The 144179-nt window shown below is 40.2% G+C and overlaps 3 protein-coding genes and 1 long non-coding RNA gene across 8 annotated transcripts; 2 read left to right on the top strand and 2 right to left on the bottom strand.

Moving 5' to 3' along the window:
• Window positions 1-73287: 73287 nt before the first annotated feature.
• Window positions 73288-85447, bottom strand: HUS1 (HUS1 checkpoint clamp component). Of its 2 annotated transcripts, XM_043463419.1 has the most exons (8): window positions 85230-85446; window positions 84523-84650; window positions 84240-84416; window positions 82450-82557; window positions 81417-81491; window positions 77387-77486; window positions 75537-75656; window positions 73288-73533 (listed from the first exon to the last, which is right to left on the bottom strand). In XM_043463419.1, exons 1-8 carry the CDS (start codon window positions 85279-85281, stop codon window positions 73451-73453), a joined length of 843 nt encoding a protein of 280 aa, XP_043319354.1. In that variant the 5' UTR covers window positions 85282-85446; the 3' UTR covers window positions 73288-73450. The 2 variants fall into 2 exon arrangements, with proteins under 2 accessions (XP_043319354.1, XP_043319355.1); XM_043463420.1 differs by lacking the exon at window positions 82450-82557 and having other exon boundaries at window positions 85230-85447.
• A 1395-nt stretch (window positions 85448-86842) lies between these two features.
• Window positions 86843-112060, top strand: LOC122438507. Its single transcript, XR_006268576.1, has 5 exons — window positions 86843-86902; window positions 90488-90611; window positions 94340-94485; window positions 111591-111722; window positions 111929-112060. It is a non-coding gene; the product is annotated as an uncharacterized LOC122438507 (long non-coding RNA).
• GTPBP10 (GTP binding protein 10) lies at window positions 97012-124137 on the bottom strand. 2 transcript variants are annotated; one of them, XM_043463418.1, is made up of 11 exons: window positions 123970-124051; window positions 122921-122937; window positions 120642-120835; window positions 116740-116831; window positions 115943-116087; window positions 108135-108208; window positions 106080-106132; window positions 103692-103799; window positions 103088-103165; window positions 100807-100930; window positions 97012-97695 (listed from the first exon to the last, which is right to left on the bottom strand). In XM_043463418.1, the coding sequence occupies exons 3-11, from the start codon at window positions 120779-120781 to the stop codon at window positions 97433-97435; spliced, it is 1077 nt and encodes a 358-aa protein (XP_043319353.1). In that variant the 5' UTR covers window positions 120782-120835; window positions 122921-122937; window positions 123970-124051; the 3' UTR covers window positions 97012-97432. The 2 variants fall into 2 exon arrangements, with proteins under 2 accessions (XP_043319353.1, XP_043319352.1); XM_043463417.1 differs by lacking the exon at window positions 122921-122937 and having other exon boundaries at window positions 123970-124137.
• Window positions 124138-124174: 37 nt separating this feature from the next.
• On the top strand, window positions 124175-143930 carry FAM237B (family with sequence similarity 237 member B). 3 transcript variants are annotated; one of them, XM_043463421.1, is made up of 3 exons: window positions 124175-124402; window positions 142012-142095; window positions 143387-143930. In XM_043463421.1, the coding sequence occupies exon 3, from the start codon at window positions 143390-143392 to the stop codon at window positions 143795-143797; it is 408 nt and encodes a 135-aa protein (XP_043319356.1). In that variant the 5' UTR covers window positions 124175-124402; window positions 142012-142095; window positions 143387-143389; the 3' UTR covers window positions 143798-143930. The 3 variants fall into 3 exon arrangements, with proteins under 3 accessions (XP_043319356.1, XP_043319357.1, XP_043319358.1); XM_043463422.1 differs by having other exon boundaries at window positions 124175-124463; XM_043463423.1 differs by lacking the exon at window positions 124175-124402 and adding an exon at window positions 141780-141892.
• Window positions 143931-144179: the final 249 nt, after the last annotated feature.

Below are 144179 nucleotides of genomic sequence, written 5' to 3'. Positions count from 1 at the left end.
AAGTTGATTATAGAATATATTATTCTAGAAATGTTTTTTTCCCTTAATTTCTAGAGAATATACACATAGAAGGTTATGATTGAGTTAAAGTTGTCTATCGTTTTTGAGAAAATGGTACTATTATTTGCATTCTTTTACAGTTTCACCCTTTCGGTCCATGAGTGTTCATGGCTGACCACAATAGATTTTGGGCAGTGGACACAGCTCAACCCTTTCACCAAAGACAAATATAAAACAGACCTGGCACCATCATTAGCTTAGCTAGGGACCTCCAAACCCACATCCTTTCTGTGCTCCATCCATCATGGGTTGATTATTCTCATTAAAACAAGCTATGATTTGATTTTTCCAGGGAGCTTCATTAGAATGAGAAAAAATTAAATTTACCAAGGAGGAAATGGTTGAATAATAATATGACAAGTAATTGAATTTTAAGTCCGTGAATGTCCCAGTGTGATTCAATACTGACACATGAAACTAGTAATGAGAGGAAGAGTCCTATTCCATGCAGAAACCTGTTAATCCACATAAATAACTTGATGTTCCCGGTCATCTGGTTCGCTTAGTGATGCATGACTTGTTTACTTCACAGGGAGGATCTGGTCCTTGCAGAGTGGCTTTGGGAGCTTGAGCATCAGTCACAGACATCACTAAGAACCCATCACACACCACAGTGTGATACTGTAATATCCTACTTAATCCTTGAAAAGCCAGTGAGGAGGGTAATATTATTTCCATTTTGCCTATTAGGTAACAAAGACGTCAGGAGGTTGGGAAAATATCAGACGTAGAAAGTGCCAGAAGAAAAGCTATGACCAACCTAGACAGCATATTAAAAAGCAGAGACATTGCTTTGTCAACAAAGGTCAGTCTAATCAAAGCTATGGTTTTTCCAGTAGTCAAGTATGGATGTGAGAGTTGGACTATAAAGAAAGCTGAGTGCCGAAGAACTGATGCTTTTGAACTGCAGTGTTGGAGAAGACTCTTGAGAGTCCCTTGTACTGCAAGGAGATCAAACCAGTCCATCCTAAAGGAAATCAGTCCTGAATATTCATTGGAAGGACTCATGCTGAAGCTGAAACTCCAATACTTTGGCCACCTGATGCGAAGAACTGACTCATTTGAAAAGACCCTGATGCTGGGAAAGATTGAAGGTGGTAGGAGAAGAGGATGACAGAGGACGAGATAGTTGGATGGCATCACTGATTCGATGGACATGAGTTTGAGCAAGCTCTAGGAGTTGGTGATGGACAGGGAAGCCTGGCATGCTGCAGTCCATGGGGTCGCAAAGAGTCAGACACGACTGAGCAACTGAACTGACTGAACTGAGAAAGTGCCAGAGCTGGGATTTGAATGGGAGGATGCTTACATTGAGGTGGACAAGGATGCAGGAATCCTGCTGGAACCAGCTCATCTATTTACTCAACTAGCCGATTCTCCTCCTTCTTGGTGCATTTTTCAATTCTTGTCAGTATGAAATGAGACACACTCTTACGTTTTGTGAAAGGATCAACCAGCCAGTGGTCTTTTATAGAAAGGGGAAATTTGGACACAGATACACAGGAGGAGGGGGCTTTCCATGTGGTGCAGGGGTAAAGAATCTGCCTACCAATGCAGAGACACAAGAGATGACGGTTCAATCCCTGGGTTGGGAAGATCCCCTGGAGGAGAAAATGACAATCCACTTGGACATGACTGAGCACGCACGCAAGCACACAGAAGGAGGAGAAGGTGAAGAGACACAGCAAGAAGACGGCTGGCTACAAGCCAAAGAGAAGCCTGGAACAGCTCCCTCACAGCCTCAGAAGGAGCCACTCTGGTAACACCTTGATCTTGGATTACACTCTCCAGACTGTGACCTAAACAGTTCTGCTGTGGTCATGTGTTATGGCAGCCCTAGGAAACCAATACAGCAATGCGTCCTAAGAATCTTAAAACTGACGATACCACTTGGCACAGCAATGTCTTGCCTTTGGTTGCCTCCTACAGAATAATGAAGACTGATAAAGATTTATGCATAAATGCGTATTTCTCATGTGTTTTCTCCCATGTGCTATTGCAGGAGGCCATTCAAATGGCCTCCAGAGCCTGCCTTATTCCTGAAATTTCTCTTGAGCATCAGTTACCAAGAAAATGCCTGTCAGGTTTTTCTCTGCTTATCTGACCTTCTTCAGCAAATCAGCTGTCATGCTCTATTCTGTGTACATCACTGTCCTTGGGTGCTGCCCTTTCACAGTTCCAGTGCTATGAGTTCTGATCAGAGTCTAAGTTAAAGCCCGGTCTCTCTCCTGGGGCCCAAGACGCAAGTCTGCCGGTGGCCACTGACCCACCAGGTGCCACAAGGCCTCACAACCACTGAGGACACTGCCTCTCGCAGCCCAGCCTCAGGACTGGACCTGCCTGGGCATGGCTTTCTCATCCTCTTGCAGATGGGAGTCCCCGGGCCATCAGGCCAGCTGATTCTGAGCAATCTGGCGCACCGGACACATCAGATCTCAGTGCTGGTCACAGTTTGACCACCCATCCTGCTTCCCACCCACCGTGTGATAGTCATGCCGGTTCTCATCTCCCAGTCGATGTTCCATCCAACGGCCCACTCACATCTTGTAGCAGAAGCCTGCGCCCAGCCACAATTTCATGAGAAAGTTGACCATGTGAAGCCGGCAGACCAGGGACATGTCCTTTTTTCTTCTGATCTGAGCTTGCGGGTGTCCTATGTAGCAAGAGGCAGGACCAACAGCCCCTTCAGTACTGTCCCGTGCTTTGGAAACTTACACAGAGTGAAAGGAATTCTGATTTTAAACAGCATCTCCTTGTGTGGCCTGTTTGCAGGACTGCACAGGCCGGCTGGAGCAGCCCTGTTGACCTCTGACCCTTGTCCTGCTAACCGAAACAAGGTGAATATTTCTTGGGCTGCCGCGGTTGAGGGAGGACCAGAGAATAAATCTGACCCTACTTCCCCTGAAGGTGATGAATGGTTCCCCTTTCAAGCCGGGACCCTCCGGCCCTTTTATTCACTGCTCTGCTTTTAAAAAGCGGAGGATGTATTGAGTGCCTTTCAACTGTTTACCAGCAGAAGGGCAAAGATCAGGTTACAGCCCAGAGTGGTTCATCTTTTTTCCCAAATCAAAGCCTGTGTCCACAGCACCTACGTCCACATGGGTTCATTTTCTGTATTCAGGCCATAAGAGCAGGAGGCCGGGGACAAAGGCCTGGGAGAGAGACGGAGTAATTAGGTGCAGTCAAGGAGCAGCAAGGACTCATCTCTGCCTTCACTTTAGGACTTTCATACGGTTTGGGGGTGGGGGTGGGGCTAGTTTTCTTTAAAGCACAAGTGTCTCTGGTTTCCTCCAAGTCAGAACAAGTGATGTTTTTCCAAGGATCCTGAGTTGGGGCATGTTTTAATTTGAGAGAAGTTTCACTACAAAAATAAGTATGTTTTGAAACATTTCTGTTGGAACTGTGAGAACCAATGTTCATATTTGAAGGAAAAGGTGCTGTGGGTCTGAAATAGACTGATGCCATGACCAGTGGCATTATAAATGTATGGAGCATTTCAAATATGGAGAATGTATGTTATTCAAATATAGAGAAGAGCCACTTACATAATTCTAACATTGTGCCATATTTGTGTCAGTTTTCACTAAGAAGTAAGATATATGGAGACCATGGAAGCCCCTTTGTACCTCCCTGCCCTTAAATCAATGTTTTCCTCCCCAGAATGTTACTAAACTATTACTACAGATGAAGGTATTCATAAGCAATTTTGTCTGAATACATCATTCAGTAATGAGCTTTTTTCACTCAATCTTGTGCTTCTGTCATACTATTTCACTCAATGTTTATGTTTTGTCAGTAATAATACTGACAGATAAAACTCATTTAATTGAACTAGTGTATAACATTTCATTTCAAGCATATTGTACACTTCAATCATGATGATGACGGGTATTTAAGTGACTTCTGTCAAGAGCTGTGAAGGGTCTGAAGCTTCACCCCACTTGTGTGCGTGCATGTGCACGCTCAGTCACATGCGACTCTGTAATCCAATGGATTATGGGGTCCCACCAGGCTCCTCTGTCCATGGAATTTTCCTGGCAAGAATACTGGAGTGGGTTGCCATGTCCTACTCCAGGGGATCTTCCCTACCCAGGGATTGAACCCTCATCTTCTGCATTGGCAGGATTCTTTACCACTGTGCCACCTGGGAAACCCTTCACCCCACTTAGCAGTTAACAAGTTAGGCTGCTGCAATCTCTTAGATGCTGGTAGAAAAGATGAGATACCTGGGTCAGAAATGAGAGATTTCATTATTCACAGACAAAGCAGTAACCAGAGTGTTAGCATACTTGCGCTGGTTTCCTAAGCACCCCAGACCCACAGGTGGAGAGCCAGATGTCAGCTGCACAGGAAGTGGGTTGGGTTATAGGAGAGGACCACTGAGCTTGGAGATCCTGAAGATTTGGGGCAGGCGGTAGGCAAGCTGCCTCTTTGTCCTGGGGTGAAATGTTCCCTCATTCTTTGAGGTTCCCCCTTGCAAATACAGCCCTGAAGATGGCTGGGTAAAGTGCAGTGAAGCCTTTATTTCTTTGGCATAGCCAGCAAGTCATGTAGGGGAACCAGAAACCCAGGGAGGACTTCGTCTCCCAAAGCTTCCAAGTGTCAGCTCTTACAGAGCTACCAACAGGCATGCCATTTTTCTCCTTATACAGCATGTGTGAGAAGAAAATTTGCTTCTCTCCAAATCATTTTTCACAGTGATTGTGGGACTCTATGATCACCAGTAGCATGTAAGGATCTTCTTGCTTGTTTATCTCCTGTCAAACCATTGTGTTGTCAGACACTTTAACCATTGTGTTGTCAGAACACACATTGTGTTGTGCTAAGCTGATTGTGATAGAAGGATAATGCAGGCTGTTTTAATGTGCTTCCTTGATTTTGAGCATCTTTTCATTTATAGCATCGATCTTGCACTTTATTCCCTGTCCTTTGCCTTTTCATGCCTTTTGCCTATTTTTGTGGATTTGCTTTTTCAAGTAGATTTACAGGCATTCTTTGTACATCCTGTATATAATTCTTTGCCAGCTATATGTATTAATAGTATCTCCCCCCACTCTGTTGCTTGTCTTCTCACTTGGTGTATAAATTTTTGTTTCAGAGAAAAATTTTAAAGTTTTAAATATGGGGAAAAAAACTAAGAAAAAAATCCATTTACAATAGCATCAAAAAGAATAAAATACTCAGTAATAAGTTTAACCAAGGGGGTGAAACAGCTGTAAACTGAAAACAACAAGACAGTGATTTAACAAACTGAAGAAGACACAAATAAATGGAAATATATCTAGTGTTCTTTTATTGAAAGAACTAATATTGTTAAGATGTCCATACTACTCAAAGTAATCTCCAGATGCAATACAATTCCAATCAAAATTCTAATGGCAGTTTTCATAGAAGTAAAAAAAAAAAAATCTTAATATTCCATTGCATGGAACCACAAAAGACTCCAAACAGCCAAATTAATCTTAAGAAAAAACAGCAAAGCTGTAGGGATCACACTTCCTGACCTCAAGCTATATTACAAAGCTATAGTAATCAAAACAGTATGGCACTGGCATAACTACAGAACCAGCGGAACAGAATAGAGAGCTCAGAAATAAACCGATGCATGCACGATCAACTGGGCTTCCCTGATTGCTCAGGTGGTAAAGAATTTGCCTGCAATGCAGGAGACCTAGGTTTGATCCCTGGGTCAGGAAGACCCCTGGGAGAAGGGAATGGCAACCCACTCCAATACTCTTTGCTGGAGAATCTTTTGGACAGAGGAGCCTGGTGGGCTACAGTCCAGGGGGTTGCAGAGTTGGACACAGCTGAGCAACTAACACACACAATCTTTGATAAGGGCACCAAGAATATACAATGAGAAAGAATAGTCTTTTCAATAAATGATGTTGGGAAAACTGGATATCCACATACAGAAGACGCTTCCCCAATGGCTCAGCAGTAAAGAATCCACCTTCAATGCAGGAGACGCAGGAGACATGGGTTCAATCCTAAGGATGAGATGGTTAGATAGCATCACTGACTCAATGGACATGAATTTGAGCAAACTCTGGGAAATAGTAAAGGACAGAGGAGCCTGGCATGTTACAGTCCATGGGGTCACAAAGAGTCGGATACCAGTTGACTGAACAGGAACAACATACAGAAAAATGACATTGGACCCCTATCTTGCACCACTCACAAAAATTAATCAAAATTGATTAAAGCTTTCAGGTAATGCCTGAAACTTTAAAATTCCTAGAAGAAAACATAGGGATAAAGCTTGATATTGTTCTTGGCAATGATGTTTTGGATTTGACACCAAACACACAAGCAAACAAGTGGAACTTATCAACTCCAAAAGCTTTTTCACAGCAAGGGAGATTTGACAAAATGAAAAGGCTACCTTTGGAATGGGAGAAAATATTTGCAAATCATATATCTGACAAGAGGTTAATATTAAAATATATAAGAAACTTATACAAAATAGCAAAACACTTAAAAACAACACAATTAAAAATGGGCAAGGAAAACGAGCAGATATTTTTCTAAATAAAGTCTCAGTTCAGTTCAATTGCTCAGTCGTGTCCGACTCTTTGTGACCCCATGAACCGCAGCACGCCAGGCCTCCCCGACCATCACCAACTCCCGTAGTCCACCCAAACCCATGTCCATTGAGTCAGTGATGCCACCCAACCGTCTCATCCTCTATTGCCCCTTCTCCTCCTGCCCTCAATCTTTCCCAGCATCAGGGTCTTTTCCAATGAGTCAACTCTTCACATGAGGTTGCCAAAGTATTGGAGTTTCAGCTTCAACATCAGTTCTTCCATTGAACAACCAGGACTGATCTCCTTTAGGATGGACTGGCTGAATCTCTGTGCAGTCCAAGGGACTCTCAAGAGTCTTCTCCAACACCACAGTTCAAAAGCATCAATTTTTTGGCACTCAGCTTTCTTTATAGTCCAACTCTCACATCTGTCCATGACTACTGGAAAAACCATAGCCTTGACTAGACGGACCCTTGTTGACAAAGTAATGTCTCTGCTTTTTAATATGCTGTCTAGGTTGGTCATAACTTTCCTTCCAAGGAGTAAGCGTCTTTTAATTTCATGGCTGCAATCACCATCTGCAGTGATTTTGAAGCCCCCCAAAATAAAGTCAGCCACTGTTTCCACTGTTTCCCCATCTATTTGCCACGAAGTGATGGGATCAGATGCCAAGATCTTTGTTTTCTGAATGTTGAGCTTTAAGTCAACTTTTTTACTCTCCTCTTTCAGTTTCATCAAGAGGCTCTTTAGTTCTTCACTTTCTGCCAAAAAGGTGGTGTCATCTGCATATCTGCAGTTATTGATATTTCTCCTGGCAATCTTGATTCCGGCTTGTGCTTCCTCCAGCCCTGCATTTCTCATGATGTGCTCTGCATATAAGTTAAATAAGCAGGGTGACAGTATACAGCCTTGACATACTCCTTATACATATGGTCAACAGGAATATGAAAAGATACTCAGCATCACTCATCATCAGGGAAATGTAAATTAAAACCATAGTGAGATATCTCCTCACATCTGTTAGAAAGACTTTGATCAAAAAGACAGGAGATAACAAGTGTTGACGAGGATATAGAAAAAGGGGAACACCTGTGCATTGTTGGTGGAAATGTAAATCTGTGAAACCATTATGGAAAACTACCAGAAATTAAAACTAGAACTACCATACAATCCAATAAACTCACTTCTGGGCATATATCAAAAAGAAATGAAATTACTATCTCAAAGAGATAGCCAAAGTCTCATGTGCATTGTAGCATTATTCACAATAGATAAGAAACAGCCTAAATTTCTGTCAATGGAAAAAGAAAATGTGATATCACACACACACACGCACACACACACACACTCACACACACAGAGACACGGGTACAATGCAACATTATTCAGCTATAAGAAAGAAGGAAATCCTGCCATTTTTAATAACATGGATGAAACTGGAGGACATTATTCTGTGAAATAAGCCATTGGCAAAAAGACAAACGCTGTATGATCTCACTTATGTGTGGAATCTAGAAAATTCAGTCACAGAAACAGAGAAAATAGTGGTTACCAGGGGCTCAGGAGTACAGTGAATAGGAGATATTGGTCAAAGGGCAGAAACTTTTAGTTAAAAATGAGTAATTTCTGGAGCTCTATGTACAGCATGGTGACTATAATTAATAATGTAGTGTTGTATACTTGACATTTGCTAAGAGAGTAGATCTTTTGTTCTCACTACGTGTGTGCTCAGTTGCTAAGTCGCGTCCAATTCTTTGTGACCCCATGGTCTGTAGCCCACTAATTTCTCCTTCCGTGGGATTTCCCAAGCAAGAATATTGGAGTGGGTTGCCTTGTCCTCCTCCAGGGGATCTTCCCAACCAAGGGATTGAAACCGAGTCTTCTGCATTGGCAAGTGGATTCTTTACTTACCACTGTGCCACCTGGGAAAACCTCTCTTTACACACACACACACACACACACACACACACAAACAAAATAACTATGTAAGGTGATGTATGTGTTAATTAGCTTTATTATGATAATCATTTCATTATGCACATGTATATCAAATCATCGCCTTAAATATACATAATTTCTATTTGTAAATTATAACTCAGTAAAGCTGGAGTTAAACAGTTTTAAATAATAAAAATCTATGTTTAATTTTTAAAATTTTGTTTTTGTATGTTAAGAAATTCTTTCCTACTATAAAGCCATATTTTTCCTCTTCTTCTTTTAAAAACATTAAAGTTTTGTTATTTTCATCTAGGTCTTAAACACATGGGGAATTTAATCTTCTGTGTAGTGTGAGATGTTGAATCTAATTTACTTTCATATATAGACAACCAATTGTCTGATCACCATTTAGCGGATTCCCCACGGACAGGTAAAATATCCATTCCATCATGCTCAACAAGTTGTTCAGGCTAAAAACCATGGAGCTTTCAGACTCTTGTAGCTGATATCCAATCTATCAGCAAATCCTGACAGCTCTGCCTTAAGCAGACCTCCCCAGCCGGCCATTTCTCATCCCCACCACCACTGCCACTCAGCACCACACCACCCCCAACTTTTGCTTGGATTACTCTGTGGCCTCCTTAATTAGTTCTCTTCCTCCATATCTTGCTTCCCTACAGCTTCTTGTTGAGAGAACAGCAGAGTCATGTTTTTAAAGACATATTTTTGATCATGCTATTCCTTACTCAAATTCAGAGTAAAATTCACAGTTACACTATGTTCTCAAGATACCTGATTGCTGGCTGCTTACCATATCTCATTTCCTCCTTCTCTCCCTCACTGTCTCTTGGTGTCTGCTGATTGTCTCTGTCTCTCTCTTTCTTTCTTACTGTGCTGCAGACACAGACTTGCTATTCCTCACACGCTGACTCTGTTCCTACCTCAAGGCCTTTGCCACTTCTTCCTGCCATTTCTCTTTCCCAGATAACTGTATGGCTTGCTTTAACCTCTTTCAGACTTCTGATCAAATATCACTTTATCAAAGAGGGCCTACCCTATTCATACTCTACTAAAATAGAACCTTTTATATCCACTTACTTTATTTTCTTCATAACATTTACCACTACTTAATGTCAGAGCATATGTTCCATTCATTGCATGTTCCACTTATTAGAAAGTAAATGCCCCGGGGGAAGGAATTTTGTTAGCTTTCTTCACCCGTCTATTTCTTTTTTTAAAAAATTATTTATTTTTAAAATTTTATTTTTATTATTTATTTTGCACTGCTAGGTCTTTGCTGCTGCATGCGGGCTTTCTCTAGTTGCGAAGAGCAGGGACTACTCTCTAGTTGCGGTGCACGGGCTTCTCAGTGCGGTGTCTTCTCTTGTTGCGGAACACAAGCTCTAAGAACAGAGGCTTCCGTAGCTGTGACTTGCTGGCTCTAGAGCATGGGCTCAGTAGTTGTGGCACATGGGTTTAATGGCTCCTCAGGATGTGAAATTTTCCCAGACCAGGGATGGAACCCGTGTCCCCTGCATTGGCAGGTCGATTCTTATCAATGTAGCACCAGGGAAGTCCCACTCATCTATTTCCAAAGCCAGTAACAGAGCATGGTACAGAGTAAAGCAATAAACACATATGATAACCGAATGAATGAATAAATGTGTAAAGGTTCCACCTGGGAAAAATAAAATCAGTTTTTGGTAACAGTCATACTGAATTAAGATTTCAGTCCTCCCACTTTGCTAGCTTTATAAAAATTGCCTTAGTTATTATTGGCCTTTATTTTTCCATTCCAGTTTTATAGCCAAATGTCAAGTTCCACATAAAATCATATTTGAATTTTGATTGGAAATTCATTGTATTTATACATTAATTTGAGGTGAATATCCTCATTTACTCAGGTTTTCTTTATGTCTTTCAATAACTTTTAGTAATTTTTAAAACTAAAGGGTATGTATTTATTTTCTTATATTCATCATTTGGGAATTATTCATGGCTCACACACACACATATGGTATAGGATCTTTCCTTTTGCATTTTCTAATTATAGGTGTGGGCTTCCCTGGAGGCTCAGCAGTAAAGAATCTACCTGCCAAGGCAGGAGAAGCAAAAGACACAAGTTTGATCCTTGGATCTGGAAGATCTCCTGGAGGAGGGCATGGCAACTCAACCCAGTATTCTTGCCTGGAGAATCCCATGGACAGAGGAACTTGGCGGGCTACAGTCAAAAGGATCACAAAGAGTTGAATATGACTGAAGTGACTTAGAATGTACAAATGTGTGTGTGTTTGTGTGTGTGTGTGTGTGTACACCACATCTTCTTTGTCCATTCATCTGTCAGTGGACATCTACGTTGTTTCCATGTCTTGGCTACTGTAAATAGGAATGTTATGAACATTGGGGGGAATGTATGTTTTCAAATTATAGTTTTGTCTGGGTATATGCCCAGGAGTGAGATTTCTGAATCATATGGCAACTCTATTTTTAGTGTTTGAGGAATCTCTATATTGTTTTCATTATGATTCTACTAACTTACATTCACACCAACAATGTAAGAGGGTTCCCTTTTTCCCACAGCTTCTCCAGCATTTGCTATTTATAGATTTTTAAATGATGGCCATTCTGATTAGTGCAAGGTGATAACCTCATTGTAGCTTTGATTTGAATTGCTCTAATAATTAGTAATGTCAAGCATCTTTTCATGTGCCTATTTGCCATCTGTACCTCTTCTTTGAAGAAATATCTATTTAGGTCTTCTGACCATTTTCTGATTGAGTTGTTTGGGTTTTTTTTTTTTTTTTTTGAGTTTTAAGAGCTGTTTGTGTATTTTGGAAATTAAGCCCATGCCAGTTGCTTAATTTGCAAATATTTTCTCCGAGTCCAGAGATTGCCTTTCCATTTTGTTTATGGTTTCCTTGCTGTGCAAAAGCTTGTAAGTTTGATTTGATCCCCCCTTTTGGTTTTTGCTTATATTTCTATTGCTTTGAGAGACTGACCTAAGAAAACATTGGTATGATTTATGTCAGAGAATGTTTTGCCTCTGTTCTCTTTTAGGAGTCTTTGTGTCAAGTCTTATACTCATCTTTAAGTCACTTTTGGTTTGTGTTTGTATATGGTGTAAAGGTGTGTTCTCACTTCATTGATTCACATGTAGCTGTCCAGCTTTTCCAACACCATTTGCTGAAGAGACTATCTTTTTCCCCATTGTATATTCTTGCCTCCTTTGTGGAAGATTAATTGTCCATTGGTGTGTGGGTTTATCTCTGGGCTCTGTATTCTGTTCCATTGATCCATATGTCTGTTTTTGTCCCAGTACCATTGTATTTTGGTTACTGTAGCTTGTAGTATTGTCTGAAGTCTTGGAGGATTATTCCTTCTGTTTTGTCTTCTTTTCCTAAGGATTGCTTTGGCAATTAACATATAATTCTTGTTTAGTTGTTGTTCAGTCACTAAGTTGTGTCTGACTCTTTGCGACCCATGGACTGCAGCACGCCAGACTTCCCTGTCCTTCACCATCTCCTGGGATTTGCTCAGACTCACATCCATCAAACTGGTTATTCTATCCAACTATCTCATCCTCTGTTGCCCTCTTCTCCTCCTGCCCTTAATCTTTTCCAGTATCAAGGTCTTTTCCAATAAGTCAGTTCTTCGCATCAGGTGGCCAAAGTAATGGAGCTTCAGCCTCAACATCAGTCCTTTCAATGAATATTCAGGACTGATTTCCTTTGGGATTGACTGGTTTGATCTCCTTGCTGTCCAAAGGACTCCCAAGAGTCTTCTCCAGTACCACAATTTGAAAGCATCAATTATTCAGTGCTCAGTCTTCTTTATGATCCAATTCTCACATCCATACTTGACTACTGGAAAAACCATAGCTTTGACTATATGGACCTTTCTCAGCAAAGTGATATCTCTGCTTTTTAATATGCTGTCTAGGTTTTTCATAGCTTTCCTTCCAAGGAGTAAGCATCTTTTAATTTCACGGCTACAGACACTGTCCACAGTGATTTTGCAGCCCAAGAAAATAAAATCTGTCTCTGTTTCCACTTTTCCCCCTTCTATTTGCTATGAAGTTATGGGATCAGATGCCATGCTCTTAGCTTTTTGAATATTGGGTTGTAAGCCAGCTTCTACACTCTCCTCTTTCTTCCTCATCAAGAGGCTCAGAAAATAGCAAAGAGAGACAAGTCTTCTTAAGTGACTAATGGAAAGAAATAGAGGAAAACAACTGAATGGGAAAGACTAGAGATCTCTTCAAGAAAACTGGAGATATCAAGGGAATATTTCAATCAGGATGGGCACAATAAAGGACAGAAACAGTAAGAACCTAACAGAAGCAGAAGAGATTAAGAAGAGGTGGCAAGAATACATACAAGCACTAAATGAGAAAGGTCTTAATGATCTGGATAACCACGATGGTATGGTCACTCACCTAGAGCCAGACATCCTGGAGTGGGAAATCAAGTCGGCCTTAGGAAGCATTACTACAAACAAAGCTAGTTTCTAGCTTTGAATTCTAGCTGAGCTATTTCAAATCTTAAAAGATGATGCTGTTAAAGTGCTGCACTCAATGTGTCAGCGAATTTGGAAAAGTCAGCAGTGGCCATAGGACTGGAAAAGCTCAGTTTTCACTCCAATCCCAAAGAAGGGCGATGAGAAGAAAATTCAAACTGCTGCACAGTTGCACTCAGTTCACACGGTAGTAAGGTAATGCTCAAAATCCTTCAAGCTAGGCTTCAGCAGTACGTGAACCAAGAACTGCCAGATGTACAAGCTGGGTTTAGAAAAGGCAGAGGAACCAGAGAAATCGGTTCCAACACTGGTTCCAAATTGCCAACATTCATTGGATCCTAGAGAAAGCAAGGGAATTCCAGAAAAACTTTTGCTTTATTGACTATGCTAACACCTTTGGCCACCTGATGTGAAGAATTGACTCATTGGAAAAGACCCTGATGCTGGGAAAGATTGAAGGTGGGAGAAGAAGGGGACGACAGAGGATGAGATGGTTGGATGGCATCACCGACTCAATGGACATAAGTTTGAGCAAGCTCTGGGAGTTGGTGATGGACAGGGAGGCCTGATGTGCTGCAGTCCATGGGGTCACAAAGAGTTGGACACCACTGAGTGATTGAATTGAACACTTTTGACTGTGTGGATCACAACCAACTGTGGAAATTCTTAAAAAGTGATGGGAATACCACACCACCTTACCTGTCTCCTGAGAAACCTGTATGTGGGTCAAGAAGCAAGATATACCTATAACTGCATATGGTTAACACATATTTGTAGACATATAATCAATAAGCAATTTAAGTTTTGATATAATCTATAAAGTTCCGACCTCACCCTTGGTCTTGTATACCATGACTTCTGCCTGGATTCACTTTTGTTCTCACTGACCTGCAACTTTTCATGATTCTTTTAGTGTGTTTCTGTGGGTAGGAAACTGGACTAGTTCTCATATGTCTGAAATGTCTTCCTCTTCACTGCATCCTAGATGCTAGCTTATGTGGCAGAGGGTCCTGGGTAATCAAAATTTTCCCTTGGCACTTTGAAAATATCACTCCAGTGCCTCCGGCCTCTATTTTTCCCGATGAGAAGTCCTCTGTTGTCTGGTTGACATCTGTTGTACATTGTCTTTTCTCATCTCTCCAGTAGCTTTTAGCGTTTCTCTTTACCCGTGACACGTGAGGCTTCTGTACCAAGTTTCACCATGTGGACTCCCGGTCATTCAGCCTGCTTGATGCTTACAACACTTTTGATCTGAGGGCCTGTGAGCTTCTTCAGTGCTTAAAATTTCTCAGTTGTTTTATCTTCAAGGTAGATTTACTTCCATTTTCTCCCTTCCTTATTTTGGCAGGGGGGAAATCTACAATCTATCCCTGGAACCTCTTGTTGATATGTTTTAATCTCTTTGCTAAATCTGCTAGACCCTGGAGAAATGATAGTATTCAATTCACCATTTTGTCTTCAACTGTATCTAATCTAGAGTTAAACTCTCTTTTTTTTATTTTACTGTCAGTGCTATACTTTTAATTTCTTAAATTTCTAAGCTTTTAATCATTTGCATTTTATATATGACAGTTCTATTTCATAATTTCTTATTTTTCAAACATGTTTTATATTTACATATATGAGTTCTTGTATTGAGTGTTGATTTTATTCCCTTTCTTTAGCTGCAGATGGCTTCAGGTGTTTTGAATTTTTAATACCATCTGATTATGAGTGGGAAGTTTTTGTGTTGATATTTTGTTTCGTTTATTCTTCCTTTCTCTTAGCTACCTCTCTCTGGTGATTTTGGGGTTCCCAGGCAAGGCAGAACCAGTTCTTTTCTCGCTGCTTTGGGGGTGCTGCACTCAGGGGCACTGCAGGGATCTCAGACTCAGCCTCGTCGTTAACCATGGATCTTGGTGGTGCAGCCCCTTTCCTCCTTAGGCCCACAGGAATGTACTGCTACATTCTGCCTCCTTCCTGGAGGGGGCTGGAGCTGGGCTCCAGGCTCCATCTCTCGGGTTGCACTATGTCTAGTGTCCTATGGGAGCTGGACTGCTCCAGGACTAGATGCCCAGCAAGTCCACTCTTCTTCTGTCCTTCAGAACCCCAGCTGGTCCTGCCGATTCGGTTTACTCAGCTTGCACTTGTCTTCTGTCAGTGCCCTGTGTCCGGAACAGAGGTGGATGCACCCGAGGACCCACATGCCCTGTGTCATTCTGAATAAAAGAGCAAGAACACCTACCAAAAATGTTTGGCACATGAGGCTCTGTCCTTCACTGGGGGTGGGGGGGGGCATCTCAGGAAGCCATGCAGGCACTGAAGCCAAGAAAGTACGCACTATCCATTGTCCACTACAGTTGACAGGACAAGTTGAGTGATGTTCCATGTGTCCTCAGAGCTGCTTCCACAAGGTTCCACCCAGGGAACTTCTTTCAAATCAGTGCTGGAGGAGTGTTTCCTGCTGAAAGATATTCCAATAGAGTTTCCTCTTCATTATGGCCAAAAGCAGCTGGATTTCGGTGATTTATTTTCCTCCTGGATGTCATTTGCTTTCTCCTCTATGACTTTTTATTTCCAAATCTAGTTTCTTAATTACCTTATAGGGCTTACAGTTTTCTTTATACACCATCTCAACATTTCTTTTTATGGAGAGAAGCAAGTATTAATAGAAAAGAAAAAATAGAACTCACTCCCTTTAGCAATATTAAGTGTTGACATTTTTTTCTATGATTAAAGTTAATTTGTTGAGAAATAATGGACATGATACATTATATTAGTTTCAGGTGTATGACATATGATTTGATATTTGTATATACTGCAAAATGGTCACCACAATAAGTCTATTTAACATCCATCACCTCACATAGACATAATTTTTTTCTATAATGAGATTTTTTAAGATCACTTAGCAACTTTCAAATTTACAGTAAGTATTGTTAATGTCATTATGCTGAACATTATATCCCCATGACTGACATATTTAATATTTAATAACTGGAAATTTGTAGTTTTTGATCATCTTCACCCATTTTGACTACCCCCCTCCCCTATTCCCTGTCTCTGACAACCACCAGTCTGGTCGCTATAATTTCTTTCTTAAAGACTCCACACAGAAGTGTAATCATACAGTATTTGTCTTTGTCTGACCCACTTCACTTAAAAGCGTTTCAATAAAAACAAAAAGTAAACCTGTAAGCTGTTTTTCCAGTTTTCTCACGTGACTACACTGTCAGATTCACAGAAAATGCCGTTTCCCGATTCCCTTCTGGCCAACTGCTGACACTGCTGTGAGGGTCCCAGCCTGTGACATGGAAAAGGACCCCAGGTTAAGGAACAAGGGCTGTCAGGGTGCATACTAAGCCTGGAGGTGAGAGTAACCAATTAGCCTTGCCAAGCAATACCCTGGCAGGGCCCCCATAGCTGGGAGTTCAGTGAGAAAATAATTAGATATTCAGGATGGGAAGAAATGAAAGGCTCTTTTGAGGAAAAGAACACTGTTTCTCAGAGAAGTAGGGAAACGCCTGTGGGAATAGCACTTTCAGAGGGGCGGGGGGACAGAGAGAACTTCAGAGGGTCTGTGCGTCTGGCCCTGAGGCCGGCCGCTCCCCTGCCCTCCCAGCTGGCTCTTAACTGCAAGGAGCCTTAGGACCACAACAGCTTTGTGGAAAAACACAACGGTTGCATATGCAGCATTTCATCAGCATCAAATCACTATTCTACCAACAAGGTCACGAATCCTTCTCCGGCACCCTGTGAGAACATTTTCATTGTGTTTGTCCTACAGAGAAGTTGCAGACCAGCTCACACTTCTCTAGGGCCAACTGTGAGCCAGAAATTCAACAAAAACAATGGATTCAGCTTCCTCTGCCAGCAGGGGAGGGAGGAGAGGTGTCCACATTTTACGAACGAGGAAATCACATCTCCTAGAAACTTGGAGTTGTTCAAAACTGACACGATGGGGAGGAAAGGCTCTGAACTTGGCCTCTGACCCTACAGCCTCTGTACCTTCTACCCCTATGCAATGCTACCTGCCAAAAACATGCCCTATGCCAAAGTTCTAAAACTGCCAGCCTAACTAATTATTTACAACCATCACTAAAAACCACTGAGACCAGTAGAGGTAGATGTAGCTTGTTGGTGCAATAACATGGATGCTTCTCAAGATTGTGTTGGGAAGCTCCTTTTACATCTCCCCCAGTGATTGGTTCCTGATAAATTTTCCCAAACAGATCTTTCTCCCATGTGCCCAGGGGCTCTGACACCACTTTGAATTTCTGCCTAGTGAGACCCCTTTCAGACTTCTGGCCTTCAGAACTGTGAGATAATAAATTTGTCTTTTTAAGCCACTTAGTTTGCAGTGATTTGTTACAGCAGCAATAAGAGATTAATGTATTCACACAAAGTGCCTAGCAGGGGCCTTGTTGAGAAAAAGCTTCCATGCATGGCACTGTCATCTTTTCTATTATCACACCACTGTGGGCTTAGGTAACCAGAAGTCAAAGTGGAGCATTCTTAATTTTAAGACCACCTCGATCCCCACACATATATCACCCTCCTCTTCCATGCTATGCAGAGCATCAAGGAAGAGCCAGCAGTGCACCTCCAGCGCACACTTCTCTGCACTCACCTGGGCCACACGTTGCGGCCAAGGTGGCAGTCTGTCTATCTTGCCTGTTCTGGGGCTGGGCCTGCCCTGCCTCATCCTGAAGGTGTCTGTTGGTTTCTTGCTTCCCCTGCTAGAATAGGTATCTTTGAAAAGTGGTCATGTCTTATCATGCTTGTGTCTTTCACAGATGTTTGCACACAGTGGGGCTCAACAAATAGTTTTGGAATGAATGAATCAGTGAAGAAAGTCTATCAACTCCTACCCATGGAATGAAACAAAGCATCGTTCGGTGAAGATAGGTTTCACAGAATCTTGAGACTCCACCAGGGGAGGGAGGAGTGTTCTCCAGTGACGGACAGACATCTTACCTGCCACACGCCAGGCAACACAGCTTATGCAGGGGTCTCCCACATCCGGATACCCTTTCATAGTTCATACGTGTAAAAATGGGACGACTTGGCGACTGAACAACAACAATCATGAATTTTATTGTTGGAGACCTCTGATTCTCAAACATGTAAATGCACACAGAGAATAACAAACAAGCTTCAATCAGCAGAACTGCCATTTGCCATCGGGCACTGTGCAGTATGCTTTACATGCATTATCAAGGATTCTCATAAAATTCTTTGAGACAGGTTTCACTTTCCTCCCATTTTGCCCATAAGGTAATTTTACTGTAATGTGCTCATGCGCCTTGCCCAGGGTTCTGTGCAATAAGTGATGATGCTGAAGATCTCCCAGCTCTGCCTGACTCCAGCCTCTCCCAGCCTGCAGCCTGGTCTCCTTGGACCCACAGCATGGAATGCGTTTCCCTGGATGCCAGGGGCATGTTCCACACAATCCATCTGCTCCCTCTCAAACCCATTTTGAATTAAAAAATAGGATCACACACTCTAAATTCCATAATCTTAGTAAATTCTTCTCTGAGCATATAAGTTTTTTAATGGATTTAAACAGCAGCCCAGCTGACGTCAAAGGTTTAGTTTGAATAACCATTTCTCATGGAATTATTAACTTGGGAAGATGAGTTATTAATTTTGCAAGATTCAATTTTTAACTTTACAAAATGAAGGCTTTATTTTCTTAAAAAAAAGTCTTTAAATATCAGAATTCTACCCTGGTCCACTGAATTGCATTTATTCTATTTAAGTGATCTCTTGCAGAAATAGAATGGATAGACTAGAAATTCCACAAAATAAAATTTGGTCTTTTGATACTTAGGACAATTCAGTAAAACTAATAAACAAATATAACAATACATAGCTCAAGGACAACTGGCAAATGAAGCATTTGGGAAAACTGTAGAGTTGGAATCCTATCTCCACTGTCAGAATGGTGATTTTGAGTAATGAAATGGTGACTCTGAGTAACAGTCTGATGACTGATAAATCTTGATTTTAACCCGTTTCCTATTGATTTGTTATGTGAACTGGAACAATTAACAACTTCCTGGAAACTTATCTTTTCTCATGTGTATGACCAGGAGGTCTGCTAAAATTGGTTATTGTATGGCTTAAGTAAATTAGTGTTTGTAAGTACCCTAGCACAGCACCAGGCCACCGTAAGTCCTCAATGACTGATGGCTAATAAGAAAAAAAAAAAAAGTCTTGGACCTAAACAAATTCCAAATCAACGTGATATAAATAGAAGAAGGAAAAATAAATCAGTGTCATGCTACTGGGATGAAAAGGCTCCGTAAAGTACAACCCCCAAAGGGAAGCAAGTTTGAGACCTCTGGATGTCTAAGGTTCTCCCCTGGGAGGCAGGATTGCATATTGGTTAAACACTGCCCAGGTAAACATATTAGCTTCACCACCTCCTAGTTGTGTGACCCAGGACAAGTTAATAATAAAACCTACTTCACCTGGCTGTGTGATGATTAACTACTTAATATTTGTAAATAACTTAGTGCCTGGCATGTGGCAAGCAATAAAAAAATAGTTTCCTAGTATTAGCTATCAACAGAAATAAATTTAGAAGGCAAAAAATAGACTAGATAGAATACTTAAAATTCTGACAGACATGGGCTCAGGATTTATATGTTGGGGATTAAGGTAAAATGAGGTCATCTGGGTGGGACCCTGATTCAGTCTGACCGGTGTTCTTACATGAAGAGATCAGGACTCAGACACACACAGAGGGAAGATGACATGAGGATGCGGGGAGAAGACAGCTGTCTACAAACCAAGGAGAGAGGCCTCAGGAGAAACTCACCCAAATGACACCTTGATCTCTGACTTCTAGCCTCCAGCATTGTGAGAAAATAAACTTCTGTCACTTAAGGCACCCGATCTGTTGTACTTAGTAATAGCACCCCTAGCAGGCTGTGAGTGCTCAGCTGCTTCAGGGGTGTCCGACTCTTTGCAACCCTATGGACTGAGTGTGCCAGGCTCCTCTGTCCATAGGATTCTCTAGGCGAGAATACTGGAGTGGGTTGCCATGCCCTCCTCCAGGGGACCTTCTGGATCCAGGGGTCGAACCTGCATTTCCTGTATCTCCTGCATTGCAGGTGGATTCTTTACCTGCTGAGCCATGGGGGAAACTCCTTAGCAGCTTAATACACCTATTAAAGATATCTTAAAATCAGACCAAAAGGCAAATATTGCAAATACATGAACAAGCAATATACTAAAGGAAAAAAAAAAGGACAACAAAACAAAAATAAAAAAATATGTTAAATGTCACTAATAATCAAGGCAATGTCAATTCCAGCAATGAGCTACTAGTTATCACATAAGACTGAACAAGATATAGAAGATAATCCCCAATACAGATCACCATTGAAAAGAAGGGGAAACTCTCTCATTGCTGGTGGGAAAATAAAATTGAAAAATCTTTATGGAGGGCAATTCAGCAATAGTTATCCAACTTTTATCTACAAAATGCATTCTATCTGATCTTGCAAGTTTTTGTTTAGGGGAAAAAAAGGCCACAAATAACCAGCACAGAACATTGTTTTTTCTAATCATCCCATCCTGGACCCTTGTTTATCATTCTGGGAGACACAAGGAATACAAACAGGAGAATCAAAAATGGTCACACCAAGCAGGTGAAGCAACTCAAAGAAAAGTTAAATGAGGATATTGAGAAGGGGCATGGTTGTATGGGATGGGGGGGCAACATCCTGTAAGGATGATGGGGGTGGGGACACTGTCATGTGGGGACCATGGAGGATGACATAATACAGGGATGGTGGAGGCAGAGGCATGATTATATGGTCTGTCTTACGTGACTGTCGTCCTTGACATGGCATGTTATGGAGGCTGGGACCTAGACCTCCTCCTAACTTCAGTGGCAACTCTGCTCTTAAACCAGATCTACTTGGAATGCAAAGCTAGACTGTTTATTTTGGAAGGGATTTTGCCCATGGAATAAACAGGTGTGATGATATCTTTTTCAAAAATGAGACTGAGTTATGTTGTTGTTGTTGTTTAGTCATTAAGTTGTGTCCAACTCTTGTGACCCTATGGACTGTAGCCTACCAGGCTCCTCTGTCCATGGGATTTCCCAGGCAAGAATACTGGAGTGGGTTGCCATTTCCTTCTTGAGGGGATCTTCCTGACCCAGGGATCAGACTTGAATCTCCGGCACTGATAGTCTGATTCTTTACCAGTGAGACCAGGGAAGTGACCGACTGAGCTAACAGGTTGTTATATTTATAACTAACTTAAGACATTTTGTCCTGTAGAGAGAGAATCTCAATAGCCCTGGAAATACATTCTTTCATAGCCTTACCTCAATTCAATAAGTTGTCTGGTCTCAAGAATGCCAGAATTAGCCCTGCTCAGCACACTAACTTTTCCATTTGTTTTTTAGGCTAGGGCAGCAAACCTGGATCCAGAGGGAGAAGAAATTAGACACTGCTGACTGCAGATGTCCTGCCAGTAAGTCAGGGAACTACACATTCCGTCAGCCAACCCTGTCAAGAGGTCAAATTATAAGTGGTGCACATGGACAGCATGATTCCTTGGTCCCTGACAGACTCCATTTCCTTGGTCAATTTCAGTCTGGGATATGCTGCTGTTCAAATGCTGGTGAGCTTTTCGTGGCTAATATATGCCTAACTGTGATGATGTTTAAAGGAGCAAGTTGCCAGATAGCTGGGATATAATGTCAAGAGGGTGGTCCTTGCCTCTGGCAGAGCTTCTGAATCTCTCCCACTTGGCTTGATTTTCTGATCTTTCTTCCACCCTCATTTCCTGCTGGTGTTCTCTCTGGAGATGTTTGGTTATTGACACAAACATATTACCTTGATTCCAGATAAATACAGAATTTTTAAGCTTCCAAGAATTACTCTACAGAATCTACTATGGTACAGAATCTCCCCTATCTGGTACACAAGAAAGTAGAAACAGATGATGTGGGGCCCAAGACAGGCCTGGATCCCATTAGGGAGAGAAAATCAGAACAACTCAGGATGTCCACCCCCAGAGGATCTTAGATGCTTTCATGCTCTGGAACTTTTATCCTTAAAAGATAATTGGGGAAAAGGATATCATGGGCCTGGTTAGAGAAAGGAGGTGTGAGGAAGTAGCTCATACTTTTAATTTTGCATGTTACAACACCTTATGTGCAGGCTACGTGCTAAGTCACTTCAGTCTAGTCTGACTCTTTGCGACCCCATGGACTGTAGCCTGCCAGGATCTTCTGTCTATGAGATTTCTCAGGCAAGAATACTAAAGTGGGTTTCTATGCCCTCCTTCAGGGGACCTTCCCAACCCAGAGATCGAACTGTGTCTCCTACATTGGCAGGTGGGTACTTAACCACTAACCCCATGTGGGAAGCCCCAAAACAACCTGAAATTATTTTTAAATTAAAATTTTTACTTCAAGATAACTGGAGTTTTTAATAAGTATATACCATGTACACTTTACCCAGATTTCCTCAGTGGTAACATCTTGCACAACAACTATAAGACAATATCTCAACCTTTGATATGGCCAAGATCCAGAGTGCTCCATCACAAAGATCCCTCCTGCTGCCCTATTATAGCTGCACCCTAATCTCCTAATTAGCTCCTCCACTAATCTCTCCATCTCTATAATTTTGTCATTTCAAGAATGTTACATAAACACCATCATATGGTATGTAATAACCTTTCAAGCTAGACTTTTGCCCTCAGCATCTCTCTCTAGAGACTCACCCAGGTTGTTCCCTGTATCAGTAGTCCTGCATAGTGTTCCATGGTGTGAAGGTTCTGCAGCTTGTTTAACTGTTCAATCAGTAAAAGATACTGGGGAGGTTTCCAGTTTAGGAGTATTATAGATAAAGCTGCTAGGAACATTCATGCACAGGTTTTTGTGTGAACATGTCTCCATTTCTTTGGGATAAGTGATCAAAGGTATCATTTCTGAGACATATATTTTCCTGTTTTACTTTATAAAAAATTGCCAAAGCATTTCCCAGAGTGGCCATACCATTTTACATCCTCACCAGCGGGGGATGAGTGATCCAGTCTCAGGATCCTTGCTGGCGTTCGGTAACACTATTTTAGCTCAGCTAGTTCTATGAGTATGTAGTGATATATCATTGTGGTCTTACCTTGCGTTTCCTTAGATTGCTAGGGATGTTCACATCCTTTCATGTGTTTATTTGTTCTTCACATTCTCTTCAGTGAAATGTCTATTTTCATTTTGAGGTCCAGTTTCTAACTGGATTATTTGTATTTTTACTGTTGAATTCTGAGAGTTCTTTATACATGTTAAACACTAGTTCTTTGTTGAATATGTGGTTGGCAAGTGTTTCTTTTCAGACTGTAGACTGTACTTTCAACCTCTTAGTAGGGTCATTTGCAGCACAAAAGTTTTAAATTTTTATGAGATTCAATTTAACCATTTTTTCTTTTATGTGAAAGTGAACTCACTCAGTCGTGTCCGATTCTTTGCTACCCCATGGACTGTAGCCCACCAGGCTTCTCCGTCCATGGGATTTTCCAGGCAAGAGTACTGGAGTGGGTTGCCATTTCCTTTTCCAACTATAGATCATGCTAATTTTTTCCTTTGGTTTTTCTTTTTTTCAAAAATGTTATCATTTTACATTTTTTCTTTTAAGTCTGTGATCCATTCAATTAATTTTTATATAAGGTATGAAGTGTAGGCTGAAGTTCTTTCTTTCTTTTTCTTTTTCTTCTGGATGTCCAACTGTGCCAGTATCATTGTTGAAAAGGCTATTCTTTCTCCACTGAGTTACTATTGCACCTTTGTTAAAAATCAGCTTGGCCTCTTTGAGGTGGGTCTATTTCTGGTGTCTCTCCCTCTGCCCCTACCATACTGTCCTAACCACTGTCACTACTGCTGCCTTCTCCACTAGCATCAAGTCTCTCCCCTCTGCACAAGAAACCAGCTATCTGTGAGAATTACAAATTTTTGTCATCCACAGCATTTGAAGAAAAATGCTCACCCTCTGCAGGGCACTGGTGTTATTGAGGTCTTTCAAAGGTCAGCTCACATTCCTGAACTTTGACAATCAAGTTTCCTTGCTGCTTGCCTGACAACAGTGGCCAAGGAGATGGTTAAAAAAAATGCAGTAACTTATGAAAGTAGAGACTCCAAGAAAGAGGCCATGGCAAGCACAAATCTCTGGAAAATGATTCAACTCAAGCCAACTGCAGAGAAAGCTTTTCTAAGGTCTTTAGTTGTTTGAGGCCAAGGGCTAGTATTTTAGTGCTATTTGAACTATGGTATTGGAGACGACTCTTCAGAGTCCCTTGGACTGCACGGAGATTAAAACAGTCAACCCTAAAGGAAATCAGTCCTGACTATTCATTGGAAGGACTGATGCTGAAGCTGAAGCTCCAATACTTTGGCCACCTGATGGAAAGAACTGACTCATTAGAAAAGACCCTGATGCTGGGAAAGACTGAAGGCAGGAGGAAAAGGACAGAGGACAAGATGGTTGGATGGTTAACACCAACTCGATGGACATGATTTTGAGCAAGCTCCAGGAGGTGGGTGATGGACAGCAAAGCCTGGCGTGCTGTAGTCCATGGGGTCACAAAGAGTCGGACACGACTGAGCAACTGAACTGAACTGAACCAGTTCCACTCTACAGAAACTTAATAGTGAGAGAACCCAAGAGAAGAAGGTCCACCCTGGAACGGGTTCCCCTAGTCCTGAAGATTTTCATAACTTATTCTACATTGACTTGAATTCTGACAATCTGATCAAATAAATCTCCACACAGAGCAGTGGATGGTAACCTTCCTGGGTGTGGCAAACCCATGGGTGCTAGCTGTGATTTGGACTCTTTCTCTTCCACCCAGAAAGAGCAAGTGGGGTACCAGGAAGGGCGCGTGGGTTCTGACCAAGAGCCAGCCTCCTGCATCTGCTCCTCTCCTCCCCTTGGTCTCACTTGAAACTACTGAACGGCCAAACCCATCAATTCCATGATTTCTGATGAGTTACTGGGGACAACACAAGTGGCAGTACCCATTTATGAACTGTTGCTTTAGAATTTACCCAAGACAGACACTCATGTCCAATCCGCTAGGAAAATGGATTCAATTTTTACTCAATTCAATTTTACATTTTCAAAATATTGTCCAGTGACATGGATCCAGGGTGTCCCTATGGGATTCTAACATGATCTTACCCCTCAGGGATGAGTTGCTCACCTGAGGAGGAGGTAGTGAGGAGTTCTGACCTCAGAGGCCTCCTGCATCACTATGTTCTCTCTCTTAGGAGCACATAGTGGTTTTAGGGGAGGTCCAATTATGCACCTATTTAAAAATTCTGCTTAAAATAGCTTGCATATACATGGAATCTAGAACAATGGTACTGATGAACTTATTTGCAGAGTAGGAATAGATGCAGATGTAGAGAACAGACTTGAGGACAAAGAAGGGGAAGAAGAGGGTTGAATGAATAGAAAGAGTAGCATTGACATATATACACTACCATGTGTAAAATAGATAGCTAGTGGGAAACTGCTGTATAGCATAGGGAACTCAATTTGGTGCTCTGTGATGACCTAGAGGGGTGGGATGGGAAGGAGGCTCAAGAGGGAGGGATACATGTGTACATATAGCTGATTCACACTGTTGTATGGCAGAAACCAACACAACAATATAAAGTAATTATCCTCCAATTAAAAAAAAAATTCATTTCTGGTTTTTAACTGATCTTTCTCAAAGAACTCAGATGATCTATTGGTTTTGTAAATTTTATGATAAGCAACTTGTGCCTGCATGATCAGTCACTAACTTGTGTCTGACTGTTTGCAACCCCACAGACTGTAGTCCACCAAGCTCCCCTGTCCATGGGATTTTCCAGTCAAGAATACTGGAGGGGGTTGCCATTTCCTCCTCCGGGGATCTTCCCAACCCAGGGATCAAACTGGCATCTCCAGCATCTCCTGCATTGGCAGGTGGATTTTTTACTATTACTGCCACCTGGGAAGCCCCAGCAACATGTACTAAGATGCTAATAAAGCCTCCTTAAATGAAGATCTACACAGGGTAAAATACAAAATTTGTATAAAATACAATATAAAGTTTGAAATTATTTGAGCATTTTCTTTTACTTTGATCAGATCTGTGGAATTAAATTTCTCAAAAAGTTAGAGTTAATTAAAAACTATATAGCCTATATTTTCAACTATCTGCAGTAGCATAAATGTCTTTGTTGTGGGTTGAATTATGTCTCTCCCCAAGATACTCATGTACTAATCCCAGTACCTGTGTGTGTGTGACATATTTTATAGATGATCAAATTAAGGTGAGGTTACGAGGGTGAGCTCTAACCCAAGGCAAGTGCATCCTTACAAAAAAAGGGCAGTTTGGACACAGGTGTGCACACAAGGACGTCACGTAAAAATTGGAGTTATGCTGCCACAAGCCAAGGAGATGTGGGAAATGAGGAGAGAGGCCAGGAACTGACCATTCCTGAGTGCCTCAGGGGCCCTGGCCCTGCCTTACCACCATCTTGTACTTGGAAACTCCACAACAGGAAGACAGCACATGTCTGTGGGATGTTGTTACAATAGACCTAGCAAATTAATATTGTATTTCATCTGGGGAAATAATTATAGTTGGTAAGACTCCAAGCTGAAACAGAATTTCTTCAAAAAGAAGTCAGCTGAGAATGCAGCTTAGACTTTGAGAATTCCACTTTTTTGGCCCTCACTACAAGGTAATTTGGTTCTAGTAAATAAATTATGCCTTCGTAGTAACACAGAAGTGCTGGTTTATATCCATAGGGCCTTAAGTACTCTTCTAGCACACATCTAAATAAAAAGAGATTAACAGTAATATTTCAACTTTGTTGGTGCTCTGTCTGCCAAGAAGAAATGAATCAGCAGCTACAAAAATGTTCCTTCTTGTGAAATTATCACAGGCAGACTTAATACAATCCATGAAAGCAGAGAAAATTTATCTCAGAAGGCTGTCTGTTTCAACATTTCTGTCTGGTGCTATTTCCAATTCTAATTTATTAAATATTTATAAATCATATATAATTAATTCTATTAAATTTAATTAGCATTTCTTGTAACATCCATCATGGGAACAAGTCCAAGATATACTTAGATGTATAGCGTAGCTCAGAAAAACAACAAGAACCATTAAAATTAATCATATCCTACAACTCTAATTCTATTAGTCATCTTTCTACTTGAATAATATAATAGCTTCTTTTAAAAAACTTTTCATTGGAAATAATTTCAAATGATTTCAAAGATCACTCAGAATCACCTGTTAATATTCTGCTGTTTTCACTTTATTATTTGATTTCTTTCTATCCATATGCATATTCCAGTGGCTTCTTCCTGCTCAGTACTCAATTTATACTCCGTAATTACTGAGTACCAAGCTCTGTGGGAAGCACTATGGTGAAGAGATGAGACAGAACTCAGGTAGCAAGGGCAGACCAGGATCAGACCCACCTGATCATTTTTAGTAAAATCCAGGACTAATCTGGTTCTTACATATTGAGAAAATCTTGGGAATTATGGTGTACGTTCTTCCTAGGTACCCTCACTTTAATTCAATGTTTTCATCATTAATGGCTCCACTCAGTTTCCCATGAAGATACACACTGTCCTGCAGATCCAAATGGGCAAAAAAGATGCCCACAACTTTGCCCATGCCCCAGAAATCAATATTTCCCAACTTCCAGGAAAATCGTGTCTTCTTGGTGGACATACTTTCAAATCCTTGAGTCCCTGCCCCTCGGATTGTGTCTGGCACAAAAATACTTGGAGTGACTGAATCTTGAAATTCAGTTTGGATAATCATGTGTTAAACCCATAGAGAACACTTACTGTATGCAGGTGCTGACATTTACTTCTCTCAGAGGCCCTTGGGAGAGTCTGTACTAGTACCCTCCTTTCACAGAGGAGGGCATTAAGATGTGGAGAGGTCAATCACTTGTCACAGTCTACCTAGACAGTGTTGAAAACTGAATCTCACTGCGCAGGTGTTTGGCCAGCAGACCTGCCGGCCTCTTAGGGAATCCATCATTTCTGCATGTTTAGGCTAAATTGGTATCTCCTTGAATAAATCCTAATGAGCCTGTTTTCTCCTCAAAGATTTAAGTTTAGTGTATTCAGATATCTTGCATCATCAATTAGAAGATACTGTGCGGCACTGCAGATTCAGTAAGTTGGGTGGACAGAATCCAGCTATAATTACAGAAACTCCTGGATACGAGGGGAAATGTGCCAAATTTCCCTGACAGGCAGTTTCTGTAGCCCCTACTTGCTGCAACTAGAGAAAAGCCCTCGCAGCAATGAAAACCCAGCACAGTCATAAATAAATAAATAAATAAAATTATGTATAAAAAAGCTAAGTCTTCTAAAATCTTCTTCAAGATATCCCTCAAGCTGGAGAAGTTAAGAGAAGAGATGGAAAGGAAACCCACCTTCCAGATGACTTCCTTTATCATGAATATCACTGGCCCACAGGGCTCACAACACAAGCCTTTCTGAAGTCAGGAATTACAGACACTGAATGAGCCAGCCCTCTCTGTAAACCCACACTGGCTGTCACAAGGACCCCAGATGTAGAAAGTGAACATAGATCTTCCAAAGCTAGACAAAAGTTCCCAACTTCCCTCCCCGCCCACCTCGGCAGGAGGGTGCTAAGAAACTACATTTAAAAAAAAAAAAATGTTGGGAAGTAATTAGCCTCCAACTAATTAAAAAAACATAAAATAAAATTAAAAAAAAAAAAAAAGGACCAAAAATCACTCAGGCAGACTGTGGAACTTGAGGTCAGAATGTTCTTGACCTTCTGGCTCTTCCTGCCTTACTCAATCATACAACTGAGTCATAAAAGTAAATCAAGAGGGAAAGAGGTGGGGGAAAACCTCTGGCATCTCTAACACACTGCCATTCTCAGGGGCCTAGCCAGTTCCTACAAAGCAGTAAGTCCCAGAGAGCCTGGAGAGTGATTTTGAGACCTGAGCATCGAGGATTTGGGAAGCAGTTGCCCAGGGTACAAAGTTCTTCTGCTCAGTAAGAAATGCGGACTGGTGTGGAACTTCTTTCCTGAGCTAGACTGTCACAGCTAGAAAGAGCCGGGGCCCATTCAGGGGGCCAGGCTAGTGAGGAGCAGCCCAGTGGGTCCTGGGGGAGGCTGACAGCCCCACAGCATTTCAGTGCAATGAGTCACTCAGACAATACAAAGAACAATGTGATCTGTAGGCGGTTATCGATAGCTCCAGGCAGCCAATCCTTCTAGTCTATAAAGATACAAATCTTAATTATTAATGGTTAAGATGAAAAAATTACTGCCCTCAAGTTAGGAAATTCAAACAGATTGTTTCCTCAGATCGCACCATACAAAAGAGGGTCTGTTCTGTGAAGTCCAGCCTGTTTGGCTTGTTCCAATGCCAAGTACATTCCCAGTTTTATCCCAGTCAAGGCCAGTTAAACTCATGTTGCACAAACTTGAGTTCCCAAGACATAGATACACCTGGGAGCCAGGTGAGAGATGCCTGGCCCTGGCAATACTGCCTTTTGTGAAAATACTTTGATAATGTCTCATGTAGCAATAGGTCCAGAAAAAATTGCGTTTTTTTAATGGTACAAAATGTAGATTAGTAATTACATTGCTGCTGAAAATATCCTGCATCAAGAACAGTATGTTGAAGGGGCAAAGACACAACCACTGCAAACCTCCATCATCATTTGAGTGAAACTACATTCTAAGCTTTAGAAAATTAGTCTAAAAGACTATAGGTTATGATTATAGCAGGACCCACAACAGTCTGTACTGTGTACATAAAAGACTACAACCATATTATACATTTAAATTGAAGTTCCCTCCAGTTGAAAAGGTTATTAAGTCTATAAACAAGTTAAGTATGTTTACAGTAATGAGATAATGAATCCCTTTTAAGGAATGCATGCTTATGTTCTTAGTCATGTACAGACTCTTTGCGACCCCGCAGACTGTAGCCCCCCAAGCTCCTCTGTCCATGGAATTTTCCAGGCAAGAAAAGTGGAGCAGGCTGCCATTTCCTACTCCAGGGGATCTTCCTGACCCAGGGACCAAACCCATATCTCCTGTGTCTCCTGCATTGGCAGGCATATTCTTTATCACTGTGCCACCTTTGGCAAGCCCTTTTAAGGAATGAGCCCTTTAAAAGTACTATTATGGGACTTTTGAACTGACAATCTCTCCTGGTCCTTAACTTGGTGGCAATGGACATGAGTTTGAGCAAACTCTGGGAGATGGTGAAGAACAGGGAAGGCTGGCATGCTGCAGTCCATTGCGTGTAAAGAGTCAGATATGATGGAGTGACTGAACAACAACAAAACTGTAAGACATAGCACTGACTTTTATTTTAAAAATTATATCAATTCCTTTTATATTAAGAGTATGTTTTAAAAGTTATGAATGAATATTAAATTTTATCAAATATAGTCATGAAGAAAATCAAATGACAGCTTTGTCCGTTTTTGATGAAGTGGTTTAATACACGTTCTGATATTATAACATTTCTGTTGCTGGTTTAAAACTTACATGATCGTGACATATTACTTTTTTCTGATGCTGGACTCCATTTGCCTATATTTTATTTAGAATTTTTGTTATCAAAATGAGTAGTATTGTTATGCAGTTGTATTCTGTTTTTAAATTTGGGATACTTTTGTCCATTTTTTAAAAATAATATATTGCTCTACCTCATAAAAACACACGTGGAAGATTTTTCTGTCTCTGCACTGGAACAGTTTATAGAGTATTTTGAAATTCTATGTTTATAAATAGTTTCAGATATTTCACCTGTGAAACCATCTGGGCAGAGGTGCATTTGGAGGGACAGAACTTTGAATACTGTTTAAAATTTCTATCTCTAATTAAAAGCAGTTTGGTACATAGGAGTATTGACACTGTTCTCTTTCCAAATGTTTTATGATTCATTTACTTTCCTTAAAGGTTTTTCTCTTTCTCATTTTTATTTTGTATATTACTATATTTGCTTTTCCATGTATCTATGCTTAGTCACTTAGTCATGTCCAACTCTTTGAGACCTCATGGACTGTAGCCTGCCAGGCTTCTTGGTCCACGGGATTTTCCAGGCAAGAATATTGGGGTGAGTTGCCATTACCTTCTCATATATAGAGAGAGAGCTAACCTATATATTCAGTTCAGTTTAGTCACTCAGCTGTGTCCGACTCTACGATCCCATAGCCTGCAGCATAACAGGCTTCCCTGTCCATCATCAACTCCTGGAGCCTACTCAAACTCATGTCCATCACATAGGTGATGCCATCCAACCATCTCATCCTCTGTCATCCCTGTCTCTTCCACCTTCAGTTCTTCCCAGAATCAGGGTCTTCTCCAATGAGTTGGTTCTTTGCATCAGGTGGCCAAAGTATTGGAGTTTCAGCTTTAGCATCAGTCCTTCCAATGAATATTCAGGACTGATTTCCTTCAGGATGGACAGGTTGGGTCTCCTTGCAGTCCAAGGGACTCTCAAGAGTCTTCTCCAACACCATAGTTCAAAAGCATCAATCCTTCAGTGCTCAGCTTTCTTTATAGTCCAACTCTCACATCCATACATGACTACTGGAAAAACCATAGCTTTGACTAGACAGACCTTTGTTGGCAAAGTAATGTCCCTGCTTTTTAATATGCTATCTAGGTTTGTCATAGCTTTTCTTCTAAGGAGCAAGCTAATATAGGTTAGCTAATAGTGCCAAAGAATTGATGCTTTTGAACTGTGGTGCTGGAGGAGACTCTTGAGAGTTCCTTGGCCTGCAAGGAGATCAAACCAGTCAATCCTAAAGGAAATCAACCCTGAATATTCCTTGGAAGGACTGGTGCTGACATTGAAGCTCCAATACTTTGGCCATCTGATGCAAACAGCCAACTCATTGGAAAAGACCCTGATGGTGGGAAAGTTTGAAGGCAGTAGAAGAAGGGGATGACAGAGGACAAGATAGTTGGATGGTATCACTGACTCTATGGACATGAGTTTGAGTAAACTCCAGGAAATAGTGAAGGACAGGGAAGCCTGGCATGCTCCAGTTCATGGAATCGAAAAGAGTTGGACAAGACTGAGCAACTGAACAACAACTGTCTATTTAATTGTTAAAAGCATTATCTCTTGGATTAATTCATTTATGCTGTTTATATAATTAAATTATGTTTTCAATTTTAAAAAGTTTTTATTTTACATTGGAGTATAGTTGATTAACAATGTTGTGCTAGTTTCAGGTGAAAAGTAAAGTGATTCAGTTATATATGTATATGTGTGTGTGTGTATCTATTCTTTTTCAAATTCTTTTCTTATATAAGTTACTACAAAATAATTGAGCAGAGGTCCCTGTGCTGTGCAGTAGGCCCTTACTGGTTATCTGTTTTAAACATAGTATGTACATGTCAATCCCAAACTCCCAATCTATCCCTCTCCCCTGCCCTTACCCCCGGTAACCATAAGTTCATTCTCTAAGTCTGTGAGTCTATTTCTTTTTTGTAAATAACTTCATTTGTATAATTTTTTAAATATTCTGCTATAAGTGATATTTTATGATATTTGTTTTTCTCTGACTTAACTTCACTTAGTATGATAATCTTTGGGTCCACACATGTTGCTGTAAATGGCATTATTTCATTCTTTTTAATGGCTAAGTAATATTCCATTGTATGTATGTATCATATCATCTTTATTCATCTGTGGATGCACATTTAGGTTTCTTCCATGTCTTGGCTATTGTAAACAGTGCTGCAATGAACACTGGGGTGCATGTATACTTTTGAACCAAGTTTTTCTCCAGATATATGCCCAGGAGTGGGATTGCAGGGTCATATGTTGGCTCTGGTTTCCGTGGCTTAGTGGTAAAGAATCTGACTGCCAATGCATGAGATGCAGTTTCAATCCCTGGGTTGGAAAGGTCCCCTGGAGTAGGAAATGGCAACCCATTCCAGGATTGCCTGGGAAATCCCATGGACAGAGGAGGCTGGCAGGCTACAGTCCATGAGGCTGCAAAGAGTAGGACATGACTGAGTCACTGAGCATGCACACAGGCATGGTAGCTTTATTTTTAGTTTTTTAAGGAATCTCCAAACTGTTCTCTTTAGCAGCTGCATCAATTTATTGATGCATTCCCACCAACAGTGTAGGAGGGTTCCCGTTTCTCCTCACCCTCTCCAGCATTTACAGTTTGTAGGTTTTTTGATGATGGCCATACTGACCAGCGTGAAGTAATACTTCATTGTAGTTTTGATTTGCCATTCTCTAATAATTAGCAATGTTTAACATCTTTTCATGTGCCTCTTGGCCTTGAGGCCAAGTATGTCTTCTTTGGCAGAATATCTGTTTAGGCCTTCTGCCCAGTTTTTGATTGGGTTGCTTTTTTTTTTTTGAGTTGTATGAGCTGTTTGTAACTGGAAATTAATCCTTGTCCCTCACATCATTTGCAAATATTTTTTCTTATTTCAAAGGTTGTCTGTTCATTTTGTTTATGGTTTCCTTTGCAATTCAAAAGCATTTCAGTTTAATTAGGTTCTATTTGTTTATTTTGTTTTTATTTTCATTATTCTGGGAGATGGCAACTATATGCCAATAAAGTGGACAACCTGGATGAAATGGTCAATTCTTACAAAGGTATAATCTCTCAAGACTGAACCAGGAAGAAATAGAAAATATGAACAGACCAGTCACAAATACTGAAACTGAAAGCATGATCAAAACTCTCCCAACAAATGATAATCCAAGACCAGATGACTTTACCAGCAAATTCTATCAAACATTTATTTATTTATTTATTTATTTATTGTTGCTTATGAGCATATATATATTACCATTTATTTTTATTAGTTGGAGGCTAATTACTTTACAGTATTGTAGTGGTTTTTGCCATACATTGACATGAATCAGCAGTGGATTTACATGTATTCCCCATCACGATTCCCCCTCCCGCCTCCCTCCCCACCCCATCCTTCTGGATCTTCCCAATGCACCAGCCCTGAGCACTTGTCTCATGCATCCAACCTGGGCTGGTGATCTGTTTCACCCTTGATAATATACATGTTTCGATGCTGTTCTCTCAAAACATCCCACCCTCGCCTTCTCCTACAGAGTCCAAAAGTCTGTTCTGTACATCTGTGTCTCTTTTTCTGTTTTGCATATAGGGTTATCATTACCATCTTTCTAAATTCCATATATATGTGTTAGTATACTGTATTGGTCTTTATCTTTCTGGCTTACTTCACTCTGTATAATGGGCTCCAGTTTCATCCATCTCATTAGAACTGAGTCACATGAATTCTTTTTAATGGCTGAGTAATATTCCATGGTGTATATGTACCACAGCTTCCTTATCAATTTATCTGCTGATGGGCATCTAGGTTGCTTCCATGAACTGGCTATTATAAACAGTGCTGCGATGAATATTGGGATGCACGTGTCTCTTTCAGATCTGGTTTCCTCAGTGTGTATGCCCAGGAGTGGGATTGCTGGGTCATATGGCAGTTCTATTTCCAGTTTTTTAAGAAATCTCTACACTGTTCTCCATAGCAGCTGTACTAGTTTGCATTCCCAGCAACAGTGTAAGAGGGTTCCCTTTTCTCCACACCCTCTCCAGCATTTATTGCTTGTAGACTTTTGGATAGCAGCCATCCTGACTGGCGTGTAATGGTATCTCATTGTGGTTTTGATTTGCATTTCTCTGATAATGAGTGATGTTGAGCATCTTTTCATGTGTTTGCTAGCCATGTGTATCTCTTCTTTGGAGAAATGTCTGTTTAGTTCTTTGGCCCATTTTTTGATTGGGTCATTTATTTTTCTGGAATTGAGCTTCAGGAGTTGCTTGTATATTTTTGAGATTAACCCTTTGTCTGTTGCTTCATTTGCTATTATTTTCTCCCATTCTGAAGGCAGTCTTTTCACCTTGCTTATAGTTTCCTTTGTAGTGCAAAAGCTTTTAAGTTTCATTAGGTCCCATTTGTTTATTTTTGCTTTTATTTCCAATGTTCTGGGAGGTGGGTCATAGAGGATCTTGCTGTGATTTATGTCGGAGAGTGTTTTGCCTATGTTCTCCTCTAGGAGTTTTATAGTTTCTGGTCTTACATTTAGATCTTTAATCCATTTTGAGTTTATTTTTGTGTATGGTGTTAGAGAGTGTTCTAGTTTCATTCTTTTACAAGTGGTTGACCAGTTTTCCAGCACCACTTGTTAAAGAGGTTGTCTTTTTTCCATTGTATATCCTTGCCTCCTTTGTCGAAGATAAGGTGTCCATAGGTACGTGGATTTATCTCTGGGCTTTCTATTTTGTTCCATTGATCTATATTTCTGTCTTTGGGCCAGTACCATACTGTCTTGATGACTGTGGCTTTGTAGTAGAATCTGAAGTCAGGCAGGTTGATTCCTCCAGTTCCATTCTTCTTTCTCAAGGTTACTTTGGCTATTTGAGGTTTTTTGTATTTCCATACAAATTGTGAAATTCTTTGGTCTAGTTCTGTGAAAAATACCGTTGGTGGCTTGATAGGGATTGCATTGAATCTATAGATTGCTTTGGGTAGTATAGTCATTTTCACAATATTGATTCTTCCAATCCATGAACACGGTATGTTTCTCCATCTGTTTGTGTCTTCTTTGATTTCTTTCATCAGTGTTTTATAGTTTTCTATGTATAGGTCTTTTGTCTCTTTAGGTAGATATACTCCTAAGTATTTTATTCTTTTTGTTGCGATGGTGAATGGTATTGTTTCCTTAATTTCGCTTTCTGTTTTCTCATTGTTAGTGTATAGGAATGCAAGGGATTTCTGTGTGTTAATTTTATATCCTGCAACTTTACTATATTCATTGATTATCTATCAAACATTTAGATAAGAATTAATATCTGTTCTTCTGAAACTATTACAAGGAAGGAATATTACAGAGGAAGGAATACTCCCAAACTCATTCTATGAAGCCACCGTCACCCAGAAAGTAAAACCAGACATATCACAAAAAAAGAGAAAAATTATAGGCCAATATCACTGATGAACACTGATGAACACAAAAATTCTCAACAATAAACTAGCAATCTGACTCCAATAACACATTAAAAGGACCATATACTATGATCCAGTGGCTTTATCCTGGGATGCAAGGATTTTGCAATATCTGCAAACCAATCAGTGTGATACACCACATCAACAAATTGAAGAATAAAAGCCATATGATCATCTCAATAGATGCAGAAAAGTTTTTGACAAAATTCAGCACCCATTTATGATAAAAACCCTCCAGAAAGTAGGCACAGAAGGAACATATCTCAATATAATAAAGGTCATATATGACAAACCTATAGCTAACATCCAGATATTCCACTGAGAACTTCCAGATGTTCAAGCTGGATTTAGAAGAGGTGAGGAACCAGAGATCAAATTGCCAACATCTGTTGGATCATAGCAAATGCAAGAGAATTCCAGAAAAACATCTACTTCTGCTTCATTGAACATGCTAAAGCCTTTGACTGTGGTTCACAATAAACTCTGAAAAGTTCTTCAAGAGATGGGAATACCAAACCACCTTACCTGCCTTCTAGGAAATCTGTATGTAGGTCAAGAAACAACAGTTAGAACTGGACGTGAAACAACAGACTGGTTCCAGATTGGGAAAGGAGTACGTCAAGGCTGTATAATGTCACCCTGCTTATTTAACTTATATGCAGAGTACTTCATGCAAAATGCCAGCGGGATGAATCACAAGCTGAAATCAAGCCTGCTGGGAGAAATATCAATAATTTAAGATATGCAGATGACACCACCCTTGTGGCAGAAAGCGAAGAGGAATTAAACAGCCTCTTGATGAAGGTGAAAGAGGAGAGTGAAAAGGCTGGCTTAAAATTCAACATTCAAAAAACTAAGATCATGGCATGATCACATGAAACTAAGATTATGGCAAGATCACTTCATGGCAAATACATGGGGAAACTATGGAAACTGTGACAGACTTTATTTTCTTGGGTTCCAAAATCACTGCAGATGGTGACCATAGCCATGAAATTAATAGACATTTGCTCCTTCAAAGAAATCTGTGACAAACATAGACAGCATGTTAAAAAGTAGAGACATTACTTAGCAGACAAAGGTCCATTTAGCCAAAGCTATGGTTCTTCCAGTAGTCATATATGGATGTGAGGGTTGGACCATAAAGAAGGCTGAGTGTCAAAGAATTGGTGCTTTTGAACTGAGGTGCTGGAGGAGACTCTTGAGAGTCCCTTGGACTGCAAGGAGCTCAAACTAGTCAATCCTAAAAGAAATCAACCCTGAATATTCATTGGAAGGACTGATGCTGATGCTAAAGTGCCAATATTTTAACCATCTGATGCAAAGAACTGACTCACTGGAAGTGACCCTGATGCTGGGAAAGACTGAAGGCGGAAGGAGAAAAGGATGACAGAGGATGAGATGGTTGGATGGCATCACCAACTCAATGGACATGAGTTTAAGCAAGCTCTGGGAGTTGGTGATGGACAGGGAAGCCTGGTGTGCTGCAGTCCGTGGGGTCGCAAAGAGTCAGACACAACTGAATGACTGAACTGAACTGATAGCTAACATCATACTATACAGTGAAAAGCTGAAATCATTTTCTCTAACATCAGGAACAATTCAAGGATGTCCACTCACCACTTTTAGTCAACACAGTTGTGGAAGTCCTAGTCACAGCAATCAGGGAAGAATAAAGAAATAAAAGGAATCCAGATTGGCAAAGAAGAAGTAAAACTGTCATTGTTTGCAGATGAAATGATACTATACATAGAAAACCCTAAAGATGCTACCAGAAAACTTTTAGAGCTCATCAATGAATTTGGTAATATGGCAGGATACAGAATTAATACACAAAATCTGTGCATTTTTTTTCATTTCTATACATTAACAATGAAAGATCAGAAAGAGAAATTAAAGAAATAATCCCATTTACCATTACCTCAAAAAGAATAAAGGACCTAGAAATAAATCTACCTAAGGAGGCAAAAGACCCACACTCTGAAAACTATAAGATGATGATGAAAAAAATTGAAGACGACACACACAGATGGAATGATATACCATGTTTTTGGAAAGGCAGAATTAATATTGTCAAAAGGCAATCTACAGATTGAATGTAATCCCTATCAAATTACCAATGGCATTTCCCACAGAACTAGAGCAAAAAAATCTCAAAATTTGTATGAGACACAAAAGACACAATAGCCAAAGCAATCTTGAGAAAGAAAAATGGAGCTGGAGAAATCAGGCTCCCTGACTTCAGACTATACTACAAAGCTACATTCATCCAAACAGTATGGTAATAGTATAAAGACAGAAATATAAATCAATGGAATAGGATAGAACAGCAAGAGATGAATCCATGAACCAATGGTCAATTAATCTACAACACAGGAGACAAAATCATATGATAGAGGGAGAACAGTCTCTTCAATAAATGGTGCTAGGAAAACTAGACAGCTACATGTAGAAAATAAAGTTAGAACATCCTTTAACACCACATATGAAAATATGCTTTCAGTTTTACACAGCCCTTCCCACTGTTTTACCCAGTTTGAGTGTGTGCATGTGCATGTGTATATTTTTTCCTGCCTATTTCAGTTGAGTACATACTTAGTTTACTTTCATTAGTTGCTGCTCCATAACATAGCCATAGATTTTCCTCTAAACACCATTTTGCAGTATACACATTGTCCTTTGTTTTAATCCTATAATCCAGAAATAATAATATCAACCTCATACTGTGAAGATAAATGCATAATAATCATCCCTCTAAATTAAAAAAGGTTTTCATTATTTTACAAAGTACTGGTTATTTTTTGGGCTCCAAAATCACTGCAGATGGTGATTGCAGCCATGAAATTAAAAGATGCTTACTCCTTGGAAGGAAAGTTATGACCAACCTAGATAGCATATTGAAAAGCAGAGACATTACATTGCCAACAAAGGTCTGTCTGGTCAAGGCTGTGGTTTTTCCAGTGGTCATGTATGGATGTGAGAGTTGGACTGTGAAGGAAGCTGAACACCGAAAAATTGATGCTTTTGAACTGTGGTGTTGGAGAAGACTCTTGAGAGTCCCTTGGACTGCAAGGAGATCCAATCAGTCCATCCTAGAGGAGATCAGTCCTGGGTATTCATTGGAAGGACTGATGCTGGAGCTGAAACTCCAATACTTTGGCCACCTCATGCGAAGAGTTGACTCATTGGAAAAGTCCCTGATGCTGGGAGAGATTGGGGGCAGGAGGAGAAGGGGATGACAGAGGATGAGATGGCTGGATGGCATCACCGACTCAATGGACATGAGTTTGAGTAAGCTCCGGGAGCTGGTGGTGGACAGGGAGGCCTGACGTGCTGTGATTCATGGGGTTGTAAGGAGTCGCACATGACTGAGCGACTGAACTGATCTGAACTGAACTGAAGTGGTACTTACCTTATATTTTTTTCTTCTAATTTCTTTTACACAATTAGACATTAGGTTTTTCATTCTATGAAACTTATGTTTCTCCTATGATTTACCCAATTTTCTATGGATTGCACATTTAAACAGTTTATAATGATTTAACTATAATTAAAAACTCATAAATAATTTAAATTAATTTTTAATCACTTTGAAGTAACGAGTTTTGGGGAAAGGGGAAGAATCTAGATGTCAACAGAATTTTTTTAAGTCCAGTAATTTACTAGGATTTGTTCTTTTTCCTCCCCTACCCCCCTTGCCGGAAAGCAAGGATTTACTATTTCTTACAATAAATAAGGAGAACCCTAGGGATCTTTCCCAAAGCAGTGTATCCCCAACAGCAAAAGTGGGGAATTTTTACGCCAAGGATATATGCATGTTCACGAAGGGGCTTGAGCAGTGAACTCAGAATAGAATTGGGGTATATATCAACAGTGTCCAAGCTTTAATTGATTGAAGTCAGGAGAGTCAACCTCATTCCATCCTCCACCTGGTGGGGGGGTCTTAGTTCCTGCAGATTTTAATCATTTGACCAACAAGACAAATTCAGGATTCAGTTCAGAGTATAGTTATCATGCTGTCTGGGTGAAGCACTGCTGCTGTTTTGCCCCTGGCCCACTGCCCTGAGCTCGTCAGCAGTCAACTTGTCAGTACTGTTGGAAGGCCTGCAGGCAGCCCAATGCCCACCTGGCAATACTACTGTGAGGCAGTGGCCGACCATGAGGGTTACCTCAACTTCTTCAAGATGGTGGAGGGTCTCTTTGGTCTCAGTGCTAACATCATGGAGGACAAGCTGATAGAGGATCTCAAGACCTAGGAGAGTGAGGAGCAGAAGCAAAACTGGGTGTGTGATATCTCGCAGATTATCAAGCCCTGCAACTATGTGCTGAGACTGTCCTTCTCCATATGGTAGAACAACAGCTCCTGGGAGATCATTGAGAGCTACCGTGTCCAGCACAATCCAGATTTTTTCTGTTTTTTATAGGTTTGAATCCATTTCTTCCCTTGGATAAAATACCTTTTAAAATATATAGATCTATAGCTTTATTTCAGGAAAGTCTTCTTAAATTATATCTTTAGATATTTTTTTCTTTAAATATTCTGGACTTTTTCTTGGGGGTAGAGCAAAATACTATCCTTTCTTTTCCTTTGTATTAATCATATTCTTCTTTGTCTGATTTCCATGTGTATTATTTTCCCTAAAATCAATTTGAACACTTTCAAAAAATCTAATTTTGCTGATCAGTCTCAAGCTTGTCATTCATATTCTTCACTCTCTTTACAGTGAATCTCTCTCTCCTATTTTTCCAGCATTTTTTAGTCTTTCTTTTCTTCCCTTTCTCCATTTCTTTTCTCAACTCTGTTAACTTATTCTTTGTCTTTTCTTTCATTTTTTAGCTCTTTCATCTAGGCTTTGCAGTCTTATTTCAAAGAACTCTTTTTTTTTTTTTCCACAAATTCATGTGTGTGAACATCTTAATTATAACTTGACCATGTGGCAACAATTTTCAAAGGTCTGATCTTCATTTCCTCTTTGTGTCATTTTTAATTACTGCTTTTCCCTATAGAATGTTTGCACAGATCCAACAGTGATTGGTGTTGAATGCGACAGCAATCCTACATGAAGGAATTCATCTTTTCATGAGGGAGCCCTTCCCCAGTGATTGTTCATTAGGGCTAGGCAGGGGCTGGGGATGAGCCTGAGAAGCAGACTACCCTGGTTCCCTCCTTTGCCAAGGAACACTCTCAGTGCCACTTGGCCGTGTGACAGTGACTGCTCTGAGCTGCAGACTATCTCTCCTGATCTCCTGACTATCTCTCCTGATCTCCTGACTATCTCTCCTGATCTCCTGACTATCTCTCCTGAGCTGCAGAGATGGGGAATCCCATGCACTTTTCACTGGAGCACTAAATTCATCTTCCCCTTTCACTGTGCACCTAGCTCCGTTGTGAATCTGTGTGGCTCCAAGTCTGTGAGCCACCAACACTCAGGCAATGGTGAAACAAACATAGTAAGATATGATCCACAGTCCATACAGGAAGATATGCATATAAATAGAGTTATAGCAACTTCTATGTTTTTGGATATGTGATTCCCTTCATTGGATATGTGATTTGTAAATATTTTTTCCCATTCTGTCTTTGTCCTTTCCTTCTCTGAATTCACTGAGCTATAAAAAGCAGTCACCACAGAGGAGGACGTGGAAAATTCTCAGTGCCTGTTGACTCCCTCCCCTCCCTTTGTACGCACAGAAGAGGCCTCAGGTTAACAACTCTTTCCATACACAATTTTTTTAACTTAATCCTCATAAAACCAGAAGCACTCCTAATTAAATTGTATCCATGGAGTCTGTGGCTCAGATAAACGAGACGATCAAACAGAACCTGCTTTGCAGGAGAAATAGCAGATGCAGTCTGCCCGCAGCCTCTCGCCTTCACATCCATTCCTACCATGCTCATCCACCTCATCAGGGGCTTCTACAAGACTGCTCACCTTTCTACAAGTAAGTCCATTAGAAAAGCACTTTTGGGTGTATACTCTCATCTATTCTCACCAAGATTATAAGTCAAAGAGAAAGAAAATGAAATCTGGATGTTTTAAAATCTACATGGGCAAAGGATCAAGGTTTTCTCTATGTTTTGTTTCCTCATTAATTAGTGCAGGGTCAACAACGGCTTCTGACAACTAAACCTAGAGGAGCTATCTCTGTTGGTCAACACTGGTTCCCTGCAGAGTGTATGGCACAGATTAGCCTGGGGAAAACAGTGGGGCAGGCTCTAGCTAGACAGACCAAGAGAAATACCATTCATGCTTCACATCATCCAAACCCTGGAGTGTGAACATCATACAGCTGCCCATCAGGTCTCCTGACCTGCATGCCAGCCCCTCCCAGTGTTTTCTGAAGATGCTCAATAGAATGTTTTCATACATTTGTGAAATATATGAAATATAAGATATATGTTATGTTTCCTTAGCCAAGTAAAAACCTCTAAAATCTCCTATATGAGGAATTTCTTCCAAGTTCTATTTATGGTTATCTTGCCATTGATGAGCTACTCGTTCATCCATGCCTTCATGTATTAATGCATTCATTCATTCAGAAGAAAAAGGGGAGGAAGAGGATGCTCACTAACATTGGGAAATAACTTCTTTGAGACAAAATCAGCCTTGCAGAGCTCCTGTGGATCCTCTGAGTTGACACTTTCAAGCTAAAAAATCCTCTTTTGGGGGTTCTTCCTTTTCTCCCCCTGGGGAGTATTGCTGGCATATACTAATATTCATTTCAAAACAAAGAAAGAGTGTGCATGCAGTGAGTGCCAACTAGGTATCAGGTACCACGTCCCTGTGACTGGAACAAGAGAGTAGTCACTGCTCCACAGAAGACGGACTGAAAGGAGACAGCATGTGTGAAAGCATTCTGTGGACCACAGCCACATGGTGAACACTAATCTTAGATTACTGCAGACAACCTTCCTGCCTGCCTGCACCTCACCTTCTTGCCTCTGCACCCTCAGCTCATTACAAAGTGCTTCATGGCTCTCAGAGAGTTACACACCCAAACTCAGATTAGGTCATGAACTTTTTTGGAGATGAAGCACATAGGAGGCACTGTACACATTCTTTCCTGTCTTCTTTTGGAGTCATATGCACTGTGCCCTGTGGGCCCACTATCAGAAGCTGCAAATGTAATCAGACAAAAGTTCACTTGGGGTGGTCAATGTGAAGGTATTAGAAGCAGTCCTGTGCTAAGCCACAATGGAGTCTGACACAAAAGGAAAAATCAGTAGCACTGATCCTGTCTTGGTTTAAAATTTTGATGTTTTGTCCCTTGTGAAGTTTTTGCATGAATTTTGATTTTTTTATACTACACTAGAATATTCCTTATCTTGATGAACACTTTTGGTGCCCGAGGTGAGTGTATCACCTAGGAAGAGCCCATTCTCCTGTTTTTCCCCTCCCTTGTGTTCATGCACATGCACAGCTCTGAGGCTCCATTCACGACCCCAACATGGACTGTATTATCCAACTATCTCTAGAGCCTGAAAAACCTAAAGGAAATCAACCCTGAATATTCATTGGACTGATGCTGAAGCTGAAGATCCAATACTTTGGCCCCCTGATGTGAAGAGCCAACTCATTGGAAAAGACCCTGATGGTGGGAAAGATTGAGGGCAGGAGAAGGGGGCAACAGAGGATGAGATGGTTGGATGGCATCACCAATTCAATGGACATGAACTTGAGCAAACTGGCAGATGGTAAGGGAGAGGGAGGCCTGGCATGCTGCAGTCCATGGGGTTGCAAAGAATCAGACAGAACTTAATGACTGAACAACAACAAAGCCTGAAACCTCCCAGCATTTCTCCTCTTCACTTCCAAGGCAAAACACGCTTGACCTATAGTGTCAGCTGGTCTTAGATCTTCATAGCAGAAAATTGAAATATAGACCAAAGGTAGTCCATCTTACCAAGACTCACTGTGTTAAAGGTGTGTACCCCCACCCCCCTCAACTCATATAGCCCCCAGGGTGGCTGTTTCTGGAGACAGGCCCTCTTAGGAAGTTATCAAGGTCAAATGGGTTCATAAGGGTGAGGTCCAAGTGATGCCATTAGTGTTCTTCTAAGAGGAAGAGACACCAAAGACCCCTGTCTCCACCACATGAGGACACAAGAAGGTGGCCATCTGTAAGCCGGAAGGGGAGCTCTCATGAGCACCATGATCTCAGACCTCCAGAACTGTGGGAAATCAGTGTTTGCCGCTTAAGTCCCCCAGATCATGGCATCTCATTATGGAAGCCTGAGCTAGGACCCAGCTGCAGGTAGTCACAAAGCCTGTCTGGGGGAGGGCGCCTAGCCCTGGGTGAAGCCCCTGTGTTCCATGAGAGGCCCAAGTGTCCAGTGAACTCATCTCTGGAAGTAGGAACTGAGTCACAGAAGATAGGGACTGCCTCCACCGGGGGTGAGGCCCCCAGCGGGGAGCATCTCAGCACATAGGGACACACTTGAGAAGAGCTGGGTTGGACAGCTGCAGAGGTTAAAGGACGTGGACACAGCCCTGGTGCTCTGGTCTATACAACCACTGGCTCAGGGGCCAGTGAGGGCCGCACGTGCTATGGGCATGAAAGTGCTACAAAGTGGCGCAAGTCAGAGAGGCCCTAGCAGCATCCAGCCCCAGGCCCCAGGCCCCAGACACATGCCCTGGATGCAACTCTTGGGCTCACAAGGCTGGACAGACGGCCCTTCTGTGTCTTCCCACCCCTCCAACAGTTCAGTCCCTCTCTGCCTGCCCGGATGCCATACAGAGGGAATCTTGGAGAAAGGAGGCCTTCCATGTGCCACAGGTACAACTTGGGGAGATATACCCCATATCTAGACACAAGGACTCTAAAATATTCGTTTTGGTTTTTGGCAAGGGACTCCAGTGTTAGAAAGAAGCTACCTTCTATCCATCCGTACTTGAGTGAGTGAAGTCGCTCAGTCATGTCCAACTCTTTGCGACCCCATGGACTGTAACCATGGGATGGCTCCTCCATCCATGGGATTCTCCAGGAAAGAATACTGGAGTGGGTTGCCATTTCCTTCTCCAGGGGATCTTCCCGACTCAGGGATCGAACCTGGGGCTCCCGCATTGCAGGCAGACGCTTTAACCTCTGAGCCACCAGGGAAGCATTAGTGCCACTCAGAAGCAGGCATTGCTGTAACTGCCAGAGAGCTCCCTGTCAGTCTCGGACAATCGTTACCACTGGTGTTAGCATAATACTAGGGAGGTGGTGACAGGGACAGCGAGCCAGGTGGGACGGGCCAGGCTGGCCAACCGCAGTCTGAGACTGCACCGTGGGTGGTGATTCATGCTTGAGCCTCTGTTCCTCATCTGCACAATGGATGCCAGAGGTGGGGTTAGCCCTACTTCATAGAGGCGCTTGAGGACAAAATGTGGCTGTGCTAACACCCTGCTTGGCACAGAACAAGTGTCCTTTAGGTTCTGTTAACTTCCAGACCTTCCAGCTATCTGGAAGGAACTTCTGACATGTGCTTTCTCATACACTTAGAGACGGCAGGTCTGAGTTTGCATTCTATTATCGTCATGGCCTAACCGCATGGCCCTGGGGAAGTGACTGTCATTTCATGTCATTTCACCTTGTTCTGGCCCTGGGAAGCTGCTCTCCAGGCAGACCTGCTACATTCAGGCAGCCATGCTCGAGTGGACAAGTGTGGACAAAACTGACCCTCTGAATCACACTGACCTCATGCTGCCCAGGCTGAGCTCTGCACCTGGGAGCCCCTGGGACCACTGGAGGTCATTCTTTGGATCTCTGGATCCATCACAGGGAGGGCTTCAGGGCCTTCATCTTTAGGGCTACATATAGAGAAAGTCTTCAACAAGCGCTGAAAATGGGCTGGGAAGGTGAGGAAAAACCACTAATTAAAAAGAAGAATTAGGGAGAGAACAAGATGGTGGAAGAGCAGGTGGATGTGGAGCACATCTCTCTCCACGGATACATCAGGAATACACCTTCAGACACAGAAGTGCATGCAGAACACCAGCTGAGAGCGGACAGGAGTACGTGACCAGCAGAAAAGAATTTATAGAACCACACACAACAGGGTAAGAGGAAGGAACTAGAGGGAAAAACAGGAGTCTTAGTAGGACTGGACGTGCCCTCCGCGGGTGGGGGAACTGAAGCAGGGGTCTGATCCCCACATCAGGGCAACTGAGTCAGAGAAGAAACATTTAAGGCTGAGAGTGAAACAGCTGATCTGTGGCAGCCTAAATGGAATGAGAATCAGACAGTCCTTGCCGCAGCCACACATACCCAGGACAGGCACGCAGGTCCCCCGGAAGGGGCAGCGACTGGGAGCTGGAGTTTAGGGATTGTGGAGCAATCCCAAGGTGAGGGCTGCTGTTGACTGCAGAGAGACGGATCGAGGGGATGTGAGGGAGGAGCCTATGATGGGAAATGCTCGTGGAGGAAAGCTGGGCAGCCATGGAAGCAAGGCAATACTGCTGAGTCACTCGTAGGGGGTGGAGCCATCATCATAGTCTCTCTCTCCCCACACCCCAGCATCAGCAGCTGAACAATAGAGAGGCTGGCCCATTTAATGCCTGATGCACTGAACTACATAGTAGGACCCCACCCAGGGTGCTCCTTTAAGTGACTGATCCAACGACCTACACAGTAGGACCCCGGTCAGAGGGGCCCCTTTATGTGCCTGATGCCCCAATAACAGAGAAGGACCCCAGGAAACAGAGCCCTCTAAGTGCCTGAATGGGCAGAGGTATGGAGAAAGGCTGGCCAAATAGGCCTCCTGATCGCCAGCTACAAGAGACTCAAAAAAAGACTCTGACAGGGCCACAATTCCTGCGGTGGAGGCAGTCTGTGTCCCTGCACACTTGGCACCGCCAGGGTCCCCGCAAGCCAAGCAGGTGTGCCACCTTCTCGCTCAACTCTCACTGGGGCAGAGCTGCCACAGGCAAAAAGAGTCTTGTGTCTGTGTGCACAGGGTGGCTCCGGTAGTGTCCAGCTCTTTGCAGTCCTGTAGACTGTGGCCTGCCAGGCTTCTCTGTCAGAGAGGGGGGTTCTCCAGGCAAGAATATTGGAGCGTATTGGCCAATACCGGTTGCCATACCCTTTTAGAGCACTGCCCTAGCCTCCGACTCCCCTCCGTATCTGATGCAGCCAGAACCCTTGCGACCCAAGCAGCTGCTCCACCTCCACACCTGGCCCTCACAGGGGCAAACCCAAGTCCTCCAGGGCAGCCTCAGGAGCAAACCCCAGTGGACGACCCACATGCAGAGGTGGAAATAAAACCGCAATTGAAACCCAGGGGCAGTGTGACTAAGGAAGAAGGCCCAAAACATTCCCACCAGCTGTACAAGCTGCAGACTAAATCCACACAATCAACTAGGCAGACTCTGTCTATGGAATATATAAAAGGCCACTGAGAGCTCCCACAAAAGAAAACACACTAGTTCTGACAGCTGTGGACATTGGAGGCAAGAACACAGAGGAGGAGGACCAGGTTAGAATCTGAGCTGCCCCTACGGCAGGCCCAGAGATCAGCACAGTGTTGGAGGGCATCCTAGGGAGGGGAGGTGGACGGTGACTCCCAGCGAGGGAAAGGCCTCTGAGAGCAGTGACTCAGGAAAAACATCTATTATTATGTTTTGGCTTGTTCTGCAGATTCTTTTGGATTGTTTTTCTTTTTTTCCCCCTTTACCCCCACTCTGCTGTAGTTGTCAATTTCATTGGCACTATGAAATCTAATTAAGTTTTCGAGCTTTTTTTTCCCTCCGTCACATTTTTTTATTGTTATAAACCTCTGCCTCTACGTTGGGCTTTTGCAGTTCTGTGAGGTTTTCTTTTTTTCTTTTCTCTTTTTTTTAACTCTAATTTTTAACTTTTTAAACCTATTACTTTTCTACGTTTATTCCTTTGTTTGCTTTTTCTACTGTTCTCTTCCCCCTGCAGTTAATCTTTAATGTATATCAATCTTCATCTACCTCTATTTAACTTTGCATATCTGTTCTTTCTTTCTTTTCTTTCCTTCCTTTCCTCTCAACATATGTGTTAGCTTTGCTTTCATTGCTTTATTCCCCACTTGACACCTTGCTTTAATTTTGTTTTCCAGTTTGTGCTTTAGTTAATTTCGTTCTTAACTGGTAAATATAATTTTTTATTTCCTTTGTTTGCCGGGTCAATCCACTGTACTTTATTTTTGTTGGACTGTTTTGACTTTGCTCATGGGTGTATATGTATATGTGTATATTCCATTATTTTAATTCTTATTTGCCTGATTTTGTAACTTCCATTTGTCTGGGGTTCATCTTTGATTTCTCATTTTTGCATATTTGTTTTAATCCCACTTAATGCCATAACAAAACACTTGTGGAATCTTTGTTCTTGACCAGAGATCAAGCCCTGAGCCTTTGGAGTGGGAGCACTGACTCCAAGACACTAGACTACCAGAGAACTAACCCTATGGAGTTTCAAATAGTGCGAACTCACACAAAGGAAACCATTTGAATACAAGACCCAACCACCAGTAGCACCCTGTGCAGGACGCCTCATCTGAACAACAAATAAAACAAAAGTAAAAACCCAATCATCATCAGACTGGATTACCACCTCACTCAGACTTGCCCTTAGAGGAAAAACAAACAAACAAACAAAAACTCAGCACAAATCTCACCCTATACACAAACTTACACAAACCACTGGACCAACCTTAGGAGGGCAGAAACAAAAAGGAAGAAAGAATTCAACCTTGAAGTCTGGGAAGAGGAGACCTCAAACACAATAAGTTTTTTAAAAAAGTAATGAAAAGGTAGAGAAATACTACACAAATGAAGGAACAAACTAGAAATACAGAAGTCCAAATAAATGAAGAGGAAATAGGCAAACTACCTGAAAAAGAATTCCGAATAATGATAGTAAAGATGATCAAAAACCTTGAAAACAAAATGGGGAAAATGCAAGAATCAATTAACAAAAACCTAGAAGAATTAAAGATAAACATACAGAGACAAACAATACAATTACTGAAATTAAAAAATATTCTAGAAGGAATCAATAGCAGAATATCTGAAACAGAAGAATGAATCAGTGAGCTGGAAGATAAAATGGTGGAAATAACTTCTGAAGAGCAGAATAAAATAAAAAGAATGAGAAGAACTGAGGATCATCTCAGAGACCTCTGGGACAATATCAAATGCACCAAATTCGTATTGTAGGGGTCCCTGAAGAAAAAGAGAAAAAGGGTAGAGAAAATTTTTGAAGAGATTACAGTTGAAAATTTCCCCAACATGAAAAAGGAAATAGTCAATCAAGTCCAAGAGGCACAAAGAGTCCCATATAGGATAAACCTAAGGAGAAACATGCCAAGACACATACTAATCAAACTAACAAAGACTAAACACAAAGAAAGAATATTAAAAGCAGCAAGGGAGAAGCAACAGGTAACATACAAGGGAAACCCCATATGCTTAACAGCTGATCTTTCAGCAGAAACTCTGCAGGCTGGAAGTGAATGGCAGGATATATTGAAAGTACTAAAAGGGAAAATCTACAACCAAGACTACTGTACCTGGCAAGGATCTCACTCAAAATTGATGGGGAAATTAAAAACTTTTCAGACAAGCAAAAGTTAAGAGAATTCAGTACCACCAAACCAGCTTTACAACAAATATTAAAGGGACTTACATAGTCAAGAAATACAAAAGAAGAAAAAAACTACAAAATCAACCCCAAACAACTAAGAAAATGGCAATAGGAACATATATATCAATAATTACTTTAAATCTAAATGGATTAAATGCTCCAACCAAAAGGCACAGACTGGCTGAATGGATACAAAAACAAGACCCATATATATGTTGTCTATAAGAAACCCACTTCAGACCTCAAGACACCTATAGACTGAAAGTGAGAGGATGGAAAAATATATTCCATGCAAATGGGAAGCAAAAGAAAGCTGGAGTGGCAATCCTCATATCAGAACAAATAGACCTTAAAATAAAGAAGATTACAAGAGATAAGGAAGGACACTACATAATGATCAAGGGATCATCAAAGAGGAAGACATAACAACTGTAAATATCTATGTAACCAACATAGGAGCTCCTCAATACATAAGGCAAACACTAACAGACATAAAGGAGAAACTGACAGTAACACAATAATAGTATAAGACTTTAACACCCCACTCACACCAATGGACAGATCATCAAAACAGAAAATTAGTAAGGAAATACAAGTCTTGAATGACACATTAGATGAGATGGATCTCATTTATATCTTCAGGACATTCCATTCAAATGCAGAAGAATACACCTTATTCTCAAGTGCACATGGAACATTTTCCAGGATAGACCATCTCTTGGGTCACAGATCAAACCTCAGTAAATTTAAGAAAACTGAAACCATATCAAGCGTCTTCTCCAACTACAATGCTACGAGACTAGATATCAATTACAAGAAAAAAACTAAGAAACACAGACACATGGAGATTAAAAAACATGTTTCTAAATAACCAATAGGTTACTGAAGAAATCAAAAAGTTTTTAGAAACAAATGACAATGAAAATATGACAGCTCAAAACCTACAGGATGCAACAAAAGTAGTTCTAAGAGGGAAGTTTATAGCAATATAATCCTACCTCAAGAAACAAGAAAAACATTGAATAGACAACCTAACTTTACACATAAACCAACTGGAAAAAAAGAACAAAAACCCCCAAAATTAGTAGAAAGAAAGAAATCATAAAGATCCGAGCAGAAATAAATGAAAAAGAAATAAAAGAAACAATAGTAAAGATTAATAAAACTGAAAGCTGTTTCTCTGAGAAGATAAACAAAATTGCTAAACCTTTAGTCAGACTCATCAAGGAAAAAAGAAAGAAGAATCAATAAAATTAGAAATGAAAAAGGAGAGGTTACAACAGACAATGAAGAAATACAAAGGATTATAAGAGAGTTTTATGAACAACTATATGGCAATAAAATGGATAACCTGGAAGAAATGGACAGATTCTTAGAAAAGTTCAATCTTCCAAGCCTGAACCAGGAAGAAATGGAAATTATGAACAGCACAATTACAAGCACTGAAATTGAGACTGTGATCAAAACTCTCCCAAAAAACAAAAGCCCGGGACCAGATGGCTTCACAGGAGAATTCTATCAAATATTTAGAGAAGAGCTAGTGCATATCCTCCTAAAACTCTTTCAAAAAATTGCAGGGGAAGGAACACTTCCAAACTCATTTGACAAGGCCACCATCACCCTGAAACCAAAACCAGACAAAGACAACACAGAAAAGGCCAGTATCACAACTACAGGCCAGTATCACCTATGAACATAGATGCAAAAATCCTCAACAAAATTTTGGCAAACAGAATTCAGCAGCATGTTAAAAAGCTCATACACCATGATCAAGTTGGGTTTATCCTAGGGATGTAAGGATTCTTTAATATATGCAAGTCAATCAATGTGATACACCATATTAACAAATTGAAAGATAAAAACCATATGATAATCTCAAAAGATGCAGAAAAAACCTTTGACAAAATTCAGCACCCATTTATGATTAAAACTCTTCAAAAAAGCGGGCACAGAAGGAGCCTACCTCAACATAGTAAAGGCCATGTGTGATAAGCCTACAGCAAACATTATTCTCAGTGGTGAAAAACTGAAACATTCCCCCTAAGATCAGGAACAAGACAAGGGTGTCCACTTTCACCACTATTATTCAACATAGTTCTGGAAGTCCTAGCTACAGCAATCAGAGAAGAAAAAGAAATAAAAAGAATCCAGATTGGAAAAGAAGAAGTAAAGCTCTCACTGTTTGCAGATGACATGATACTGTACATAGAAAACCCTAAAGATACTATGGAAAATTATTAGAGCTAATCAGTGAATTTAGCAAAGTTGCAGAATACAAAATCAACACACAGAAATCACTTGCATTTCTATATACTAACAATGAAAAATCAGAAAGCGAAATTAAGGAATCAATCCCATTCACCATTGCAACAGAAAGAATTAATATCTAGGAATAAACTTACCTAAGGAGACAAAAGAACTGTACACAGAAAATTAAAAGACACTGATGAAAGAAATCAAAGATGACATAAACAGATGAGAGAAATTCCACGTTCCTGAGTAGGAAGAATGATTATTGTGAAAATGACTATACTACCAAATTGAATTTACAGATTCAGTGTGATCCCTGTCCAATTACCAATGGCATTTTTCACAGAACTAGAACAAAAAATTTCACACTTCACAAAGAGCCAAACCAGTCTTGAGAAAGAAGAATGGAGCTGGAGGCATCAACCTTCCTGACTTCAGACTATACTACAAAGCTATAGTCATCAAGACAGTATGGTACTGGCACAAAAACAGAAATACAGATCAATGGAACAAGATAGAAAGCCCAGAAATAAACCCATGCACCTATGGGTACCTTATTTTTGACAAAGGAGGCAGAATATACAATGGGGCAAAGACAGCCTCTTCAATAAATGGTGCTGGGAAAATTGGACAGCTACATGTAAAAAAATGAAATTAGAACACTTACTAACACCATACACAAAGATAAACTCAAAATGGATTAAAGACCTAAATGTAAGACCAGAAGCTATAAAACTCTTAGAGGAAAACATAGGCAGAACACTCGACATAAATCAAAGCAATATCTTCTATGACCCACCTCCTAGAGTAATGGAAATAAAACAAAAGTAAACAAGTCGAACATTATTAAACTTAAAAGCTTGTGCACAGCAAAGGAAACTATAAGCAAGGTGAAAAGACAAACCTCAGAACAAGAGAAAATAATAGCAAATGAAACAACTAACAAAGGATTAATTTCCAAAATATACAAGCAGCTCATACAACTCAATACCAGAAAACAAACAATCCAATCAAAGAGTGGGGTAAAGACCCAGACAGACATTTCTCTAAAGAAGACATACAGATGGCTAACAAACACATGAATAGATGCTCAACTTCACTCATATTAGAGCAATGCAAATCAAAACTACAATGAGATATCACCTCACACTGGTCAAAATGCCCATCATGAAAAAGTCTACAAACAAATGCCGGAGAAGGTGTGGAGAAAAGGGAAGCTCTTGCACTGTTGGTGGGAATGTAAACTGAGACAGCCACTAGGGAAGACAGTATGGAGATTCCTTAAAAAACTAGGAATAAAACCACCATATGACCCAGCAATCCCACTCCTAGGCATATACCCTGAGGAAACCAAATTGAAAAAGGCATGTGTATCCCATTATTCACTGCAGCACTATTTACAATAGCTAGAACATGGAAGCAACCTAATGTCTATTGAGAGCTGAATGGATAAAGAAGTTGTGGTACATATACACAATGAAATATCACTCAGCCATAGAAAGGAATGCATTTGAGTTAGTTCTGATGAGGTGAATGAACCTAGAACCTATTATACAGAGTGACGTGAGAAAGAGAAAAATAAAAATAGTATTCTAACACATATATACGGAATCTAGAAAAATGCTACTGAAGAATTTATTTATAGTGGAGAAATGGACATAGAGAATGGACTTATGGACATCGGGAGAGAGGAGGAGAGGGTGAGATGTATGGACAGAGTAATATGGAAACATACATTACCACATGTAAAATAGATAGCCAAGGGGAATTTGCTGTGTGGCTCAGGAAACTCAAACAGGGGCTCTGTATCGACCTAGAGAGGTGGGGAGGGGAGGGAGATGGGAGGGAGGTTCAAAAGGGAGGGGGTATATGTTTACCTATAGCTCACTCATGTTGAGGTTTGACAGAAAACAACAAAATTCTGTAGAGCAATTATCCTTCAATAAAAAAATAAATTAATAAATAAGAAGAATTAGATGCACATGTCAGAATCTCCCTTGCATCTGGGGCTTTCCAAGCCTGGCCACATGTGGGCATATCCACATTCTGACACAGGGCCCTCTGCTACCCCAACTAAACAGCCTCTTGATGAAGGTGAAAGAAGAGAGTGAAAAAGCTGGTTTAAAACTGAACATTCAAAAAACTAAGATCATGCATCCAGTCCCATCACTTCATGGCAAATAGATGGGGAAAAAATATAAACAGTGGCAGACTTTATTTTCTTGGGCTCCAAAATTACTGTGGATGGTGACTGCAGCTATGAAATTAAAAGACGCTTGCTCCTTGGAAGAAAAGCTATGACAAACCTAGACAGCGTACTAAAAAGCACAGACATCACTTTGTCAACAAAGAAGTCTGTCTCATCAAAGCTGTGGTTTTTCCAGTAGTCATGTATGAATTTGAGAGTTGGACCATAAAGAAGGCTGAGTGTCAAAGAATTGGTGCTTTTGAACTGAGGTGCTGGAGGAGTCTCTTGAGAGTCCCTTGAACTGCAAGGAGATCAAACCAGTCAATCCTAAAGGAAATCAATCCTGATTATTCATTGGAAGGACTGATGCTGAAGTTGAAGTTCTAATATTTTGGCCATCTGATGCAAAGATCTGACTCACTGAAAAAGACCCTGATGCTGGGAAAGATTGACAGCAGGAAGAGAAGGGGGCGATAGAGGATGAGATGATTGGATGGCATCATAGACTCAATGGATATGAATTTGAGCAAACTCTGGGAGATAGTAAAGGACAAGGAAGCCTGGTGTGCTGCAGTCCACGGGGTTGCAAAGAGCTGGACACAACAGAGTGACTGAACAGCAACAATATTGAGATTGAAATATCCTGGTTTTGCACAGAATGTCAGGTTTCCAAAAGGCCAAGAGTGGACTGAGTGAAATTGCAGCAGAATGTCAGGACAGGAAAAGAGTCCGGGAAAGAGCTGGCAGAAAAGGAAATGAGGGCAGAGGCTCACACTCTCCAAGCACTGGGGGTTGACATTTTCAAACCAAAGCCAGGCTTTCAGAGATGATTAGAATAAACTTATGGTTTCCTGTCAAAGTATTTCCCAGACTTTTAAACTTAATGTATTTTTAGAAATAAAAAGAAAGGGAGCATCTTACCTAACATAGACTATCAAGAGGAACTTTTAGCTGTTTAATGACCAGACTGCCTATGAGCTAGCTCATTCCTCTAAGAGCACTGGGCTGCGAGAAAAAGAAAAAAAAAAAAAAAGAAGATGCCTGGACACATTTAAACCTGGAGCATCATAATCAGCCATGAATGGGCTCTGGATCGCTTCAGGTACCAAATCAGAGGTCAGAACTTTATTTTCTTTGCGAAAACATTCTAAAGGTTTAGCCAGCCTTCTAAGAAAGATAGCAGCTACCTCCTCAGTCTTTGTACCAAATCAGAATGATCTCTTTTTATCTTTTTCTAAAGTTTCTCCAATGTCATCTCATGTAATTGCACATAATACAACAAATGTAGAACTAGAAACACAGTGTTTGAGGAATGCAGGGCAAAGAACTTAATTGTTTTTAAGAGGTAGAATATAAAAAGTTAGCAAAGAATGTAGTTATGACTCAAAATGCACATTCACTGATAACCTTGTTTCAGAAGACAGGACAAGCCTTGCCTGGCAGCTTCTCAATGGTTCATCTTAGCTGTCTGCTTCTCCTCCCTCCAGAGGTGTCCCTGAGTTTCTGTATCACAATACTTTGCTTAGTGAATCAGTCTTCGATCCCCATTGGCCTACAAGCTCCTGTGGAGCAACCAAGCCCCTGTGTCCAGCTGTGGCCTGGCAAACAAGGGGCTTGGAGAAGCTTGTGCAGCTAAAGGAGGTGGAAGGGGACGGGGCAGAGGCATGTGGAGCAGAGAAAAGAATGGGTTGCTCTGGCACCATGTACGTACACACACAGTGGACAGCTGCTGGCCTTACAACCTACTGCTTATTCAAGAACCTGGGCGGTACTGCAGGTCAGATATTTGTGGCTATTTCACCCCACTGTGTCACTCCCACTGTGAAGAGCAGATGGATGCCCACTTGAGTACCTGGCATGCTGGCTATGCAGGGGCCTTCCTGGTCGGGGTCTTCCAACATCGTAGTCAGGCTCCAGTCCCACCTATCCAGGCTTCTCAGGCCACCAGAGGAGGTCCCAACACTTCTTAGAGTGAGATCAGAAACAAAGAATTATTTTTCTAACATAAAGTTATGGGCATCCCCTGCTTTTCAAAAATTTACTTAATGCCACATCTCTTTGAAGAAAGACCTAGGGTGGGAGGGATATTCAGGAGGGAGTGGATATATACATATATATATAGATATATAGATATGGTTATGACCATAACAATGATTCTCATTGTTGTATGGCAGAAGCCAACATAACATTGTAAAGCAATTATCCTCCAATTAAAAGTAAAGACCTACATTAGTACCTGTGTTTGCTAACCAAAAGAAATTCTAAGAGGTTTTACTTCTACAAAAAAGCAGAGAGGCAAAAACAGCATTCAGACTTCGTATGTAGCAGCCACTGGGGGGCAGCACCCCCTCCAAGCAGGGCTAGGGGCACCTCTGAGCTGCCTCCTGGCACCATGCTCAGCATCTCAGCATCAAGCTGCCATACTTTGAACTGTGTCTGTGAGCATCTATGCTTTATCTCCATTTATTTCGTGCATCTCTTAGCAAGATCTGTCCTAAGGTAGCCACTTCTTCACTTTACACTATTTCAGCTTACAGTTTTCATAAGGGTGATCTGCTTTCAGGATGGCAGGGGATACCTGTGCTCTGCAGGAATGAAACCAAAGCTCCCTGCAGTGGGATGTGCAAAACCCTGGAACGTGCTTTGCTCCCTAGCAGCAGGTGAGGAGGCAGAATCGTGGAGAAAGCACTCGTTCATGTGTTCACTCGTTCATGCCACAAACGTTATCGTACAACAACTATGTGCCGGGCACTCTTCTGGGCACAGGGGAACAATAACAGATAAAATAAATCAGCAAAACAGATATTGTGCTAGTGGTAAAAGTTAAGGAGGGAAAACTAAGCAAGATAGGCAGGAAGTGGGGGTAGGCATGGAACACTTCAATACGAGGTGCCGTTTCAGCAAAGCTCTAAGGGCAATGGAGGGTCAGCCACATGAACAGCTGTGCAAGGGTATTCCAGGCAGAGAAGGGAAGGAAACGGCCTGGATAGCTGTGTGCCTGGGAGTTTAAGGAACAGTGTGGAGGCCAGGCTGGCTGGTACAGAGTGAGCACCAACAGAGGAGTGGAAGAGGGAGGCTGGGACCACAGGCAGTGATGCCATCCTTTCTCTGTATTACTGCCTCCTGGGTCTGGCACTTAAACTTTCCTCAGACAAAAAAATCAGAACAGCAAACCCTTGCTTCCCAGGATGGCTGTGAACATTAGATGAGAAGGTACAGACCAAGAGCTGTACTGGCACATAGTAAGGAGCCAACAAATGTTAATATGTTTTCTTTTCATTAATTTATTATGCTTGTTAGGTATCTATTTCACTTTCCAACAAGGAACTGATTTAGGGGAGCAAGGAAATCATTTCAAACTGTCTAAATCGATCATCGCTAGCTTGGTCAGACAACGCAATAAAGCTACAAGCATGGGCCATGTACTATAAATATTTTGGAGAACATCTATAGCGTGGAAATAAAAGTCTGGTGAGCTAACTTATCTCACTGGTTCTATTTCCTTTTCCTTACACTGGGGCTGTGTCCTGTCTACTCCTGGCCTCGACCTTTCACTTGTTTGTACATTTTCAGAGTCTAATCTCTGCAAACACTTCACTGGGTATCACTTCTCTATACTGATTGGAACCTTGGCCAAACCATGTCAAATGCAGGACAAGCTGGGGACCTGCAGGAGCATTAGTGGGTGGAGTCAAGAAAGTGAGGCCCTTGGAGAGGAAACAGGGGCAGGGGATGGAGTGGAGGTGGTGAAGAGTGTTTGACCGACCAACTGTACATTTATAGATTATATGTTCCACATTCTGCATTAAAAAGTAGAGAGATACAGATCTTTAAAGCCATGTTAGGTTTGCACAATTTGGGGGAAATATCATCATACTTGTTCCCTTTTGGGATGACATTAAAGAAAAATAAAGACATGAATGTGACCCAGACATAAACATCCCACATCCAGACAGCACACATCTCATGCCTTCTTTTTGAGGCACTCAGAGAGCAAGAAAAGAATTAAAAACTCAAGAAAGCTCCCACTCTGTATTAACGGGAACAATTATATAGGACAGGCCTCCAAAGCTAGCTAAACAATGCAAAAGATAAAAATCAGCAGTTATTTTCCTCTTACTGCATGTGGATAGAGCAACTATTTTATCTATCAGTGGTTTATCTGGTGATTTTTGTTTTACTTGGAATTCCATTAAAACTTTATTCAGTTCAGGAAGACTTTAAATAAAACTCAAATATGATAGAATCCAGTAATACGATAATTTTTTGTTAAGACACAAGAAGTGAGGCAGGCCAACTGCCTCACATTATACATCAAGACACGAAGGTCCAGAGTCAAAGGACTTGCCTAAAGTTACCTGGTGACTGAAAGAGAGCTAGAAACCCAGCTCCTGAATGCGACTTAATCTATTTCCCTACTGAGCTTTAGCTCTTCTCTGTGGGATGCTAGCAAATGCTAAGCTTTGGTAAGGAGTTGTGGGTATGTCAGCTGACAACGGAATATCCTGTTACAAACCAGGATTCATAGATATCCCTGTTTGGGGCATAGAGTGTCCAGAGATAGTGCGTTTTTGCATGTTTGTAGGAAACACTGATATATGCAAACCAACAGGGCCAGCCTGTGAGCCATTAATCCAAGCACAACTGCTCTGCATATGAGACATCACACAAATATTATCTCAGTTGTAATATTTCTGATTTGAGTATCAAGAGACAAAAATTCATATAAGAGACATGGCAAGTAATGCTGACTTATGAAATGTGAGGTAAAAAATAAACTAGTAAAGCCAGAAATTTCTCACGGTCGGGTTCCATGTTGAGAGAGAATCGCCCCTGTGGTCGCTTTGTTTTGTACACAGCGCCACCTGCCGGCACAAACCGTGAGCCGGCACAGGTAGGAGAGCTGAAAAGCAGGTCTTGAATGGAAATAATCACTGTTTTTTCAAATAGAGAGATCGAGAATACCACTTAATTTCACCGTTAGAATATTTGCCAGTAAGAAAGCTGTATTACTGAGTTATTAACAGTTCAAAGTCATAAACTGAGACATCCAGGTCCTACTTTCCAGTGGGACCTAAATTTACCTTCACTCTCCATTACCTGGGTAGGCATCGATTACTCGCTCCTGTGGAAGATAAAAATAATATATCCTTAAATAATGTGGGTCCTTAGTCACTTCAGTAGTGTTTGACTCTGCGACCCCATGGACTGTAGCCTGCCAGGCTCCTCTGTCCATGGGACTATCCCAGCAAGAATATTGGAGTGGGTTGTCATTTCCTTCTCCAGGGGATCTTCCCAACTTAGGGATTGAACCTGCGTCTCCTGTGGCTCCTGCATTGGCAGGAAGATTCTTTACTCATGAAGTCACCTGGGAAGCTCCCCCTTCTAAATAATAGAAAATATTAAATAGGTTTGCCGGCCACCAACCTGTCCTAAAAATAATTTACTTCAAATTAAATTAGTCAGGACTTTCATGGTGGTACAGTAGATAAGAACCTGCCTGCCTATGCAGGGAACATGGGTTTGATCCCTGGTCTGGAAGATTCCACATGCTGTGGAGCAACTAAGTCCATGGGTCACAACTACTGAAGCCCACACACTCGAGGGCCCGCGAACCACACTCCTGAGCCTGCGTGGGGCAACAACCGAAGCCCTTAGCATAGAGCCTGTCCTCCACAAGGAGAGAAGCCACTGAGATGAAAAGCCGGAACACCACAACGAGGAAAAGCCCCCACTCGCTGTAACTAGAGAAAGCCCATACAGCAAAGAAGGCCCAGAGCAACCAAAAATAAATAAATATACATTAAAAAAAAAACAACTACCTTGCTTTTAAAAGACTAAAAAAAAAATTAATTAGTCGAAGGCAATGTATTCTTAGAAAAGTTGCAGGAAAGTGGTTTCAAATATTCTCCAGAGAAAGTAAAACTTGAAACACATCATTTTATTTCCTGCTACTGAAACCATAGTAAGAATCAATATGAATTCGTATCATGCACTTCGGAACTCAAAGCCAAACTATTTGAAATAACTTTAAAATGAATATTTTTGGCAGGTGAAAATAAAGTTTGAGCACTGATTTAACAACTTTCAAGAAAAAGGAATACCAAATTAAATGTACACATTGATTATAACTTGCATCCCAATTTCAGAAACTTCAAAACATGGAGAAGATATAAGACACAATAAAATGTAGTTGCCTTGGGTGGTAATATTGTGGAAAGTTTTCTGCTTTGTATTTTTCAGTTCTTCCATGTTTACGACTTCTAAAGGTAGTAAGAAACAAATGAACACTATAGAGAAATGGTGGAGAACTGCAGAGGGTATTACAACTGCTGGAAATTGGATGCCATTGATTGTGGATTACAACAAAGTCCTTTCATTGAAAAATTTAGGTATCTTTAGCAAATACAAACTGCAGTATCCTATTTTGGTGTAGCATCTCAGCTCCAAAACTTTTAAGTGCCTTGAAATACCATTGTTTCCCTATTTATTAAAACAAGGTGCTATGGACACAACCAAGGACTGCAAATGCAGGCCTCCCTGTTAACAGTGGGGGAAACTATGCTCCAAGTTAATTTCACAGTCTTCTCCATATTTCATTATGTGAAAAGAGTTTTCTCAGGCCTCAACCTTGCAAAAAGTCCCCTCCCTCACCTGGGCTTTAAAAATACTTCAATAAAAACCTTCAAGGAGTTCTGGGTTTGTGGGGCTTTAGCCAACTGTTCTCCTTACTCAGCACAGCCATAAACCTTTCTCTGTTCTAAACTCCCACGTTTTGGTTTGTTTGGCCTCACTGTCAAGCACACTAAACTTGCATTCGGTAACATCATCTGCCAACGAATTTTATGTCTTTTCCTTTCAAATATCTAGGCTTTTAATTTCTCTTTCTTGCCTATTGCACAGACTGGGACTGCCAATATGATGTTTAATTTAGTAGGAGTGGTGAGAGGAGCTCCTTGCCTTGTTTCTGATCTTAAAAAGCACTCTGTCTCACAGTAAGTGTGAGGTTAGGTGTGGAGTTTTTATAAATACCCAATAGTTTAGGGAAACTCACTTCTATTACTAGTTTGCTGAGAGGTGGTTTTTGGTTGTTTTTTTTCCCATTAATAAATGTTGAATTTTGTCAAATAATTTTTTAAAATCTATTGAGCTGATCATGTGATTTTTTTGTGAATATGTCAATTACATTAACTATTTTCTTTTCCTGTCTCTTACCTGCATAGGTAGCATCTACATCTCTATTAGGTTTCTTTGCAATTTATTTGTTGAGAAAATGGGTTCTTTGTGCTGTAAATTTTTTCCTGTGGGAACCTATTGAGTGTACTCTCACTGCAAACTGAAAGTTGGCACAAAATCTGGATCACAGCAAGACCAGATGGTTTGGGGTAGGTTACCTCTTGGGTGACAAGTCTTCTCCATCAGGAGATACATAATGACTGACTGCTTCTCTCTTTTTTAGTTTTACTGGCACATAGTTGATTTACAGTGCTGTGTTAGTTTCAGGTGTAGAGCAAAGTGAATCAGTTATACATACATACATATATATCTAGTCTTTTTAAAGATTATATTCTCATATAGTCCATTACAGAGTATTGGGTAGTGTTCCCTGTACAGTAGGTTCTTATTAGTCATCTATTTTTTATATAGTAGTATGTATATGTCCATTCCAAGCCCCCAATTTATTCCTCCCCCCTTATGCCCTGGTAACAATAAATTTGTTTTTTATATATGTGACTCTACTTCTGTTGTGTAAGTAAGTTCATCTGTACCCTTTTTTCAGTTCCATATATAAGTGATATCATCTTCTCCTTCTGAGTCTGACTTCACTCAGTTTGACAATCTCTGGGTCCACCCATGTTGCTGCAAATAGCATTGCTTTGCTCTTTTTTATGACTGTGTAATATTCCATCGGGGTGGTGGTGGTTTAGTTGCTAAGTCGTGTCCGACTCTTGTGACCCCATGGATTGTAACCTGTCAGACTTTTCTGTCCATAGGATTCTCCAGGCAAAAATACTGGAGTGAGTTTGCCATTTCCTTCTCCAGGGCATCTTTCCAACCCAGGAATTAAACCTGGATCTCCTGAGTTGCAGGCAGATTCTTTTCTGACTGAGCTATGAGGGAAGCCCCATTCCATTGTATATATATGTACATCTTTTTAAAATTTATTATTTAATTGAAGGATAATTGCTTTACAGAATTTTGTTGTTTTCTGTCAAACCTCAACATGAATCAGCCATAGGTAAACATATATCCCCTCCCTCCCATCCCCCTCCCATCCCACCCCTCTAGGTCGATACAGAGCCCCTGTTTGAATTTCCTGAGCCATACAGCACATTCCCGTTGGCTATCTATTTTACATATGGTAATGTAAGTTTCCATGTTACTCTTTCCATACATCTCACCCACTCCTCCCCTCTCCCCATGTCCATAAGTCTATTCCCTATGTCTGTTTCTCCATTGCTGCCCTGTAAACAAATTCCTCAGTACCATTTTTCTAGATTCTATATATATGCATTAGTATACAATATTTATCTTTCTCTTTCTGACTTACTTCACTCTGTATAATAGGCTTTAGGTTCATCCACCTCATCAGAACTGACTCAAGTGCATTCCTTTTTATGACTGAGTAATATTCCATTGTGTATGTGTACCACAACTTCTTTATCCATTCATCTATCGATGGACTACTATCGATACTTGCTTCCATGTTCTAGCTATTGTAAATAGTGCTGTAGTGAACAATGGGATACACGTGCCTTTTTCAATTTGGTTTCCTCAGGGTACATGCCTAGGAGTGGGGTTTCTGGGTTGTATGGTGGTTTTATTCCTAGTTTTTAAAGGAATCTCCATACTATCTTCCATAGTGGCTGTATCAATTGACATTCCCAGCAACGGTGCAAGAGTGTTCCCTTTTCTCCACATCCTCTCCAGCATTTGTTTGTAGACTTTTTGATGATGGGCATTTTGACCAGTGTGAGGTGATATCTCATTGTAGTTTTCATTTGCATTGCTCTAATAATGAGCGATGTTGAGCATCTTTTCATGTATTTGTTAGCCATCTGTATGTCTTCTTTGGAGAAATGTCTGTTTAGGTCTTTTCCCCACTTATTGATTGGATTGTTTGTTTTCTGGTATCGAGTTGTATGAGCTGCTTGTATATTTTGGAAATTAATCCTTTGTTAGTTGTTTCATTTGCTATTATTTTCTCTCATTCTGAGGGTTGTCTTTTCACCTTGCTTATAGTTTCCTTTGCTGTGCAAAAGCTTATGAGTTTAATCAGGTCCCACTTATTTACTTTTGTTTTTATTTCCATTACTCTAGGAGGTGGGTCATAGAGGATCTTGCTTTGATTTATGTCATAGAGTGTTATGCCTATGTTTTCCTCTAAGAGTTTTGTGATGCTGGGAAAGATTGAAGGCAGGAAGAGACAGGGGTGACAGAGGATGAGATGGTTGGATGGCATCACTAACTCGATGGACATGAGTTTGAGCAAGCTCCGGGAGTTGGTGATGGACAGGGAAGCCTGGCATGCCACAGTCCATGGGGTCACAAAGAGTTGGGCACAACTGAGCAATTGAACTGAAGTTTTATAGTTTCTGGTCTTATATTTAGGTCTTTAATCCATTTTGAGTTTATCTTTGTGTATGGTGTTAGGAAGTGTTTTAATTCCATTCTTTTACATGTAGCTGTCCAATTTTCCCAGCACCATTTAATGAAGAGGCTGTCTTTGCCCCCATTGTATATTCTTGCCTCCTTTGTCAAAAATAAGATGCCCATAGGTGCATGGGTTTATTTCTGGGCTTTCTATCTTGTTCCATTGGTCTATATTTCTGTTTTTATGCCAGTGCCATACTGTCTTGATGACTGTAGCTTTATAGTAGAGTCTGAAGTCAGGAAGGTTGATTCCTCCAGCTCCATTCTTCTTTCTCAAGACTGGTTTGGCTATTCAGGGTCTTTTGTGTTTCCATATGAATTGTGAAAATTTTTTTTCTAGTTCTGTGAAAAATGCCACTAGTAATTTGACAGGGAGCACAATGAATCTGTAGATTGTTTGGTAGTATAGTCATTTTCACAATATTGATTCTTCTTACTCACAAACATGGAATATCATCTGTTTATGTCATCTTTGATTTCTTTCATCAGTGTCTTTTAATTTTCTGTGTACAGTTCTTTTGTCTCCTTAAGTAAGTTTATTCCTAGATATTTTATTCTTTTTGTTGCAATGGTGAATGGGATTGATTCCTTAACTTCTTTTTCTATTTTTCATTGTTAGCATATAGAAATACAAGTGATTTCTGTGTATTGATTTTGTATCCTGCAACTTTACTAAATTCACTGATTAGCTCTAGTAATTTTCTATAGTATCTTTAGGGTTTTCTATGTACAGTATCATGTCATCTGCAAACAGTGAGAGCTTTACTTCTTCTTTTCCAATCTGGATTCCCTTTATTTCTTTTTCTTCTCTGATTGCTGTAGCTAGGACTTCCGGAACTATGTTGAATAATAGTGGTGAAAGTGGACACCCTTGTCTTGTTCCTGATCTTAGGGGGAATGTTTCAGTTTTTTACCACTGAGAATAATGTTTGTTGTAGGCTTATAACACATGGCCTTTACTATGTTGAGGTAGGCTCCTTCTATGCTCATTTTTTTTTGAAGAGTTTTAATCATAAATGGGTGCTGAATTTTGTCAAAGGTTTTTTCTGCATCTCATGAGATTATCATGTTTTTAATCTTTCAATTTGTTAATATGGTGTATCACATTGATTGACTTGCATATATTGAAGAATCCTTACATCCCTAGGATAAACCCAACTTGATCATGGTGTATGAGCTTTTTAATGTGTTGCTGAATTCTGTTTGCTAATATATTGTTGAGGATTTTTGCATCTATGTTCATCAGTGATATTGGCCTGAAGTTTTCCCTTCCTGTGTTGTCTTTGTCTGGTTTTGGTTTCAGGGTGATGGTGGCCTCGTCGAATGAATTTGGAAGTGTTCCTTCCTCTGCAATTTTTTTGAGAGTTTTAGAAGGATATGCATTAGCTCTTCTCTAACTGTTTGATAGAATTCTCCTGTGAAGCCATCTGGTCCTGGGCTTTTGTTTTTTTGGAGCTTTTTTTTATCACAGCTTCAATTTCAGTGCTTGTAATTGTGCTGTTCATAATTTCTATTTCTTCCTGGTTCAGGCTTGGAAGATTGAACTCTCTAAGACTCTGTCCCTTTCTCTGTTAATGAACATTTAGGTTGCTCCCCTGTGATGGCTATTGTAAATAGTACTGCAACAAATACTGGGGTGCATCTATCTTTGATTATGATTTTCTCTGGGTATATACCTAGGAGTGGGATTGCTGGGTCATTATGGTAGCTCTATTTTTAGTCTTTTAAGGAACCTCCACACTGTTCTACATAGTGGGTACACTAATTTACAATGCCACCAACAGTATAGGAGAGTTCCCTTCTCTCCACACCTCTCCAGCAATTACTGTTTGTAGATTTTTTGGTGATGGCCATTCTGACTTGTGTGAGGTTGTAGTTTTGATTTGCAATTCTCATTAGTGATGTTGAGCATCTTTTCATGTGTTTTTGGCCATCTGTATGTCTTCTTTGGAGAAACGTCTATTTAGATCTTCTGCCCATTTTTTGATTTGGTTGCTTTTTGATACTGAGCTCCTTGAGCTGTCTGTATATTTTGGAGATTATTCCCTTATCAGTTGATTCATTCATAATTTTTTTTTCCCCATTCTGAGGGTTGTCTTTTTGTTTTGTTTATGGTTTCCTTTGAAGTACAAAAGCTTTTAAGTTTAATTAGATCCCAGTTATTTTTGTTTTTATTTGCATTGCTCTAGGATATTTTGGTCATCTGGTGTGAACAGCCAATTCATTGGAAAAGTCCCTGATGCTGGGAAAGACTGAGGGCAGAAGAAGGGTCAGAGGATGAGATGGCTGGATGGCATCACTGATGCAATGGACATAAACTTGAGCAAACTCTGGGAGATGGTGAGGGACAGGGAGGGCTGGCTGGGCAGTCCATGGGGTCACAAAGAGTCAGACACAACTGGGCAACCGAACAACAGAAGGTAGGTCAAAAAAGATACGGCTGTCATTTGTGTCAGTGTTCTGCCTATGTTTTCTTCTAAGAATTTTAGTGTCCAGCCTTACATTTAGGTTTTTAATTCATTTTGAGTTTGTTTTGGTGTACTCATTAGGGAATATTCTAGTTTCAATCTTTTACATGTAGCTGTTCAGTTTTCCCAGTATCATTTTTTGAAGAGACTGTCTTTTCTCTATTGTCTTCCTGCCACTGTTAGATTAATTGACCACAGGCGCGTGGGTTCATTTCTGAGCTTTCTATCACATTCCACTGATCTATATTTCTGTTTTTGTTCCAGTACCACACCATCTTGATGACTGTTGCTTTGTAGTAATAGTTTGAAGTCAGAGAGTCTGGTTCCTCCAGTCCTGTTTTTCTTTCTCAAGATTGCTTTGACTATATGGGGTCTTTTGCATTTCCATACAAACTGCAAAATTTTTGTTCTAACACAGCCTAGTGAATAAACAACTGTGAAAAATGCCATTAATGATTTGATAGGGATTGCTTTGAAACTGTAGATTGTGTTGGGTAGTATAGTCATTTTTGCAATATTGATTCTTTTAATACAAGAACACGGTATTATCTCTCCATCTGTTTGTCATCTTTAATTTCTATCATCAGCATCTTAGTTTTCTGAATACAGATCTTTGGCCTCCTTAGGTGAGCTTATTCCTAGGTATTTTATTCTTTTTGTTGCAATGGTAAATGGGATTGTTTCCTTGATTTCAATTTTTGATCTTTTGTTGTTAATGTATAGGAATACAAAAGATTTATGTGTATTAACTTTGTAGCCTACAACTTTACCGAAATTAATGAGCTCCAGTAGCTTTCTGGTAATATCTTTGCATGTAAGTATCTATGTATGTATCATGTCATCTGCAAACAGTGACACTTTTCCTTCTTTTCCAATTTGGATTCCTTTCTTTTTCTTGTCTGACTGCCATGGCTAGGACTTCCAAAACTATACTGAATAAAGGTATTGAGAGTGGACATCCTTGGCTTGCTCCTGATCTTAAAGGAAATTCTTTCAGTTTTTCACTATTGCAAATGATGTTTGCTGTGGGTTTGCTATATATGGCCTTTATTATTAATATGTTGAGGTAAATTCACTCTATCTCCACTTTCTGAAGAGTTTTATCATAAATGGGTTTTGAATTTCATCAAAATCTTTGCTGTATCTATTGAATGATCATATGGTTTTTATTATTCAATTTGTTAATATGGTACATCATTTCTGATGTTCTTGAGAGGCCTTCCCTGCTCTCAACAGATACCTCAACAGCAGAGGTGCTCAGCTTCTCAGAGCCCCTTGCTGTGTGTATGGACACCATCAGACTCAACTTCTCAGTGGAGCTTGGGTGGGGATGGAGGTCTCTCTGCATTGTCTTGGTGTCAGCTGCTCTTGGTGCTATGGGTGTGGCATCAAGACAAGAGCCACCGCCACCAGGGTCTTTTTCCTGCTAGGGGTGTGTGGTGCCTGTGCAGGCTGACGTCCACCATGTGCTGTGAGGTGCTGCTTGCTGGCCGGCTCATGCTCTGAGCTGTCTAGCTTGGTTGATGCCCAAGAGTCTCTTCTATGGATTTAGCTGACTTACTTCGGAAGTAGGGCTTCCCTGATAGCTCAGTTGATAAAGAATCCACCTGCAATGCAGGAGACCCTGGTTCAATTCCTGGGTCGGGAAGATCCACTGGAGAAGGGAATAGGCTACCCACTCCAGTATTCTTGGGCTTCCCTTGTAGCTCAGCTGGTAAAGAATCTGCCTGCAATGTGGGAAACCTGGGTTTGATCCCTGGGTTGGGAAGATCCCCTGGAGAAGGGAAAGGCTACCCACTCCAGTATTTTGGCCTGGAGAATTCCATGGACTGTATAGTCCATGGGGTCGCAAAGAGTTGGACACAACTGAGCGACTTTCACTTTTCACTTTCACTTCAGTTCAGAAGTAAGAGACTCTCTGCCTTCTGTGCATGGGAGAGTGTTTTCCTCCTATGGCAGCACATCCTTCTAATTCAGAGGTTTTTGAGTTAAGCATAATCATGAGGCAGAAATGGGCTGGGGATACTTTTATAAGGAGAGGAAGCCCAGGCCCTGACAGGGAACAGCCTTGAACCTCCGTCTATGCCTGCTCCTGTGATCAGCCTTGTGTTTCATAGCCCTGACCTCCCTCTGTAGAGTCTGAGATCTCCTAGGGGACCCTGACTGCTACTCTCAGCCCACATATCCCTCCCTGTAAGGTTTGTGTCATGCATTAGGACTGCAGTGTCTTAGGCACAGTTGTACATGCCTGCATTCCTGGCCTTGACACTGCATAGCTGTGACAGCACTTGCTTCTTGGCTGTCCCTGAAGACGTTGTTGCAGGACTGGAGGTTGGGCTGTACTGAGTGTGCCCTAGTTCAGGCACACTGAGCCCTCTAGCCCCTTCCCTGAGTGAAAGAACAGCTACCACAGGGAATATTGTCATGAAATTGGGAATTTGTACTTGGCTTCTCTAAGGAGACCACCTCTCCCTCAAGCCACTGAAAAACATGGTCCTCAGTCCAGATACCTGGGAAGAGGGAACAACCCTAAGTCACAGACACATGGCCTCATCCCATCACCCCATTTCTGAGAGAAAACTCTGATTCTCTGCAAGTGGGTTAAGATATGCAGTGAAGTCAGACTTCTCATCCTGAAGGGACTGAGGCCTCTGGATTCTGAGGGGGAATTAGTGGAAGTCCATAGTGCTATGCATATATAATTGGGCCTTAAACAGTGGTTCATGCTCAGAAAAGCACTTTAATGTAAGACCTTACGAAAAAAACAGAGTCCATTGTCAGTTGCCAGCACCATAGGAAAGTTTATTTTCCAGTAAAACAAAAATAGGCCCAGATAGAAGATGGAAGATCGAGTAGCACACAAATAAAAGCTGTATGTGGATGCACAATTAAATGGTGAGTAGAGGGAAAACATGGTACATCGTGTTGTACAGCGTACAAATAACAAGAATGGAACTAACAGTCAAAAGGTCAATGGGAGTTCATCTGAGAGAGCAGAACTGTGGGCACTTACAGTGAAACCCTATGACTGCAGAGAACAAAGGGGAAAGGAAAACATCATTAGATTTCTATGGGTCAATTATCCTCCTATGCTCTGTGAAAACCCTAATGTAGAACTGAAAGCGTGTCTAACGCTCACACTATCACAGGGTAAAGAAAATTAGCCAATGTGTTAAGTCCACTGGGGATGAGCAGGCCCAGTTAGGATGGGGAGGAATACAAACAGCAGGCAGAAGGCAAGGAGTAAATGTCCTGCCTTGGAAGTTCATCTCTGATAAATTCAGTTTAATTGGTGGAAAGCGTGAGTCGCTTAGCTGTAACCAACTCATTGCGACCCCATGGACTGTTAAACTTTCAGTAACTGGAAGACCACCACTCCCCTCCTCCAGCAGAAGTGCTGCATGCTAAGTCGCTTCAGTCATGTCCAGCTCTTTGCAACTCCCCCATGGACTGTAGCCCACCAGGCTGCTCTGTCCATGGAATTCTCCAGGCAAGAAAACTGGAGTGGGTAGCCAATCCCTTCTCCAGGGGATCTTCCCAACCCAAGGGTGGAACTATGTACAAAAGTGGTTAAAAATATCTGAAATATGTGTTCGCTCACATTGGGCACCAAGAGACAAGCCCCTTGTGTCTTCGGCTGAGAGGGAATCAGCACTTGCATGGAAGAACCTACCAGAGCCTGGGGAAGAACTGCAGAAAAGGACCAGAGGGGATACTCCCTGGGACTCTCCCAAGGTCAGGAGCAGCGTCTCTTCTCACCCGCTGGGGCAAGGAAAATAAAATCAGGTAATTAAAAGAGCATCAGACAGTGGACTCTGAAGGGTCTTACAGACACTGGGGAAACATTAATCCTACTCTAAATGCTGACCCAGTAAGCCGCCAGTTCCATGGTAGCATTTATGGCCCCAGCCCTCTCGCTCTCATACCTCACCGCTGGCTGAGTTCACATCCAGACCCTGCAACTGTTACCTAATCCCATTAGGAGACCAACCCAGGGACCTCTTTTTCTCTGTCACTCTCTCCTTAGTAGGAAGGAGCCATAGCAGATGGTATAGACCTGACTACTCTGGGATCCTTCTCATTAGATGTCCCCGAGCAGATGGCCAGGTCACCCTGGGGGCAGCCTACATGCTGCTTGAATCCTGGGCAGTCAGTGCTGGCTCCAGTCGAGTGTTCTCAAGGCTGACCCTCAAGGTGCCACATCTCTTCAGAGATGGTGACAGCCAGGAAGAAGCTGCACAGAGGCAAGGGCATTCAGGTACCAGGCTGTTTCTCCTATAACCTGTCCATTATCCACTGCAGCCTAAGAGAGTGCAGTGGATAATGCAGAATGGAACAATTACTGAAGGAATCTGTCAACACAGAGAACTTGTACAAAATGCAGGTGGTTCTTCTTATGCACAAGCCATCTCATGTCAACATAAAACATCATATCCACATTATCCACTGCAGCCTAAGAGAGTCTTTTGGTCCTGACATCTGCCGATGACAACTCAGGATGAACAAGAAGGCTTGCAGATGGACTGTTATTACCTTGGCTACCTGGATGAGATTCCTCTTTGCATGGTCACCGTGGACACAAGTTAAGGGGGTCTCCAAGGTATTAAGAAGCTGGATGACCTTACCTATGAAATCAAACCCCTCAAGGATTCTAAGAGGTTTGAACATAGGTGGTTTCTCAGACAGTGGCAGATGGATCTGCATATGGCAACAGGATCTGCATATGAATGGGACAAGGTGGATAGGGAGCCACTGTTCCCCAAAGCAGATGCCAAGTTAGTCCCCAAGACTGGTCCTAGGATATAGTCATCATACAGGGAAAATCTGAGAGCATATGGTCAATCTTGCAACTCAATGTATAGTGTGTACAACAATATAACTCAGTGTGCACAATACTGGATACAAATGGCTAGTATAGTATAATGGAAACAACGTATTTAGGTCTTCATATAAAGTACCTTCTCTCTTGTGTCCTCATATTTTAACATAAGAGATCCAACTTCCATGAGTGATTATAGAATACCAAGGGGTGAACATGCTATTTAGTGTGCAAGGGTCATGAGACCACCCACAGATTTCAGTTCGACCTTCACAGTAATTAGGAATGTACCAGAAGATGGCCAGTTTTATTGCTCCTATCACTCCATCTGCACTTCAAAAGACCTGATCTTTGTGGGTGAACATGGCAGACATTATTAACTATCTTAACATGCCAGCAGGCTGGGTGGAATCTGGGTACATGTTTCGATGCTGACGTGAGATGCTTGTGCATAAGAACCACCTGCATTTTATACAAGTTCCCTGTGTTGACAGATTCCTTCAGAAATTGTTCCATTCTGCATTTTCAACATACTGTATATAAACTGAGGCATTGCCTATAAAAGGAGAACACCTATGCTTTTAATGCAAGCATGGTAAGAATGTGTTGTGGAAACTCTGTAGTGGAGGATTGGGAGCAATGTGACTGGCTTCCTTAAGCAGTGTTACAGCGACACTTGCTGTAATGTTAACTGTACATGTGCGGCAGATCTGTGATCATCATTCATGCTGTACAAACTGCACCCACTCTCCATGTGGGATGCTCTGCAGACCAATCCATAATACATGTGACCTCCCAGGACACTGCCAAGGGGAAGCTCTATAGGTCCTGAAAACACATATATGCAAGAGGGAAGCCTGTGTTTTGAAAAAGGCTACTGTTATCATGGAAAATGCACTGACCACAACATGCACTGCTGAAAAATCTGGCTCCTGGGAGAGAGCCAGAATGCCAGCCTAGGACTAAGTCAAAGTCACATTTCAGACTGCCTCCACCAGGCCCTGGGGATCACAGTGGACAAGCGGTCCCTGCACAGAGGATGACAAGGCGCCTGGATTCTTAGACATCACTGACCCAGCACAGGGTGGCCCCCAAACTTAGCTCCAGACATGTTTCCCAAAGCAACATGGGCCTGAGCACAACTACCCAGGACAGCTCTCCACACACCCAGTCAGCCAAAGTGTGTCTCTAACACCCAGAAAGCTGTTTAAGTTAATTTCTCAAACTATACTCTTTCCTTGAAACAGACTAAGCCGCTATTTCCTGACTTAGTGAAATTCTGTCCTGGGTGAAAAGCAGGACCATGTTTCCCTAAATCACCATGTCTACTAGCTCCTGCAGCGTAGGAAGGACTGTCCTCAGTCAACAGCTCTGTGGGAGGCAGAGGCCAAGGCAAACATGAAGCAGCATGTCTGTCTGAGAATCAGAAAGAGACCCCGTTTCTCAACTCCAAGGAAGACCCCTTTGGCCATACCCACACCTCCTTAACACTATTCCAATCAAGTTTACTTAAATAAACACTAGACAAGCTGAGGGAGATTATATCTGGCTTTCTGACATTTTAAAAACTGCATGTAAACCTACTTTACCACATCAGATTTAAAACTAAGATGTTCTTTCCAGATTCCTCAAATGGTTGGTGACTTAACTTTGAAATGTATCATTCTTTATTCCGGTCTTGTAGCAGAAGTGAGGGAAAGGGAAACCAGAATTCCTGTATTCAGATGTTATCCCTGCCACTAGACGTGTGGCCCAGGGCCGACTGTTGAACCTACTCTGCCAGATACAGAAGCCCCACTGTGAAGCCTCAGAATGTCTGTGCTGCTCTGACCTGGCCAGGCCCTGCCCACGCATCCTCCTGATGGCAACAGGAGAGCCGACTAAAATCTTCATGGGCATCACGATGAGACCATACGTGCAGTACCCAGACCCCCCGGGACCCTCCACAGGATGGAGGTGGCAAGAGGGCCAACCTCGCCTTCTTGGGCTCCAAGTACACAGAAACCTAACTGCTTCAAGTCTCTTCCCACAACAATATGCTGAGCTGGAAACAATGCCTTGAGGAAAAGTGCTAGGCTTGGCAAACATTATTTTTTTGCCGATTTTGATTACTACACCAATTCAAACTACAAGAGGATTTTCACGACTTCAATTAGAAAAGTTTAAAATCTGAATAAAAAAATTTTAACTTTTCTTTCAACATCTTCAAAGCAAAACAAAGCAGACAGAACAAAGAAGTAATATGAAGAAATGTTTATCCAACTGTGTTTCATTAACTCATTAATTCAATTTCTACTGTAAATATTATAGAAGAAAAAAAAAGTAAAAAAAAAAAAAAAAAAGGATTTCACTGCTGTGGGTCCAACCAAGGTCCCTGAGCTCCTGAGCCCACAAGGCAGGGCTATGACAACGCTGGGATGAAATACTGCAGGGAAACATCTTCATGGAGCAGGTCAAAGTGAACAATCTTGTTCTTCACAATATCTAAGGAGAGAGGAAATTCTTTAGTGTAGAGACCCATTCTGCACACACACTCTCACCCTTAAGCACTGCAGCAGCTTCTCCCCCAAGCCTCTCCTGGAGCACCCAGGCCCTCCCGAGGTGACCAGTCTCCACCATCCCAGCTGACACCAAACAAGGGGCCTGGCTCAGGCCAGCTCATTTTTCACTAAGGAAGAGGCCGAGGTCTCTGGGGCAACAAGTCACAGGGCAAACTTCCCAGAAACCACATGTACCCAAGTCAACGTCCTTCCAGGAAAAAGCAGCTTCTCACCAGTGAGTCCCTGGAATGTGCTGAGAAGAGGCAAGCACATAGGGTCTTACTAGAGAGCAGGAGGCAGTCTGCAAGGGCAGCCATCATGCAGCCTAGGATGAGCAATGAGGCACTGGGTCTAAGACCCAAAGCAGAAGCCAGCCAAGAGGAAGAGGTGTTGCCACAGCATGAAAGCTGCCCAGCTGCCAGGACCGTATCACTGAGGGCAGAAGTTACAGGGGCAGTGGGGCATGCCACACCCAAGGAAAGCTAGCTGAAGCCAGATCAAGCCAGGTGGCAGAAGAAAGGCAGACAAAGAGCACAGCAGGCTGCTGAGACCAATCCCAAGAGAATGGCAAGTCGGGAAGGGACACAAGGGACCAGCAGAAGGACACTCATCAGGAGAGGTGCTGGACACACAGGTGGCAGCAGAGACTGAGAATGCTGGGGAAAGTGCCCCAACCCCTCCAGAGGTGGGAACTCAGCAAGCGCCTGGAGGATGCTGCCACAAAGCCAGAACCACTGGCAGAAAAGGTTTGGGGTAAGAAACAGTGTGAGAAACTCGACTCTGGCTGTCATAACCTTCTGTTCCCCCTCCCTGCATAGCAGCTAAGGCCACAACCCCCACTCCCTACACTTCCCCTATGCAGACAGGAGTGGCTTCCAAGGACCCACAATGGGGCATCACCCAGCCTCGATGGCCCAAGCCAGAGCTCTGAAGAGGCATCTGCACTCAGCCAGGTCCCCAAAGAGCCCTGTGCATGCAGGCAGTTTGAGAAGCACTGTCTTAAGCTGGGAGGACCTCGTGCTGAAGCAGTGGATCCCCATTCGCAGCCTTAGGGGCGTCCACACCATAACTTCTTTAGATGCAGTGCAGGCAGACCCCGGCCCCTGCCCCACGACTCAGCAGCTCTCACTGCTCCTTCCCTATCGTGGTTTTCTGCACCCCGCTTCTGTACCTCACCACCAGTGCAGGCCTCACGCACTAACGCCACTCCCTTCCAGTGGTCAGTCCTCCTTCACTGGAGAACCTTCGGGAACCTCCTACTCGTTCTCTACAGTGCTGACTATCTGACAATTATTAGGTATCCTATATTCCTGGGTCACCCTTCTCAGGTCTGTTCACTGGTGGCGGAGTGCTCAGACTGGGAATTCACAAATAAAGAGGTGTCACCTCCAAGCAAGGCCACAGTTTTCTTTCAATTGCTGTGGTCTCAATAGCAAGGAAACAGACATAGCCTTGAAAAATTCTCAGCAAGTGAGTCTTTCATCTGTAATCAAGGACTAAAGGGTGAAAAAACATGTGAAAACAAGAAAGACAAGGCCAACCAGAATCAAGAGTGCCATTAAAAGCCACTATTAAAAGTCAGTAGGCAGCACAGATGACAAGACACAGGACAACTGGAACAGGTTAGGCTGACACAGGAAAGAAAAGAAATGCTTTGAGATGGAAACTTAAATCCAAGCCCAAAAGAGACAGAGACCCTGTACACATAAGGTTAACACAGCAAAATGGGGCCAGGTGCCTCTGCCCATATGCAGCTTCTCTGTGGATGCAGACTCATTTATGACACCAGGTGAGGCAGTCCAGACCCATCTGCCAGGGACTACTCAGGAAACTGGAGTCCACCAGTGACCGAGCTGTCTCTGCATTTATGAGACTATACACAATGTGTAAGACTACAGTTGATTACAGTGCTTGAAATATGAAAAACAAATCAAAATGCAAACTTACTGCAAGTAGCCTTTGTAGGATTTACTTGTTGTCCAGCAAGGAACTGTAGGAGCTTCCTAATGTCTATGTGCACTTCAGCCATTTGTTCTGAGTTTCTATCTTGAGAAGCATTTTCGGAAGCTAAAACGACAGGAACATTTTAAGACACAATTATCTTCCAGTGAAACAGGGAAGCGAGAGATTGCATGATGACTGTTTACATAAATAAATGGTTTACTTGACCACTGACTTGAGAACCTACAGAAACACTGCATAATATAAATGTGATCGCTCACCAAGCAAGCATTTACTAAGTATTGACTCTTCAAAATACTGTACTATGGGAACTCCCTGGCAGTCCCGTGGTTAGGACTCAATGCTTTCACTGTTGACAGTCGGGGAACTAAGATCCCAAATGGCTTGCAGTAGGGCCAAAAAACCATTCCCAAAACAAGACCATATACAGCTAAATCAAGCCCTCTCATTATAAAGTGGAATGAAAGGGAAGAAAACGTCCATTCAACTCTGGGAAGGTATCAAAGACTCTCTTTGTAATTTACTAAAATAAACAAAATGAGCAACACAAAAATAAGTCACTTCATATAACTACTGTCAAAGCTTTTATTAACATGGATTTCACTTTGCTCCAAGGCATGCCCTTCACTATAAAGTAAAATTCTCTAGCAATACTAAGTTACAAAGTGTCTCTAATAAGCAAACTGGTAGTAAGTAATTTTAACTCTAAAAGTGGAAGGAGTCTTATCAGACCTACTTCAGAACACATGGGTGACTAAATGGTTTTCACAGAGTGAGTACCTTCCTGGGGCCTCTGCATCGTTCCCTGTTGGACCTCCCTCCCACAGCCTGCCCACCACTGTGAGCTCTGCAGCAGACGACTCTAATCCCTGAGCCAAGCTACTCAACCAACCCAGTGTCCCTTCCAGCACTGTTTACGACAGCCAAGACATGGAAGCAACCTAATGTCTAACAACAGAGGAGTGGATAAAGATGTGGTATGTTATTCAGCATAAAAAAGAATGAAACAATATCATCTGTAGTAACATGGATGGACCTAGAGATCATCAAACTAAGTCAGAGTAAGACAAATACCCTTGTATGTGGAGTCTAAAACATTGATACAAATGAGCTTATTTACAAAACAGAAACAGACTCACATATTTAGAAAACAAACTTATGGTTATTGAAGAGGACAGGTGAAGGGGAAGGATAAATTAGAAGTTTAGGATCATCGTATAGAGATAGATATATACACACAGACACACACACCACTATATATAAAATAAACAATAAGGACCTATTACACAAAACAGGGAACTATACTCAAGAGTCTGTAATAACTGATATGGGAAAAGAATTTGAAAAAGAATAGATACATATTATATATATAACTGAATTACTAGGCCATACACCTGAAACCAACACAACATTGTAAGTCAACTATACTCCAATAATTTTTTTTAAAAAATTACTTTTTTAATACACAAAAAAAAGGAGAAAATAAAAAGTGTCATCTATATTTCTGACTCCACCCAGGTGAGAAACTGTAGATTTTGGTAGATGGCACAGCAAGTGAAGAGCTAGAAGGGCTCTTGGACACTGTTGAGCCCAAGCCTAGGTTTTGCAGATGAGGAACAAGGAAGCCCTCAGGCCCACACTTCAGCTTCTCAAGTCCAGGAGGTTCACCTTCCCACCACACTGCAATAACAAGTTACCCAACCCCATTATGTGTTCCCTTCCTGAGCCTGAAACACAGTCACCGAAGTTCAATTCTTTTCCAACTAGAGACCTCAGTATGATATGTCATCTGAACAATTTATCACAGGCAAAATATAACCCACCAGGAAACTTACCTAATGGAGGATTTCCAAGATCTTTAAAGTGAGTTGTAACACATACTAGCTCAGTTTCTATTTTCAAGTTCAATTCTCCATTTAGGTTTGCTTCAATAATCTGCAAATTGAGTATTTTACAGTCTTAAGAAAAGCAAAAGGGAAAAAAAAGTGGATATCAGCTTCCAACAAACCAGGTGACAAAGTAATCCCACAAATCCCAAGACACTTCAGACAGCGCCAAACCCCACATGGCATCAGCAACAGAGAGAAGACAAGGCTGAGCACAGGGCCTTAAAATCTCCAGAGAGCAGCCCCTCGGCGCGCAGAGCGCAGCAGGAAGCTCTGCAAACGGGGGAGGCTGGGGGGCCTTGCCAGCAGCGCTGACAATGCAGACATTGTGCAACTCCTGTAAAACAGAGCAAGAACCAGAAGAGAATGTGAAGCGATAAGCTCGCTACCTGCCTTATTTCGACAAATGGACCAAACTATCTATTACAACTCAACATAACCAGAAAGGCTTCAGAATACAGGAGAATATAACCATTTATATAAAGAATAATCCCAGACATTGGGAAGTGAGATTCCCAAATTCAGAAAGACCCAGAGATGCCGTCAGGCGTCTGGACTCCACCAGGCTGTGGCGCCCTGTGGCTGCCGTGTTTTCTGCACTCAGAGGACAGCTGGGCTTGGTGACTGGTCGCTGTGGCCCTCGCTGCCCCAACAGTGCCCATGACTTCCCTCAGGATCAGAGGGGCCCTTTCATTTTACACTCTGCCCTGCACCAACCAACAGGGTCTCTAAACTACACACAATCTAGAAATGAAGTTCAGAGAAAGAAACAGGTACCTTGATATGGCTTAAGATTTTGGCCATTTGCCCAGGCACACTACATTTCACCTTCTGACATCAATATCTGGCCATCTCTAAAGTCTGGCAGGTCTTTGGAAAGCCCAGGCAGCAGTGTGCAAGTCAACATTTTGTTCAACCAACAATACAAAACTGCCACCAAGCCACTGCAGATAAAGGTGGTCGCTTCACTAGGGAGCCACTGCAGACGTACAGCAAGAGGGAAGAAGCCCCAGGATGAGTGGAGGACACCCTGTTCCACAGGGCTTGGCCACAACTAAACCTCAGATTTACTGAGGAGTACCACTTAGTATTTTTCATTCTTGCTCCTTAAAACTAGTGAACTCTATTTCTCATTGGAGCAACAAAACAAAAAAGATGTTTTCAACTTACTAAGGCTTTGACTTTACGTAGGAAACAGCCTCTAAACATCCTTGTTGCATCATCTAGTATGCGTACCTCTGAATGGGAAGAATTCATCGTCAACCTTATCCTTTCACTTCCCAGAAGTACATGATGTTTCTAAGCCCACTCTATTATCTGGAAAAAACACCTGTCTAAAAAAAAATATGTAAAACAATCCTTGTGCATATTCTGGACTTGTGAATATACAGTGCACAGGGACTCTGTGAGGTTAACACATAACACAGATCCATCTGTTTCAAATAAGCACACACTTAGTATCTGCCTGTAAAGGTTCACTGCTCTTGAAAAACGAGTTTTATAAAGGTTTATTCAGGAAAGCAGCTTGCAATGTCCTAGATTCACTCCAACTTAAACACCTTTTTATGCTTTCTTCAAATTCCTAAAATCTGAGTCATCAAATGCTAGATCCATCTCTCCAAGCACAGTGCCTGGTGCAGGGCAGCACTCAAACAAAATTTACTGAAGGAATTCACCAAGGACCCCCCAAACACGGCTCACCATGCTTATTTTGTGAGTGTCATCTATAGTATTACCCACACCAACATACTCTGCTGTCAAGGATATGGACGGGATCTGACTTCTCCCAGAGATTTCCTTAATGATAACTACTGACCATTCATGGAATAGTGATGAGACACACTGGGAATCTAACATAAATTATCTCCACTGATAAAAAGTAACAGAGCCCCTGTGACTGTTGTGCTGGATAACGCTTCCCACCAGGGTGTACCACTTAGTGGGGGTCGGAGGTGGCTCCAAGCACTCAGCTCTGCCAGCGTATCATGATGCCTCCTGCCCCAAGTCTGCTCCTGTGAAGCTGAGACAACATGTAAGGGGCAATGCAGCACCGCTCTGACCACGGAGCACCACCACAGAAACAGCATCGCTGCGCGCTCGTCAGAAATCAGTCCCAGACCCCACTGCAGATCTCCTGGACCAGAACTTGCATTCTGTCTGAGAGATCCCAATGCTTAAAACCTGATGGAGACTCTTGGCAGTCAATGCCTGCTGCTTCTGCTCCTACCCGAGCCACACACGACCCACCCCCACTGGCCACGTCTCTCACTGAAAGAAGTAAGGAAGGTGCCTCAACAAGGGCTGCTGGGCCTCTGACTGGAGGAGATGCTTTCAATATGTTGAGTCATACTCATTTCCCTTGATTCTCTCGCCTGTCATCTTCAGACACAGAGTTCTGGTTACTCAAGTTAATATTGTTATGCCCTTGGCTACTCCAGTTTTCCACACGCTTGATCACTTTCCATTCAGTATTTCACGGTGCAGGAGTCACTCCACAAAATCCTTGTTTTTAAACACTCCAGGGAAGAGAAAAACACCTCTGATGAATTTTTTTTAAATTTCTGATGATTTAATCTAAGCTACTTTGACGACTGATTTCTACTGGACACAAAGAACAAATAACCGGGTCCTTGAATTAACTGTTCCGCCTTTTCTCTCCTGGGCCTCTCAAGGGCTCCAGGATATCCCCAAAAGAAGCCTCAGCCTGACAACTGGATCAACATCAGGACAGGTGCAGGAGAACACTCATGTCTGCACGGCACACACTGCTTCATGGAAAGTCACTGTAAATTAAAGTGAAATCTACAGAGTAAGTCATGAAAGGAAATTACTCTCAAGTGAGCACAACTTCAGAAATGAAAGTCCGTAAACATTTTCTACGCTTCAGAAAACTTTGGTAATGCCAAAGATCTCCTGAAGCTAATTTCATTCCAGGTCTGTGCACTAATAACCTATTATCTGCCTGCTGAGTGGCAACCCCACAGTGAGTGGCTGTCATGCAGAGATGGTTAAGACAGTTTCCCTTTTCAGGAAGCAGCCAGTTCAGGAGTGGTTCCCAGATGTTAGCAGGCGACTTATCACATAGCAGTGAACAGAACAGCTTTGCAGAGGAGGGGCTTACATCCACGGCAGTGGGAGAGTCTAGAATTTCCATGAACAGTGAGAAGGGCTAAGTGCTTTCCACGGGACGATGGGAAAGAAACAGCCAAGCGTGAAATGGTAGAGACAGGCTTGGAGAGCACCAGTGCTGTGGGGATGGACAACTGCAGAGCAGTTCTGCAGGCAGGGGACAGCCGTGTGGTAACCAGTCTGCAGACGCTAAAGAGCAAAAGTTTCATCAGGTGGACAGTCGTGTCTAAAACACCGAGGGACATATCAAATGAGTTTAGGGGTGACTGAAGAAGTCAGGAGAACCCCAGGAGTGAAGGACAATTCTTCAAAGCTTCCCGTCACTGGCACTGGCACATTCAGCATTTCACTGACACTGAGTGTAAACGTCACAAAAGTAAACATGCCCCTCTACCTGGCCTAAGAGCTGCTTCTAGGAAGAGAAATGTGTCCTGGGGGATTTTTGTCTTGGGCTCATAGAGACATCTGGCAAGTAGATAGGACATTCCACTCACTGCCAGCATCAGTGATCATAAGAAAATATCTACACTATCAGATAAAATACATAATATGCTGTCCAAAACATATGCAAAGAAAGTTAGAACCACTGAACGTACTGTTAATATACTATAAATACTATAAATATGAGAGACTAGGCCAAATATCAGAGAGGAGAGTTGAGAAGATCCAGAGCAGGTTTCACCTGTAAAACCATAGGCTATCAACAACAGGCCAAGCCCCCAGAGCCGGGAGGTGAGGGACACCCCATGATGAATGGAGGGCATCAAGCCCCCACCAGATAAGGCTCCAGCGAGGACACGCAGCCAAAATTACACACTTGGGAGCTCTTTTCAAAGAAGTCAGAACTTACAAGCTGATTGCTGATATTTTTCATTTTCTCCACAACGCTCTTCATAGTCTTCAAGACTGGTAAATAAATACTAACCTACAAAGCAAATGAGAAAGATCAGTAGTATTAAAATATTAACATAGTCAAGTATTGACAAGTGCTCATTACCTGTGTTTGGAATGTGTGTACTCTTAAAAGCTTTGCAATCTTATTTTTAAATTGCCTGAATAAAGTTCTTTCTTTAAAATATAAAAAACAAAAATAATTCTACAGCTTCACTAACTCACGCCTGCCTCCGGTGACCTCAGCGTCCACGTGGCCATTCTCTCGTCCCAGGTCTGTAGCCCTGCTGCTGAGACGCCCCCACACACACCCAAGGGGAGTAAGACAGCACTAGTGGAGGCCATCCTCCAAGGGGTTCACACCCACATTTGGGGCCAGTCTCTGTAACCATGCCCAGACTGGGTTACAACAGTGCCGGTACAATGCTGGCTTTTTCCCAGCGGAGACATCTACTCAAAGCCAAGTAAATATTCCTTATGCTATTTCATGGTCTCTTCTTCAATAAATATGAACAAGAGGCAAAGGACCCTTTGTCATCATCTTTCTTTCCAGTGGCTGTGGGATTCCTGTCAGGAGAACTAAAGCAGCCTCTCCTTCTGGCTATGACACACACCTTGGACATCACTCCTAATAAGACAAAAAAAAAAAACCATGTTCTGTGAAACCCAAATTGGTGCCAGGGCCATTAGTTCTGACAGATATGAAGGCCATCCAAAATGCTACTTCAGTTTTACTTAAGCGCCATTATAGGGCAAGACTTTCTCTCTCTCAATTGTAAAGAGTGTGGCCTTATACATAACACTACTTTAAGATGATTGATGCAAACAACTAAATGAAAACATTCCAATTTTTTGTTCCTGAGCTATCTTTTAAATATGATTATCTCTTTTCAGGTACTATACAACTTTCACATAAAACCTACAGCAAGACTTTAAAGTCAGAGAATCCAAATCACACCATTTAAGACGTGGTGACGCTGGGCATCACTCACGTCAGCATCTGGGACCGTCGGCTCTTGTAAGTCCTTCCATAGTTTTCTAGGAATAACCTTCACTGGGATGTCATGTGTCACAACACGACTACTGCTTGACATGGATAACTGCCAAGAGAAGAATTAAAACACATCAATACTTAAAAAATAAAGAACTGAAAGATAAAAAATGTTGATACCAAACCTAAGTGTTCTCAATTCAGTCACCAACGTTCATTCAACAAGTATTAACAGAGCTTAGAAAAAGGAAGTTAAAGAAGCGAGTGATTAGGACGGTGGAGGAGTAGGACGTGGAGCTCACTCCTCCCACAAACACATCAAAAACATATCTAGACATGGAATGATTCTCACAGAACATCTACTGAAACATGGCAGAAGACCTCAGGCTTCAGAAAGGACAAGAACATCTTCATGTAACCAAAAAAAGACAAAAAGAACCAGAAAGGAATCAGGATGGGGCCTGCACCCCAGGGAGAGAGAGCTCTGAAGGAAGAAAGGTTCCCACACTCTGAATGTCCCCTCACAGGAAGGCAGGGAGACCAGCAGGGACAGAGGGTGAGCTGTGGAGCCTTGGAGGAGAGTGCAGTTAAGCAGTTTACAGAAGGCAGAATGAAGAGAGCCCTGCAGACTGGTGATGCCACTTTCCCCACACTCCCAGCCTCAGGCACATGTCCAACCATATGGGCAGAAACTGTGTGCTGATGCTCAAGCTTCGGAGATCAGACCTAAAGAGAGGACTGGAGGAGGCTGCCAGAAACGGCCTTCAGAAGCTAGGAGTTTGAGATCAGCAGATGGAAACCATTACATATAGAATGGATAGACAACAAGGTCCTGCTGCATAGCACAGGGAACTATATTCAGTATCCTGGGACAAACCAGAATGGAAAAGAATATTAAAATAAGAATGCTTATATATGTATAACTCAATCACTTTGCTGTAAGGCGTAAATTAACAATGCAACACTATAAAACAATAATAAAAAGTACAGTTGAGAAAGCCTCCTCCATAAAAAGCATAAAACTGAATATAATACTCACAGAAAAAATCAAGTACACAGAACGGATAAAGGAGAGGTTGCCAGGATAAGGGAAGGCTGGGAAGGAGGCAGCATTAGTGCTGGGCACTAGAGGAAGAAAAGGCTACAACCAGTGAAAAGAACACAGACTCCAAGTAGAAGACCCAACCTCACCAAAGCCTGGGAGTTGGTAAAGAATGGGACACACATGGAGAACCACTCAGGGGAGATAAGTGGCTCTACAGTGGGTTGAGCCACACTTGAAGGGTTTTGGACAGCAGATGAGAAATGTCAACCTCATTCTGTAAGCAGTGAGACCCTGTGGGGTACACGTGTTCTGAAGAGACCCGAGCATTAAATTCAGCTGGTAGTAGGATGGAAGATAAATGTATTCCTTGAAAACCAAAGGTCATTTAAAGGTGTTAGCAGCAGAACTGAGGGGATAAGGGAGGGACACACAAATTTCGAAGAGGCAAAAATGGTTTTTAGACTAGATGACAATACCACTAAAAGAAATGGACATGCTGGGATATGCAGATCTGAGAAGAAAGATGCAGAAGTGTTATTTCATAGGAAGAGCAGCATCCTCGCTGAATATTATGAGATCACAATGCTATTTAAATATGAGGAGCACCCAACTCCAATGAAAAAATAGTGATGTACCGATCTCTCATTTTAATAAAACCTATTAGCTTCTCCTGTAGAAAGTCAAGGCTTATATAAATACTTCTAATTCCTTCCGGGAAGTTTCAGAAATGGTAGCTTTCTACTCACCAGCTCTATAGAAATTGTAAGGCACGGAAAGTGTTTATTAGTCAACTTAATTTTCAAAGCTCTGGCATTCTGGGCAGTTTTCAAGGCTCGAGATAAATTTTCCGATGTGAGCTCTAAGTAAATTTCATTGTTTTCTGCGGAGACACCTTCCATTTGAAATTCGCTGAAGAAGTTCTCCTAAGGGAAGGAAAAGGAGGAGGACATCTGTGCCCCTTCCAGTGGAATTCAGCGGGAGTTGGGGGAGAGGGGGCGGGCTGCAGGCCTCTCAGGAGCCTCCACTCACCTGTTCCAGCTCACACCACATGCTCACCCCTCCATTGGCCACTTTGTCAGAGAGGACGAAGTTCAACTTATCCGGGCTGATGCGCAGAGTGCAGGTTTTGGCAAGCTTGGCTATCATGTTACTAACTCCTATAGCGAAAGGTTCCAGTAAAGAATTAACTAAGAAGTACGTTAAGTATCCAAAACACCAATTTAGCGAGCAGAATTACCAGCTGCGCACAGTGAGCTTCCCAGTGGGAAAATCAACCTTTCTACTCCCACCTATCGGGAGGCTTTTAATGCCGCTGGCGTCAAGCCGGCCTCCCAACAACCTGGGAATAAGGAAACCGAGACTCGGAGGTTAACTGGCGCCTACTGGCCGCTTTCTTCCCTCCCACGTCCACTCGGGGACGCCGAGTGCTGCAGGGGTCGAGGCAAGGAGAGACACGGCTGGGGCGGGGGGACCAGGGAGCCTGGCTGTAAACGGCGGTCTGCGCCAGGTAAAGTTGTCCGTGAAGCCACTGGGCGGGTTAAGAAAAGCCACGCGAAAGTAATCAAAGTTCAGAAACAACCCTCGGCACCTGCGCCCGCGTCAAGCTCCTGCTCGCCAGCCTGTGCAGCGCGCCAGCCCGTTCGCGGGGCCCGGCCGCGCGCACCGCTCCGTGCAGGCCTCCCGCCCTGCTTTCTACTGTCCTCCCAGCCGCCAGGGGTGACGCGGCCCCTACTCACGCGTGAAGTGGTTTAGACAGGCGGTATCCACGATCTTGGCCCGAAACTTCATGGCTGGACGTGACACGCGCGGGGAGCCCGCCCGCAGCGGACTCGGGAGAGTCCCGCCTTATTCAGCCCGGGGGAAACTCCACCGCGGTACTGGGTTCAGCCCCCTTGGGCCTGAGACGCGCACGCATAGAGTGGGTGGGCTTTTCGGTCGCGCACTCGGGATGACGTAACTCTGCCGGAAGTGACGCGATTCTAAGCCGCAGGTACCGGAAGTGCCTCTGAGTTTTCACAGGTCGAGCTTTGTGTTAAGGAATTTCCAATTCTGTTTTAGAATATAGGAAATAAAATCAGTCTTGTTAGGTAGTTCGAATAAGAAAAAGGAGTCCAGAATGGCGGTGGCTAAAAGACAACGGTGGCTCAGAGGGTAAAGCGTCTGCCTGCAATGTGGGAGACCAGGGTTCGATCCCTGGGTCGGGAAGATCCCCTGGAAAAGGAAATGGCAACCCACTCCAGTATTCTTGCCTGGAGAATCCCATGGACAGAGGAGCCTGGTAGGCTACAGTCCACGGGGTCACAAAGAGTCGGACACGCCTGAGCGACTTCACTTTCACTTTCAAAAGACAAGGAAGGGAAAAGCCCGCGAAAATAGAACCAAGGAAGGGCTGAGGACTTCGGGTAGAACAAACAGCACTCCTGGCTAGCCCAATTTACATCGGGAACTTCCCAGGGGAACGAAAAAACATATAAAAAGAGGAGCCAAAGGGCCTGGGGTCTCTCCCACGCACACGTGCTTGCTTGCTCTCTCTCTTGGCGTCTTTTGGGTTGGCATACCCTCACGCCTGGAGGATGTATTTTCCTTTTATTTTCTAAATAAAACTGAGCTGTAACACTGATCTGTTTGAGAGCTATAACATGGTCTATATCTGAGAGCTGAGAGCTATAACATAGTGTGAGAGCTGTGGCACACTTTAACGTCTGTCACTGCAAATTTTTGTTCTGACGAGACAGAACTGAGGAGATTACACTCCCCTGACAAGTCTCTTATTTATAAAGTGTTAAGTTATCACTTAAATACACACCGCTCTGTGGTAGGGGAGCTTTAGAACCGCCCATGGCTCAGATGTACGCACTGGTACCTCAGCACTGTAGCACCATGTTGGATTATGCTTTGAAAATTGTTTTAATAAACTGTGTTAAACACGGGATGTTTAAAGAACACTGTCAACTAAAAAAAGATGTACAACTTGAGAGTTGTGAGTTAAGTTTTATTTGGGGCAAAATGAGGACTGCAGCCCAGGAGGCAGCATCTCAGATAGCTCTGAGAGACTACTCCAAAGCAGCAGTGGGGGAAAGTGAATATATAAGGTTTCGGTGAAGAGGGAGTTCAATACCATGAAGCACTCATCTTACAAAAGGTTTCTTGTTAGTCATGAGGATCTGCTATCACCATGAAGGGATTTAGTGCTTCTCTAGATATGAGGAGCTACAAGGATTGAGATCATAAAATCTGTTCCTAAAAACATCCAACTATCTAAAGACCTGTCCCACCAGATTCCCTGGAGCACAGTGTGCCTCCCTCCACCCTGAACTCCCTCAGGGGTTCTTGAAGGTCAACAGCTATAGCAGCATGGGGTTCAATTTCCAGAGGCAGATGGCAAAGCCTTTGTTGTTCAACGCTCTTGGTAAGTGCCAATTTGTAGCTGACAACATTGATAGTAATTCTGTAAATTTTATTCAAAACGAACTTCACCAGAGTCTGTTAAAGTCTCCTAGCATAACTGATACAAATGATGTAGTAGAATTTTGAAAAACAAAATGAGAAACAGAATAATTGTCTCCAAACTGATTTTTCAGAGACAAGATAGTCCATCTTAAGAATGTTTTCTTTTTTATGAGCTTTGCAAATAGGAACCTACAACCTTGTTTTTACCTTGACATGTAGAATCAAGAGATGAAAAATAATAACATTATTTTAAAAAGCACAAAATATAAAAACCACAAGCAGTTCTGCCTATTTTAAGACTATAACATGAAAGTAGGCTCCAATCTACATTGTTACAGGTATTTCACAAACCAAATGTGATTAATGTCACATTTAAATTTTTTACTAAAAAAACATGCTTTCTTTACTTCATAGATTAATTTTAAAAGATAAATCATTAAATGAGATTGTTGCTATGGATGTGCCGTGTGCTTAGTAGCTCAGTAGTGTCCATCTCTGTGATGCCATGGACCTGCCAGACAAGAATACTGGAGTGGGTTGCCATGCCCTTCTCCAGGGGATCTTCCCAACCCAGGTATCAAACCCAGGTCTGCCTGCATTGCAGGTGGATTCTCTACCTACTGAGCCACCAGGGAAGCCTGTGGAAGTCATGAATTATGATTAAATACTAAGTAAACTTTGTAATAGGTTTCGCAGGTGGTGCTAATAGTAAAGAATCCGCCAGCCAATGCAGGAGGTGTGAGAGGTACGGGTTGGATCTCTGGGTGGGGAAGATCTCCTGGAGGAGGAAATGGCAACCAGTGTTCTTGCCTGGAGAATCACACAGAGAGAGGAGACTGGTGGGCTAGAGTCCATGTAGGGTTGCAAAGAATGGGACACGACTGAAGCAACTTAGCACGCAGACTCACAAACTCTGTAAACAATATTTTATAATATACTGATACTTCAACATACTTAATTTTTTTGCCATTAGAAAGATTTTTTAGGAGTAATAGCATCAATGGTGTTGGATGTTGCAGGGGAAATTGTCTAAGCATGGATGTATGAGTTTTGTTCAAGAGGAAAAAAATTAAAGCTCTTTGGCAATATTAACCCCCCGAAACAAAGATTTTTATTTTAAACTTCCTAAGATACATGATTATACATTCTAAACAGGTAAGGGCCCAAATAATATAGGGAATTCTGACCCAACAAATATAAAATTAAGCTGCAATGATCTTTTCCTGAAAGATAATAGGAATTGTGTTTTCTTGCAGTTTCCTTAAATAGGTTTAAGAAATTAATAATTCAATAATTTCAATATTGATAATTAAATATAGACACTACATCCCTACATTGCTTCCAAACAATTTGAAGGCAGGAATGAGGTCACTAGAGCTCTCTAGAAGCCTGTGTTCTACTGAGTATTTTTTTTTTAAATGTATACCATACTTATCTGTTTCACATAGTTAGCATATAACCACATGCAACAATACTGCTGTATTTTCAGTTATTTCATATTTAAGGGTCCAAAATATACTCACAAAATATTATTGTTTGTGAATGTCAACCAGTTTTTAATTTATATTCTATTGGAAACATGCCACTCTGGTCATATATGCTAAATGTATTCTGAAAATAACCAAAGATGACAATTCACAAGCAGAGTCTCACCCCCATATAGAAATTCTAATTGCCCTGAAAACCTGTAGGTTAAGTTCTCAACCTTTGAAAATGAGCAAAAATGTTCCAGAGCAGTCACTGTAGCCATGTATTTGGGCTTTGTATTTACACATTGTTTTGTATATTTATACATATTTACAGCATTAGATTTGAGACCTAAAGGTGGCCACACATTAGTCAGCTAAGTCCCATATCAAAAATAAAATGAAAAAGGAATTGAAGAGATTTTGTGCTTCGAATAGCACAGACTTCAGAAACTGAATGCTTAGACATAAAACTCCAACATTTTTCTTTAACTAAGAGGTCATCACCATGGCTTTATGGCTTTCAAGCAGTAGTCTATATATCAGTGTGTTATTAATCAAAGAGTACAGTCCCTACCACGAACTTGGATCAGATACCACAAGCATTAACTTTGCCTTTCCCCCAAAGAATCATTTTCTTTTGAAGAATTAGGCAGTTAAGGCAGATTTTAACAAAAACTTATCATATACTCAGCTTAAAAATGGAAGCTCCACCTAGTTACAATAATATATGTACCTAAGTAACGTGTCATTTACCAGTTAGGCAAACATCTTTATCTTGAGGATAAAGTCGCTTTTGAAAAGTGATTCTTTATTTTCTCATTCAAAAAGAAACACTGTGTAAAAAATATTAAAGAGTTATATTTGTAAGAATAACCTCCAGGTACCATGTTGGCAAAGGTCCAACAGATTATACAGGTCTGGAAATTAGGAAAAAAGACTTCCCTGGAGCTCTGGGTTCGTGGCCAGTGTTTCTGAGTAGGAATCAGGAGGAAGGACAGTACAGTAACTTCATGATTTTTAGAAATTTCCTTCCAAGATGCATGGATCCTTGGGAGGAATCAAACCTTAAACCCCACTCAGCTACCATCTTAAACTTGTAGTTTCCAGCCTCAAAGGAATAGGACTTGGGGAAGAATGGAAAAGGAGAATGTACTGAGTATTCTAATGCAATGTACATTTGTTGCAGGAAGGGGGTCCCTTCCAGCAACAAAGAAAGTGAGATGCATAAAAGTTAAATAATATGCCTAAAGTCAAGAGGAAGTTAAGTGGTAGATCTTCCCAAAAGGTAATTGTCATTCGTCAATTCTCCAGAATCAAGACAATCTCCAATTTTTGGACTTCTGCCTCTAAGATCTTGAAAATGAAAGTGCTCAGTCATGTCCGACTCTTTGCAATCCCATCGACTGTAGCCCGGCCAGGCTCCTCTGTCCATGGGGCTTTTCCAGGCAAGGATACTGGAGTGGGTTGCCATTTCCTTCACTCTAAATGCTCAATGAAGTTATTCCTGAACTTGCAATGTCCTCGTACTGTCTCTTGGCCCACTCAAATCTACCTAACTCGCCCCTTCTTTGAATATTTGTATCCTCCCTAAACAGCATAGTTCAACCTCCAATTGTAAACTAGTTATAATTAGCACATATTGTTCCATGCATCAGTCATGTTTCCATGACATGCATGTTTCCATGCATCAGTCATATCTCACCATAGTATTTCTCCAAATCTATGACTACAATTCAGCAAATTTAGATTAATGAAAAAAACCATATACTAGTTTTCAGAGGGGACTGTCAAAAAATGACTATCTATAATTGGGAAGTTGGCAAATATAGTTGGGAAGTACATTTATACTTGTAAAGTATACTTGTAAAGTACATTTATACTTATTGAAAAGTGCAGAAAGAGAAGTAGGGAAACATGGGTTGAATATGTCCCTCAAAAATTCATCTGCTGAGGTCCTAACTCCCCCAGCATACATTAGGATGTAATGTTACTTGGAGGTCAGGTCTTTACTCAAGTAATCAAGTTAAAAAGAGCTCATTAGTATTAGCCTTAATCCATATGGCTGTTTTTGTTAGGAAAAGGGAAAATCTGGAGGCAACCTCACACACAGAATGTGCCATGCAAAGATGACAGAAATTGGGGTGATGCTTCTACAGGCCAAGGAGTGCCAAAGGCTGCCAGCTAACCACTACAAGCTAGGTGAGTGGCATGGAACCTATCCTTGCTCACAGCTTTCTGAAGGCATCAATCCTGTTGGTACCTTGATCTCCAACTTCTAGCTTCTAGAACTGTGAGACTATAAATTTCTGTTTTTTAAGTCCCCAGTTTGTGACGCTTTGTTATGGTAACTTTAGCAAAGTAATACAAGAAATAAGGGAAGAAGGTTTTGGATAAATCACACAGTGAGATGTCATATTTAAAAACTGTTAGCGGAAGACTTTCCTGGTGGCTCAGTGGTAAAGAATCCACGTGTCAATGCAGAAGACATGGGTTCAATCCCTAATCGGGGAAGACTTCACATGCCATGGAGCAACTAAGCCTGTGTGCCACAACAACAGAAGCCACTGCAATGCGAAGCCCATGCACTGCAACTAGAGAGTACCCCCACTCGCCACAACTAGAGAAAAACCCACACAGCAATGAAGACCCAGCACGGCCAAAAATAAATAAAAATTTATATTAAAAAACTGTTAGGGGAGTGAACAGGGGTACCTGTTTATTAAGGCCCAATAAAGCCTTGCTTCCCTGGTGGCTCAGACGGTAAAGAATCTGTCTGCAATGAAGGAGACCCAGCTTTGATCCCTGGATTGGGACGATTCCCTGGAGAGGGGATTGGCTTCCCACTCCAGTACGCTTGCCTGGAAAAGTCCATGGACAGAGGAAGCTAGCAAGCTACATACAGTCCAGAGGAGGCTGGCAGGCTACATGTAGTCCATGGGGTCAGAAAGAGTTGGACATGACTGAGTGATTAACATGTGAAAAAAACAAACCTGTTAGGAAAGTGTAGTCTACTATCACATACGATGACAACACTTGTTCCTGATCTTCGTTAATAAAGTTACTAGTGAAGAGGGGAGGAAGTCAGGAGGGTAGGGGATTTGTACAAAACAGTTGGCTTAAAGTACAATAGTTAATTGAAGGCTTTTTCCCGGAATTGCTTTCAGGTGTTTTAAATCTGTCTTTCACCATGGATTTTTTTTTCCATTTATTTTTATTAGTTGGAGGCTAATTACTTTACAATATTGTAGTGGTTTTTGCCATACATTGACATGAATCAGCCGTGGATTTACGTGTTCCCCATCCCGATTCCCCCTCCCGCCTCTCTCTCCATCCCATCCCTCTGGGTCTTCCAGTGCACCAGCCCTGAGCACTTGTCTCATGCATCCAACCTGGGCTGGTGATCTGTTTCACCCTTGATGGTATACTTGTTTCAGTGCTGTTCTCTCAGAACATCCCACCCTCGCCTTCTCCCACAGAGTCTAAAAGTCTGTTCTGTACATCTGTGTCTCTTTTTCTGCTTTGCATATAGGGTTATCGTTACCATCTTTTAAAATTCCATATATATGCGTTAGTATACTGTAATGTTCTTTATCTTTCTGGCTTACTTCACTCTGCACCATGAATATTTTTAACCCAGTTTTTAAAGAGAAACCTGTATGTTAAACATTTGATGAATGTGTTACAAATTTGGCATTATGACATTAATGGGTCCCATCACTTCATGGCAAATAGATGGGGAAAAAGTAGAAATGGTGACAGATTTTATTTTCTTGGGCTCCAAATTCACTGCAGACAGTGACTGCAGCCACGAAATTAAAAGATACTTGCTCCTTGGAAGAAAAGCCATGACAAACCTAGACAGCGTATTAAAAAGCAGAGACATTACTTTGCTGACAAAGGTCCGTATAGTCAAAGCTATGGATTTTCCAGTAGTCACGTGTGGATATGAGAGTTGGAACACAATAAAGGCTGAGCACCAAAGAACTGATGCTTTCTAACTGTGGTGCTAAAGAAGACTCTTGAGAGTCCCTTGGACAGTAAGGAGATCAAACCAGTCAATACTAAAGGAAATCAATCCTGAATATTCATTGGAAGGACTGATGCTGAAGTTCCAAAACTTTGGCCACCTGATGTGAAGAGCCAACTCACTGGAAAAGACCCTGATGCTGGGAAAGACCGAAGGCAAGTGGAGAAGGGAGCGACAGAGAATGAGATGGCTGGATGGCATCACTGACTCAGTGGACACGAGTTTGAGCAAATTCCGGGAGGTAGGGAAGGTAAGGAAGTAAGGACAGGAAAGTCTGGCTGCAGTCCATGGGGTCACAGTCAGACACAACTGGGCGAATGAACAACAACAAAGCATGTGAGTGTTCTGGGTCATGTTTTTATAGGAAAGGTGATGTGTGCTCAATAGTGTTCTTACAATTTCTCTTGACCCTGACAGTAGTACCAGTTCACAGAATGATTTATTTTTAAAACTGAGGCTCCATTATTACACAGTACTCTTATTTCCCCCCATTAGAACTTGGTAGACCAGGGGCTTTTATGTATTCAGGGGGTTTTATTTACTCTGTCATATAATTGTGTTTCAAATCCATCCACAGCCCTAACCTTTTACTCAATGTCTGCTCCTGACAAAATATTTTCAGTCTCCCCAAATGTAGCAAACCATATACAAATAAAACTCACTGTATGTTTTAGCTTTATAATAGTATCCTTTTTCCTAAGAAAATTATACCATAGCCTTCCTAAAGCCTTTTATATAGAAATAATACCAATAACAATATTTGATAACAAGAAAATGAAGGCACTGGTCAGAAGATACAATTTCAGAAAAATATATTGAAATATGTGTCATGAACAAAGGAAGCTCTTGTCCTTTGCTTTCAACTTTCAATGTACTCAGTTTACAAAATAAATAGGAAAAAACTGCCTTGCCATATATTGCTCCAGAATTATTTATAAATTGCACACCCTGTTCTTCAAATTCCAAGTATTTCAAAGGAAAGGACATGTTTCAGATAAAGCTATACTTCACATAGCTTGGTATCTGGGTACCCCAAAGGATTTGATTTCTATTATGAACACATTAATAATACACACAAAGGACATTATTTCCTCTGAATTCTTCAAAGTACCCAACAATTATTAATTAAGCTACTATCATATAACAAGAAACAAAACTTTTAAAATTAGAAGTGCCTAAAATTAGTGGTTAGTTATGGTCCAAAAAGGTAGTTGAAATCCAGCTGAGACACTGAGCCCAACTTTTACTCTACAAGAAAATACTCCAACTTTCCAACTACATATTTTTCTCTTTTTTCTGCTTTTCTCATTCCTGTCACTTATTTGATTTGGCTTTCCCTTCAGCTGGCCTGTGACACACATTCAAAACTAAAGAGATTCCTCTGATATGTTCCCTCTTTTGCCACTTCCAGTCACAAAACAGAAAACAAATCAAATGCTTCTCTGAAATAGCTCTTCAAGGAAAAAAATAGATATTTTTCATTATTAAACTCTGCAGTAAAGGCTGTACCATGTTGTCTGCAAACATTTATCAACAATGTTTGTATCTTAATTCCCAAGGTATAAACTTTTGCAAGGCAAGCTATGTTTAATTATAAAATACTTTAGACTCATAAAAAGTTACAAAGCCAAAACAAAACACTCATGTACCTACTATCCAACTTAACAATTTGGTCTTCAAAAAAAATGCTGCCATATTTTAAAAATGTAAGTGTCTTTTGTATAACTTTTACTGTTTATATTACTGATCATTTTCATTGTTTTTTAAGCTATAGCTTGTAAGTATACTTATATGCTGTTGCTTTGAAACATTATTTTTAATGTACCTTAATGGTATATTGTCGCTTAGTCACTCAGTCGCATTCAACTCTTTTATGACCGTATGGCCTGTATCCCGCCAGGCTCCTCTGCCCACAGGATTTTCTGGGATTAGTGGAGTGGGTTCCCATTTTCTCCTCAGAGGATCTTCCTGACCCAGGGATCCAACCCGCGTCTCCTGCACTGCAAGAGGATTCTTTACCAGCGAGCTGTCATGGAAGCCCCAAAGGTACATTACAAATTGTATTACAAATTTCTAGATGGAACTTACCTTTATTAACTGAAATCTTATCAGAACTTTGTAAACCTCAAGAAACTGGGAAATATTCCATGTGTCTGTGTATATTTTTAGCAAGAAAAACAAATCTGTAGCTTTCATTAACTTTCTCCAAAGAATCTCTGACTTCTGTCCTCACAAAACAAATGAACACTGAGCTAAAAGAAAACATAACTTTATAAGAAAACTGGATAAAACCTGAAATAAAATACCCCTGACCTAATTTTTCCCATTATGAAAGCAGATTTTTTCCCCCTGAATAATAAATGTTTATTACTTAAAAGAAAACAGTAATTTAACATAAAGGTCATTTTGCTATGATAAGAATATTATGGATATATATTATAAAAAGAACAACATAGTAAGTTTCTGAATTTTTTTCTTCCCATAGGTAAAAATCTTTCCAACCTCACAGTATAGTATACTTAATACTTGACAGTGTCTGGTGATATACATTTGTGATTCATGATGGTAAATCTATCTGGTGTAGTAAGCTCTGCATGAACTACTGGGACTTGGTAAAAATTTGTTATACATAGTGTATTGATACCCTGGCCGTTCAGTACTATAGCAATTAAGGATCCAAAAAGTATTTATTTTGAAAGATGAAAATGAAAAAGTCTTGCTTAAGGACAAAATAAATGGCAGTTAAAGTATTTATTTCAAAATAAATGTTTAAACTTATTTTTTATAAAATGAAAAAGGAATTTAGATTTTCTTCTTTAGAGTAAAAATCAACCATCAAAAAAAGGGATAGAGGGTACACTTTTGGTAGGAAAATAAAAATAATGGAACATTTTAGTGAGTTACATAAAATGTTTCAGTTAGTCGTAGAGTAGTAACCTAGGTAATAAAGACATAATAAGCTACAATTCCTCTTAGTCCTCAACACACATCTGCTACCCTTTGTTACAGCAAAAAGCAAGATTATGGTGTCAGAAATTCACCGGATGAAACTGTCCTCACACACTGCTACTTGTTTATACTTAGGAAATAACAGAAGTAGAAAAAGTAGAAATAATAGAAAGAGAGAAAAATGAGACTCAAGTCATAAATGTAAAACATACCCAGTATGAAACCTGGACACTACGATCAGTAGAGATGTTCAAATTCCCAATGCTTTCCTCACTCTTTTACTTTTCTGTAAAATGCTCTAATCTCCAGCAGCTTCTGCTGTTCAATGTGAGATCCTTGAGGGCAGCCGGTCCTATCTATTCTCCTCAACACTGTACATGCAGTGCCCTGCACAGTGCCTGACACAAAGGAGAAACTCAATAAATACCATGCATGAAAACAAATACAAGAAAAGCCAGTGATCTGGGGACTGGGATGGGAGGTAGGAGTGGAGAATAGAAAACAGAACAAATAAAAGTGAAATAACACTTGTAAGACACTCACATTGTCATATCAGAAGAAATTTAAGTAGAATGATATGGACATTTTTATTTAATACTTGTTAAGGGTTCCCATTTTCTCATTTGAAAAGACCCTGATGCTGGAAAAGATTGAAGGAGGGAGGAGAAGGGGATGACAGAGGATGAGATGGTTGGATGGCGTCACCGACTCAACGGACATGAGTTTGAGTAAGCTCTAGGAGTTGGTGATGGACAGGGAGGCCTGGCATGCTGCAGTCCATGGGGTCGCAAAGAGTCGGACATGACCGAGCAACTGAACTGAACTGAACTGAAGGTTTCCCTGGGGGCTCAGATGGTAAAGAATCTGCCTGCAATGCAGGAGACCCAGGTTCAATCCGTGGGTCAGGAAGATCTCCTGGAGGAGGGCATGGCAACCCACTCCAGTATTTTTGCCTGGAAAACCCCATGGACAGAAGAGTCTGGTGGGCTATAGTCCATGGAGTCACGAAGAGCTGGACAAAACTGCACAACTAACACTTTTACTTTCCAAGGCTTCACTTAGCGTTAAATTCCAAAACAATTTCTAACAGTTGAAGAGTAGCACTGAAGAATACTTTTCAGAAGCTCTTTAACTTGCTATTATTCTATAAAAACAAACAAAAAAACTTTGGAAAAGTTTATATAATGAACTCATTTAGGCAAAAAGATACATGCATAAAAATATCCTGTAGGAACATGTGGTTTTCTCTAAGAACTGGAAAGCCTGATGCAAAAAGATTGGAACTTTTTTTTTTTTTTACTATATATGCTTTTGCACTGTTTAAATTTTATTTTTTTTTAAATATGTGTATTTTACAATAAAATACATTACAAGAAAATGTCTAATTTTAAGTATTTTTGAAAGTCAAGAAAAATTTAGAAATTACAATCTCCTGAGAATATATTGACGATTGATAATATTCCTTAATACTGTACTTCCTATTTATTCTCTTTACTAAAATATGGAAGTAGACAGTGAAACAGACAGAAAATGAGATATACATTAGTGTGTTCCAAAGGAGGAAAATAATATTCATACTTAAGAAAGAAAAAATTCCAAAAGCTAAAACTGCAAAGATCTATCTGCTGATTATCAGTGATCTTTATTATCAGTGAATATGTTCAAATTCAGGAGTTTGAGGTTTTTCAAAAAAAAGAGAACTAGTACAAATTTAGGAGAACCAGGTAATGACAAACTCAAAAACAGAAATAAAACCTAGTTGCTCTTAAGGAATCCTTTTTTATAACCTTAAAAATTATCTCACTAGAGACATACATATAGAATACTATAGGATGTTATTACAGGTGGATGACCATAATATTATAAACTGTCATTTTTAACTCTCAGTTATTTTTTTATCTGTTGATAAACTTAACTAAACATCTTTAAAAATATGGTTCTTGAATGATAGTTTATACAGCAGGTTAGTGACAACCAACATTCTAAAAAATGTTCGTCAAAGAGCTTTCAAATGAACACAATTTCAGTATCACTTTTAATACATTTAAGTTATATCCATTCTAGGACTCGAAACAGCATTCTTTGATGGTGGCTCACTATAAGATACTGTATTGGAAATATGTAGATTAAGCAACTGCTTCTTATGATATGCATCATTTTCCTGGTTGGCGTGTTCATCCAGAGATTTCCTTATACAGTTCTTTAGTTCATCAATTCCTTCTCCAGTAATTGCAGAGATGGGGATGATTTGTTGGAATTCCACAGTCCTCTCTGGAATCATGCTTTTTTCAAATAAATGCAAAAATTCTGAAACAACACAAATATAAGCTGATTTTCATTGTCTTTGAAAATAAGTCAACTATGCTAGAGGTTTCATTTGTGAACCAAAAACTTAGCAGTTTTTCTTTTTTCCTTCTCTAATAAGCTCTTAGCACCTTTGGTTTTTACTAACGACAATGGTAAGGTTCTTGGCACATGAGTGGTGCTCAGTAAATATTTGTTACATGAATATATTTTAAACTGAATGAAGTACAAGTTCCCAAGTAATGGTAAACAGTGGTAAAAAATTTGCCTGCCAATACAGGAGAGGCAGGAGACGCAAATTCACTGAGTTAGGAAGATTCCCTGAAGTAGGAAATGGCAACCTACTCTAGTATTCTTGCCTGGAAAAATTCTATGGACATAGGAGTCTGGCGGATTATGGTCCATGGGATTACAAAGAACTGGACACGACTGAGCACACAACCCTCCAATCAAAAGATAAATCACACAAGATTATTTACTTACAGAAGCAATACATTTTGTTTTGGGGCAGTTCAATAACGTAAGGCAACACAGACTCTGAGAGCTTTTCTATAAAAATAAAATCATTTGTGACTTGGGATATTCTAGTTTGCTTCAGCACACAGGTGGCCTTTAACTGTCCAAATTTAGAGACTTATCATCACTGGTACTAGGAGCCATACTAAAATTGAGAACAATTCAAGGAGAGTTCATTTTAGATGAATCCAATATTTCACCCCATTGGGGCTGACAACCGTTAGGTAACTTTTGCTTCTTCTTTGCTACCAAGGCTACAGAAGGGAGGATGGCATACTGATGGGATGGATCAACACTGATATCACCTGGAAAGGCTGGCTAAAAGAGATTAACCAAATCAATACAAAGCTTGGTTTCTGGGATTCATTTAGCCCCAAGGAAAAGAGAGGCTAATTTGGAAATTATCACTGAGGTGACTATATAGTTTTTATTATAGGCCAAAATAGCCACAAACTCCTGAGTTACCCCCTCTCTGGTACCTCTTCTGAAAATTCCCTTTTCTGCAAGATCAACCAGCAAACAGATCTAATGACCTCATAAAACAAATGACATAAAGGAATAAACATTTTATTATTTATAAATATTTCGAGGAATATTTATACCCCCAAAGTAACTTATTAACTCAAGGGCAGGCCCAATATATACATAAGGGTTTTTAGGAGAAGAGAGAGGATCTTCTGGTGCTGTCTGATAGTCCTGGTACATTATAATTTATTTTCCTCAATTTTTATCTCAAGGATAAAAACAGGTTAAGTCTATTTAAAAAACATGTTAACCACTTACCTTCCATCCTCCTTTTCTCATTTGTGCAAAAGGTCCTCTACTAGACTCAGAAAAATGAAAGCATCATCTCTATACGGTAGAGTGTGTTCTGCAAAGGTCAATATTCAAAACAATGGAGAATCCCTTTAAATTCCTTTATACAAAGTGGTTCATTTAGGGACCAATTTCACACAAATCCTTTAGAAGTAACAGCATCTATTATTCTGTGCCACAGATACAAACAACTCAAGTTCCTTTTAGAAGATTAATACTCTCCAGAGATCTATAGACCTGGCACTGCAAAGATACATGTCTCTTTAGAACTACTAGCCCTGTTTTTAAATTCATGATGTACTAGGGGAATGAAGTTTTAGAACTTGTGAAATAAGTTAAAAGTGAAAAGACTTCATAGGTATATGGTGACCTTTTCCTCTTCTGAACCAAATCCCATTAACTCTTTAAGAGCCCAGTTTAAGTTTTACTTCTTGATGATGCCTGAAGTTTTCAGCTCAAATTAATCTTTCTTCCCTTCTATGTCTTATAACACATTGTCCATATGACATTTAAGTTTCATATGGTATGTGTTCTTTCTTCAAACACACTTTTTTTTTTTAAGAGGAACAGGTTTCAGTTTTTTTCCCCACTGATTATAGTACACTGAAGTCTCTGCAAATAGTAGGTATTCATTAGTTCAGTTCAGTTCAGTTGCTCAGTCGTTGTCTGACTCTTGGCGACCCTGTGAACCGCAGCACACCAGGCCTCCCTGTCCATCATCAACTCCCAGACTTTTCCCAAACTCATAATCCATTGAGTCGGTGATGCCATCCAAACATCTCATCCTCTGTCGTCCCCTTCTCCTCCTGCCCTCAATCTTTCCCAGCATCAGGGTCTTTTCAAATGAGTCAGCTCTTCACATCAGGTGGACAAAGTATTGGAGTTTCAGCTTCAGCATCAGTCCTTCCAATGAACACCCAGGACTGATCTCCTTTAGGATGAACTGGTTGGATCTCCTTGCAGTTCAAGGGACTCTCAAGAGTTTTCCCCAACACCACAGTTCAAAAGCATCAATTCTTCGGTGTTCAGCTTTCTTTATAGTCCAACTCTCACATTCATACATGACCACTGGAAAAACCATAGCCTTGACTAGATGGACCTTTGTTGGCCAAGTAATGTCTCTGTTTTTTAATATGCTGTCTAGGTGGGTCATAACTTTCCTTCCAAGGAGTAAGCATCTTTTAATTTCATGGCTGCAATCAGCATCTGCAGTGATTTTGGAGCCCCCAAAAATAAAGTCAGCCACTGTTTCCACTGTTTCCCCATCTATTTCCCATGAAGTGATGGGACAGGAGGCCATGATCTTAGTTTTCTGAATGTTGAGCTTTAAGCCAACTTTTTCACTCCCTTCTTTCACTTTCATCAAGAGGCTCTTTAGTTCTTCTTCACTTTCTGCCATAAGCAGAAATGTGGTGTCATCCACATATCTGAGGTTATTGATATTTCTCCCAGCAATCTTGATTCCAGCTTGTGCTACTTCCAGCCCAGCATTTCTCCTGATGTACTCTGCATATAAGTTAAATAAGCAGGGTGACAATATACAGACTTGACGTACTCCTTTTCCTATTTGGAACCAGTCTGTTGTTCCATGTCCAGTTCTAACTGTTGCTTCCTGATCTGTGTATAGATTTCTCAAGAGGCAGGTCAGGTGGTCTGGTATTCCCATCTCTTTCAGAATTTTCCAGAGTTTATTGTGATCCACATAGTCAAAGGCTTTGGCATAGTCAATAAAGCAGAAACAGATATTCATTAAACTGGCACTAAATGAATGAACAGGTTTACCTTTAGGATTCTGGAGTTGGTTCATCAGTACATGGAATTTATCCTGTGCATCTGGCAAGTCCATTTTATTTACTGCTAGGAGTGCAGGTTTTGTCTGAAGTTCCTCTTTGTACAATTCTAACTCCTTTAAATCAAAAGAGAGAAACCAAATAACTGTATTAAAATATCTATATAAATGACCTATTTGGTAATGTCTTTTTTTTTTTTTTTCGTTTATTTATATTAGTTGGAGGCTAATTACTTTACAATATTGTGGTTTTTGCCATACATTCACATGAATCAGCCACGGATTTACCTGTGTTCCCCATCCTGATCCCCGCTCCCTGGTAATGTCTTTCTATACTTTATAGGCCTGGGTATTCTAGGGCCCATTCACACCTCTGAAATCAGTAAGTGATTTTGTGCCTAGAGACAAATACAGATATTGGATTTCTATTAAGCACACAGATAAAATTGAGAACTAAATAATAACAATTAATCCTATGCCTGTATTATTCTTGGAAAAAGTAAGTATGCTTAGAAGTAAATCTTTGTGACCATGGATTAGGTAGTGGCTTCTTATATCTGACACTAAAAGTAGGAATAAAAGAAAGAATAGACAAAGGGGACTCCATCAGTTTTAAATTCCATGCTTCAAAAGGCAACAGAAAGAAAGTTAAAAGACAACTGAAAGAATAGGAGAAAATATTTGCAAATCATATAACCAATAAGGGACTTGAATCTAAATTATAGAAAACTCTTACAACTCAACAATTAAAAGACAGCTCAATTTAAAAATGGGCAACCAATCTGAATAGACATTTCTCCAAACACATACAAATGGCTAATAAGCACATAAAAAGATGCTCAACACCATTAGCCACGAGAGAAATGCAAATCATAACAACAATGAAATACTACTTCATTCCTACTAGGAAAGGCAAAGTAAAAAAGGTAATAATGAATGTTGACATTAATGTGGAAAAGTTGGAACCTTCATACATTGCTAGTTAAGAGTATAAAGTAATTCAGTGCTGCAGTCACTTTGGAGAATAGTTTGGCAGTTCCTCAAAATGTTAGATTTACCTTATTATCCAGTAATTTCACCCCTAGATATATATATATACCCAAGAGAAAGGAAAACATACCCACACAAAAACCTGTACACAAATGTTCACAGCATTATCAATAATAGGAAAAAACATAGCTAGGAAATAGGATATAAAAGTCATTAACGTAAAAGATATCATGTTACGTTAGAGAGAAATCATATGGCTGGATAGAGAATGTACAGGGTGTTGCTTGGGGGAAGCGGGAGAGGGTGCAGGAACAATAGAGACACAGTGCTTGGTAGGAACCCAACTCTGCCTCATATACCATGTTCAGATTAGACTTCAACCTAACCCATTGCTATTGGGGGGCCATCAGAGCAGCGAACAAACATCTGCTTGGTTCTTTAACAAAGATCACTCTAGCTACCTAGAAAACATGGCCTGAAAAGAAGTAAGGGGCTGACGATTACAACAGTGCGAGTGAAGACAAATAGCTGCATTTCAGAGAAATTTAGGGCATAAAACTGACAGGGCCTGATACAGGTGGTGAGAAAGTCAGAATCACTACTACCCAGGTTTCTGGCTGACATATTCAATAATGTTCTGAGGGAGGCTGGAAAATTTTTTTAAAAAGTTCAGTTCTGTGCGCGTGCTCAGCCACTTGTGATGTCCGAATCTTTGAGACTCCACAGACAGTTGCCCACCAGGCTCCTCAGCCCATGGGATTTTCCAGACAAGAATATTGGAGTGTGTAACCATGGCCTCCTCCAGGGGATCTTCCCGACCCAGGGATCGAACCTGGGTCTCCTGCCTTGCAAGCGAATTCTTTGCCACTGAGTGACCAGGGAAGCCCAAGTTCAGTTCTACACATATTAAATTTGAGAAGTTAATGGAACATCCAATCAAAGATATATAATAGGCAGCTAATCTAAAGTACAACCAAACTATCTGGGTATCAGAGTGCCTAAAAAGTAGACTGGGAAATAGTCTGAGAAATAGGAATTAAGTTAAGCAAGAGTCAGTCTAAGAATTTATATAATAGGGATTTGGAATCAAGGAAGGTTTTATTGATTACAACAGTTTGAGAAGTGGATGAATATCAAGGAACTGGAGACAGCAAGTTTAGATTATTCTTTAACTGCCACCAAAGTTTGAAAAAGTAGAGCTAGAAGATATATTTATTCTAATTATCATATGTTATTTCATACAGTCCTATGTCCCTACATACTAGACCAGATAGAAAAACCTACTTTTGAAAGCAGTATTATGGTTTCAAAAGCAGTTCTGTAATGAGTTTGGGAAGAAAGCCGAAATCCAGAAATATCAACCTGAAAAAAGAAAAGGAAAAAAGATTGCCTTTAATGAAAGAACGACAGCTATACAATTCTGTTTTGAATAGTTTCACTCTTTCAAGCTATAAATAATTTCTCAATCTATACTCTTTTGATAATTTAGTAATTTGAAATGAGAGAAATTGATATTTTAAGATCACTGTAATTATTCTTATAATATCACAATCATTAATGAGAAACTAGTACAGAGAAAACAACTTATACTAATAAAGATAATCTCATGAAATAGGAAAGTAATGCTGTGTAATTTAGTAGTACATAGAAAATCCTAAGGAATTAAACCTGACAAATATGGCCAAACTTTCATCTGATACAGTAAATGTTGCCATTTCCATTTCCATCCCCATATTATAAATAAATCTGACTCCTATTTAAACAGATTTAGTGGATTAATATATGCTACTACTTTATCTTTAAATGTTATTATAAAAATGTCTAGGAAAACTAAATTCATTGATTCTCACATTCTTTTAAGCATTACATTGATAGGCATATGACTTACAACAAAAAGCAGTTGTTTAGTTCTTTCTATATGCTTGAGGAATTTGTGGCCCATTCCTTTGTTCATATGTGCTCCTTCTATTAAACCAGGAAGATCAGCTACAGATATCTAATACAAAATTAAATGGTTTAATAATAAAAAATGAAAACTAATTACATCCAACAATTTTCATATTTCAATTATAAAGTTTCTAATTTGTGATTACCACTGAATTACTGTATCTCTAATAAAGCCAAGATACTTTGATAACAAAATAAATGTATTAAGATTCAAAATCCTTTGCTATCAAAAATTGGAGTCCCATTTTTACTTTAACAATCTAAGAATTCTAGGGCTCAGATTAACATTTATTAACATAAATTCTCTTTAGAATTCCATAAATTATACTGTTCAATATGAACTTTTCAAAGAATTTCAAATTTTTAAATTCTTAAAAGTAAACAAGGATATTAATTCAGCAGACATTGACTTAGGATCTAAGTACCATAAAGTGTTTTATTCTATATGTAAATGGTTGTTTGGTACCACTGGTCCTTTCTGTTCATATTCTACCAGGATTTAACCATTCTTAAAAAGTAAAGGAAACAGTGTCCCTATACTCTATTTAGGATTATTAACCATTATTAGAGTCATTAACCATTATTCAACACTTGTGGTTTTCAAACTTCACCGCACATCATAATCATCTAAGGAATTACTATAAACTACAGATCCTCAAGCCCTATCCCCAGGGATTTGGTTTCAAATCACTGGGGCCCAAACGTGATTTATCATTGTTGCTCTTAGGCTAGTCAGATGATTCTGATGTACAGTAAGGGATGAAAACCACTGCTCTACACACACTGCTTGTGTGGTTAAAATTTTCAGTTTTAAAGAAAGTTGTACCTATGTGACAAAGCAAAGTACATACAGAGGTCTCATGTTCTGAAATTTTCTTCAGGGTTTTTTTTTACTGATTTCCCTTAAATTACCAATAATGTTTTCTAAATTCCTATTATCCTGCACTTATAATTTTACTTATTATTTAATCTTCTATGTAATTGTTAAAGCTTAAAAAATTTTTTTACTGTTATACTACTATTATTAATGAATATACATCTTTGATATCTTTTGAATTATGTCATTGGATTATATGAAACTACACTGATACATCATCATTTCAAGTCCATATTTTACATTAGGGTTCATCATCTAGGTTTTATACATTCTATGGGTTTTGATAAATTTATGACATGTATCTACCATTACAATATCATACAGAATAGTTTCACTGCCCTTAAAAATCCTCTGTATGCTGCCTATTCAACCTTTCTACCTACTCAACTTTTCTTTCCTCCTAATCCTTGGTAACCACTGATCTCTATTTCTACAGTTTTGCCTTTTTTCCAGAACATCATATAGTTGAAATCATACAGGATGTAGCTTTTACAGACTGGCTTCTTTCACTTAGTAATAAGCACTGGAGGTTCCTCTGTGTCCTTTCATGGCTTGATTATTTATTTTCTAGTGCTGAATGACATTCAATTTTCAATATGTACACAGCTTATTTATCCATTCATCTACTGAAGGACATCTTGGTTGCCTCCAAGTTTTGGCAATTATGAACAAAGCAGCTGTAAACATCTGTGTGTGGGCTTCTGAGTAGACCTACGTTTTCAATTATCTGGGTAAACACTAAGGAATGCAACTGCTGATCATACATTACATATTTTTAAATTTTTATTATTTTCCATTTTTTGTCTTTATTCTAATTACTCAAAAAAAAAAACCTAGAGTTCTTCCTTACCAAGGAAAAATAAATTTTAATAGCTTGCTAAGACCAAAATCCCATTCAATTAAAAAAAAATTTTTTAAACTGTAAAGTGGGATAAAATTACATCCATGAACTTTAGAATATGTTTTTAGGAAATGAAAATCAATAATCAAGTATGGCAATAAAATATGGAATTGCAATGAGAACAAACAGATCAAGGAGACTAAGATACAATCAATGTTATAATGACAAACTGTATCCAAACTCTGGAAGAATGATTCTTATACAATATTTTACTCTGATAGTGCTCAGCAGAATTGATTTGATCATGACTTCAATTACCAAAACCAAAATCCTGCTACTTTTTCCAACACCACAGAAACTGTCGAATATTATAGTCTAAGCAATAAGGCAAGTACTTTCATTTCTAACCAAGAGTCTTATTTTAAAAATAGCCACCTACGGGACTTTTCTGGTGGTCCAGTGATTAAGACTCTGCACTCCCAATGCAGGGGGCCCAGGTTCAATCCTTGGTCAGGGAAACAAATTCCCATATTCTGCAACTAAGGATACCAGAGCAGCCAAATAAATAAATAAATATTTTTAAAAGAATAAAAGTTAAAAAAAATACCCACCTGTTTAAAATCACTGTACATAATTTTTCCAAGTTCAGGCTTTATTGTTGTAACTAAAAAAAAAAAAAAGTAAATTAAAGCTAGAATAAAGCATTGTACTCTCAAAACTATCCTAGTGTTAGGTATAAAATAAATAATATTTCCCTTCTGTGAACAACCTAATTCAGATTATGCTCTCATTCGTTGAAATTAAAGGTATAATTATTTTGGAAAAGGACAAATATAGATATTTATAATCTACAAAAGCATAGGCCTAATCTAATTAGTGGGCCTCAAAGTCCCTCTCAAACCTGAAGAGCATGGCAAAGGGTTGAGGGCAGGGGACAGAATTTAGGTTTCTGTCATTTGGGTTACATCTGAAATCTATTGGTCCTTTCTCATTCCGTTATCCTCAAACTTCATCAATCCAACAGCAGCCTCCTTCTACGACTTTTTGCTTTTCTTCTTTCCTTCTCAAAGATCCCCTATTTTATAACAATAAATACTGGCCAAGAGATTTATAGCAGTTAGTACAAAATTAACTCTACTTTATCAGAGTCTAACCCTAGAATTGTTTGATTTTATTTTCCATGATTTTATTTTCAATAGTTTCCCTGATAGCTCAGCTGGTAAATAATCTGCCTGCAATGCAGGAGACCCCAGTTTGATTCCTGGGTTGGGAAGATCCATTGGAGAAGGGATAGGCTACCCACTCCAGTATTCTTGGGCTTCCCTTGTGGCTCAGCTGTAAAGAATCTTCCTGTGAAGTGGGAGCCCTGGGTTAGGAAGATCCCCTGGAGAAGGGAAAGGATACCCACTCCAGTATTCTGGCCTGGAAAATTCCATGAACTGTATACTTCATCAGGTTGCAAAGAGTCGGACACGACTAAGTGACTTTCACTTTCCATGTTAATGTCATCCTGTGCCATTTTGTTTAATGAAGGTAGAGATCCTCTTATATTCATTCACTTGCTTGCTAAGTCACTTCAGTCGTGTCCAACTCTGTGAGATGCTATGGACTACAGTCCACCAGGCTCCTGTCTGTGGGACTCTCCAGGCAAGAATACTGGAGTGGGTTGCCATGCCTGCCTCCAAGAGATCTTCCTGACACAGGGATCGAACCTGCTTCTCCTGAGGCCTGTGCATTGCAGGTAGATTCTTTACAACTGAGTCACCCAGGAAGCCCATTCATTCACTACTTTTAGTCTAAGCTTCCATTATACCTTCTCTGCTACTGCAATAGCTAGTTCTACTAAGTTCTTTCCAGGTCCACTTATGTCCCACATTAATCCATTTTGTACATTATATGCAAAGAGATATTTTTGAAAAGCAAATTAATCATTTTTATCCTTTGTTAAAAAGCTATAACCTCTTCTAAAGCTATAAAGATCAAATACAGCCTATATGGCCTATATCATAGATCTCCACCTACATCTCTAGCCTCAGCTTGATTCCTTCATCCCCTTACAACATGTTCTTTAGACAAACAAATCTATGCCCTGCCACCATGAAGCCTGTGTGTACACACTATCTCCTTTGACTAAAGAGACTCTGACCTCCATTTTCTGTCACCAGTTAACTCATGTTTACTGTTCATATCTCAGCCCCACCATCACACTTCCCCAAAGAAATCTAAAGCAGTCACCTACACGCTTTCAAAAAGCTGTATTATACCCTCTTATATTCATTAGTAACAGTATTCACTTCTGTTTACCAATCTTTTTAACTCCAGGACTTATTGTAGTTCCTGGAAATAAATACTTGCTTAATGAATAAAAGAACTGATCTCTGCCTTCCTAGCATTTATCACAGTGTTTGATAAAGGGTAGGTACTCATAAAATAATAACTAAACCAAACAAATGATTATGCAACAGAGAAATAAATGCGACAAAGTATCTAAGAAGTACTAGGAACTTTGCTGAGAGCTATAGAGGTTTCAAAGATTAATGGGAAATCCATATATTCTGTCTGCCAAGAATTTTCAAACTAGGGCTACCCCAGTTATATTTTATTCATACTCAAAAAAAAATTAGTCTTTAAAATATACCTCCACACACTAAAAAAATTGTACTTACATGCATAATCTGCAATTGCAGGTTTTGCATGAGAAATCTTACTTAGCAAAGAGGATTTTCCAGCATTTGGGAATCTGAAATAAGAAAATAAATTCATATTAATACATCACAACAAATAACAGCATTTTTAATACTTATCTCTGAATTCCTAACATTTCAAAAAACAGACTTCTTGAATATTGCTAGAATTAAAAGAATATAAATTTATAATCTTGAAAAACTTGAGGAACAAAATATAGAAAAGGTAAAGATAAATTTATGGTGAACACTGAAGATGTTTCTCTACTGACAAGTAACGTTAAAAAAAAAAAAAAAAACCTGTAGAAAAACAAAAGAAACCTCTAGAAAAACAAAAAGAAATTAATAAAAATACCTGCAACTCACTATCTCTAGCCTACACTGACAAAATATCTCTTATATTGTTTTGTGGATTTTTTTTAAAAAACCATTTCATATGGACATTTCACTAGCAAAGTAATGAACCTGATTTAGCTATCCTCTAGCTTCAACAAATATTAATACATTCTTAATAACTTTTTTAAAGTTGGTTTATTTAAATAAAAACCTAAATAAGGTCTGGGTATTACAATTGGTTGATTTATCTTTTAAATTTCTCTTAGTATAGGCTCCCTTTCAAACTTGTCTCCCCTTTGCAATTTTATTTTTAAAGAAACTGGGTCATTTGTCCTGTAGTTTCTTCTCCAGTCTGTTTTTTTCTGCTGATATACATGATGCCCTTTAACATATTCCTATAAATTGGTAGATATCTGATTAGATTCAGCTTTGATTCCTTTTCTCACTAAAAGGCTACTTATAGTTGGTTGGCCTCCTTTTTAAACTGAATTATATAAGGTGAATGCATTTCAAGGGTACACTGTAATTTACTTACCTAATTTCATATTATTAGTCATTTAGGTGGTCTCAAATTTTTTTACTGTTATAAATGACATTATAAAAAATGTGCATACAGCTAGAAAGAAATACAGCAACATTAAGTCACCTTAACATTAAGTGGTGCAATTAACAGACACCTCTTTTTCTTTCTGCAAATGAGCACTGATTTCTTGCCAAACTTTTTTTAAAAAAGAATTTAAACACTGATGTGAATATCCTTGAACCTTTACATATACTTTTATTCCTTGAGGTAAATTTCTAGAAAAAGAAATATTACATTAAAATATCTGGCTGTTTTAAAGGTTTTTATTTTATTGATAAATTTCCCTCAAGAAAAGCCCCCAATGGATGCAAGAAAATACTAAGAATGGGGGCCACTTACAAGGTAATTTCCTAAAATCATTCAGATATTTTCATTAAATTAATTCAACCAATGGGAATGTAAATTGTACAGTCACTACGAAAAACAGTATGGAGGTTCCTTAAAAAATTAAAAATAGAACTACCATATGCTCCAGCAATTTCACTTCTGGATATTTATCAAAAAAATCCCAAAACACTAACTTGAAAAGATATACACACCCCTATGTTCACTGCAGCACTATTTACAATAATCAAGATGTGAATACAATCCAAGGTGTCCATATAACAGATGAAAGCATACAGAAAATGTGTGTAGGGGCAGGAGGGTGTAAGACAGGTAAAGGGTGTGAAAAAGTAAAGAATCCAATTGTAGGGAATTCCTGGTCATCCCGTGGTTAGAACTCTGTGCTTTTCAATGCCAAAGGCCTGGGTTCAGTCCCAGGTTGGGGAACTATGATCCTGCAAGCTGTGTGGCGCAGCCAAAAAAAAAAAAAATCCAGTTGTAAAATAAGTAAGTCATGGAGATATAATGTACAGTGTGGTGATTATAATTAATAATCAGTAGTATTTAAAAGTTGCTAAGAGAATAAATTTTTAAAATTCTCATCACAAGAAAAAAAAATTTTTTAACTACACGTAGTGACAGATGCTAACTAGACTTACGGTGGTGATCAACATATACAAATACCAAATCATTACACTGTACACCTGAAACTAACGTTATGTGTCAAGTGTATCTCAATTCAGAAAATCATCCAACACATACTGAGCATTGACTTCAGTTAGGCAATATACTAGGCATGAGAAATACAGCAACCAACAGGAAAAATGTTATCCCTGTCTTCACAGCTTTCATTCAAATCATGATCTTTTCTCAAAACTGCCAAATTTTCATTTGGAATAATAGTGTAATATTCTACAAATATTAACTTGGAATTCTATAAAAAACTTTAAGCTGTTAATGAAGTTCTTTAAACAATCTTATTAAAATATTTCTATAATAAATTTAGAATAAAATTACACGAGATTGCTTGACTCATTTCCCCTGGAAAAACAGTCTTTTCTTATATCCTATTATACCTAGGCTCTCGTAACTTTTTGTAAAGCAAATTGCAATCAGTTTTGCCATGACTGTCACTAGCTGGACTTGCTTAATTCTAATAACCCCATATTTTCATAACAATATTAAGCAGAGAAAAATGCACTATTTCCAAAGAGATAAAAATACAAGAAGAAAAAGGAAGCTAATGATTGAAGAACCAATAACAGATTTTTCTTGAAAGTTACCTAATGAAGATTTTACAGGCTAAGGTCCAACCCATGCAAAGATCAGATTTAACCACAGCAGTACAAGTATACTAGTTACATGATAACTTGCTTTCCAGGCTCAGTTCATTCCTGAAGCTGGCTTAAAGGTTAAGGGGTATCTGCTTATGCTGGTATTCACATTAGGTAACTTTTTAAGAATAGTTACCTAATTAAAAGCACTAGCATACATGTTAAACATTGTGTCTAGAATCATGATGCTTGATATTAACTAATATGAAGTCCACTTCTGAAAAGCTTAATTATTTCACTATATGTGGTCTCTAATAAGTTGACAATATATGATGATAATAATGATAGCAGCTACCATTCACTCATTGAGCATTCATAAATCCAAGACATCTGTTATGCTGCAAATGCAATCTTACTCAGCAATAACATTTTAAAGGCAGGACTATTGCCATCCTCTATTAAAGAGAAAACAAAGGCTTAGAGATATTGTATTCAAGACCATCCAGCCGGCCTTCAGAAGATTTGAGATTCTAACACAAACAGTCTCACTTGAGTCTCCCATCACCATCCCACTTTTATTCACTACTCAACCTTGGTATGTTCTTCTTAGGCTGTAAGGGTATCTCTATGGAAACGGAAACATATTTTTCCAGAAAATGAGAAAGTGAATGGCTGGATTCTCAGTCTTATCCACAAAATCCTATCCAGTCCATAAAGTTCCTAAAAATATACATTGGGTTGGCCAAAAGTTCTTTTACAACATAACATCTTATGGAAAAACCCAAACAAACTTTTTGCCCAACCCAATAGTATTACAGAACCGATGACTCATTACCCTCATAACTATGTTTTATTGAAAAAATTAAATGTGAATAGCAAGCTTTAATGCCAAGATCTCATCTTTCTCTGTTACAACTTCAGCAGGTATGAGGCCTCTGTGAACCCTAAGCCCCTGCTCGTAAGATTTAGACAGGCATGGAAAGAGGTGAGGAGTTCAGAGTGAAGAGTGTGATAAAGAAGCTGTGAGATGTGAGAAGAGGAAGATGAAAAGAGGTGAGAAACTACGGGAAGGCAAGGAATGGAAGTGGCAGTTGGAGTGGAGCAGCAGTTTCTGCTCCCTTCTCCTTAGACCTTCCATCTGACTGTTGTGGAATGCTGCAGTGGAGCTTGGGAGGGAAGACAGAGGGAGAGGAGACACGCAAAGCTGAGCATTTCCCTTCCTTTATCTACCTTCTCCCTTGCTATCTATCTCCCTCCAGCTGGTGCCAGCACTGCAAACCCTACAGCTAAATAGCACTGTTTGATGAAGGTGGAGGCTGATGAAAGAGAAAAACACTGTAAGATCTGCAGTCCTGAGAATGGACAGCTCCTAAACAGAGTGAAGGACAGGGGAATGGTCATTACAAGATCCAATGTGGTGCTCAACAGTGTGTAAAGCTAATGGCTGAGATCAACTGTACCAGTCTTTAGCCATCTGACTGATGATACTTCAATACCTCTATTAAAATTTGTAAGAATATCTTAGTCATTTTCCCCCTACTCTTTATTTCTACATAGTTTTTAAGATGTGGTTTGTTTGGGTTTTTAATTTCATTCCTAATATCTGGTAACATTCTTTTACTCTCTTATACTACTGCATTTGACTGATTTTCCTGCAAAAAGATAGGACACTGAAAGATGAACTCCCCAGGTCAGTAGGTGCCCAATATGCTACTGGAGATTAGTGCTAGTGCTAAGTTGCTCAGTCGTATCCAAATCTTTGTGACCCCTTGGACTGCAGCCAGCCAGGCCCCTCTGTCCATGGGATTCTCCAGGTAAGAGTACTGGAGTGGTTTGCCATTTCCTTCTCCAGGTGATCTTCCCAACGCAGGGATCGAACCCGTGTCTCTTTTGTCTCCTGCATTGGCAGGCAGGTTCTTTATCACTAGCGCCACCTGGGAAGCCCCTTGGGCTTCCCTGGTGGCTGATGGTAAAGCGTCTGCCTGCAATGCAGGAGACCCAGGTTCAATCCTTGGGTCAGGAAGATCCCCTGGAGAAGGAAATGGCAACCCACTTCAGTCCTCTTACCTGGAGAATCCCATGGACTGAGGAGCCTGGCAGACTACAGTCCATGGGGTTGCAGAGTCGAACACGACTGAGCGACTTCACTGGAGATCAGTGGAGAAATAACTCCAGAAAGAATGAAGAGATGGAGCCAAAGCAAAAACAACCACCAGTTGTGGATGTGACTGGTGATGGAAGTAAGGTCCGATGTTGTAAAGAGAAATATTGCATAGAAACCTGGAATGTTAGGTCCATGAATCAAGGTTAATTGGAAGTGGTCAAACAGGAGATGGTAAGAGTGAGCGTCGACATTTTAGGAACCAGCAAACTAAAATGGACTGGAATGGGTGAATTTAACTGATATGACCATTATATCTACTACTGTGGGCAAGAATCCCTTATAAGAAATGGAGTAGCCATCATAGTAAACAAAAGGGTCCAGAATGCAGTACCTGGATGCAATCTCAAAAACGACAGAATGATCTGTTCGTTTCCAAGGCAAACCATTCCATATCACAGTAATCCAAGTCTACACCTCGACCAGTAATGCTGAAAAAGCTGAAGTTGATTGGGTCTTTGAAGACCTATAAGACCTTCAAGAACCAACACCCAATAAAGATCTCCTTTTCATTATAGTGGACTGGAATGCAAATGTAGGAAGCCAAGAAAACACCTGGAGTAACAGGCAAATTTGGCCTTGGAGTACAGAATGAAGCAGGGCAAAGGTTGATAAAGTTTTGCCAAAAGAACACAGTGGTCCTAGCAAACACCCTCTTCCAACAACACAAGTGAAGACTCTACACATGGACACCACCAGATGGTCAACACTGAAATCAGACTGATTATATTCTTTGCAGCCAAAGGTGGAGAAGCTCTATACAGTCAGCAAAAACAAAACCGGGAGCTGACTATGGCTCAGATCATGAACTCCTTATTGCCAAATTCAGACTTAAATTGAAGAAAGTAGGGAAAACCACTAGACCATTCAGATATGACCTAAATCAGATCCCTTACAATTATACAGTGGAAGTGAGAAACAGATTTAAGGGACTAGATCTGATACAGTGCCTGATGAACTATGGACAGAGATTCATGACATTGTACATGAGACAGTGATCAAGACCATCCCCAAGAAAAAGAAATGCAAAAAAGCAAAATGGTTGTCTGAGGAGGCCTTACAGATGGCTATGAAAAGAAGTGAAGCAAAAAACAAAGGAGAAAAGGAAAGATATACCCATCTGAATGCAGAGTTCCAAAGAATAGCCAGGAGAGATAAGAAAGCCTTCCTCAGTGATCAGTGTAAAGAAATAGAGGAAAACAATAGAATGGAAAAGACTACAGATCTTGTCAAGAAGATTAGAGATACCAAGGGAGCATTTCATGCAAAGATGCCCACAATAAAGGACAGAAATGGTACGGACCTAACAGAAGCAGAAGATATTAAAAAGAGGTGGCAAGAATACACAGAAGAACTGTACAGAAAAGATCTTCATGACCCAGATAATCATGATGGTGTGATCACTCACCTAGAGCCCGACATCCTGGAATGTGAAGTCAAGTGGGCCTTAGGAAGCATCACTACAAACAAAGCTAGTGGAGGTGATGGAATTCCAGTTGAGCTATTTCAAATCCTAAAAGATGATGCTGTGAAAGTGCTGCACTCAATATGCCAACAAATTTGGAAAACTCAGCAGTGGCCACAGGACTGGACAAGGTCAGTTTTCATTCCAATCCCAAAGAAAGGCAATGGCAAAGAATGCTCAAACTACCACACAATTGTACTCATCTCACACGCTAGCAAAGTAATGCTCAAAATTCTCCAAGCCAGGCTTCAGCAATACTTCAGTGAACTGTGAACTTCCAGATGTTCAAGCTGGTTTCAGAAAAGGCAGAGGAAGCAGAGATCAAATTGCCAATATCCGCTGGATCATCAAAAAAGCAAGACAGTTCCAGAAAAACATCTATTTCTGCTTTATTGACTATGCCAAGGCCTTTGACTGTGTAGATCACAATAAACTCTGGAAAATTCTGAAAGAGATGGGAATACCAGACCACCTGACCTGCCTCTTGAGAAATCTGTATACACGTCAGGAAGCAACAGTTAGAACTGGACATGGAACAACAGACTCGTTCCAAATAGCAAAAGGAGAACGTCAAGGCTGTATATTGTTACCCTGTTTATTTAACTTACATGCAGAATACATCATGAGAAATGCTGGACTGGTTGAAACACAAGCTGGAATCAAGATTGCCGGGAGAAATATCAATAATCTCAGATATGCAGATGACACCACCCTTATGGCAGAAAGTGAAGAACTAAAGAGCTTCTTGATGAAAGTGAAAGAGGAGAGTGAAAAAGTTGGCTTAAAGCTCAACATTCAGAAAACTAAGATCATGGCATCTGGTCCCATCACTTCATGACAAATAGATGGGGAAACAGTGGAAACAGTGACAGACTTTATCTTTTTGGGCTCCAAAATCACTGCAGATGCTGATTGCAGCCATTAAGTTAAAAGACACTTCTTGGAAGAAAAGTTATGACCAACCTAGACAACATATTAAAAAGCAGAGACATTACTTGGCCAACAAAGGTCCGTCTAGTCAAGGCTATGGTTTTTCCAGTGGTCATGTATGGCTGTGAGAGCTGAGTGCTGAAGAATTGATGCTTTTGAACTGTGGTGTTGGAGAAGACTTTTGAGAATCCCTTGGACAGCAAGGAGATTCAACCAGTCCATCCTTCAGTCCTGAATATTCATTGGAAGAACTGATGTTGAAACTGAAACTCCAATACTTTGTCCACCTGATGCGAAGAACTGACCCATCTGAAAAGACCCTGATGCTGGGAAAGACTGAAGGCAGGAGGAGAAGGGGACGACAGAGGATGAGGTGGTCGGATGGCATCACCAACTCAGTGGATATGAGTTTGAGTAAACTCCGGGAGTTGGTGATGGACAAGGAGGACTGGCGTGTGCAGTCCATGGGGTTGCAAAGAGACAGACACAACTGAGTGACTCACCTGAACTGAACTTGACAAATGAATAGTAACTATGATACTCTCTATGTTGGCAATATGAAAACTACTACATTTAGCAGCACATTCTTAAAGTACACATACACACAAATTCCACAAATAAGAAATAATGCAGCCCCCACATTACCATTTATATTTATTTCCTATTCATGAAGTATCTCTCAGAAAGTATAAAAATAAAAATATGAATGATACTTACCCCACCAGGCCTATATCAGCTATAAGTTTTAGATCAAGGTGAATTACTCGCTTCTGGCCTTTCAACGGTAAGAAATTTGTAAGTAATTTACCACCAAGACCTCCTTCAGCTACCAAAATTCTGTCTTTCTCTTTATTGAGTTCTCCTTAAAAAGAGAGATGAAGATATTTAAAGCAAAGGTTAATAAGTGGAGCTAATCACTAATGGCACTCTTCTTTCAGAAACAGAAGCCAGGAAAGTCTAATTTACAAATTTAAAGCACTTAATAACAGAATCAAATTTCTATTATTGGAAAAACACCTTTGCTAGTGGATGGAAAAAGGCTAGTTATTTTTTTCAAAACCAAGTAAATATTCTTGTCTTTAAAATTATTTTAAATCTAGTGGCTAATTCTGAACAACTTTTATATAATGACTTTAAAAGCTGTTTTAAAAACTAGCAACTAAAATACTTAACGTTTTAAAAAAAAAATCCTGAAACACGAGAGGTGCTATTCCTTACAGCTCTCAATATTTGAAAATGTGCACATTTCTCACAATTTTATGGGCTTCCCAGGTGGTACAATGATATAGAATCAGCTTGCCAGTGCAGGAGATGTAAGAGACTTGGGTTAGATCCCTGGGTGGGGAAGATCCCCTGGAGAAGGAAATGGCAACCCACTCCAGTACTCTTGCCTGGGAAATTCCATGGACAGAGGAGCCTGGCGGGCTACAGCCTATGGGGTCGCAAAAAGCTGGACACAACAAAGCAGAGAACAGCATCATCATGCACAACATAAGAAGCTATAGTCCACTCACCTATAACTTTACCATTTTTATCAGTCACTGAAACACCCACAGGTACAGGAATTTCACAGTCTTTTCCTTTGGAGCCTTTCAGTGCACTAACTCTACAAAAAAATAAAAGTTAAATTAACACAAAGAAAACCTGCCAGATTAAATGGTTGATGCTTCAAGCAAATTTAATGGTATACAAAGAAGATTAGCAACCAGTTCTTCTAATGCAGATGTTAAGTGGTCAAATCATGAAGAAAAAATATTTATTTGCATTTTAGGCTATTGTATCTCAATAAAAATATTAAGTGATGATTTAAGTTACCAAGCTAACTACCAAAAGTCATTTTAACTGATAATAAACTAAAATAATGTATATTTGAAAGAAAGAGATCATTGCAACAACACAAGTAAGTGTGAAAAATTCATTGATGAATAACAAGGTATTTTCAAAACATCCCCTCAAATGAGAGTACTTTAATTACAGGAGGCTCATATGGCTATTCTTAAACTGCTCAAGAGAGGATAAAGTGGTACAAACTTCTAACTAGTAATTCCACTTCTGGGAATTTATCCTAAAAAAAAAAAACAAGTGAACAACCATGTAAACTATTATATGCACAAAGACATGTATTGCATTGTGATAGTAACAGTAAAAAAAAAAAAAATCAATAATTAAATAGATGAATGACCAAGTAATTTATGTTATTTCCAATACTATCGGACTATTCAGGCATTCTTAACAATTTTCTGGGATGGGAAAAAAAGTTAAAAGAAAAGGTTACTAAATTTTGTGTTCCTGTTTTTATATCCCCAAATATTATATATAGAGTTAATTACATTTGCATAAAGACATAGAAAGTCTTAGAAAAGTCATGAAAAGGTTGATAATGGTTATTTCTGGTTAGAAGAACTCTAAGTACTTGACCTTTTAAAAAATCTATTTATTCCTAATTTCCCTGATTAGGTCAGAACTGCCATACCCATATTCATGAGCAGGCTCTCAATCATAACACTTGTCACAGTGATAATTTTCTATTGTTCATTTATTTGATAAATGTTTGCTCTCATACTAGACTACTGTTAGGTTCTAAAGCAGCAGGGAACACAACAGTTTAGATCATCATTTTATCCTAGACATCTAGTATAATACTGGCACAAAGCAGACACTCAAGTAACATTAGCTGATTGAACTGGATTGACAAAAATGAATGAATTTGAAATATATTAAAGAAAGATTTAAATAGAACATCTCTCTTGCTGGGATTATGATGCGATTTTTAAATGTAAAGACAAGACTCACTTTTCATTCCTATTTGTTACTGCTAGTGAATATTCTATTAAGATACTTTATTAAAAACATCTGCCACTTAAATTTCAAAATAATTTTATAAACAGCTTTTAAAATAACTGAAATGGTATTTGATCATTTTCATAGTCAAGCAAGCATAAACCAATTTACTGAGATTAGATTTCATGACGAACAAAAGCAGTCTTTCAGTAGACATTATTAGATATCTGCAATTAAAATCTTATTCAGTTACCAACACTTTGGAAGTGGTGCTTGAACCAAGACTTGGAAGGGGAGGAAGATTTTTGTCAAATAATGAAGGCAGGAAAGTGAAAGAAAAAAATACACACACACACAATTAGAAGGGAACTAGGCATTTGGTGAAATAAGTTATTTTGAGCATAAGCATAGTAGTAGGGTGGAAGACACTGTAGTCCAGATCACAAAGAGCCTGATACGCTATGTTAATTAGTCCGAATATTATTTTAGAGTGATGGGGAACACAGAAGGATTTTAAATAGGCAAGTCACATTAATAAATTTGATGGTATAGAAAAAGCACTGGAGAGACAATTGGATAAAGAATGGATTGGAGGTGATGACTGAGACTGAAGACAGGAGACAACCTGGAGAATACCACAGGATTTTAGAAATGATAAAGCTCTGAATCCTTCTAGTCTCATCTTCCACTACATTCTGTGTTTTCTGCATACCCAGCCACACTGGCCTTCTTTTAGTGTCTTCTGTTGGTATTTGTCTTCTATCTCTAGGTCTTTCACGTTTTTCATGTTGTTAGCTTTCCTGTAATGCTTTTTCCTCCACTTCATCCAGTTGGCTCTTATTAATCTTTTAGATTTAAGCCTTTACATTCTAAGAATTGCAACACACAAGCACAGTAAATGTTCTTTTTAAATCTTTCTTAACATTTAATGTTATACACCATCTTTAGCTCACTACTGATCTAAACAGAATAAGTTTGGAATTATAGCAACCTTACTTTTCAAAAGAAACTATAAAATGGGGAAAAATTTTACTTTAAGATGTAAACCGCAGGTTATTTCCCACCTGTAACATCAAAATCATACACCACCACTCTGATCTTTAAACTGATTACTAAATTCTAATATAGGGACCTCAAAATTTGCCCTATAAAGACTATGCATAAAACAAAACTGCTCAAAAGAAATTTAAGGGGTTTCTCCAAGGATTTCTTTACAAGTAGAGGATGCTGCTGGATATTTGCGGCAGTAATATTTGCTGTTGTGATTGCAGCGGGGTGTTCCTCACTCTGTGTTGCAGGGTGTTTAGCCTGTGTACTGGCTCTTATCCTTTGCTTATACCCATCCCCCAAGCAAGTGCCACATTCCATCCCCTACAATTGTGACTAATAAATATACCCAAACAGGGGCTTCCCTGGTGGCTCAGTGGTAAAGAATCTGCCTGCCAATGAAGGAGACATGGGTTCAATCCTTGATCCAGGAAGATTCCCCATGCCACGGAGCAGCTGAGCCCATGCTCCACAACTACTGAGCCTGTGCTCTAGAGCCTGGGAGCCACAATTACTGAGTCCGCACGTTCCAGAGACCGTGCTCTGCAACAAGACAAGCAACTGCAATGAGAAGCCCGTGCACCTCAACTAGACAGTAGCCCCCACTCACTGCAACCAGAGAAAAGCCCATGTAGCAACCAAGGCCCAGCACAGCCATAGATAAATAAATAAAATTATTTTTTTAAATATATATACATATATATACACATACCCAAACACTTGCTTGGGAAGGGAAAAGAAAAAACGAACAGAAAACCTAAGCTTTATACAAACACCTTCTAAAAAATAACAACAGAATGATACAGGCCTGAGGAATCACAGGATGGAGGGTTTAAGAATTTTTTTCTTCATTTTCTTTACAATGAAATAAAAAAATCCTCATATTTTAAACACATAATATGTCCCACAGAAAATAACAGACAATAACAAAAAACAAAGGAAAGATCTTGCTTTCACAGAGAGAAAATCAAAACAGAGAAAAAAGGAAAACATTCAAGAGATGTAGCAGCAAACAGTCTCTAAATCTTAAGCATTGCAGTCGGGTGGAGTAGCCAGTTAACATTTTCTAGAGAATTTACTAAAAGACTGTCAAAGATAATCTCAGAAGAAAACAGTGGAGATTCAGATCATTTTCTGTTTCTATAACGGAAGTGTGAAAGAATATAAACATTGCAAGAAAACGACAAAAGTTTAAAAATTTCAGAACCACCTTAATACTATCTTTTATCTTAACTAGAGACAAAAATTGTAGATTTTTGCTCAGTTACAAATTCAGGCTATTATTTACTTCAAATTCCAAATAAATTTTTATCTTTTAACTTTTTCTTCTTCTGGGAAAAATTAATTTCATAAAATCAAAGTGTAAGTGAAGTCGCTCTTTGTCCGACTCTTTGCAACCCCATGGACTGTAGCCTACCAGGCTCCTCTATCCATGGGATTTTCCAGGCAAGAGTACTGGAGTGGGTTGCCATTTCCTTCTCCAGTGGATCTTCCCAACCCAGGGATCGAACCCAGGTCTCCCTGTAGGCAGACGCTTTACCATCTGAGCCACCAGGAAAGACAACCAAGTCATTCAGTAAATACTTACCGACTGTTTGCTCCTTCTCCAGCCACAAACCGTTTCTGAGGATATTTATCCTTAAGTTGTTTTAAAGTCATTTTATTATGGGCTACAACCCAGACATCACCACCTTTTCCACCTTCTCCACCTAAGCGAGGGTAGCCCATTCCACCACTTCCTCCCTTGGTGAAGAGTCTCAGGTTATCAATGAAGTTTCCATACTAATAGAGAAAGACAGAAAAAGAACATTTGTATACCAGATTCTTGAGAGTCCCTTGGACGGCAAGGAGATCCAACCAGTCCATCCTAAAGGAAATCAGTCCTGAATATTCATTGGAAGGACTGATGCTGAAGCTGAAGCTCCAATACTTTGGTCATCTAACGTGAAGAACTGATTGATTTGAAAAGACCCTGATGCTGGGAAAGATTGAAGCCGGAAGAAGGGGACGACAGAGGATGAGATGGTTGGATGGCATCACCAACTCTATGGACATGAATTTGAGTAAACTTCGGGAGTTGATGATGGACAGGGAGGCCTGGTGTGCTTCAGTTCACAGGGTCGAGATGGGTTGGACACGACTGAGCGACCGAACTGAGCTGAACTGATACCGTAAGTGCTTACCAATTTTGAACTCCTTTCTAGTTCTTTGATGCCACTAAAACTAAAAATATAAAAGGTTTTTCTATATGCCACATTTACTGTTTTTGCTTAGTCTACCTCCTGTCTGATCTCACTTGCCCATATTAACTCTATGTTTTTCATTATCAATTGTTGTCCTTCCTTAACCTGAAGGTCTGACATTGGCCCACTTTTGAATAGACTTTCTCCCCATACTTTCTCAGTCTGTACTAGTAACTATCACCCAGGTGAGATATTCTCTATTCCAACGAGTTGGATATCTCCACCAGATGTAAGCTTAATAGTCTAAAGCAACTGAAACAAGATCTGTATCTTATACCTGAAATCCCTCAAATATATATCTTAGGTATTGAAAGGATAACAGTCACCTTTCATGTTGTAAAACAAAATCAAACTTTTCCCTAGGTAAATTCTGTTCCTCCAATGTTTTCTCAAATAATGAAACTAAAGCTTCTCTACTCATTGAGGCTACATATGGGAATCTTTATACCTGTTTCTCTCCCTGAAGCTCTACTCTTTTTCCTTTATGGCACAACCACATGCCCTAGTATCTTGACCATTAACATTAGCTCCTAACTGGTCTTTCAACATCTAGTCCTTCCTTCCTCACTACATTTTCTGTCTCACTGCCAGAGCTATTTTTCTGAAAATTGATCTGATCCCTAAACATATTTCTCTCTTACTCAAAAACCATTCATGGTTTTCTATTTACAAAATAAAGTCTAAAATTCTCTGTGCTACAGTCAAAGCTCTTAACCTACCCTTTCAGTTTCATTTCCATTCACTCAACCCCTCCGATAGCCTCCTTCTCTTTACTCTATACTACACAATGTACTGTCACTTCTCTGACATTCTGCTCATGCTGTTTCATCTATTTACAATGTCATTTTTTCTATCATAAACCCATCCAAATGTCCTATTTTCTGATGTATTTCTTAATTTCTCAAATTAATATTTACCACTGGCTTAGCTGGGCACTCAGTAATTTTAATTATATATCTATTATTATATACATTGTGCAGTCATTTCAGGCCTGTCTGACTCTTTGTGACCCTATGAACTACAGCCCACCAGGCTCCTCTGTCTACGGGATTCACCAGGCAAGAACACTGGAGTAGGTTGCCATTCAGTTCAGTGCAGTCGCTCAGTCCTGTCTGACTCTTTGCGACCCCATGAATCCATTAGGCCTCTAGAAAGCCTACACTGCATCTAGGGTTTATTTCTGTTTCCCTCACTAAATCAAAAACTTCCTACTGGTCAGATCCTGTGTCTTAGCCACCTGGACTATCAAAATTCCTTACAGAGTAATTTCTTAAATTCATAGTCTTCCCGTCTTTTAGTCATTTAGTATATAGTTTTAAGTATCAAAAACATCTGGGGACTTTTTTCAAAAATACATATACTTCACTGACCATTCTGATATACTTTGGAGAAGGGGATGAGACTAGGGTAAACCAGCATATTTATCAAAAGCTCCTTTGGTGATACTGGTAAATCTCAGTCTACACTTGAGGTTGCAGTGTAAGTTACCTAGCAAAGATTCAAAGAACAGGTTTTCATTTGAGTATGGAAATACAGTCACGAAACAGGAATAGTAAGGGTGGAAGGAATATATAAAACTTAAGAGCAAGCCAGAGCATTTTTCTCTGAGAGCTTAAGAACTTACTCTTTGGTTCAGTAGTGCTAGATCAGAAATGCATCACAGGTAAGTGAAGAGGTAGATTTCCCTTGCAAAAAAAAAAAAAAAAAACATGGGCTGGCAGTGACTGCTATGGCAGCAGTTACACAAGTAGCCTGTAATAACATAACCAGCAAAAAATGTAGTCGTTCTTTTTTTTTTTGCTTAAGGATTAGTTACCCCATATGCCCAAGTACTATGCTTCACAAGTCTCTCTTCTTCTGACCACCTATTTTCTGGAAAATAGCTGAATAAAGTAAAACTTCACTAACCACAACTTTTACTAATCATGCCTTTCCTCGGACAAAAATAAAACTCTTGTTTTTAAAGTTCCTTTCAGTATGTGACATTTTTTACTGCTCTAGATTTATCAGATTCAAAGATTTATAACCCAAACTTAAAAGGAATATCCCAATCTCGTCCTTAGTAATAATGATCAAACTATGATGTTTCAAAAAACACTGCTAGTAAGGATTTGAGTGGTTTTTAAATCTGAAAGCATCTGCGAATTGTTTACAAAAACGATTCTAAAACCCACACTGCACAAAACTCTTAGTTTCTCGCAAGAAGGCAAGTCAGTTACCTATTTTGGTTTACCGATAAAAATCGTCTTTAGAAAGTTAGTAATAACAATGCATTCAAAAAAAATATGTAAAAACAAGTTATGGATATTACTACTTAAAAGAAGGAAAATACATACTTGAGTCAAAAGTCAAACCTACACTCCACCTATACCACATAGCGTGCCTAAACGGCAAGCAAGTATCCCAGCCCTCCATCTCACGTGCACACTATCCCCTGAAAAATCTCAAACCCTGTTCCAAACAACCTTCCTAACAAAGATCGGTGATGACGCCCTTCTCATTACAGGCCAAGCCCGAGTTATTCAGAGGCGAAAAGGACTAAGAAAAATAGCAAGAAAGAGGCCCCCAAGAAGAAACACCTGCGGAAAGAGGAAAGCGAAAAACCTGCACCCTCAGGTGGGGTTAGAGGCACCTGGCCTCGCACATCAGGCTGAGGGGGTACTAGTCACGGACCTTTCTGTACAACACGCAACTGCCGCGCACCATGCCTGCGAAGGGCGAGTATTCCCTCCGGCGGAAGTTGTAGGCACAGAAGTACGGCGCTGCCTTTTTACGTCACCGCCGACCACCGCAGCTATTTTGTGTTCTCACGCTTTCCCCCCGCCCCCTCGCGCCTGACTGCCATTCCTGCCGGAAGGCGCGCGCGCGGGGGCGCTCTCGGAAACATGTGCATGCGCAGTGCAGCACCCCACCCCCACCCCCTACTCCGCGCGGAGGTGGTAGGTGGCGTTTGGCTGCAGGCTGAATAAAACGCTGAAGAAAGGTCCAGAGGCAGTGTGGCAGGGGACAGTCGGGTGCGAAGTGGGTGCATCAGGAATATTTTGAATAGGATGGCACTGGAACCTGGGCTGCCTTGAAGGAGTTCTTATGCTGAGGAAACCGCAAGGTACCTCAGGCTTCCCTCTTGGCGAAGCAGAGTGGGGGGAAGGAAAAAACTCCCACGGACGGTAAAAACTAACGCGTGAAAAACTCAGAAACTCAACTGGGGGGAAAAAAGAAACGTTAATTCACTGACCAGCTGAGTAATGTCTAGCAAAATCTTCCAGGAGCTGTTTTACAGTTTGGGACCCGACGGTCAGGATCTGAGTTCTGTAAGAATTTCATTGCATTCTGTGGGGAAGGAATCTTGCAACTGTTAGTAGCTTCTAGGTGTGTTCTGCGCTTCAGTCTTGTCAGACTCTTTTCGACCCCATGGACTGTAGCCCGCCAGGCTCCTCTGTCCATGGAATTATCCAGGCAAGAATACTAGAGTGGGTGGCCATTTCCTCCTCCAAGCTTCTAGGGGTCCAGTAGATATTATGGGTCATTATCCAACTCGTCTGAAGCGCGCCTCAGTCGGGGCAGGACCCGCGTAGCGGCGGGGTCGCAGGCCGCCCAGCCACCCCCCCTTCTGCCTTCACGCGGAGAACTGACTTACACAGTCCTGCTGGGCGGCTCTGGATTACTCTCCCAGCCTTATCATCTTTCTGAATTTAAAACAATCCTTCTCCCATTTCTGCCCCTAACTTATGACACGATGTAGAAACTATCCTTCTCTGGGTTGATTCTCTTCCTACTGCTGAACCTTTCTCTACTCCCCCATCAATAAAACCATGCTGCTGCTGCTGCTAAGTCGCTGCAGTCGTGTCCGACTCCTAGCGACCCCATGGACTGCAACCAGGCTCTTCCGTCCATGGGATTCTCCAGGCAAGAGTACTGGAGTGGGTTGCCATTGCCTGCTCCGCAATAAAACTATAATTGTGATTTAATTAATCAGGATATTAGGCTGAGAATTCCCTGGGTCCACTGGTGAGTAACGGCACACTTTGACTGCAGAAGACCCGGGCTCAATCCCGGGAGGGGGAAATAAGATCCCACAAGCCCAGCAGCACGGCCAAAAATAAAGGAAGCCAGGTTGTTACTACTTGTATGATTAATCTTAATAACGTTTGTGTCCTTTTCGATTTTATCCTCACTAGGTCTCATAATGTCAGAATTATGTTGAGCCCAATCTGTTTATTTTCTAAGGTTTATTTCCTATTTGAACACAAGCCCAAATTGTTTTCTTTGTCATAACATTTACATGGGAACATGATAACAGCAAATAAAAATAAATGAGAAATTGATATAAAAACATCTGGAAATACTGGGGAACATTAGGTACTATAAACAAACGAGAAAACAATATTTTTCTTGAACGGAACACCACCAGAGCCTGAAATATTTATTACAGCTCCGGTTACCAGATAGTGAAAGAAACATGAAATGTAAATTGCTCCCTTGAAATGTGCTGCTGAAATGAACATGAGTTGAAATGACCCAGGGTGTTATCCAGACCTGATGCAGAAGACATTACTAGCTGAAAGTATTCTGACTTCTGCCATTGAGTGGATAGAATGCCTTTCCCATGGTTGCTCAGGAAATTAGTTTCAGTTCAGTTGCTCAGTCGTGTCTGACTCTTTGTGACCCCATGGACTGCAGCACACCAGAGTTCCCTCTCTATCACCAACTCCCAGAGCCTACTCAAACTCCTGCCCATTGGGTTAGTGATGCCATCCAACCATCTCATCCTCTATCGTCCTCTTCTCTTCCCTCCTTCAATCTTTCCCAGCATCAGGGTCTTTTCCAGTGAGTTGGTTCTTCCCATCAGGTGGCCAAAGTATTGGAGTTTCAGCTTCAGCATCAGCCCTTCCAATGAGTATTCAGGACTGATTTCCTTTAAATTTGACTGCTAGAGAATTTTGTGTAATAAGCATGATCTTCTCAAATGACCAATCGGCGTAAGGTACAATTTGACTTTTTTAATGTTGTAAACTAGAGTTCTAATAAGTGTTTTGTTTTAGAATAACTTAAATTTACAAGAAAGTTACAAAGATAGCCCAAAGAGTTCCTGTATACTGTTTACTCAGCTTGATCTAAAGTTAACATCTTGTATAACCATATGTCAAAGCTAGGAAACTAATTTTGGTACAATACTATTGTATTATTACCAAACTATACACTTTATTTGATAACACTAGCTTTTCATTGATAACCTTTTTCTGTTTGAGGATCCAATCCTGAACACCACGTTGTGTTTTATAAACACTTAAGTGGCACTGGTGGTAAAGAATCCTCCTGCCAATCCAGGAGACACAAGATACAGCTTTGATCCCTGGAAATGGCAGTCTACACCAGTATTTTTGCCTGGGAAATCCCATGGACAGAGGAGTCTAGCAGGCTACAGTCCATGAGATTGAAAAGAGTCAGACACGACTGAGCACACAGGCAAGTGTGGTGTATTACTTTAAGCATAAAATGAGCAAATATAATTAAAGTCTAGTATTTTATAATGCTATTTTATAATCTTTGTCACTTCTCTCTGTTAATATAGTTACTCAAGAGGTAATATACCCCAGCATTTTCTGTGATATTAACTTTCTGATACTTTCATCTATAATTTTTGGAATGAATAGTATAGGTTAGCAAGATGTAATGATTAAATTGGGTTTGTTGCTATTGTTATTCAGTCACTATGTCATGTCAGCCTCTTTGTGACCCCATGACTGCAGCACACCAGGCTTCTCTTTCCTTCACTATCTCCCAGAGTTTGCTCAAAATCATGTCCATTGAGACAGTGATAGTATCCATCTCATCCTCTGTAGTCCGCTTGTTTTACTTTCCATTTTTTCCAGCATCAGGGTCTTTTCCAGTGAGTCGGCTCTTTGCAGCAGGTGGCCAAATCTGTATTGGAGCTTTAGCTTCAGCTTCAGCATCAGTTCTTCCAATGAATATTCAGGGTCGATTTCCTTTAGGATTGACTGGTTTGATCTCTTCAGTGTTCAAGGGACTCTCAAGAGTCTTCTCCAGCACCATAATTCAAAAGCATCAATTCTTTGGTGCTCAGCCTTCTTTCTTTATGGTCCAACTCTCACAACCATACATGACTATTAGAAAAACCATAGCTTTGACTATACAGACCTTTGTTGGCAAAGTGATGTCTTTGCTTTTTATGCTGTCTAAGTTTGTCGTAACGTTCCTTCCAAGGAGCAATCTTCTAATTTCATGGCTGCAGTCACTGTCTGCAGATTTTTGGACCCCAAGAAAGTAAAATCTGACACTGCTTCGACTTTTTCCCCTTCTATTTGCCATGAAATGATGAGACTGTATGCCAAGATCTTGGTTTTTTGAACGTTGAGTTTTAAGCCAGCTTTTTCACTCTCCTCTTTCACCTTCATCAAAAGGCTCTTTAGTTCTTCATTTTCTGCCATTAGAGTGGTATCATCTGCATGTCTGATGTTGTTGATATTTCTCCTGGCTTTCTTAATTCTAGTTTGGGATTCATGGATGGGATTCCTCCATAGCATTTTGCATGACATAGTCTGCATAGAGGTTAAATAAATAGGGTGACAATATACAGCCGTGTGGTACTCCTTTCCCAATTTTTTTTTTCCAATTTTGAGTCAGTCAGTTGTTCCATGTAAGGTTCTGTTCTTTCTTGACCCACATACAGGTTTCTCAGGATATAGGAGACAGGTAAGGTGGTCTGGTATTCCTGTCTCTAAGAGAATTTTCCACAGTTTGTTGTCAGCTACACATCAAAGGCTTTTGCCTTATTAACAAAATGCTTCTTTTCCACAGTTCCTCTTCCAGAACCACCACAAGGACAAAACGTTGACATAATCGCTTGTTTTTAGTTCTTAACCCCCCTTTCCTGCATTCCTCGACTTCCTTTCTTTTAATCACCTCTTCTTACTACAGGTACTAAGAACCCTTCTGCTTTCCTATCACAGTACCTATCAAAACTGGACCTCAGGCATGGCTTTGATGCCTGCATTTTACAAGCTGATGTGATTTTTAAGTCAGTGTATTGTTCTCAGGGCATTTACTTTTAGTTTTCATCTCTAATTGTGAAATGAACAAAAAGCCCTAGCTTCTTCTAAAAAAATTTCAAACTTTAGTGTGAGAGAGCCTTCTATGGGAGATATATGTGAAAGCAGTGGAGGCTTCTTGGTATCCTTTGTATAAGAGAAGGTAGCAGCTAGCATTGTTTCTATAAGATTCAGTCTAACCTTAATTATTTTCTTGATTCTATAACCCAAGTTAGCAGGTTTCATGAGCTTTCATACCCAAAGAAAATAATGTAACACGAAGGTCTTGTTCACTGTAGTCCTTTATCCATATGATCTCCAGAGAAGTTTTTTTTTCCCTCGTAAACATACAGATTTGATCATATCACTGAATTCAAGATCCCCTCATGAACTCAGCATGACTGTTGTGTGCATGTTTCAAGATGGGAACATTTATAAATTTTCTTTCTTGGTCATTCCATCTCTATATCTTATTGACACCTTGATCTTGAAAAGACTTTTTTAATGGGAATATGTTTCCATCTCCAACTATGTAGCTATCTACATGTAGTAGGTACAACATATACAGCATCAGTTGTAGATACTACATCTACAGCATCAGTCTTTCCAATGAATATTCAGGACTGATTTCCTTTAGGATGGACTGGTTTGATCTCCTTGCAGTCCAAGGGACTCTCAAGAGTCTTCTCCAACACCACAGTTCAAAAGCATCAATTCTTCGGTGCTCAGCTTTCTTTATGGTCCAACTCTCACATCCATACATGACAACTGGAAAAACCATAGCTTTGACTATATGTACCTTTGCCGGCAAAGTAATGTCTCTGCTTTTTAATACGCTGTCAAGGTTTGTCATAGCTTTTCTTCTAAGGAGCAAGCATCTTTTAATTTCATATAACAATTTTTAATTACATATAGCAATTTAATTTCATACAATAATTTTTAATTATATATAACAATTACCAAGTTCCTAATTTGTCCCATACACTCAGCTATGTGCTAGAACATTGCCATGGTTACTGGCATAACTAAGCAAGAATAATTAAGCATAGTAGTTGTATTAATGAGAACAAATTTTAGCGTTAGATACCTGAATTCATAGTGAGTGGAAAAAACTTATTTCTATTGAACAGGATTTTGCTTTGCTTTTAATGCACCCTGTTTTTAATTTGGGGCTTCCCTTGTGGCTCAGCTGGTAAAGAATCTGCCTGCAATATGGGAGACCTGGGTTTGATCCCTGGGTTTTTAATTTGAAGGATATCATTGAAAGTTTATTTTCTTGGAAATATATAGAGAGAGAAATCCTAAGAAATAGTTGAATCATGTTTTTAAGACCCCCATTGTCAACCATTTGTACTGGAGGAAAAAAGTGTTTTAAAGGGCTTCTGCTATAGTATGAGTCATTGATTGCTCTCTTTTTTTATACTTTCTTTTAATCATCTACAGGTATAAGAATGGCAGTGGCATTATCAGAAGGGCCTTTGATAATGATGCTTAATGCTTGTCAAAAACAAAAGTACTCATGCAGCAGGAAAGTTGGTAGTATACTCAGAGTTCTCATTTACCTAAACCATTTCTTTCTTATTGATATTTCATAAAACAGTAACCACTTGCTAAGGAATAGAATTAGATAATTTGAATAGTAATTCTTTGTAACATTCTTTATTTGGAAATTTGAGACTAGTAAAAATAACAGTGTCCTGCCAGTTGAAGGGTATGTTGTAGTGCTGAACTTTGAGTTACTGTGCAATATTTTTTTTTAATCCTGTCACTTGTAATATGTTTGGTGAGAATTCTTAGGATTAAAGTTTTGATTACAAATTGTTGTTTAAAAAAAATGTAAGAGTCTGTAAATCATTGTCCTAGGCATGTGCATTAGACTATCACTGTACATGGTAAGCTACAACTTTGGCATGGAACAGCATTTGTACACATTGCACTCACTGTGTAGCCTACTTGGGCTTATGACAGAGAATGTACTCTGAGATGGTGCAGAACATATAGCTTATTGGAGGACATGGTTGTGTGAGCAGAAATGAAGTTTATTGAGCACTCATTTTGTTCAAGAGCTTTAAAATATATATAATGTTTTCAATCTTAAGAGTCATAGACACAAGTTTTAAAAAATTAAATCTGTGATAATTCCATTTGGCCTTTCAGTTCATTTATTCATTCAATCTAGCTCTTGCAAGAACACTAAATCTTTCATTTGATTACTGCAGAGCTCCCAGATATTTTGGTATTAATTTCTTATATCTATTTATTTATCTCCCATTCACTCTTCAACCCACTAGAACTTTATTTCTGTTCCTACTGTTTCATGAAAACACTAAGTCCTTTTCTCAAACCGTATTTTATTTGATTGGAAATATCCATTAGAAAGGATATTAGGTATATTATATATGCCCCGTTTTTGTTGACCATACTGAGTGCTAATAAGGGAGAAAAAAGGAAGATATCAAAAGGTAACATAATCCATAGAGCCTTTTGTTCTATATAATGCTTTTACATACTTCTTAGTGAGAAAGATTAAGCTCAAACCCTAGTATGTAACAAAACTTAGGCCAGGGGAAATTGACAGTGTTTTGTAGTTATGCTAAGCATCACCCCTCCTACCCTTGACGTTACAGAATGCTGAAACAGTTTCTGATGAGTTAGAAGAACATGGCAGTAGTTGAATAAAGGAGAAGGCTGTTTCTAGAGAGAATAAAGGGTAAGTTGTTTATTGTAGGGAGCATTATATGATGGAGTTGGTATAAGGTTTATATGTGAATGATTTAGTTACTTTTACATTGAACAAGCCTTAGGCATAAGGCCTAATAAAGCATATATATTATATATATTGCTTCCCATTATCTCTCTAAATTTTTTCAATAGTGGAAGCTTTCTCCCACCACTGAGTTAGAATTCTAAGATTTCTATTCTTACTTAGATAATCAGCATTCCTAAAAACATTTTAAGGCCTAAAACACTTATCTGGATTTGATGGCTTAGACAGTAAAGAATCTGCGATGCAGGAAACTGGGGTCTGATCCCTGGGTGGGGAAGATCCCCTGGAGGAGGAAATAGCAACCAACTCCAGTATTCTTGCCTCGAGAATCCTGTGGACAGAGGAGCCTGGCAGGCTACAGTCCATGGGGTCGCAAAGAGTCAGACATGACTGAGTGACTAACACACTTTCCTGTATAGTAATTGAAACTATGTTTAACTTACAGTAACATCTTTCCTCTCTCTCAGCTATTACTGAATTTAGTTGCCCGCTTTTGCTAACCTTGGCTTCAGACCTTTCCAGATTTGGTTGGAGCATGAAAGGGAGGAAGAAAAGTATGGTAAGAAGATAAGGAAATCCTTACTCAAACTTTGCTTGGTGGGTTAGATTTGAGGTCCTGGGATTGAGAAATATTTAGGGCTGACCCTTTCATGGATGGTTTTGTAGGTACTTGAAGAGTCCCATCGCTGGGGCCTCTCACCTCTCATTTCCTAATGGATAGATCTCTATTTGAATGGTAGATTTAGACTCTCTCTGCCCTTGCTCCCTCCAGAACTTGGGGGTCCACATAGATCCTGTCCTTGTGAATTGAACCCCTTAATCCTTTTCTGTAGCCTTATTGTACTGAATCCAAGATGAGATTTTCCTCATATACTACCACCTCCATGCCATGGGAAGCCCTCATGTAGACTTTACCTGGTCACATTTGAGAGTGCTGGCCAATCCCCAAACAGCAAAACCTCTCCGCCATTACTGTCAAAGCAGTTTTTCTGCAGTCATTTTGCCTCATCACTGCAGAAGTAAGACAGTAAGTTTTCTTAGTAGGTTTCTCAGAAGCTCCTTTCAGTAGGCTTCCTGGAGACACATCCAAATGAGCGTGAGGGAACAGGCATAGCCTAATCCCTACACATCCAGGATGTAGAACCTGGAGGTCCAGGAATTTTGTGATCCTTTCCTTTAAAAATCTGAATTTGGTTCTGGCACCTGACTTAGGTATGAAGTATCTCTGTCCTCTTGATATCTCAGCTGTAACTTGTCATTCAATATCCTAAGATATTCCCTATTTGAAAAATAAGAAACTTGGAACTGGAATTGAATTTGACTAAGATGTTAACACATTATTTTCTGTTCTTTCTTGCATCTGTGTGTGATCTCAAACTTGTCATTTCTCTTCCTGATTAATTAATAATTTAGTTATGGGGAACTGGAGAAGGAATTAATATGAATTTTTCTCTTTATAACCTTTCTATTATAATAACTGATACTTATTTGGGGATGACATTTCCCACCTCTTTTATTCTTTTTTTTGCTTTCTGGTATGTAAAAGAAATAATAACAATAATCCTTCAAGTAAATCTTGGAGGACTGATCTTGGACTGTGAAAACTCTCCTGTGTGCCATTGATTTCGAATTTGGACTTCTCTTTGCCTACTCTGTAAATTGCCTCGCCAACAGTTAGGAATGATTACATCTCTTCATTAAGGAAATCATCTTTCACACGAAATGTCATCTTGTTAATATTACCCATCTTGCCATGTAATATTTCTGACAGAAAATTCTCTCATAGATGAAAGGTAGTTTCTTCCTTTTAACCAAAGGAAAATGGTGTCTCATTAGCTAATAAGCACTCTTTTTTGTTAAAAGACAATAAGATCTATGATGTGTAGAAATTACAGTTCACAGAGTAGAAAAGTCAATATTTACATAAATTTTGTATTACTTTCTCCTAAGACATTAAAGTGTTGAGACAAGAAAGCAAACAAAGATTACTTGTAAAACATTGCTGTGAGGCTATATATTAAAGTCCGTAGCAGAATTAGATAGGATATAAAATTGAGTGAACTTGACTCATTTAATTTATATAGGCACATAGGAATTACCACTAAGTCAGAGCTATGTTATTATTATTTCTTGTACATATCAGAAAGGGAAAAAAGAATAAAAGAGGTGGGATATATCATCCCCAAATAAGTATCATTTTACTAACAACTGTAGCCCAAGTTTATGAAAATCACTATGCTAGTACTAGTCATAATGTCTGAGAATTTCACACGTTATGGAGTGGTTAAGTTGTTGGAAACAGAAAGTTGAGTTCTTTGAGTCTTTGTCTACCTTGTATATATGTACTTATATACTCAATGAAGTAAAATTAAAAAGAGAGCTGACTCTCAAGATGTATCCTTTCTTCATATAAATTTAAAATTCTTTGATAACAATTCAGTCTCTACTCTCTTCTCTGCTTTTACATAGTCATAAACATAAAAGGAAGGAAAAAGAAAATCCAGAGGGTAAAGTGTTAGGAAGCACCTAACTTTGCTTTCCAGAGACAACTTCAAATTCACTTAAGAATTTGATGAAACTTGTGTATGCTCCCAACCCAAAGTCCCTGTGAATATATATAGAAAAAATTTCATTCCATTTGAGGGCATTCAAGGCTTCTGCAAAATTCATCCATATAAGCATAGGAAGTTTATGAACCCCCACTTCCTACCAGTTCTGTCAGGAATCCAGTTGTTTCAGTTGGCCAAACCCCCTAAATATTTCCCAATTCCAATACCCTCTCACATCTTCACTTTTACCTTTATCCTTTGCCTGGACTGTGGTAGAAGCCTCCCAGTTGATTTACCTGCTTCTACCCTTGACCCCTTCGGTTCATGTTTCACAGAGTAACCTGTTGGATCCTTTGAAAACATAAATCAGATAATTTTCTTTTCTAGCTTAAAATTCTCTGATATCTCCTCATTGCAATTAGAGTGAAATGCAAAGCTATAAGGCCCCACATGACTTGGTCCCTGACAGTTTTTTCATGACATTCTCTTAACACGACACACTACCCATATACTTAATTTAAGACCTTTCTGCTAGCTATTCCCTTTGCCTGACATGTTCTGACATAGCCAGCTCTTCTTATATTCTTGGCCAACTCTTTCTTTCTCTTTTTTAAAGATTTTTTAAAAATGTGGACCATTTTTAAGGTCTTTATTCAATTTTTTACAATATTGCTTCTGTTTTATGTTTTTGGTTTTTTGGCTGCAAAGCATGAGGGATCTCCCCAGCCAGGGATCACACCTGCGCCCCCTGCATTGACAAGTGAAGTCTTAATCACTAGACCTCCAGGGAAGTCTCTTTAGCCAACTCTTTCATGTCATTATAGTCTCAGCTGAAATGTCATCTCTTCAGAAATGTCTTCCAGACCACCACGTCTAAGATTATAGCCACCTTTCAGTTATCTTCCGTTATTTTCATAACACTTGCCACTATCTAAAATGGCCCCTTTTCTTTATATATCTGTTTACTTGTTTACTATCTGTCTCCTACCTCTAGTGCTTTGTCTACTTGTTTTCCACTACAGCTCCAAACCTAGCTCAGCATCTGGCAAGAAGTGAGTGTTCATTAGATACTTGTTGAGTAAAGTGCATGATGGTTTTCTTTTATTAAAAATTATGAAATTAGTTGATGTTGTCACAATTATACTCTGAGTTTTTATAACATATGCTTATAGAAATAATAGAATTTTAATTAACACTGACTGTCATGCCAATGAATTCAAACTAGTGGTATTTACTAAATTTAAGGAAATTACCCAGTAACATCTGTCTTACTACCACAACTCAACTCAACTCTCATGCTAGTGAGACTCAATTCTAATAAATTCCTTTTATAGATTTTTTTTTTAACCTACAAAATGAGGGTGATGGAGGAATTCTAACATGAGTTGCTCACATTAGATTATCCTTCTACATATGACATGGGTAAACTCTAAGTGAGGCATTGGAGAATGACCAAAAGTAAGTAGATTCTAGAGCACAGTTGACAGTTTGTAAGAAGGGTTGTACTCAGATCCCTTGTTTTCCAAACTTAGGACAAAATTCAGTCTGTTCCCTGCATTTTGGCTAAAATTCTGCTACAAAACACTAGGTTTTGTGGCTTGAAGAGTAGAGGACTGAGTTTGGCATAACTGCTTGAAAGTAAGGGGAAAATCCAAAGTAGGAGGGATCCAGAGAAAGGAATCCTTAAATCTTTTTAATGACTCTTCTGCCAATGCTTGAATCACGCCTGAACAGGACAAACTTTAAGCCGTCAGCCTTCCAAAATATAGCCCAATCCATCAATTGCATGCTAAACCAAACAAACATACCAAAAAAAAAAAAAAGAGAGAGAAACCACAACTAATATTCTTTCTGAGAGTATTACAGACTCCAATCCGTTTGGAAAATATATGTTAAGGATATACCTAACGTTGCTAGGATAATAACATGTTAAGAATACAACCTAAAATTACTTAATAAATCAAGAAACATGGAAATTGTGACTCATTTTTGAGACAAATCAACAAAGATCAACCCATAGATGCTGCATATGCTGAAACCAACAGACAATGATTTAAAGCAATTACTGTAAAACATATTCAAGGACATAAAAGAAAATACGTGCATTATGAATGAAATATAGAAAATCTAACAGAGAAATAGAAACATAACAAAAAATATATAAATTCTAGAACCAAAAACTGTAATATCTGAAATAAAATTTACCAGATGTACTTAACAACAGAATGCAGGTGATGAAAGAATCAGCAAAGCTGAAGATAGAAATTATTGGGAATTCCCTGGTGGTCCAGTGGTTAGAACTCTGGCCTTCCACTGCAGAGGGCATGGGTTCAATCCCTGGTCAGGGAACTAAAATCCTAGATGCCAGCCAGAGAAGAAAAAACAGAAGAATTAAATTAATAGAAATTGTCTAACCTGAGGAACACAGAGAAAAAAAATAATGAAGTAAAAATGAATAAGCTTCAGGAACTATACTGAAACCTCTAAGATAGGTGTCATTAGAACCCCAGAAGGAGATGAGAGAAGGGAATAATGGGCAGAAATAATATCTAAGGAAAATTTGGCTGAATATTTTCCAAATTTGGTGGAAGATATAAATTTACACATTCAAGAGCTTAACAAACCTCAAATGAGATAACAACAAAGAAAACCACACTGTTTAATAATAATTTGGCTGGTTTTTTGTCCCTAGTCCCTAGGAGACAACCTCTAAATCTTTGTAATTTCTTGGAGTGATAGGAAAGTCTTTGTTACTCATGGTGGGCCTCTGGGCCCACACCTAAATTTATGCTAATAAGATGACTCAAAATGGGGGCTAGCCACATGAGAAAGACCAAGCATGGAATTACAGGGTTGGGGCTTTGAGTTAGGTGTTATAAGCCCAGTCTCTGAAGAGGGCAGGATTGGCTGGAGATTGAGTTCAAGCACATGGCCAATGATTCAATCAAAATATTCAAAATTGATTCAGTCAATCAAGCCTATGTAATGAAACTCCAGTAAAAACTCTAGTCGCTGAGGTGAGCCTGATTAGGTAATTACACAGTAATGTGCCTGGAAGGTCGGGCATTCTAAGTACACAAAAGCTTTATGTGTTGGACCCCCAGACCTCACTCTATGGGTCTTTCCACTTGGCTGGTCCTGATTTATATACTTTATGATAAAATTATAATTATAGGGTTCCATCCCTAGTTAGGGAATTAGATCCAGCATGCCTCAGCTAAGAGTTCATATGCTGCAACTAAAGAGCCCACATGCCACAATGAAAAGTCCCGCATGCTGCAACTAAGACCTGGTACAGTCAAATCAATAAAAAATCATCCCATGGACAGAGGAGCCTGGAAGGCTACAGTCCATGGAGTCACAAAGAGTCGGACACGATTGAGCAACTGAACATGCAAGTACAAGTTCTGTTAATCATTTTAGCTAACTATAATACTTTGGGGAGTACTGGAAACCCCTGTATTGGTAGTCAGTTGATCAGAAGCATGGGTGACCTGAAAACTCTGGAATTTGCACCTGGCTTCTAATGTGAGGGTAGGATTATGCTCCTAACTTGCCAAATGTGGCCTAATTCTAGGTAGTTAGCATTGTTGAGTCCTGCCCCCCAGACTACAGGTTCAAGGCATTGCCCCAAGGTCACAGAAGGGAAACCCAGAACTAAGTTCACCTCTAAAGCTGACTGAGTCCCTTGGTAACTGTTGCCAAAAGCCCCGTTGATCATCACTAACAAAATTCCTGGCTCCCAATTAGACAAAGATGCCCACTACAGTAGACACCTTATAGCACTCCAACCAGTCACCTAACACCAATCTTCCAACAGGAATTTTCTTTATCTTGAGGCTATAAAAATTGGCTATTAACTCTCGAAAGCGCTTGACTCTCCCTGGTCTGTCAGGAGGTTGGCCTGCTGCACTTGCAGTACCCACTTTATCTCTATTCTTTGTTCTTAATACACTCACTCTTTTCTGCAGTACTCTGTGCTTTGGAGCCTCCTTGGTGACTCAGACAGTAAAGAATCTGCCTGTAATTTAGGAGACCCAGGTTCCATCTTGGGTCGGGATGATCCCCCTGGAGAAGGGCATGGCAACTCTCTCCAGTATTCTTGCCTGGAGAATTGCATGGGCTGAGGAGCCTGGTGGGCTACAGTCCATAGGGTCACAGCTGGATATGACTGAGCAACTAAAACACACTGTGTCTGGGGATTCTTTTCCAATCTGTGCTCAGATTGCCCCAACAAACATCAGACCTGCACTGCACACATCTAGGCACATTATTATCAAATTTGAGGGGGAAAAGTTATTTTGAAAGGTGTCAGAGAAAAATGACACATTGCATTTGAATTTGATTTGAATTACTGACTACCAGAACACAGTGGAGCGTCTTTAAAGTGCTGGAGGGGAAGGGAGAACAAGACTGCAACAAATCAGAATTCTATATCCAGTGAAAATTACCTTCCAAGAATGAAGGTGAAATAAAATATATTTTCAGAAAAAGAAAACTAAAAGAATATATTGACAGTGGGCATGCACTATAAGAAATAATAAGGAAGTGTGTGCATGCATGCTAAATCCCTTCAGTCGTGTCCGACTCTGTGCGACGCTATGGACTGTAGCCTGCTAAGCTCCTCTGTCCATGGGATTCTCCAGGCAAGAATACTGGAGAGGGTTACCCTGCCCTTCTCGAGGGGATCTTCCCAACCCAGGGATCGAACCCAACTCTCTTACATTGCAGGTGGATTCTTTAACCATCTGAGCCACTAGGGAAGACCCACTAAAGAAAGTACTACAGGCTAAAGAGAAATAAAAAGAGATGCAAATTCAGATCTTGTTGTTGGGGGTAGGGATGAGAGCATTGAAGATTGTAGTATCTATCATGGAATTTTAATGTATGTAGATGCTATACATTTGACAACTTTAGCAAAAACAGGCAAGGGTGAGTGAATGAACTCCTGTCTTGAATGATTTCTGTATTTGACATGGATTGACTCAATATTAACTCAATATATTGACTCAATATATTAACTCAATATATTAACTCAATAATATTGACTCAATACTTAATAATATTAAGTAGTCTGTGAAAAGTTAAGGATATATATTGTGATCCTTAAAACAACCACTAAAAATTAATGCAGAGAGGTAAAATAAGGATGCTGGAATACATGTTTATACATATGCTGTGTTAGATAAATCAAATATAAAGATAAACAAATCTAAGTCAAACTTTTTATTTCTTGTACTTATTAAATGATGACAAAATATTTCTGTTAGTGGTCTTTTTTGCCAAGGGTTAAGATTATATGATCTTTTTTTTAACTTCTCTCTTCAACTCTTTCTTTTTCTCCTGCCTCAGAGTCAGTGTTTTGTTCATCTTTTTCTCCTATGTTCTTGAAAAAAAAATTGCCTATTTTCCCTTCAATTTGTCAGCAGACAGCTAGTGCTTGTTTTCTCTGCAGGGTACTTATTTGTTTCAGCTTCATTTCCTGCCGTCTTTCTCCCTAAGGTCATTGAATCACATTTTGATAAATACATTGTTATTAAGGTTTACTAGAGGCCATTACATTGGTAGATGTTTTAAATTAACGTATTTCATTATAATGAGTCAGAAAGTCAGTGAATTGAAAAATTACTCTTTGTGTGGGTATTCAACATTAGTTAGTCAACGTGTCCTTGCTGTGTGTGGAGTGCTCTTCTGAATTCTGTGGGAGTGTGATTATGGCAGTATTTCCTGGAGATAAAGCTATATAAAGAAGAAATAGGGTAAACAGAAGTGTCAGATAAGTGATCATAAGGTAGGAAGCATGGGGGCAAATGAATAGGCTACTGGCCTGACTAACCCAGGAAATTTTCACAGGCAATACTAGAATTCTGAAAGACTTGGGTGTGCCTTGTGGAAAGCTGACAGAACTCCCTAAGTGGAGTGAATATCATGGATATGAAGGAGAAATCAGCTAAAAAACATTTATTGAGTGCTGATTGCATCATATGCCAGTCACCAGAAGAACATGAAATATAGTATTTTTAGTATTTAGATAGCATTCAATATTTCCTAAAGATAGTAGGAAAGATTACATGTTCTCATGGGGGGAAAAGACAATATATATAGTCATAGATGCCAAGTACAAATAGATGCCAAATATTGTAGTGAAAAATGGGTGCTTAATTGCAGAAGGAAAGCTGAGTTAAATGGAGGGGGCTTTGAAGTGGGATCAGGGCCTAACATAACAGAGATAAAGGGAGAGATAGGATATAACTTGAATGATGAAGTCTGGGGACAACGGGCATATGCTGGAATAAGAGGATCATGATAAGATGGTGATGAATATGTTGCTGCTGGTGACGTGTGTTGGTAAACATGATACCTGGCATGGAAAGTTGCATATTATTCAGGGTTTGTTTTAGACAAAATTATAATTAGATGGATTAGTTGACTTGACTTTATAAATAACAAGTTGTTAAATCTAAGCTTCTACATGAATTTATCATGGCTATGTTTAAATAAATTGTGCACTTTTGAGTTTCATCGCTCCTTCTTTTTGCCACATGAAAAATATTATTTTCTAGACCAGTTCTCCAAGTGGAGACCTATCCAGTGTTCCGATTCTTCAGCTATATCCTCTGTCTTAGTCCCTTCAGGATAACATAACAAAATACCACAAACCAGCTAGTTTATAAACAACAAAAATTTATTTTTCACAGTTCTGATGGCTAGAAGCCCAAGATCAGGGTACCAGCATGGCTGGGTTTTAGTGAAGGCTCTTTTCTGGGTTGCCTTCTTCTGGCTGTGTCCTCACCTGATAGAAGGGGCCAGGTTCCCTCTGGAGCCTCTTTTAAAGGCAGTGTTTGTCACTCAGTCATATCTAACTCTTTGTGACTCTGTGGACTATAGCCTGCCAGGATCCTCTGTCCATGGAATTCTCCAGGCAAGAATACTGGAATGGGTTATCATTTCCTTCTCCAGGGGATCTTCCCCACCCAGGGATCAAACCTGGGTCTCCTGCATTGCAGGCGGATTCTTTACCATCTGAGACACTAGGGAAGCCCCTTTTATAAGGCACTGGTCCCATAAACACTTCCCATGGGGCTCCATGTCCTAATACCGTCACCTCTGTGGATTAGAATTGCAACATAAATTTTGGAGGGGCACAAACATTCACACTATAGCATCCTCCCTTTGGTTCTATTACATCATACCACCTGGAGCTTATATGGATTGATTGTTCTATCTCTTCCTCCTTCACTGATTCCATTTGAAGTTCATGGTCCCCTAAGTTTGGGCATAGTCTTCTATCTTCATCTTAACTTTATCAGTGTATACTTTAATGGGAGCAATAATTTTCTATCAAAACAGAGATCTCTCAACTTAATTTTATTTCTAGCTGATTTTAGATACTCCAGAAGATCCAGAATCAATTCTAATGCAACACATCCTGGATCAAGTTTGACCTCCCCGCTAATCTTCCTGTTTTTCATATTGTTACTGTCACCCTCCAAAAGCAGGCATACCGAAAACATCAGTTCTCTTTTCTTTCCATGTCATATCAATGTGACTAGTTACTAAGCTTTGTCTTTATGTATTTGAAATATATAATTTTGTCACTGTTTTAGAAGTTTTAACATGCGTTATTTGACAGTAGAAAAGAATATACCTAACACATTTGTTGGGAACCATAATCATTTAAGAGATTAAGGAAATTCCCTTCTAAGTTTACTAAGAATATTTTTTTTGTTTTTGTTTTTTGTTTTAATCTTGAATGGGTGTTGAATTTTATCAAGTGGTTTCTCTCTTCAGTTTGTTTATGTGGTGAATCCACTAGTTGATTTTCATGTGTTGATCTTTCATTAATTAGGATAATCCCAGCTTGATGCTAATGTGTATTTTCCTAGATCCTGCTGAATTTGGTTTGATAATATTTTGTTTAGGATTTTTCACCTATCGTATTTTAGTGAGATGGGCTTGTGACTTTACTACTCTTTTTCACATTGTTCTTGTTTCTGGGTCTCAGGGCTGCGGAGGTGAGCAAGGTGAGGGCGGGGCCTTGAGCGCAGCCACCCACTCTCTGCCGGCTCTCGGTCTCTAGAAAAGGCGCGTGGTTCGGTCTGCAGGGCTGACTGCGGAGCCCCCAGCGGCAGCAGCAGGTTCCGCCGCGCCGCTGTCAAGGAGCCTGAGCCACTTGGCTCCGCAGCACGGTGCCGCCTAGAGGGCTCCGCAGGGCGAGTTCAGAGTGCCCGGTGAGCGCTCGCGGCAGGTCCCAGAGCACCGCTTTCGCCTATCACCTGCCTGCAGGGGGTGGGCTTGGCTGGGCAGGGGATGGGAGTCCCCTCTGAGACCTCTTGTCCCCCCCAAGCAGGAGCCACCCTCGTACCTCGAGGAAGCGCAGCGAACGAACGCAGGAGAGCGCACCAGGACGTCTGTCTCTGCTTGCTTACGAGAGGTACCATTCCCCGCCGGCTCCCTCTACGGCGCAGGTGACCCGACCCGGGAGGAGAGCACTGGATAGGGAAAGTAACCTGAAATTCTCGGGGAAGAAAATTTTCTGGTCCCACTCAGTCCCTTTGTGCCATAAACTGGCCACTGTCAGCTCTACTTGGGAAATCTGCACAATTTGGGGAAATCGTGTTAGCTGTGTTTGGGAAATCTGCACAATTTTCCACGGTGTGAAACGACCTGAATAACCTAAATTTAAATGTTTCCCTCGATTTGTCTCTTTCACCTAACTTTATTTCTTTTGGCGGGGAGGCGGGATGCTGGAGGGGCGGGGGTGGTGAAGGACCGCGGTATACAGGGAAGAATGTGAGTCCCATCTCCTGGATCTGTCTGGACGCTCCACTCCTGGCTGTAAAGGTTGGGTCAGGGACATTTCCAGTGCCAGCCTGGAATGATTAGCTGTACGGCCATTCAAAGCGAATTTAGACATTGACTTCATCTATACTCTTCAGGCCCATTCACTGAGCAGTCAGTTTTTAGAGAAACTGGTGCACAGAATCATGAGAAAATATCAGAATTTTTCTTGAATTTCTTGAATGACATTTCTTGAATGTCATTTGTGTTGCACCATGTCATATTAGCTTCTATCATCTTTATTGTCTTCAGACTCCTGAACAACTTGAGAAAAGCCAGGGATCCACTAGATATCAGTGCATAACGTATTTTTTAATGAATATTCAAAAGTTCATCAGTAACTTTGAAACTTAAAATGGTGCTTGAGCATTCAACACTTGATAGACTGGAAAACGCCAGTGAAACACAACCACACACTCTTTTTCTTATGGTTACACATAAAATGGGCTGCATTTTGATCCTCTTGATTGAAATGTATGGTGGTAAGAGTCTTGGATAGGGAGACAGAAGACCTAAGAACTTGCTGAACCATATCAAGAGAATTTTTCTAACCTTACTGTAAAAGGAAAAGGTTGGAGCACATGCTCCAAAGATCTTTGATGAAATGACTCTCATCACAACTTCATAAACATGTGTTGAATTTCAGTGACTCCTGAAGACTTTATCAGAATGTTGGTAAAGTTGTTACTCTAATGTCCTTTTGAGGGGAGGTCTGAAAGTCAGAAACTTAAAGGAAAACCAGCAAATACATAGTAGGCAATTTTGATTTGATGAAAACCAAATATATAAGTATTTATAATTTTTAGGTTTAAACAGATCATAAAGTAATTGAATAATTTTCTTTTTAAGCTAAAAACATATTCCTTCTTTTTTTTTCTGTACAGAATATGGATTTTGCCACAAGATGGTTCTACCTGCCTTTGGGTTGCATGTTGCTGATCCATCTGACTCATGCTGACTTTGAATTTCAAAAGGGGGTACTTGCCAGCAACAACCCAGGGATCATGGAAGACATTGATCCTCAGTGCTGGAATACGTGCTCTTTGACATTGATAGAGCTCAAGGAACTCAAGATAGAGCACAATGTGGATGCTTTCTGGAATTTCATGTTGTTCCTGCAAAAATCCCAGTGGCCTAGACATTATAATGTCTTCTTAAGCATAGCTCAGGATTTCTGGGACATGTATGTAGACTGCTTGCTTTCAAGATCTCATGGAATGGGCAGAAGACAGTTGATGTCTCCCAGGTATAATTTTCTACAGAAGATAAGAGAATTTAAATGTGTACTGAGATAATAGCAGTTTGGTTTTCTTAAAAATTCAACATTTAATCTTTCTGATTTTTAAAGTTTATCTAATAAGCTAGCAAATTTGCCGTATTTTTCCTAATATGATCAGCTTTGATTTTCATTTTTGCTGATTTTATATTGTTTAGAAGCCATGGGAGCTCTGATGTGCAAATACTTGATTCTAAATGATCTTTGAATATATTTTGGTAATCATTAAATAAATATCATCTTATTTTTTCCCATTAATAGTTCTGAAGAAAGTCATTTAGCCCTGTAATTATTCATACTATATTTGTTAAAAAAATTTTAAACATCAACATGTGTTTAGACTTTTGAAATTAATTTTTTCAGTAGGGTTGCTTAAAGGGAGGGAAACTTAAGAATCATAT

Source organism: Cervus canadensis, chromosome 3, assembly GCF_019320065.1.
Source record: "Cervus canadensis isolate Bull #8, Minnesota chromosome 3, ASM1932006v1, whole genome shotgun sequence".
Taxonomy (NCBI): domain Eukaryota; kingdom Metazoa; phylum Chordata; class Mammalia; order Artiodactyla; family Cervidae; genus Cervus; species Cervus canadensis.
This window is presented reverse-complemented; position numbering and strand designations above follow the sequence as displayed.

Bases quoted from the DNA above. Each gene is read 5' to 3' on its own strand.
- HUS1 (XM_043463419.1), bottom strand. From the start codon at position 85,281: ATGAAGTTTCGGGCCAAGATCGTGGATACCGCCTGTCTAAACCACTTC. The intron at 84,651-85,229 runs GTGAGTAGGGGC...CTTTCGCTATAG, and splicing joins CTGTCTAAACCACTTCACGC to GAGTTAGTAACATGATAGCC. The intron at 77,487-81,416 runs GTAAGTTCTGAC...CTCAATTTGCAG, and splicing joins AAAATATCAGCAATCAGCTT to ATTATTGAAGCAAACCTAAA.
- FAM237B (XM_043463421.1), top strand. From the start codon at position 143,390: ATGGATTTTGCCACAAGATGGTTCTACCTGCCTTTGGGTTGCATGTTG.
- GTPBP10 (XM_043463417.1), bottom strand. From the start codon at position 124,002: ATGGTGCGCGGCAGTTGCGTGTTGTACAGAAAG. The intron at 120,836-123,969 runs GTCCGTGACTAG...TTTCTCTATTAG, and splicing joins GTTGCGTGTTGTACAGAAAG to TATGGAAACTTCATTGATAA. The intron at 106,133-108,134 runs GTAAGTACAATT...TTTTTTTTTTAG, and splicing joins TGCAATTGCAGATTATGCAT to TTACAACAATAAAGCCTGAA.